The sequence below is a fragment of the Macaca mulatta genome, chromosome 15, assembly GCF_049350105.2.
Source record: "Macaca mulatta isolate MMU2019108-1 chromosome 15, T2T-MMU8v2.0, whole genome shotgun sequence".
NCBI classification, from domain to species: domain Eukaryota; kingdom Metazoa; phylum Chordata; class Mammalia; order Primates; family Cercopithecidae; genus Macaca; species Macaca mulatta.
Window position 1 is genome coordinate 93,065,176 of NC_133420.1, and position 144,179 is coordinate 93,209,354.

At 38.8% G+C, this 144,179-nt stretch overlaps 1 protein-coding gene across 6 annotated transcripts; it reads right to left on the reverse strand.

The window, feature by feature from the left end:
• Positions 1-9,669: 9,669 nt before the first annotated feature.
• Positions 9,670-92,444, reverse strand: IL33 (interleukin 33). Of its 6 annotated transcripts, none has more exons than XM_077966114.1 (8): positions 92,305-92,444; positions 26,448-26,549; positions 17,006-17,131; positions 16,344-16,469; positions 14,665-14,790; positions 14,051-14,101; positions 13,104-13,195; positions 9,670-11,673 (listed from the first exon to the last, which is right to left on the reverse strand). In XM_077966114.1, the coding sequence occupies exons 2-8, from the start codon at positions 26,536-26,538 to the stop codon at positions 11,473-11,475; spliced, it is 813 nt and encodes a 270-aa protein (XP_077822240.1). In that variant the 5' UTR covers positions 26,539-26,549; positions 92,305-92,444; the 3' UTR covers positions 9,670-11,472. The 6 variants fall into 6 exon arrangements, with proteins under 6 accessions (XP_077822240.1, XP_014973196.2, XP_014973195.2 ...); XM_015117710.3 differs by lacking the exon at positions 92,305-92,444 and adding an exon at positions 57,412-57,455 and having other exon boundaries at positions 14,665-14,772; XM_015117709.3 differs by lacking the exon at positions 92,305-92,444 and adding an exon at positions 57,412-57,455.
• Positions 92,445-144,179: the final 51,735 nt, after the last annotated feature.

Genomic DNA, 144,179 nt, shown 5'->3' on the forward strand with positions numbered 1-144,179 from the left:
ATTTGTTGATATGATGAATTTGACTGTGATTGATTTTCAAATGTGGAACCAACCCTGCATACTGGAATAAATCACATTTAATGATGTATTATGTTTTATATATTACTGGTTTCAATTTATCAATATTTTGTTAAATATTTTTGAGTTGATATTCAGGAAGGGTATTGGTTGTTCTGTTTTAGTTTCTTGAAACATATTTGGTTTTGCTATTGGGGATAATGCTGTCATCATAAAATGAGTTGGTATTTCCCTCCTTTCTATTTTTCTGGAAAAGTTTGTGTAAAATTGGTATAATTTCTTCCTTAATTGTTGGCTAGAATTCACCTGTGAACTCATTTAGGCCTGGAGTTCACTTTGTGTCAAAGTTTTAACTATGATTTCAATTTCTTTAATAAACATGGCTATTCAAGTTATCTATTTCTTCTTCAGTGAGTGTTAGTAATGATTCCAAGGAATTTGTCCATTTCATCTAAGCTTTCAAATACATTAACAAAAATATTTTAAAAGTATTCTATTATTATCCGATGGGATTGATGGTGATGCCTCTTCTTTCATTCCTGATATTGATAATTTACATCTTTTTGTTGCTGTTGGTCAGTCTAGTGGCAGGTTTGTCAGTTTTTCTGAGCTATCCAAAGAACCAGGGTTTATTTATTTGTTTTTTTGCTTGTTTGTTTTCTATTTCACTGATTTCTCCCATTTATTATATCTTTTCTTCTTGCTTTGGGTTTAATTTGCTTTTCTTTTGCTAGTTTTTAAGGTGGAGGTTTATAGCATTGACTTGAGACTTTGCTAAAATAAGCATTTAATATTGTAAATTTCCCTTTAAGCATTACTGTAGCTGTGCCCCACTCATTTTGACATATTATATTTATTTTCATTTAAATAAAATATTTTCTAATTTTCATTAGAAAATTAGTTATGGAAAAGTATTGTTTGATTTCCAAATACTTGTGGATTTTCCAAATATCTTTCTCTTATTGACTTCTAATTTAATTCCAATGTGGTCAGATAATTTTTTTTTGGACAGAAACTTACTCTGTTGCCCAGGCTGGAGTGCAGTGGCATGATGTTGGCTTGCTGCAACCCCTGCCTCCCAGGATCAAGAGATTCTTGTGCCTCAGCCTCCCGAGTAGCTATGACTACAGTCATGGGGACCACCATGCCCAGCTATTTTTTCTGTATTTTAGTAGAGTTGGAGTTTAGCCATGTTGGCCAGGTTGGTCTTGAACTCCTGGCCTCAAGCCATCTACCCACTTCAGCCTCCCAAAGTGCTGGGATTACAGGTGTGAGCCACCGCCCCTGGCCTGAGAATATACTTAATATGATTTTAGTTGTTTTGTGTTTCTTGGTGAATGTTCTAGGTGCCTTGAAAATAATGGATATTGTTAGGTAGAATGTTCTGTAAATGTCCTACTAGGTCAATTTAGTTGATAGTGTTGTCAGTCTTCTCTATCCTTAATGGTTTTTTTTTAGTATAATTATTCTGTCAAATACTGAAAGAACAGTCTTATAAAGTTTCTCAAACTGTTATTGTGACCATTCCATATTCTTTCCTAAACATGCCTTCCCTGGCTCAGTAGTACTTGGGCAGGGCCTGTAGTAGAGCGGGCACCAGCCAAGTAATCAAGTATTAGTGTCCTTTGGCTGGCTCCCCAAATTTAGCCATATTTTACGATTTTATGGGAAATGTTCACTTTTGGTTTCCAAGAAATAAAGGGAAGGGAAATTTTTTTCTCTTTGCAAACTTGGTGTTCCTCAAAAAGATGACTTTTTGGCCAGGTGCAGTGGCTTACATCTGTAATCCCAGGAATTTGGGAGGGCAAGGGGGTGGGTCACTTGAGGCCAGAAGTTCAAGACTAGCCTGGGCAACATAGTGAGACCTCATTTCTACAAAAAATAAGAAAAAAATTAATCAGGCATGGTGGCACATACCTGTAGTGACAGCAACTCAGGAGGTTGAGGCAGGAGGATCATTTAATAAGGTGGGAGGTTGAGGCAGCAGTGAGCCATGATTGCCTCTCTGCACTCCAGCCTAGGCAACAGAGCGAGACCCTGCTTCAAAAAAAAAAAAAAAAAAAAAAGTAACATGACTTTTCTATCACCTCCTAGTGCTCTTTTATACGGAAGGGGAAGGATGTGTCATAGGAGAGATTGCTGCCCCAAATAGCTGAATTTCAAATATTGGATACTTTATTGTTTTAGTTTCCAGCAATGGGGTCTTGGTGATAGTTCCAGGGAAAAATAGGAAAAGTTCTATTAAATAAGTTATAGTTGCCTGAAACTGAATTACTAAATCAGTTTATCTTGTTCTCCTTAAAATGCTTTACCGTAATTACTTAAGATTTCTCACTGAGTAGACACTGTTTAGGCCAAACTGGCAGTGTCCCAGCTAAGGCTCATTCCAAAATTCCAAACTGTTTGTTTAATGTCATAGAATAAAATAATTCTTTTCACAGAAGCAAAGGCCAGTATTGTACAATATCATATTATCAACACCAACAAATAGAAACATACTTAGCTCTCTTGGCTGTGTTTAACTTAAAAAATACTGTTTGAGGACTCATACAGCTGCAACGTTCTGACCTAAGGGAACATCTGGCCAGTTCCTCTAAGCCTAAGCAACAGGAAACCTAACCAGTTTTGTTTGTTTTCCTTGAGTGTGACTCTTTGATAAGTAGGCCTCTTTTGAGGGGAAAGAAAAAGGCTGGTGGGTTTTAAATTATAAATGAATGTGGAGGAGGAGAAATAGGATTAACATTGGTTGACCTAATATACGCTAGGCTTTGTGATAAGTGCTTACGGCCATGTCCTTATCCCGTCTTCTCAAGATCTCTGTTTAAGTGAAATATTAGCCCCATTTTATAGGCAAAGAGACTGAGGTTCAGAGTGGAATGAAGTCCCATAGCTGGAAGAAGTTGAAATTAGAACCAGGATCTCTCTAGTGCCAAAGTTCATGCTCTTTGTTGTCCGTCATGCTTCTACTAATATGGAGGCCCAGCACAAAAGTAACCCACAATCCATGGCTGATTTATTGATTAGGTCTGTGGTTTCTGGAATGGTCCTGCTCAAATGTGATTGGCAGTTGAGTCCATAAAAATGCCACATTTCTCTTTAGGTTCAGTGTGTTAGGGAAGCTTTGATCATGTCATGTACTTTAAGCAGAACCTGAGTATTTTTGTCTTAGATAAATTTGACGTTGTACAATACTGACATCTCTTTGGACTCCAGCCTTTGCAAATATTAGGCTCAATGTCAGGATTGAACAGTGAGCAGCAGCTTAGGGCTTCAGCCTAGGCAAGAAGGGAGGACTAGGAAAGTCCAAAGATTGACAAAGAGAAAGCTTACAGGCAGACAGGCAACTCCAGGTGTCAGAATTCAGGATAAAACAAATCCTTTTGGGTCTCAGATATTATAGACCCAAAAGGTCTTGCTATGAGAGAGAAGATCATGCAAAGAAGTAACCTAAAGTCCAGGTGATCAGTGACCATGCATCATATCTAAATGGTGCTGTCCCATAGGCAATTGGAAGCACAGTTGACTTGCAACTCAGGAAAGATATCTGGTCTGGAGAGTTATCAGTCAATAAAGGGGCAGCTAAAACTCTGGGAACTGATGATCTTGGGCAGGGGAGTGTGGAAGGCAATGTGGAGTGAGGAATGAAGAGGGTCGGGGTCTAAGAGTCTTTGATGTCTGTTAACTACTCCTTCCTCAACCGGCAGCAGGCTTCCAGCTGTTCTGAACACTTCTATCCACTCTCTTAGTTAAGGGAAAGGAGGACCTTGAGATGGCTGAACACACAACAGCCAACACCGGTCAGATGAGATTGGCAGTGGTTTATTAGTCACAGGTACACACAGGGTGGGGAAAGAGCACCCCCACATGCCATCAGGGGCCACATAGAGCAAAGTGAACCAGCAGAGGCTTTGGGAGGCTAAATTGAGTTCAGAGGTTTGTCTATTCATGGAACTGGACATTCTAATTATTGAATTGAGGCTATATTTGCAACTTAATATGACAGCAGGACTGTCTACTACTTAAGAATGAATGGAGGAGTTGAATAAAGGGATGGTGGAAGATAACTAATGTTCTGATTACCAACTGTGCTTCAAGATTTTCGAATGTACCAATTATATTTCCAACTGTATTTCCATTTAATAATCCCATTGTCAGTTCACCCTCAACCTGTCCCAACAAACTCATTATCTTCCTTCGTACTTATTTGTTTCCCACCTCCTCATTTCTGTTTCTGACAGTGTCATTTTCTCAAGCAATACTCCTGCCTCAGCCTCCCGAAGTTCTGGGATAATAGGTGTGAGCCACCATGCCTGGCTGCTAAAAATTTTTATGGAATTCTGTAGAATTCTTGTGTCTATGTTGATGAAAAACATTGGTCTGTAGTTTTCTTGTATTGTTTGTTTTTGATGTCAGTGTATTTTGCCTCATAGAAAAATTCAATAAAACTTCCTCCTTTTCAGTTTTCCTGAAAGAATTTGTGTAGATTTCATATTATTTCTTCCTTAAATGTTTGGAAGAATTCACTAATGAAGGGTGAAGTTTTCTTATGAGACTTTGAGCTTTACATTTAATTTCCTTAATAGATAGAGGGCTATTAATGTTTCCTGTTTCTTCTTGAGTGAATCTTGGTAGTCTGTGCCTCTCAAGGAATTTGTGTGTTTTCATTAGGGGTGTCAAATTTATTGATGTAGTGATGCCTATAATATTTCCATCTTATTCTTTTTAAAATCTTTAGAATCTCTACTCATGTCAACTCTGTTATTATTGATAATGGTAATTTGTGTCCTCTTTCTTTTTTTTTTCCCTGATCAGTCTGGACAAAGGTTTACCAATTTTATTGATTTTTCTTCAATATACAGCTTTTGATTTCTCTATTTTTTTCTGACCTATTTAATATTAATAAATTATTATATAAATTTTTAGTTATCCAATTCCTGTATCTTGGAACATCTGCACTTTTGTCCAATGATCTTTTGAAGGAATATCAGTCTTTCATTTTTACTATTAAATTTTCTTATATTTATAATGTAATATTCGATGCCTATTGTTATGGTCTGAATGGTTGTGTCCCCCCATGTGCTGAAATCCTAACCCACGAGGTGATGGTATTGGGAGGCGAGATCTTTGGGAAGTTATTAGGTCATGAAGGTGGAGCCCTCATGAGTAGGATTTGTGCCTTATAAAGGAGACCCCAGAGAGTTAGGTGGCCTCACTCTGGCCATGTGAGGTTATAACCAAAAGATGCTGTCTAGGGAAAAGGCCCTCATGAGACAATGAATCTGCCAGTGCCTTGATCTTGGATTTCCCAGCCTCCAGAACTGTGAGAAATAAGTTACTGTTGTTTTTAAGCTACTCAGTTAATTTTGTTATCGTGGCCTGAATGAACTAAGACATATATGACAGAATTTATGTAACCTATTTGTAGGGTGAGAAGTATAAATAAATACCTATTTGTTTCATAGATTTGTTTTGTAGATTAATACCTGGCAGATTTCATCTTCTAATTTCTGCCTCCTACTTTACCTCTCAGAAAATAAATTCTCTTAAAGTTGTGGAGTCATTTGATTGTCTTTCTGTGTTCTAGTTTTACCTAAGAAAAGTCATTATCCTTATCAGTCAGGTTGGTTTGTTTTTCTAAGCTAACTTTCACTGAGTGCTTGCTATGTTCCAGGAAATTCTTATCAGTGGCCTAAGGAGCAGGTGTTAACATCATGTCTTCTATGGGTAAATTTTGCTTTAAGGCATATTCAGCAGAAAACTCAACACTAGCTTAAGCAGACATGGGTTTATTTTTCTCTCTCAACATAAAGTTTGCAGTTAGTACTAGAAGATTGATATGGCAGCTCTCCAATGTCACCTGTGACCTGGTATCATACATTAGGTTCCCCAGGAACAGATCCTGAGTTAAGGATTATGATAATGTAACTTACTAAGGAAGTATTCCCGAGAAATACTGATAAGGCAGTCAGGGCAGGACAGAGCAAGACAGGGCAGGAACGAACAGGAATCTAAGAATGTGATCTCATGCTAAAGTGTAGCACAGGGCAGATTCAGCATGAGCCCCATAGGAGAATTTTTGAGTGAAATTTAAGACAGAGGTATTCCACCCAAGAACTGGGGAGTTGGGCTTTCAAAAGCCTTGTGAGGCTGGTGGGAGTAATGCACACTCATAGACATTTTCATCTCTCCGTGCAGGGGGCAAAGCAGCATCACTACAACAAAGGCAATCCTTGTAAGAGCTGCAAGTGCTGGATATTGAAAGAACATGGAAGATGGTGGTGGTATGGGTGTGTGGCACATATGGTAATGGTATCAAATAATCCAATATAAAGAAATTCAAGGGAATTTGGGCAGAGTACCAGTATCATCCACTACACCAGGATTCCTTTATCTTTCCCTCCTGCCTTTTTTTTTTTTTCCTAATTTTTTTGAGATATACTCTTGCTTTGTCACCCAGGCTAGAGTGCAGTGGCATGATCTCAGCTCACTGCAGCCTCTGCCTCCCAGGTTGAATCGATTCTCCTGCCTCAGCCTCCCGAGTAGCCAGGATTACAGGAGTGCACCACCACACCCAGCTAAGTTTTGTATTTTTAGTGGAGATGGAGTTTCTCCATGTTGGCCAGGCTGATCTCGAACTCCTGACCTCAAGTGATCTGCCTGCCTTGGCCTCCCAAAGTGCTGGGATTATAGGCGTGAGCCTGGTCCAGCTCCTCCTGCCACTTCTTCTAATGTGGAGGCCTTTGTCGCCATGCTCTTCACCTTGTGGTCAGAAGTTGGCTGCTCTGCATTCAGCATCCTATCTATGGCTCAGGCAGGAAGAGAAGAAGGGGTAAAAGACTGAAAAAGGGCTTGCCAGTCAAATATGTCTTTTTAAAAGAAGTTTTTCTTAAACCATTATCCTGCTTATATTTTATTATCCAGAACTATGCCAAATGGTTACCCTATCTAGCTGCATTGGAATCTGGGAAAGAGTGTATTTTTAGTTATGTGCACTATTATCTGATAAAAAAAAATGAGGGTCTATTGGTAAAGCAGTAAGGGTGGTGGTTGTGGATATTAGGTAGACAATTACAATATTTGGTGCTCCCTATTTACAGAGGAGAAATAGATATCGAGAGAGGTTACTTACCTTGCCAAAGTTGCACAGCCTATAAGCAGCAAACCAACCCTGTTCTTAATCCACTGGACACTGATTCACGTAATCTCTTTGTGGGAGCATCCTCTGTGCTAGGGACTGTAATTAAGCTTGGATGAGTGTTTCATCTTTGTATTAGTCAGGGTTCTCCAAAGGGACAGAACCAGTAGGATATATATATGTATGTATGTGTGTGTGTGTGTGTGTGTGTATCTATATATGTGTGGATATATATATATACACATACACACAATGTATATATACACACCCTATCTATCTATCTATCTATCTATCTATCTATCTATCTATCTGAGTTTATTAAGGATAATTGGCTCACACAATTACAAGGTGAAGTCCCAAAATAGGCCCTCTACAAGTTGGGGAAAAAAGAGTAGCTGGTAGAGTGGTTTAGTCCAAGACCGAAAGTCTCAAATCCAGGGAGGCTGAAAGTGTGGCCCTCAGTCTGAGGCCAAAGGCCCAAGAGCCCCTGGGAGGCCACTAGTGCAAATCTGAGTCCAAAAACTGAAGAATCTAGAGTCTGATGTCCAAGGATAGGAGGAGAGGAAGCAAGTACCTGGCAAGGGAAGAGAGTATGAGAAGACTAAGTAAGCAAGTTTATCACCCTTCTTCCACCTGCTGTGTTCTAGTTGTGCTGGTGACTGATTGAATGGTGCCTACCGACATTGAGGGTGGTTCTTCCTTTTTCAGTCCACTGACTCAAAACTCAATCTTGGCAGGATACGGTGGCTTAGCCTGTAATTCCAGCATTTTGGAAGACTGAGGCAGGTGAATTGCTTGAGCCCAGGAGTTTGAGACCAGCCTGGACAACATAGTGAAACCCTGGCTCTACAAAAAAATACAAATATTAGGTGGATGTGGTGGCACATACCTGTAGTCCCAGCTACCTAGGAGGCTGAGGTGGGAGGATCGCTTGAGCCTGGGAGGCTGAGGTTGCAGTGAGCTGAGATTGCTCTACTGTACTCCAGCCTAGGTGACAGAATGAGACTCTGTCTCAAAAATAAACAAACAAAAATGTCAGTCTCCTTTGGCAACACCTTCACAGACACACCCGGAAACAATACTTTACCAGCCATGTAGGCATCCCTCAATCCAGTCAAGTTGACACCTAATATTAACCATCACAGTCATCTTGGCACTTCAGCAGGAAATAATTAATCGATTCTCTCTCTACCAACTTGCATTCACTTTCATCTCTTGATTTATTTCCTCAGATTCCTAAGTCCCTATACCAAATCCTGACCACTAAAGGGGTTAAAACAACTGAATTTACCCCTTTTACCTAAGACCTGCATGAGGAACCTGCTTAACAAGACCTTGAGAATGGATATAAGAATAGATCAGGGTAGGTTTTAGGGTATGGGGATAGACAATTCAGTTATATTTCTTTCCCTGATGACAAACCCACACTGATCTTTCTCACCTTTGCACAACTGTACTGCAGAATTGGAGTTATAATACATATGGTACATGTTTTAGGGGGCCGGGCACGGTGGCTCACGCCTGTAATCCCAGCACTTTGGGAGGCCAAGGCAAGCGGATCCCAAGATCAGGAGTTCAAGACCAGCCTGGCCAATATGGTGAAACCCTGTCTCTACTTAAAAAATACAAAAATTAGCTGGGCATGGTGGTGGGCACCTGTAGTCCCAGCTACTCGGGAGGCTGAGGCAGGAGAATCGCTTGAACCCAGGAGGCGGAGGTTGCGGTGAGCTGAGATCATGCCACTGTACTCCAGCCTGGGCGACAGAGTGAGACTCTGTTTAAAAAGAATAATAATAATACATATTTCATATGTTTTAATTTCCATGTGAACAAGGAGCATGGCTTAGGTTTCTTTTGTGCTGTCATGGTGCCTAGCAAAGTCCAGTACATATGGCACCTATTTGATGTATAACTGCTAGAAGATGAGATTTCAGGGCTGTATAGGCTTATACTTGAAGGGAGAAGGAGTTTTGGGACAAGCCTACTGCTCCAACTCCCACTGGAGTACCACATCTGAAGATTTCTTTTTTTTTAAATTACTTAATTTTAAAAAAATTTTTGTTATAGGTTTGAGGGTACTTGTGAAGATTTGTTACATAGGTAAACTCATGTCATGGGAGTTTGTTGTGCAGATTATTTCATCACCCAGGAATTAAGCCCAGTACCCAATAGTTATTTTTTCTGTTCATGTCCCTCCTCCCACCCTCCTCCTTATCTACATAAGGAGTCAGAATAATAAGATCAAGGTTCTGGTGCAGGTACCTGTTGGCTGTTTGATCCTGAGTAAAAGTCACTGAACACCTTTGTGTCACCCACCAGTATGGGCACTGACAGTACACAGGTGAAAAAGACGCAATCTCTTCTCTTGAAAATGTTACTTAGTTTTGAATCACCAAAATTATCAGGTAATGACCTACTCCGGATACCAACATTGGTAGGTTGGAATATGCTTGCTTTCACTTAAGAATTTCAGAATATTGAGTCATCGTATGATAAAATCATTATAGTCTCACATACTTTTGGAAAATATATTTTATTCAATAATATAAACAATGTAGTAGATATATTTGGTTATTTAATAATCATTTTAAGTTTATCGTACAGATGCACACATCAATAATTAGTGTTTTTCAGAAGGGATGATACACATTCTGCTTTTATTTTTATCTCCTTGGTAACAATTATTGACAAAACAATGAAACAAAGATATATTGTTTTACAATTGTAATACCCTGGTATAGTAATTCTCAGCCTCTTTTATCTTATATTCTACCAGCACTTACATCTAATAGGTTTCAATATAGTAGAAATTTAAAAGTACATACTTTCAGAAAAGGTCATATTTCATATTCTGTTACTATGTTAGTCATTTATCATAAGTATTAAGTCTAAGAAAAATTGCAAAAGAAATTGCTAAGACTTTAAAAACTATTCCTTTAGTAGTTAAAAAAATGTTATATATTTGAGTATAAATGTTATTGCCCTAGTGACAGTAAAAAACAAAGATGTTTAGCAAAAAATATTGCCATTAATAGGTTTATCTAAAATTCTACAATAGAAAAAGCAGAATAAATGTGTTGGCATCCAGAGGTCAGGTGATACAGAAATGAAATTCAGGGGGTGCAAAAGGTATATCAAGGACATGGTAGTTAAAAGAAATGAAAAGAGACAGATGTCAAATGAATATTCCACAGTAAGCAGGGTTATCAGGAAGCTGGACAACAAAAAGACTTGAGCACATGGGAAGCAAGGATTAAAAGCAACTTCACCCAGTGTGACTGCGAGTATATCAAAAGACATAGGTCTGTGGAAGCCAGGGTCAGAAGGGATGGTAGGCCATGAACATGAGGGACAGTCAGTTACTGAAATGTTAATGTTAATTCGGTGTCTCATCTAGGCTGTAGTAGGTTAGAGGATTTCTGGCCTTACCATGGATTGTAATTATGTGGTACCTGGATGCTCTAAAACATGTTGTGGCTTAGTACTTTAAAAAAAAAAAAAGTTTTAGCATGTTACATATTCCCAATAAATGAAATTTTATGTCTGAACTAAAATTCACTTCCTAATGTAAGAATGCCTTGCTTAAAGTAAATTCAATATATAAAAATCAGAATTTTAAAAATTAAACAATTAGAAATGAAGTTATTCACTTTATAAATACTGAATTTATTTGTCTTAATTTTTCAATTATGTTTACTTTTTCACACATTTACGTTACCTGGCTTGCCATGTGGGCCTTTGAAGTTCCGTATCCCCTGACAGTAAGGGACAGCTGCTCTGAGTGTTGCCTAAGACATCTACAAACAAAGCTGGTGTTTTATTCCAGTTGAAAAAATGATAACTCTGTGAAGCATCTGGTCTTGTTTTTACTAGCAGCTCTAGTGTTTGAGCCTATTGTTTGGAACGGGGGAAAATTATTTCTCTAAGTAGCTCTTTAAAATGGATCCCTGTCTACAGAGAGACAAGCTATGGCTCTGTCTCTCCTCAGTGGCCTTAGCTCTAAATGTGAAGTTCTTTCTGGACTGAAACTAGAGAAAAGTGAAAGTCAGATTGTATCTCTTTAGAATGTTGACAGTTTCTTTACCAATACCCTATTTAATATACTGATACTTGCATTGAATATGCAGTTATACAGAGGGAAAGAAAAAAAGAACTGAAGCATTAGAAAAAATATTTTTATGTATAATAAGGAAAACATTCCACAGCATGCTAAGCACTCTTCGTTTCCCTTAGATGTCACTGTCTCTTTCTTTATCTTTCATTCCTTCTCCAGTGGTAGCATTTGGGTACTCAACCCAAGACCCACAAGTTTCCATCAACTAAATTTCAGAGAGCTTAAACAAGATATTCTCACTACCCAAATTCTCAGAATAGTCTACTTTAATCAGAGCAAGATGATTATCCTTTACACCTATAAACACTCCAGGATCAGTCTTGCATTCAAATGAAACACAGTTGAAGGGCCTATTATGAAGGACAAAGAAGGCCTGGTCTGGCAGTGGTTTTTCACACTTATGGAGCTGAAGAAACAAGAGAGAAAGCAATCCATATGTGAATGGGAAGTTCAGAGTCAACGTTACCTGCCTGTATTGGAAACTAAAGGGGAATACTTATGTATGACTTGATATTTCTAGCAAGCTTGCTTAGTGAGTAGCGGAGGGAAGATGGGGAGAAGTGAGTACAGGGCCAGAGGGGTGGGGGGTGGATTTGATTTGATTCACTGATAGTCAATATAGTTAGAGAGGCAGTATGGATTGGGGTGATTGGATCTGGATGCAGCAGTTCTGGATTTGTGCCCTTCTTTTGACATGTACTATCTCTGAGACCTTGGGCATGTTGCTTTATCTCTCAAGCCTCATTTTTTTAGCCTAACTAGTTTTCTAGATCAGTCAATCCTCAAAATACCTACAGACATATGAATAAATATAAATGATTATTATTTTGGGTCACTGAGTTTTGGGATGGTTTGTTGCATAGCAACAGTTGACCAATACAACAACTCCATTGTAGAGTTACCGTATTAAATAAAATAATATTTGTAAAACATTTAGCACAGTGCTTGCTATATAATAGAGCTCAGTCTAAGTAGCTCTATTATTGAGTAGTTATACATGCCAAACACTAGATTATATATGTTTAGGAATGTTTTGATTAGGAAGATGCTGGTTACTATCCACTGTTTATGTTAATAAGGCCTTACATGGCTGTGTTAGTTAGGTTTATAATTTTGTGTATTTATATAATTTATCTTCTATATTATGCTCTTCTGTTTTCTTCCATGCCTCTACCTTTGACTTGTTTGTCAAAATAGTTATAATTACACATCATGACCAATATAATAATGCCATTTACTAACTAAAGAAGAATATGCAATGAATCCTATGTTCAGAATGTAGATGTTAGATTATTTATAAATCTTGGCACATGGAAACACTTATGACCCTCCCTTAAGCAGGCTCAGAATGGAAAATTATTTTTTGATATTTGTTTAAGAAAATGATATTATACAAAGAAATGTTTCCTAGAGGAACATAGTAGTTCCTAAAGCCAAATAGCAAGGATTTGAGATCATTCTATATAACAGTGCTTCTCAAACTTTAAGGCACATATGAATTTCCTGGAGATTTGTTAAAATATGCTGATTCCGATTTATTTCTGGGAGGCTTAGAATCTTGCATTTCTAACAAGCTCTCAGGTGATGCTGTGCTGCTGGCAGAGAGCAGACTTTAAGTAGCAAAGCCATACATGCCACTTTCCTGCCTTCCTTACTCTAGAAGAAAGTCATTTGTAGTAAGTGATTGTGCTTTATATACAATAGCACAAAAAAATCCTTCTGCAAAATACCCCAACACCCAAATCTACACAAGTTGGTGGAGTCATTCATGACAGTTCTGTAATCATTTATATATGTATAATTTTTTTCTTTTTTTCCTTTCTTTCTTTTTTTTACCTCCACAGAGTGCTCCTTGTTGTTGGCTTGCAACCAGAAGTCTTTTGTAGGACTCAGGGTTACCATTAACATCTTACCATCAACACCATCACCTTACAATTAAGAAAGTATAAATGATAAAGTTAAGAACTGTAACTCATCTTTATTTAAATGAATTCAGCACCCAGGAAAAGACTCTAAGACATTACATTAAAATAATTACTTCATTCACTAACAGGTAACTTAGAAGTATTTGTACCCAAATTCAAGAGGCACTGATAAGCAGAGGGTGCTTATAAACCGGAGAGAAATTAGTTTTTTTATATGCTTTTTAACTGGAGAGTTGTGACCCTAATGGGTACTTCTTTGGGCATCAGCTTTCCTGTCTGCATGTAAAGCCACTCATAGTGTCCCCCAATATTCATTCCTCTTTTGGGATGGTAATACGACATTCCCCAGCTTGCCTTCTTATGGCTAAGTGTAGTAATACAACCAAGTTTTGACCAATGTGAGATGAGAGGAAGTGTTAGATGCAACTTCTAGGTTGTACCCTTAAAGGGAAATAGAATGCATGCATTTGTTTTTCTCTGTCCTGTTGACCGGACATTATCATGCTCCCAAGTACTCTTGAACCATGTAGATGTTGGCAGAACCACAAGACAGAAGGAGATGGGTTCCTTGGACAACTTGTTGAGCCATTCCAGCCGTGGCTAAGACAGAAAGTTTTATCTAGCATAAGCCACTCTTGTTTTGGATCTCTATTAAGTGTAGCCAAAACTTTATCCTAACGATTAAGCTGTAAAATGGATGAGAATGCATCCTCTGAGAATCTAAGGTTTTACCATGAGCTTGGGTTGGAGATAACCTTCTGAGACTATCTTTTTTCCTATGGGGTGAAAAGGATTTTATTTATCTTTACCCCATACTTAAGAATTCAAGCATTATAGCTACCCAGCCCTCCAAATTACCTGATTCATTTGAGGGGTGTTGAGACTCATAGTAACTCAGTAACACCTTATCTGAAAGAGAATACAGAAAATCCCTCTGGTGAGACACAATTTTCTTAAGTTTTCAGTTCCAACACATATATAACATCAGAAAATATCCTCCCATTTTATTATATATCAATAAAAGCAAAACTTTTGTGGTTTTGAGAAAGGTCTCAAAAATGCATGAATATGCTCTGATGAATTCTCCAATATAGTTGTTATTAAAATATTTAAAATATTTTTCATAGCATTGACAAAGAAGTTGTACTTTGGTGATACTAATAAGGCTAGAAAGATCTATTGGATAATTTAGAGATAGCAAATACCTGTGGTCCCTCTTTCCATCTTTCACAATAAATACTACATTTCAATGTCAGCATTCTTTGATGAACCTGACAAAACTTCTGAATCCATCTTGACATACAAGTGGATTCAGGCATCCACTGTCAATGCATTAGAGTTAGCATACAGCATGACTTGTTTGCCATGTCAAAGTTAATCCATTGTTTAAAGTTTGGTAGATTTAGTTTTATTAAAACATTTTACTTTTATTAGTCATTATTACATCGTTATAGAAAAAGAAAATAATCTACCTTTCTTTTTATCTTTTTTCAAGTCTTCAACATATATCTCATAACTTTCATCCTCCAAAGCAAAAGTAATGGATTGATCATTGTATGTGCTTAGAGAAGCAAGAGATTCTGTAATAGGTGAAATTCCTGTTGTTAAGAATTCAAAAACTTGTCAGGTACAATTCTTTTGGCAACCTTTTTAAAAAATGCTCTCTCAAAAAACATTTTTGCAATTTGAGTTGCATTTTGTTTGTCACTGTTGGCTAGATGAAAGCCTTTGGCACAAGTTTTACATAGCTCAAAGGCTGAGATGTGACCCTTGAATGGGATTAAAGGTGCTAGTGTCGTGCACAAAGGCCCTGGGAGGCCATGTGAGTGTGCTTATGGGAGTGTTTGGTGGGGAAAAAGAAAATGGAAACCAACAGACATTGCTTGAAGAAACCTTCACTTCATGACACCACGTGGTCTGGGGATTGTGGTAAAGAAGGAACTGTATTTTGATAGATATGGATAAATAAATGTTCATCTATAAAGTATGGAGTTACCCAGAAGTTTCTGACAGTCCTGGAGAATGTGGGTATGAACCCTGTTCTCTCCTCTGGCTAAATAACAGGGACACTTAGTGCAGTGCTCCTAACTTTTAAAAAGTGTCAAAATACACATAGAAAATGATAATATTTTTATAGCCTGCTGAGGTAAACTGGAGCAGATTTAGGGACTACCTATATGGGGCCTGGAAAAAAATAGTATACAAAATATTAAGGAGAATGTTACATACTGAATTTGTACATGAACTTCTAAAGTAAATGATTTAGAAATACTGAATGAGAAACTTCAGTGTTGCTTCTGGGAATTTAGGACATTTATAGCAGGAATAATGCTTGAAATGGCAACTGCAATTCCAGGAAAAGTTTTTTTTTTTTTTTCCTGAGACAGCTGCTCTTGTTGCCCAGGCGAGAGTGCCCTGGCATGATCTCGGCTCACTGCAACCTCTGTCAGGGTTCAAGCGATTCTTGTGCCTCAGCCTCACAAGTAGCTGGGATTATGGGTGCACATCACCATAACTGACTAATTTTTCTAGTTTTAGTAGAGACAGGGTTTCGCCATGTTGGCCAGGCTGGTGTTGAACTCCTAACCTCAGGTGATCTGTCAACCTCAGCTTCCCAAAGTGCTGGGATTACAGGTATAAGCCACCACGCCTGGTCAAGTTTTTTTTTTTTTAATGATGATCTCTTCACTTCCTGATAGTCATCATCAACTTGGAACCTTGTACAAGGATGTGATAAAATTTAAAACCATTGTAACTACTACTTAAAGTGTATAAAGTGTTAGAATTACATTTAAAAATACAATAGCTTTTTTCTTTAATGGTCAAAATGTTGAAATTTGGGGGGGAAATGTGTTTTTTTCCCAAAAGATAACATATTTTCACCAAAACTAATGACCATGGGATTCCAATCCATAGCAAGTATTTCAAAATAATGGTGGTGTGCTAACTAGAGAATGCCTGTGCATTATTAGAACAGCTCCCTTGTGCCACTTTGCATACTATTAGGTGGGTACATCAGCTGCGAATGGGCAGAAGTTTCTGGTACACATTAAAGACACAGACTTGGGACTGCTACCTGGAGTAGCACTTTCCAGGGTCCTGTGTCACACCTCCCTCCTCACTCCCACGTCACTCCTGTAACCAGTCATACCTGTGATACTTGAATCATGAAGTGCTCTAGTATATTTCGGGACCCCTGATATACCAAAGGCAAAGCACTCCACAGTAGACTGCTGTTGACAGGCAGCGAGTACCAGATGTCCTTTGTGGTTTCCACCTGCAGACCAGATGGGATTAGGGATGGACCATCAATCCCCACTCTGCACAAACACCCCTTTGAGAATTCCCAGTTAAGGTTGCTTGCTGAGAGTAGTGCTTGACTCCAGGGCTTTGGCCACTCCATGGACCAAAGGGACTGATACCTCCTGGCACACTTATACCCCAGTAGAAGCACATTCATTAGAGATCAGGAGGAAGAAAACTAGTCACCCACAATCTCAACACCCAAAAGGTAAGCACTATTAACACTTAAGCCTACTTCCTTTAAATTAAAAAAATTCACTTAAAAATATTGTAAACATATTTATACATAGTTGTGTATCTTTTGTTTTCACTTAACATTATAACATAATCATTTCTCTCATGCAAATTCTTTGTATGCCCTTTTTAAAATAGCTAAAAACCAGTTCGTCATCCTTAATATTTTCTAAAAGGAACCTTGGAGTGAGGAAAAATAATTGCATATTTAGATGTGGTAAGCAAAGGCAAATAGATACCTACCACTATTGCCAGAGAATGTACGGTTCCCCTTACCTGTTTTCAGTGAAGGCCTTTTGGTGGTTTCTCTCCTAAAGTAACAGGCCTCCTTTTTTATCATAAGGCCAGAGCGGAGCTTCATAAAGTACATGTGGCAAACTTCTTTGGCCTTCTGTTGGGATTCTAAACAATTGAAAAACTTGTGAGACTGTTACATTCCATTCATCTTTATCCTTTTACAAATCCTGAGTGTAGCAGACCCAGAAAGCAAGTACTGATTCACAGTATCTTATCAGAAACCCTTAGGTCAGCTGTGTTTCAAAATTCAGAATTTTTTAGGTTTTAGGGTTGTAATATAGAGCATATACTATATATATGTAGCACCCCAGAAGAGAGGGGGGCAGCACCCCATAATCAAAATTAGTTAATTTTATGTTGAAACATAGGAAAATTTACACAAAGTGAAATAAAGACCTCATGTTAGTTCACATCAGGAGTTAACTAAGAAATGAGTTTAGGTCATATTTTGCTGTCAAATAAGTTCTGAAAAACTTTAGGTCTTTAGAAAAAAATTTTGGTTTTCAGAATTCCATATGAGGGAGTGCGAACCTGTATCCAACATATATCAACCTTTGCCTAATTGAGGGGGATCTTTTACTCATATGAAATGTGCAATCTTTTCTCCTTATCTAGAATACACCTTTAATAATTTTGGGGGGATTGCTGAAGTCTACGAAGGTTATTGATATTAAAATAACTACTGTTTACTAAGTGTCTACAGTGAGCCAAACACCGTGCTAATGATTTTACATATGTCTCCATTTAATTCCTCATAATAATCTTGCAACATAGGCATTATTGTCCCCATTTTACAGATGATAATCTGAGGCTCTCAGGAGTCAGTCATGACACTTGCCCAAGATTACAGGGCTGGCGAGAAGTTGTGATTGAAGTGTGTCTAAAATCAAACCTATTCTTTCCATTACCATCCACTTACCGCCATCTAAGAAAATGCTACACTACAATTTGAGGGACTAACAAAATGCAAATTCAAATTAAATCAGTTGAAGTAAAAAAGTTAATTGATTATTCAGTAATTATTTCATTTTGCTAAAGAAAAATCTAAGTCTCAAAAGGAAAATTAAATTTGCTACTTGGAAAATCATAAAAAATCTTTCAGAATCAGGTAGAAAAGAAAATTATAACACATGAGTCATAGGACCTCAATTTTTAACATTATGTAGTAAATGAATTATCAAGCAATTTATACAGTAAAGTCAAATTTCAATTAGTCACAGTAATTCAGAAAATAAAATAATTATTTGTGACTTTGGGATTCATTTTATGAATTAAAAAAATTCTCCAGAGGATTTGCCTTCCTAAAATAATGCTTTTCAAAGATAAGTGGAAAAGCTTTTATTAGCTATTATTTTGAATTAATCCACATCTTGCCTCCAATTCAGATGAGTAGGTACCTTTAACTATCTTCAACTGATTTAACAAGGGCAGACCACTTAATTATATTCACACCCACTCTGGAACTCTTTACCATTGATTCTCAATTCAGAAATATCAACTGTGGTATCTTGTATTTATATTTTAGTGCTTTTACACTTACAAAGATAATTTATAAAGAAAACTAGTGCTAGAGCCAGCATTGTACTTATTCTCCTAGCAAGTAATTTAATGCAGTACTTTACTGACCCTTGTATTAATTCGTTTTCTGCTACTATCACAGAATACCATAGACTTGATAATTTATAAAGCAAAAAAATTTGTTGGCCAGGTGCTGTGACTCAGACCTGTAATCCTAGCACTTTGGGAGGCTGAGGCGAGAAAATCGCTTGAGGCTAGGCATTCAAGACCAGCCTGGGCAACACAGTAAGACCCTGTCTCTACAAAAAATTAAAAAAAAAAAAAAAAAGCTGGGCATGGTGGCCTGCTTCTGTAGTCTCAGCAACTTGGGAGGCTGAGACCAAAGGATTGCTTGAGCCTGGGAGTTTGAGGCTGTAGTGAGCTATAATCATGCCATGGCACTCCAGCCTGGGTGACAGAGTGCGACCCTGTCTCTAAAAACAGAAAAAACAGAGAGAAAATTATTTATTACACTTCTGGAGGCAGGCAAATCCAAGAATATTGTGCAGGCATCTGGTGAGGATCATCTGATGGTGGAAGGCAGCAGTGAGTACATGAGTCAGAGAGGAAATCCGGCGAACTCACTTTTATAATAAACCCAGTCTCTTGATAACCAAACCACTCCCATGATAACAGCAGTAATCTGTTCATGATAGTGGAGTTCTCATGACCTAATTACATCTTAAAGATCCGACCTCTCCAGAGGTTGCAGTGAGCCGAGATAGTACCACTGCACTCCAGCCTGGCGACAGAGTGAGACTCTGTCAAAAAAAAAAAAAAAAAAAAAAAAAGAAAAGAAAAAAAAGATCTGACCTCTCAACACTGTTACAATGGTGATTAAATTTTAACATGAATTTTGGTGGAAACATGCAAACCATAGCAACTATACCACATTGTCTTTTCAAAGCTAAAAGGCATAATATGATAACTGAAAGAATGCTCACTCCTTATATTCTTTATATTTTAGTCAGCATCACATGGGAACATGATAGGCATGCCTAATACTGAGTGTGGACTCTGGGGGAACAGGATATCAGTCTGGGTAGTTAAAAGTGAGGGTCACAATACTGAGGAAGTACTGAAGATGTAGAAGACTTTTGGAGATAAGAAGAGAGTTAAAGATACAGGTGTGAGGGCTAGCATCTAGTAGGACAAGCACTGGTTATAGTTCAAGGATGGGGGTTACTACATTTGAAGTATTGAAAACACTTTGCGTCAGGAGAATTTTGAAGAACATATACTTTGGTGTTTTGGGAAGCTGAAAGTGTGAGTGTTGTGTTCTGGAGAGGAAAGTGTAAAGCTGGCATGGACATGTGGACTTTGCAGGAGAGAGCATTCCACTGGGGTCAAAGAGCCAGCTCAAATGTATATAAAGGCTGTTACCACTTTCTATGTTCCTATCCTGCCTGCTCCCTGAGGGCAATAGCTTAGTATGAATTTTAAGAAAATTCCCATAGCTAATTTCATCATAACAGGAGCATAAATCCCTCAGGGATTTCTGGTGAGTAAATAGGAAGGACCCTGGAAATCTTTCTATAATTCTGCCATTCAGAGAACAAGACTATGGCTGATAGAAACCACAGAGGTGAAGTACTCCATCTTTCATTTCTTCCCCAAGCACGGATTTTACCAAGGTGTCTTCTTACTGCTTACTACCCTTTACCTGTCTGTGGCAATGGACTCTCAGGACTACTTCTTTCTTTGAACCCCTCTTTCCTTATGCCATGTCACCAGTTTCCCTAGGTTCTTCTGGTTTCTCTCTGACTAGTGCACCTTGTCTCTTTGTTAGTTATCCCTCTTCTGTCTGCTCATAAATGTTGGTGTTCCTCAGGGTTTCGACTTTTTCTTCTTCTCTCACTCTAAACTTTCTTCCTGGGCAATCATACTTGCTTCAATGATTTCAATCACCTTTTTAGACGCTGATGACTCCCCAGACTGTAACTCTATCTTTGGCCTTTTTCCTGAGCTTTCTATCGGTTGTTCTTTCTCCACAAGTCATTTTGACCCAGCTACTTCAAAGCATCACTGTCTCTTTCTGTGTATATCTTGTGAATTCTGGATATCTCTACCTGGATGACCTATAGCTACCTTAAACTAAGATTCACTGGTCTTAGTCTCTTTTCTGCTGCCATAACAGAATACCATGGACTAGGTAATTTATAAAGAAAAGAGTTTTATTTGGTGTCTGGTTCTGGAGGTTGGGAAGTCCAAGATTGAGGGGCTGTAGCTGATGAGGTCCTTCTTGCTGTGTCGTCACATGGAGGAAGGCATCACATGGTGAGAGTGCACATGAGGCAAAGAAAGGATGGGGACTGAACTTCATCATTTTTATCAGAAACCCAATCCTGCAGTAACTAACTCACTCCCACGACAATGGCATTAATCCATTAATGAAGGCAGAGCCCTTATAATCTAATCACCTCTTAAAGGTCCCACCTCTCTTCTTCTTTTTTCTTTTTTTTTTTTTTTGAGATGGAGCCTTGCTCTGTTGACAGACTGGAGTACAGTGGTGCAATCTTGGCTCACTGCAACCTCTGCCTCCTGGGTTCCAGCGATTCTCCTGCCTCAGCCTCCCGAGTAGCTGGGACTACAGGGGTGTGCCACCATGCCCAGCTAATTTTTATATTTTTAGTGGAGACGGGGTTTCACGATGTTGGCAAGGATGGTCTCACTCTCTTGACCTTGTGATCCACCCGCTTTGGCCTCCCAAAGTGCTGGGATTACAGGCATAAGCCACTGCACCCGGCCGGTTCCACCTCTTAATACTATCACAATGATAATTAAATTTCTACATGAGTTTTGGAGGGGACATTCAAACCATAGCAGTACTTACAATAAAAAATTTCTTTTTCTTTTTCTACCCCCAATATATTTCTCCTGAATTGCCTATCTTGAGAAATAGTAGAACTATCTATCATTATCCACCCATTTCTTTCTTTCTTTCTTTTTTTTTTTTTGTAGATGGAGTCTCGCTCTGTCGCCCAGGCTGGAGTGCAGTGGCACGATCTCGGCTCACTGCAAGCTCCTGCCTCCCGAGTAGCTGGGACTACAGGCACCTGCCACCCTGCCTGGCTAATTTTTTGTATTTTTAGTAGAGATGGGGTTTCACTGTGTTAGCCAGGATGGTCTTGATCTCCTGACCTTGTGATCCGCCTGCCTCGGCCTCTTAAAGTGCTGGGATTACAGGCGTGAGCCACCACGCCTGGCCTCTACCCTATTCTTTAATAAAAAAGCTGAGAATCATTTATTTTTCCTTCTTTCCATTCTTACAATTCATTCAATCTGTCATTAAGTCTTTTTGATTTCACCTTCTGAATATATCTAAAATCTAGTCTGTCCTCTCTATTCTGTTGTCTTAGGTCACGCCTTGATCATTAGTCCCTTAGATTAATGCAGTAGACCTCTAACCAGTTTCTGTTTCTACTCTTGCCTCCTCACTTTATCATCACACTACTATCATCACACTTCACCAATGTGATATCTGTAAAGTAAAAATATTTTATCATTCCTCAGTTCAACATTTTCAATGATTCCCTACTGTCTACAGGATAAAGTCAAATCTCCTTTACTATAACAGAAGATCTTCTATGGATAGACTCAAACTAAAGGGGTTGATCTCTACTCAGATCTAGCTAACTATTGCCATGCAACATATGGACCCAGTGTTTCTAGATCTTTGGATTTTTTAGAGAAACTATACACATTTAGATTTTCATTTAAAATGTCCTATTTTTAAAAAATTGACTCAATTAGAAAATATCAATAACACTGTTCAGTCCTTATAAAATACTCCTGCTGGATGGATCTATCCCAAGGCTCCCATATTGTGACCTCTGGCTAGATCCATGAATGAAGACGGCTGGATTTTTAGGGAAGAGAAAGTGTTGACAGATGTGGGGGGGAGAAAGTGGAAGAAGAGAAAAGCCTGACCCTGGGAAGTAGCTTCCTGTAAACTGGGAAGGGAAGGGTTGTGAGAGAGGCTTTCCTCCAGGCCATGAAGTCCTGTACCCTGTTGACATTAGAGGCAAAATGCCCTGGGGGTGATCACAATGTGGGACTGACTGTGGGGACACCTGCAGTGGTTGGCTACTAAGTTTTGTGGCATTGTGAACTGTGACTTGTGTCAGATCCTGGTAGCTAAAGAGAAGAGAAGGCATTAAATGTGCTTTCTTGCCTTGTTTCTTGGGATCTTAGAGAAGAAGCTTATTTAGAAAAACAAGATATGACACATCTTTTGCATTTTGAGTTGAGAATCAGTTTACACCTGTCACATACCCCAGAGATATCGGTCAGATTTTTCACCTGGATTGTTTAAATAATCACAGTTTTAGTGCAGTAGCTCTATCCCACTCGCCCCCATCTGTGAGTTTACTTTCCATGATTTCAGTTGCCCACAGTGAAATACAGTAAGATACTTTGAGAGAGAGAGAGAGAGAGAGAGAGAGAGAGAGAGAGAGAGAGAGAGAGCAGACATTCACATTGTTTTCATTATGGTATGTTGTTCTAATTGCTCTACTTTTTTATTAGTTATTGTTAATTTCTTATTGTGCCTAACTTATAAATTAAACATTATCATGGGTATGTATCTGTAGGAAAAAACATAGTATATGTAGGGTTAGGTACTATCCATTGTTTAGGTATCTGTTGGGTGTCTTGGTACATATTCCCTGCAATCCAAAATTGGTTGGTAGAAGTACCTACTGTCAGTACCATCAGTAGATTTACTTATCACATGATAAGTGGAATGTCACTCATGGCACAGGTAAATTATTTATAGGACTTTTCTTAACAAAGATCATTAAAATTTAGGCCTAAATAAAAGCCTTGCCCCAAAGACATTCCAAAAAGATCAAAAGGCACAGAAGTTTTAGTTTGAGAAGAATGTGTGGCCAATAGTGTGGTGATATTATAAAACAATGAATTCGGAACTATTATAGATTGGGCACCTTGAGGTCAATCCCACCACAATTGCACGGACAAACTCAATTGTGTCCCAGTGCACAAGTGAGTCCAGCTATTGATAGTGACTTAACAGAAAGTTTAGATGAACATAAGCACAAAAAATTACAGTCTTTCTACCCTTGGGAATGGGGAGAAAAAGGAATCTCTACTCCAAGACCAAAAATAATAAGTCCTGTTTCTGGCCCTGAACATCCAGAATTATGGAGGCATACTGTGGCCTCATACTGCATTAGAATTTGGTCTGGAAATCAAGCTATAGAAACAAGAGATCAAGAGATCGTAAGCCATTTTATACTATCGACCTAAATTCCAGTCTAACAGTTCATTTGCAAAGTTGTATAAAGCCCTCTTATATTCTAGTTCTAGGAAATATAGTTATTAAACCAGACTTCCAAACTACAACCTGTGAAAATTGCAGATTGTTTACTTGCATTGATTCGACTTTCAATTAGCAACACTGTATTCTGCTAATGAGAGCAAGAGAAGGCGTGTGGATCCCTGTGTCCATGGACCAACCGTGGGAGGCCTTGCCATCCATCCATATTTTACTGAAGTATTAAAAGCCATTTTAAATAGATCCAAAAGATTCATTTTTACTTTAATTTCAATGATTATGGGATTAATTGCAGCCACAGCTACGGCCGCTGTGGCAGGAGTTGCATTGCACTCTTCTGTTCAGGCAGTAAACTTTGTTAATGACTGGCAAAAGAATTCTACAAGATTGTGGAATTCACAATCTGGTATTGATCGAAAATTGGCAAATCAAATTAATGATCTTAGATAAACTGTCATTTGGATGGGAGATAGGCTCATGATCTTAGAACATCATTTCCAGTTACAGTGTGACTGGAATATGTCAGATTTTTGTATTACACCCCGAGTTTATAATGAGTCTGAGCATTACTGGGACATGGTTAGATGCCGTCTACAGAGAAGAGAACAAATTTTTGAAGCATCAAAAGCCATTTAAATTTGGTACCAGGAACTGAGACAATCGCGGGAGTTGCTGACGGCCTCGCAAATCTTAACCCTGTCACTTGGGTTAAGACCATTGAAAGTACTACTATTATAAATTTCATATTAATCCTTGTGTGCCTGTTCTGTCTGTTGTTAGTCTGCAGGTGTACTTAGCAGCTCCGAAGAGACAGCGACCATCAAGAATGGGCCATGATGACGATGGCGGTTTTGTCGAAAAGCAAAGGGGGAAATGTGGGGAAAAGAAAGAGATATCAGACTGTTACTGTGTCTATGTAGAAAGAAGTAGACATAAAAGACTCCATTTTGTTCTGTACTAAGAGAAATTCTTCTGCCTTGAGATGCTGTTAATCTGTAACCCTAGCCCCAACCCTGTGCTTGCAGAGACATGTGCTGTGTTGACTCAAGGTTAAATGGATTTAGGGCTGTGCAGGATGTGCTTTGTTAAAAAAGGGCTTGAAGGCAGTATGCTTGGCAAAAGTCATCACAGTTCTCTAAATACACTGCTGAAGGCTGCAGGGACCTCCGCCTAGGAAAGCCAGGTATTGTCCAAGGTTTCTCCCCATGTGATAGCCTGAGTTATGGCCTCATGGGAAGGGAAAGGCCTGACCGTCCCCCAGCCCAACAGCCGTAAAGGGTCTCTGCTGAGGAAGATTAGTGAAAGAGGAAAGCCACTTTGCAGTTGAGATAAGAGGAAAGCATCTGTCTCCTGCTTGTCCCTGGGAATGGAACATCTTGGTGTAAAACGTGATCGTACATTTTATTTATTGCAATAAGAGAAAACCGCCTTATGGCTAGAGGTAAGACATGCTGGCGGCAATACTGCTCTTTAATACACCGAGATGTTTGTGTAAAGTCAAACATAAATCTGGCCTACCTGCACATCAAGGCATAGCACCTATCCTTAAACTTATTTATGACAGAGAGATCTTTGCTCACATGTTTTCCTGCTGACCCTCTCCCCACCATTACCCTATAGTCCTGCCACATTCCCCTCTGCGAGATGGTAGAGATAGTGATCAATAAATACTGAGGGAACTCAGAGACCAGTGCCGGCACGGGTCCTCTGTATGCTGAGCGCCGGTCCCCTGGGCCCACTGTTCTTTCTCCATACTTTGTCTCCGTGTCTTATTTCTTTTTTTAGTCTCTTGTCCCACCTGACAAAAAATACCCACAGGTGTGGAGGGGCTGGCCCCCTTCATGTTTCATTTGGTGAATCTCATTTTTTCTGAAATAGACAATGCTGATGGTAGTTCTGTTTAGAAATAACTCCAAGAACAGTTTTTATATTCTGTTTTTGCATTGAAAATCAGATTTGCTTCTGCTTCAAAGAGATGTTTATGTAAAATTAAATAAGGACTGGCAGCAAGCTGCACTTTTTTTTTCTAAATGGGAAAAGGGTTAAATTACCCAGCTTCAGGTATATTTTTATGGCAACACAAATTGACTGAGATGATTATTCAAATATCTTCATCTATTCTCTTCTTCATCAGTAGTTGCAAGTTAAGACCACATGCCTGATATCACCAAAGGTCTTAATGAATATTTGTTGAATAAAAGTGGACCTGCTTAAAATTTTGCTAGTTTATCAGGGAAAAGGTTTTGGGGGTTTGGCGGCAGGACATGTGTGGAGCAAGAAATGGTTGATATAAAAGGCTATAACTAAGTGTATCACTGTTCACAGGTTCAGATTATCTCAGCTATTCCTGCCCGGTGATGTATCAAATATGCCAAAGTTGGCTATATATGGTCTGTTCAAAACCAGTCTGCTGTATTATATCCTTATGTGCCATCCCTTTTTATTTCAGTTCTTCTATTCTTAGTAGATTTTGATAAGAGAGCATGTATAAACATTGGAGTAGTAAACATTTGATAACAGATAAAAATGTGTGTAAAACATTCAGAGATAAGTAACTTAAGTCCTTACTTCCCAGCTTGAAACACAAGGCTTTGCTTGCTGTGTTCTTCCGCTTTGCTGTGGAAATTTTGTTGGTTGAATACTTCATTTTAGGCTTCATTTTTCAGGCTTCTATTGGATTAAAATATAATATTAGTTCATTTGTCTCAACTTAAAAACAAACAGGAACAACTGTGGCTAGCTTACTACCAAATTGGTAACATAAACATATAGAGGAAATAATTATTTCAGTAAAGTTTAAACATAGTATTCTAACTATGTATTCATGCTAGGATATGGTACTCTGCACTGCATAATGAGGCTTTGGTCAATGGACTGCATATACAATGGTGGTCTCACAAGATTATAGTGGAGCTGATAAATTCTTATCACCTAGTGGTGTTGTAGTCATTTTAACATCCTAGAACAATTCATTACTTGCGTGTTTGTGGTGATGGTGGTGTAAACAAACCCACTGCACTGCCAGTTGTATAAAAGTGTAGCACATACAATCATGTGTAGTATATAATACTTGATAACAAATGACTATGTTACTGGTTTATGTATTTGCTATACTATACTTTTTATCATTATTGTAGATTGTGTTCCTTCTATTTATAAAAAAATAAGTTAATTGTAAAGCAGCCTCCTGCAGGTCTGTCAAAAAGGTATTCCAGAAGAAGACATTGTTATAGGAAATGACAGCTCCATGCATGTTATTGCCCCTGAAGAACTTCCAGTAGGACAAGATATGGAAGCGAAAGACAGTGGTATTAATAATCCTGACCCTGTGTAGGCCTAGACTAGGGTGTGTATATTTGTGTCTTAGATTTTAAGGAAAAAGCATAAAAAGTAAAAAATTAAAATTAAAAATTTCAAAAATGGAAAAAAGCTTATAGAAGAAGGGTATAAAGGAAGACATTTTTGTACAGCTGTACGATGTTTGTGTTTTAAGCTAAGTGTTATTATAAGAGTCAAAACGTTAAAAAACTTAAAAGTTTATAAAGTAAAAAAGTTATAGTAAGCAAGGTTAATTTATTATGGAAAAAAGGAAACAATTTCAAATGAATTTAGCTTAACCTAAGTGTACAGTGGTCATAAAGTCGATAGTCATGCTCAGTAATGACCTAGGCCTTCACATTGACTTACTACTTACTCATTGACTCACCTAGACTAATTTTCCATCCCGCAAGCTCCATTCATGGTTAAGTGCCCAATACAAGTGTACCATTTTTTAATCTTCATACCATATTTTTACTTTACTTTTTCTGTGTTTAGGTATGTTTAGATACACAAATACTGCTGTGTTAGAATTGACATTTTATAATCTATTCTCTCTGAAGCCTGCAACCTGAAGGCGTTCTCTGCAAATAAAAACTTTGGTTTCCACAATCCTTTATTTTAACCCAGACATTCCTTTTTATTGATCTCAGTTGACTGTAGCCTTTTATCCCTTACCCATCTCCCAGCTGAACCCCTCCATCCCCTGCTTCAAGTCATCCCACCCTTTCTGGACAAAATGAATGTATTTCTTAAATGTATTTGATTGAAGTCTCATCTCTCCCTAAAATGCATAAAACCAAGCTGCACAGCGACCACTTTGAGTACCTGTTCTCAGGATCTCCTGAGGGCTTTGTCACAGGCCATGGTCATTCATATTTGGCTCAGAATAAATCTCTTCAACTATTTTACAAAGTTTCACTCTTTTTGTAGACAGTGGAAATATTGGTACTGCAATTCTGAGACTGTTTTCTTATACTTTAGTATAGAGGAAATAAGTAGATATATTATGTTACATGGTTTTGACTGTAGGGGAAAGGAGATACAAACATAAAAGAAGTCATGAGAAAAACCTATGGAATGTTAAATTTGAGTCAGCAATGTCAGTGTGCCCACATCTTAGTTTCTTAATACTTTCTGCCCTGAAAGGAACAGCGGCTCCAGATCTGGAGCTGTAAAATAGTGGTGAACATGGAACATCCTGCTACAAAGCAGAGTCACTAAAAAACTAGTGAGATTGTGTCAGAAGCATATACACAAGCCACCAGGAAAAATCTCCTGCTGGCCAAACTTGATACAATTTAAGGATCAAAAAGAATAATGGTGATAATTGACCATAAAGCATTTAAAGAAACCCACAAGTTCATAGCATTTCTCAGGAATTGAATGAATAGGGAGGGGTCTAGTCATTACAGAAGGAATGATAGCATTGAAACTGGCCTCATTGGGGTGCCACCTGGAGTTCTTGGTCTAATGACTGAGGAAATCAAGGAAGGTGGACACACCAAGGGTGAGGTTAGAGCAGAAGTTTAATAAACGAAAGAAGGAGAGAAAGCTCTCTGCTGCAGAGAGGGGTCCTGAGTAAGGGTTGCTGTTCTATAGTGGAATATAAGGGTTTTTATAAATGAACTAGTGGGGAAGGGGTGCTTTATTTACATAAGATGTGAAAAACTGGTTAGGACTAGGCGTGTCATTTTCAGAAGGCATGAATTCCTGACAACACCACCCACCCTGTCCTTCCAGTGTGTATGTGGGCTCATAGCCTAAGTTACTTCATGTTGTTTGACTTCCCTTACTGCACATGTGTTGGGAGTAGAATCCTCCATTGTGGACATGCCTAGCTCAGTGTAACTCCTCTTCTCTGTGTAGCTATAGGCATGTTCCAAGCATGTCCTCCTGAGCAAGCTTCCTTTTTTGAATATATCCAAAGAAGGAAAGGAATGTGTTCACTGAGGCCAACTGAATGTATATGAAATTTGCTGATTACACAGAAGGCACTCTTTTGTACCGGGGCTTGCTTCGTTATCTATGTTTGTGGCTTGATCTATTTGCCTAGCTGGTTTCTTCTTTCTTTCTGTCTCAGAATCAGACAAAACACCATCTTGCAACCCCCAATTTAATATTTGATTCAAGCAAGGGACATCAATTGATATGAAACCTTGATGGTCAAGCTGGGTCACTGTATCATACTGAAAAAATATGGAGTTCTGTATCATAAATTGAAGAAAACTCCATATTCTCTTAGTATGGTTCTACAGTCTGGCTTCAGCATTAGGGTATGACACTGTGCTGTGGTTTGTGGAGGGAGCAGGACTTCTTCTCCAGTCTTAAACTCTCTGACATTGCCTGCAATTCTATCAATAATTATTGCTTCTTCTTTTTAAGTATTGGCCTCTTGTTTTGCTACACTACAAACCAAACAAACAAACCAAATTATGCCAGCAGTGGTTACAATGTAAATCCCTTACGAACTTCATATGAACAATCTCTTCTAGCAGTTAAAAGAAGAGCATTGAGTTCTTGGGTTAGAGGACTCATTAGAAGGTAAACTTTATGCACCCTTATTTTGTTCCTGGACAAACTTGTGGAGGCTGAAACTCCAAATGATCTTGTCTAGGTAGAACTGCTATAACCTTATGTGCATGCTACCTATTTACATCCAGTCCCATGGGCAAAATCCTCGATGGTCAGCCAGTTAAAGACTACCTATTCTGCCCCTCAATCTTCTGCCATGGGAGTCAATGTTGTGCTCACACAGCTTGAAGACTTCACATCAACCCTTATTTTCTTCCTCTGATTCTCCCACCTTTGTTGGTCAAGAGTGCTTAGAAACAGAGGATCTTACATATCATTTTACTGAGCCCCTAACTTACAGATGAGTAGACTGAAACTCTAAAGATTAAGTGCCTTGCCCAGGATTATGAAACAGAACCAGGAACAGAATCTAGCCTCCTGACTTCCATCTTGATGCCAGTACTTCCCCATCCTGTCTGCCTCTGTTCTTTCTCCCTTTCCTGCTCAAAATAGGAAGAAAATAATCAGAACTGGGAATTTAACTCCAAACACTCAGCCTTTCTTATACACAAAGCAGTTGTACAACTTCTTTGAAATAATAAGTTTCTGAATATGGTTGTTAATTTGTAATCACACATTTGGAATAAAAAGATAGGGAATCCAATTGTAGTTACATTTTAAGTTGTACATAAAATAATTTAAATAGTAACCTACACAGAGTAGATAATGAAGTAACACTTTACTAACATAAAAACTGCATTGCCTTGATGTTGTTTGTTTTCTCTTCTACCCAAGGATACTTACATCCTAGAAAAAACAATTCCTGGTCATTAAAAAAAGTTACTTTTTCTTTTGTTATAATCTTAGAATATTTTAATAAAAAGAAGTTACATTCAAATAAATATGGGAAACGTTCCAATCTACATTCTATCTCTAGGAGAGTCAGACTCGTTAGCATAGAAAAGGTGTTGATAGTCCTTTATTGAAGAATCATGGGTACCTTTGTTTAACTATTGTTTTCAGTAGTTATTTGATCTCATAACCTTTTTCTCCCCTCTAATCACCCTCATGGACTAGTTTGAGAGAATGCACTTGGAAGAACTTTGCCATAAACCAGTATTGGCTTGCATAATTGAGCAAGATAGAGAAGCTGAAAATACCACATTTACAATGGAGTCATTGACACAGAGAAAGTCAACACCCTTTATAGAACCGCATGATGAGTCAAAAGCATAGTATTTTCAAATTCTATTCTGAAAAAGTATTTTCTTCAAATAACCTGCAAATTCTTTGCCTTGATCACTGTTTTCACCATTTTTTTCCAGACTAAAATTTACTCATTATTCTCCTATTTTTATGTCAGAAATATTTCAGAACATATGGCAATGGAAACATCACTGGTTCTTTTTTGCTGCTATTCCCAGTGATATACAGCAAATATCCCTGCACACTGGTTATGATACTCACCTAAGTTATAAAGTGCTGGTCTCAGATGATGTGGTTTCCTGTAGTCAGCATTTGTAGTATTTAAGGCAGTTACATCTCAGTACTACTTATATAGACACACACATGGATTAAGCAACATTGGATGACAGCATTTGATGTATGAGGCAATGCAGATGGAGCTACTTAAATGCATTAGAACATGTGGGAGCTTATCTTTTTCCTACCATCAGATCCTAAACAGAGATTATTTTAGCTGCAGCACTTTCATTTTATTTTATTTTATTTTTGAGACAGAGTCTCGTTCTGCTGCCCAGGCTGGAAATGTGTAAATGAGAGGAAAGTGTATGTGTGGTAGACCCTGACATTCTTTTTTCTATGTAAAAAATTAGGAGGACAGTTCCAAGATGGCCAAATAGGAACAGCTCCAGGCCACAGCTCCCAGCATGAGCAACGCAGAAGATGAGTGATTTCTGCATTTCCAACTGAGTTACCAGGTTCATCTCACTGGGGTGTGTCGGACAGTGGGTGCCAGACAGTGGGTGCAGCCCACCAAGCAAGAGCCAAAGCAGGGCAAGGCATCGCCTCACCCGGGAAGCGCAAGCGGTAAGGGAATTCCCTTTCCTAGTCAAGGAAAACCATAACACACAGCACCTGGAAAATCGGGTCACTCACACCCTAATACTGTGCTTTTCCTAGGGTTTTAGCAAACGGTGCACCAGGAGATTATATCCCGCACCTGGCTCAGAGGTCCCACGCCCACGGGGCCTCCCTCATTGCTAGCACAGCAGTTTGAGATCTAACTGCAAGGCTGCAGTGAGGCTGGGGGAGGGGTGCCTGCCATTGCTAAGGCTTGAGTAGGTAATCAAAGCCACCAGGAAGCTCCAACTGTGTGGAGCCCACCACAGCTCAAGGAGGCCTGCCTGCCTCTGTAGACTCCACCTCTGGGGTCAGGGCATAGCCAAACAAAAGGCAGCAGAAACCTCTGCAGATTTAAATGTCCCTGTCTGACAGCTTTGAAGAGAGTAGTGGTTCTCCCACCACAGAGTTTGAGATCTGAGAATGGACAGACTGTCTCCTCAAGTGGGTCCCTGACCCCAAGTAGCCTAACAGGGAGGCACCCACCAGTAGGGGCAGGCTGACACCTGACACGGCCAGGTACACCTCTGAGACAAAGCTTCCAGAGGAACCATCAGGCCACAACAATTGCTGTTCAGCAATATTCACTCACCTGCAACCTCCACTGCAACCTACCCAGGCAAATAGGGTCTGAGTGGACCTCCAGCAAACTCCAAGAGACCTGCAGCTGAGGGTCCTGACTGTTAGAAGGAAAACTAACAAACAGAAAGGACATCCACACCAAAACCCGATCTGTACATCACCATCATCAAAGACCAAAGGTAGATAAAACCACAAAGATGGGGAAGAAACAGAGCAGAAAAGCTGAAAATTCTAAAATTCAGAGTGCCTCTCCCCCTCCAAAGGAATGCAGCTCCTTGCCAGCAGTGGAACAAAGCTGGACAGAGAATGACTTTGACGAGAAAAGAAGGCTTCAGACGATCAAACTTCTCCAAGCTAAAGGAGGAAGTTCAAACCCATCGCAAAGAAGCTAAAAACCTTGAAAAGAGATTAGATGATGGCTGACTAGAATAACCAATGTAAAGAAGTCCTTAAATGACCTGACAGAGCTGAAAACCATGGCATGAGAACTACATGACAAATGCACAAGCTTCAGTAACTGATTCGATCAACTGGAAGAAAGGATATCAGTGATTGGAGATCAAATGAATGAAATGAAGCAGAAGAGAAGTTTTGAGAAAAAAGAGTAAAAAGAAACGAACAAAGCCTTCAAGAAACATGGCACTATGTGAAAAGATCAAATCTGCATCTGATCGGTGTACCTGAAAGTGACAAGGAGAATGGAACCAAGTTGGAAAACACTCCGCAGGATATTATCCAGGAGAACTTCTGCAACCTAGCAAGGCAGACCAACATTCAACTTCAGGAAATACAGAGAACGCCACAAAGATACTCCTTGAGAAGAACAACTCCAAGACACATAATTGTCAGATTCACCAAAGTTGAAATAAAGGAAAAAATGTTAAGGGTAGCCAGAGAGAAAGATCGGGTTACCCACAAAGGGAAGCACATCAGATTAACAGTGGATCTCTTGGCAGAAACTCTCCAAGCCAGAAGAGAGTGGGGGCCAATATTCAACATTCTTAAAGAAAAGAATTTTCAACCCACAATTTCATATCCAGCCAAACTAAGCTTGATAAGTGAAGGAGAAATAAAATCCTTTACAGACAAGCAAATGCTGAGAGAATTTGTCACTACCAGGCCTGTCCTACAAGAACTCCTGAAGGAAGCACTAAACATGGAAAGGAACAACCGGTACCACCCACTGCAAAAACATGCCAAAATGTAAAGACCATCAATGCTAGGAAGAAACTGCATCAACTAACGAGCAAAATAACCAGCTAACATCATAACGACAGGCTCAAATTCACACATAAAAATATTAACCTTAAATGTAAATGGGCTAAATGCTCCAATTAAAAGACACAGACTGGCAAACGGAATAAAGAGTCAAGACCCATCAGTGTGCTGTATTCAGGAGACCGATGAGAACAAAGATGAAACATACCAGAATCTCTGGGACACATTTAAAGCAGTGTGTAGAGGGAAATTTATAGCACTAAATGCCCACAAGAGAAAGCAGGAAAGATCTAAAATTGACACCCTAACATCATAATTAAAAGAACTAGAGAAGCAAGAACAAACACATTCAAAAGCTAGCAGAAAGCAAGAAATAACTAAGATCAGAGCAGAACTGAAGGAGATAGAGGCACAAAAAACCCTCCAAAAAATCAGTGAATCCAGGAGCTGGTTTTTTGAAGAGATCAACAAAATTGATAGACCGCTAGCAAAACTAATAAAGAAGAAAAGACTGAAGAATCAAATAGACACAATAAAAAGTGATAAAGGGGATATCACCACCGACCCCACAGAAATACAAACTACCATCAGAGAATACTATAAACACCTCTACACAAATAAACTAGAAAACCTAGAAGAAATGGATAAATTCCTAGACACATACACCCTCCCAAGACTAAACCATGAAAAATTTGAATCCCAGAATAGACCGATAACAGGCTCTGAAATTGAAGGAACAATTAATATCCTACCAACCAAAAAAAGTCCAGGACCAGATAGATTCACAGCCGAATTCTACCAGAGGTGCAAGGAGGAGCTGGTACCATTCCTTCTGAAGTTATTCCAATCAATAGAAAAAGAGGGAATCCTCCCTAACTCATTTTATGAGGCCAGCATCATCCTGATACCTGATCCTGGCAGAGACACAACAAAAAAAGAGGATTTTAGACCAATATCCCTGACGAACATTGATACAAAAATCCTCAATAAAATATTGGCAAACCAAATCCAGCAGCACATCAAAAAGCTTATCCACCATGATCAAGTTAGCTATATCCCTGGGATGCAAGGCTGGTTCAACATACACAAATCAATAAATGTCATCCAGCATATAAACAGAACCAAAGACAAAAACCACGTGATTATCTCAATAGATGCCGAAAAGGCCTTTGACAAAATTCAACAGCTCTTCATGCTAAACACTCTCAATAAATTCGATATTGATGGAACGTATCTCAAAATAATAAGAGCTATTTATGACAAACCCACAACCAATATCATACCAAACTGGCAAAAACTGGAAGCATTCCCTTTGAAAACTGGCACAAGACAGGGATGCCCTCTCTCACCACTCCTATTCAACATAGCGTTGGAAGTTCTGGCCAGGGCAATCAGGCAAGAGAAAGAAATAAAGGGTATTCAATTAGGAAAAGAGGAAGTCGAATTGTCCCTGTTTGCAGATGACATGATTGTATATTTAGAAAACCCCATTGTCTCAGCCCAAAATCTCCTTAAGCTGATAAACAACTTCAGCAAAGTCTCAGGATACAAAATCAATGTGCAAAAATTGCAAGCATTCTTACACACCAATAACAGACAAATAGCCAAATCATGACTGAACTCCCATTCACAATTGCTTCAAAGAGAATAAAACACCTAGGAATCCAACTTACAAGGGATGTGAAGGACCTCTTCAAGAACTACAAACCACTGCTCAACAAAATAAAAGAGGACACAAACAAATGGAAGAACATTCCTTGCTCATGGGTAGGAAGAATCAATATTGTGAAAATGGCCATACTGCCCAAGGTAATTTATAGATTCAATGCCATCCCCATCAAGCTACCAATGACTTTCTTCACAGAATTGGAAAAAACTACTTTAAAGTTCATATAGAACCAAAAAAGAGCCCACATTGCCAAGACAATCCTAAGCCAAAAGAACAAAGCTGGAGGCATCATGCTACCTGACTTCAAACTCTACTACAAGGCTACAGTAACCAAAACAGCATGGTACTGGTACCAAAACGTAGATATAGACCAATGAAACAGAACAGAGCCCTCAGAAACAATACCACACATCTACAACCATCTGATCTTTGACAAACCTGTCAAAAACAAGAAATGGGGAAAGGATTCCTTATTTAATAAATGGTGCTGGGAAAACTGGCTACTCATATGTAGAAAGCTTAAACTGGATCCTTTCCTTACACCTTATAGAAAAATTAATTCAAGATGGATTAAAGACTTAAATGTTAGACCTAAAACCACAAAAACCCTAGAAGAAAACCTAGGCAATACCATTCAGGACATAGGCATGGGCAAGGACTTCATGTCTAAAACACCAAAAGCAATGGCAACAAAAGCCAAAATTGACAAATGGGATCTAATTAAACTAAAGAGCTTCTGCACAGCAAAAGAAACTACCTTCAGAGTGAACAGGTAACCTACAGAATGGGAGAAAATTTTTGCCATCTACTCATCTGACAGAGGGCTAATATCCAGAACCTACAGAGAACTGAACCAAATTTACAAGAAAAAGCAACCCAGTAAAAAAGTGGGTGAAGGATATAAACAGACACTTCTCAAAAGAAGACATTTATGCAGCCAATAGACACATGAAAAAATGCTCATCATCACTCGCCATCAGAAAAATGCAAATCAAAACCACAATGAAATACCATCTCACACCAGTTAGAATGGCCATCATTAAAAAGTCAGGAAACAACAGGTGCTGGAGAGGAGGTGGAGAAATGGGAACACTTTTACACTGTTAGTGGGACTGTAAACTAGTTCAACCATTGTGGAAAACAGTGTGGCGATTCCTCAAGGATCTAGAACTAGAAATACCATTTGACTCAGCCATACCATTACTTGGTGTTTACCCAAAAGATTATAAATCATGCTGCTATACAGACACATGCACACGTATGTTTATTGTAGCACTATTCACAATAGCAAAGACTTGGAACCAACCCAAATGTTCATCAGTGACAGACTGGATTAAGAAAATGTGGCACATATACACCATGGAATACTATGCAGCCATAAAAAAGGATGAGTTCATGTCCTTTGTAGGGACGTGGATGCAGCTGGAAACCATCATTCTGAGCAAACTATCGCAAGACCAGAAAACCAAGCACCGCATGTTCTCACTCATAGGTGGGAATTGAACAATGAGAACACTTGGACACAGGAAGGGGAACATCACACACTGGGGCCTGTCGTCAGGTGGAGGGAAGGGGAAGGGATAGCATTAGGAGATATACCTAATGTAAATGACAAGTTAATGGGTGCAGCCCACCAGCGTGGCACATGTATACATATGTAGCAAACCTACAGGTTGTACACATGTACCCTAGAACTTGAAGTATAATTTAAAAAAAATAAAATGATAGGAGAAAAAAATTATACACATCTCTTTTGTTTAAAAAATAGAATCATACTGCAAATATATTATAAGCTGTTTTTTCCATTTTCCAATTAACACTATATCATAAATATTTCCACATATTAGAAACATTCTTTTACAAGTAACATTATACGTAGTATTCAATCATAGAAATAGATCTTAACCAGTCTTTTATTGATTAATACTGGCTTTCCAGATTTTGTTTTTGTTTTCTAATATTGCCAGTGTTGCAACTGAGAGTTGTGTGTGTGTGTGTGTGTGTGTGTGTGTGTGTGTATGAGTTTATGGGTGTGGGTGGGTAGGTGTTGTGATTCTTTGAAAATATTTATAAGTTCGTTGGTAGCATAAACTCCTAGTAGTGGAATTGCTGGATCAGAGAGTACATGTATCTTATAGCTTGACAGATACTAATGAGTTGACTTCCAAAAGCTTATATTTACAGTTTTGTCAGCAATCCCGGGGAGTGCTCTTTTCTCCATCCTTCTAGAAACAATGAGTGTCGTTACCTTTGAAATGTTTGACTTTCTAAATAATGTAAAATATCTTATAGTTTTGAATTTTACTCCTTTATTTCGTAAGATTATCTTTAATAAAAGTGTATTGTCAATTTCTATAAATTATTGATTTTTAAGGACTCTATCTAAACTAAGAAATTAGACCCTTGTCTGTGATATGTTACAACTTTTTCCCCTGTGTCATTTATGTTTAGATTTTGCTAGTGGCATTTTTTGGTCATACATAAGTTTTCAAATATTATGTGGTGAAATATAATCAGTATTTTCTTTGAGAACTTCTGGTTTTGTGTTCTGTTTCAAAATACCTTTACTCTTCCAAGATTATAAATAAATTTACTTATGATATTATCTAAAACTTTATTGTTTAATACTTTACACATAAATCTTTGATTGACTCACTATTACTTTTGGTATAAAGAATAAGTTAGGGCTGGGTGTGTGTCTCATGCCTGTAATCTCAGTGCATTGGGAGGCCTAGGCAGGAGGACCACTTGAGACCAGGAGTTCAAGACCAGCCTAGGCAACATAAAGAGACCCTGTCTCTACAGAAAAAAAAAATTTAAAAAATTAGCTGGGCTTGGTGGTGTGCATGTGCAGTCTTAGCTACTTGGGAGACTGAGGTGGGAGGATTACCTGAGCCCAGGAGTTTAAAGTTGTAGTGAGCTCTGATAGCACTATACTCCAGTCTGGACCACAGAGTGAGACTCTTATCTCCAAAAATGAAAAAAATAAAGATAATGAAAAAAGAATACGTTTGGGATTTTTTTTTCTTCCAAATACATACCCCAACTACATTTGAAATTCAATTCAGACGAAGTGAAGTTTCACATGTTATTTTGGGACCAGTATGCAGAGTGCTATGAATGCTACAATAAGGAGTTTGAATTTTATCCTATGAGCAACATGAATCTTTTGAAAGTCTCTAAAGCAAGTGAGAAACATCATCTAGAGAGTGTTTTATGAATATAATTTTATGTCTGTGTGAAGCACCATCTGAAGGAAGGAAAGAAGGGAGAGGGAGGCGAAATGAATGAATAATTAGGAGGCCAATTAAAATATCCTGGGCAAAAAGCAATGAGGACCTAGTGAGGGCAATGTTAATGGGACTAACGAGGAGGGGATGGAATGATGAGTGCTACATGTACTTCTTAGAGTCCTTGCAGGTTGGTGTGAGTAAGAGCCCCAGAGATTCCTGTTCTAGTTCCACTAAGTCATGCAGTTACTGGGTGGCTGAGTCAGGATTAAAACCCAAGTCTCACTCCCATTTTAGGGGCATATGTGCCACAATACCTCTTCAGCTCTTTCTGGATGTGGGTGTACCTGCTCTGGACTGGGGAAGAGGGGAAACAGGGTGGTGAAGGGAAGTGAACATAATTCTAGTGGTTAATAATGGGAAACTCAGGTGGGGAGTTCAGTGACAGGGACAGGGAATGAGTTTGATGTGGGGCTGATGGAGTTTGAGATACTTGAGGAACAGTTATATGGACATTTCAGCAGGGAGTTGGAACTAGGTGGCCAGAGGCCAAAATTAGCCTTGTGGATTTGCTCTTCATTTGTGAAGGCATGATAGTTGATTGTGTGGGAGTGAATGAGATTGTCTTGGCTGAGTGTGGAGCAGGAAGAGAAAGCTCTGAGAAGATAAAACTCTGGGATATCTAACATGTAAGGGGAAAGAGGAGAAACGAAGTTAGTAAGAACACCAGGCAGAGAAGCAGAAAAAAGAAGAGTTCATGTTATGAAGACTAGGAGAGAACACTGTCTCAAAAAGCAGGAACAGTTGGTAATGAGTACTTTAGAGACTTGGTTGGAGATTAAGAGACATTGGAGGAGTCATTTAAGTATGGTGGGACTCTCAAAACAACTGCACTGGACTGCACAGTGGAGAAGGAGGAAGTACGACATTTCCAAGAAGTATAATATAGTAATGAAAGGGAACAAGGAAAGAAAGAATGGTATCTTTACATAGTGGTGTGGAGAAGGGAAGATGCTACTTACTAGCTAGGTGACCTTGGGCAAGTTACTTGATGTCTCTGAAGCCTCAGTTTCTTAATAATAATGATAATTTTCATCATAATAACTGTTATATTACCCATAATAATTTCATAATAATTTTAACTTATTAGGTTGTTGTGAGAATTAAATGAGAAGATATATTTTCAGCACTTAGCACAATAGCTGGTGCACAGTAGAAACTCAATACGTTTATTATTATTGTCATTAATATTGAGGTTTATATTGGGATGTGATAGACTCTTGAGTATGCTTCAATGCAGAAAGAAAGTAGCCAATGAAAAGAGGAAAACTTATATAATATTTCCAGAGGAGACAGAGAAGAGAGGGGGAAAGAACACGAGTGGAAGGATCAGCTTGGAAAGGAAGAGGCACACTTCTTCCTGCAGGAGAGGAGGAACTAGTGAAAGAATGAGAGAATATGTGAGGTTTTAAGGTCTAGGGATGTGAACTTAAGGGTCTTATAAAATGGCTTCAATCTTTGTAATGTAGGTTCTGAAAGAGTTACAGAGATTAACAGAAATAAGCATTGGTTTGAAGTTTTAAGGATAAGTGGGAAAAATCTGAAACAGATCCTTAGAGAATATAAAATAGAATTAACTTTGGAACGTGGTATTATTGTTCAGTGAGCATAGAAAATTTCAGTTTTGGAAGATAAAAAAATGTTCTGGAGATGGAGGGTGGTGATGGTTGTACAACAGTGTGAATGCCGCTGAACTGTACACTTAAAAAATGGTCAAAATGGTAAATTGTATATTATGTATGTTTTACCACAATTTAAAAAAATGGTTCAAAAAAGAGTTTTTTAAATGGGAGTGTAAGAAGTAGAAAGATGGGAGTTTGTTCATAAATGGAAGAATTCCAGTGTTCCTTGTCTTAGAGAGAAAGATGTTCTGATGATGATGGTGGTCAGAATGAGATTTTTTGGGTGAATGCTGAGGAATGTTAAAGAGTCAAAGCAATGACCGAGAGTGACAACAGCAATGAAGTTGCCAAGGGTGACAACAGCAGAGGCAACAGCGAACAGAAAAGGAGGTCAGGGTCCCTAGTGACCGCAAAGGAAAGACATTAGTATAAATAGTTGGGCCCTGGGTTGGGGATGGGGTTAGAAAGGCCTTCTCTACTAGCCCTGGGAAATGTGCACACAAGAAAATGGAGTGGGTTTTCAGAATATGGCATCACCAGGGGAAAGTCACATTTTAGATAATCAGGAAATAGTGCTTTTGAAGGAAAAGGAGGGAGAGAGTAAGGTGTATGCATGTGGGTGGATAGGGAACATCCCAGAGGAAATGACATACATTTAAATTAGGGAAACAACATGAAAGATTTTAACCTGTCAAGAAATGATAATTAAATAAAATAATTTAAATAGAAATTTATTAGTTGGTCATTCACCTCTGAACAACAACAACAATGAGAAATATAAGAGATACTGTCTTTTTCAAAGTTGCAAATTCGCATAGTTGTCTTTTTGGCTGAAGAAATCTTCCAGAAACTTACATTCAAGAAATATTGAGCACCCTTTACATGCCAGGGACTATGTATTCCACCAGCATTAACTCATGAGGTGCTGCATGAATATTTTCATTGCACATTGTCATATTATCTACATCTGATCAGCTGGAAAATCATTTATTGAATCACTAACCTTTTATATGCCGGACAATGCTCTTTGATTAGCAATTTTCCACTTTTAAATGCTAATACATTTAAGAATGTTAAGTTGGCTATTGGCTTTTCTTCTTTTATTCTGAATTTTACTTTCAGAATAAATTCATTTAATCAGATTGATTTGCTGTGATGAGTCTTGTTACAATGCAGAGTTTATGAGAAATTCTTACTAAAAATACATACTCATTATGGAAAATTTAGATAATACAGAAAAGAGAAAGTTTGACCTTTGATGTCCTAGGGAGTAGTTAAATTATCTGAAAAGAGACACAACTGGGAATCATTGTAAGGAAATCCTAACCTTCCCGAGATCCTGAGGGCACAAATGATGCTGGATTTGCCTCTGTTTGTACTATAGCATGGAGTGCTGCCTAAAAACATTAATAAATAAAATACTACTTCTAGCACTGGGCTAGGTGCTGGGGATACAGTACTGAACAAAGCAAACTGTCTTGTTCTCCTGGAGTTTACTTTCTATTGGGGAGAAAGAAGTTGCTCACATAGTAGTACAAATACGTTATTAATGAACAGTGATAGATAAGAATTGGACTGGTAAAGAAGATAAAGTAGAATGGTACTAAGGTAATGTAGTCAGAGAAGGTGACATTTAAACTGCACCCTAAAGGGTATGAGGAACATATGAAAGGGAAGAGACACAGGGAAGAGAAAACCTCAGGGGCAAAGGCCTTGAGATGGACAGAAGCCGCAGTGCTCAGTGAACAGAGAGTGCTAGTGTGGCTGGAGCAGAGTGGGCAATGGGGAGAGTATAATGTGAAGGGGTTGCAGACAGAAAGGGACAGAAGCTCGGTTGGGCTGGGCCCTGGAGGCCAGAGGAAGAAGCTTGGATTTTATCCAGAGTGTGTTGAGAAGCCATAGATGAGTTTTGAGTAATATGGGATGTGATTTGATTTTTATTTTTAAATTAGTGCTGTGACTATCATGTGAGAAACAGACGGAGGGCAATAAGAGGGAAGGGATGAGACCAGCCAGGAGTCTGCATTAATTCAGATGCTTAATAATGGTGGTTGTGGTGATGATGATAATGATGTAGTACTAGCTGCAGTGTTTGGTGTCTTCTGTAAGACTGATGCTCTACATATATTATCTCTAATGTCACTGTGATTCTGGAGTTTGGGTATGATTGTCTCCCTTTTAGAAGTGAAGAAATAGTGGCTCTTGCAAAAGGTCACATAGGTAAGAGGTAGCAAAGCCAGAATCTGATATTAGGGCTATCTGGCTCTTTCTCTTAGTTCATGGAGAACATTGGTAGAATGGGGCATAATTGAATCCCAGGACCTTATATTTCATTCACCTCTTTGTCAAGCTTGCTTTTCCTTGAATGGGAATAGGATCTATGGGGATATACTGGGATGAATGAACATATTGCTGGGTACTGGAAGCAATACCAGTGGAACCAGTGGAAGAAGACTGGTCCTGGCTGATAGGGAGAGGAAATGGGGATTATGACTAAGTTTGCCAACACAATATGACTTCATTCTGGGAGATTTTGCAAAGGGGCAGAAGTGGAGAAGAAGCAGGGGGTGGCAGCACAGAGGAGGGTGTCACACCAATCCTCTCCTCCCTTGGGTGTAGCAGTTTCACTTCTTTCTTAAGGGAGATTAGAATACGTGATATGGAAGAAGGGAAGATTGAAGTTTGGGGAACAATGAGACAGCACCCTCCTCACCCAAACTGGATCACTTCCAGTCCCCTATCCACTACCCTGAAAGTTTCTGTCTGCCACTTTCCTGGACCCTGGGGAGAAACTTCTCCTAGAGAAAGGAAATACTCTATAAAGATATCTAGTTGATCAATCTATGAGTCAAGCCAAACTCCTTGTGAGAAGAGGGAGGAATGGTGTGAGATTTTAGGGAAACTTTCTTTTATGTCTTTAAGGTAAACAGTACTTATCATTTGTAAAGCACGTCTATGCTTTGCCTTGGTTTTCCTGGATGCGGTCTTATCTAGTCATTTTTATACATTGGCACTACCTGCCCCATCAACCTTTCCAACCTTACTTACCCCTTCCTCCATACTCTCTACATTTAGACCGATTAGACTGTTTACTGTTCCTCAATTCACCATGCACTTACACCTCCATGGCTTTGCTCAAACTATTCCTCTTGCTAGTGCTACCTCTTCCCTTTGTCTGGGAAACTTCTGTTTAACCACTGGAACCCAATTCAAATGTTTTGATCTCCCTGACAACCCACAATCAAGCTGACTTTATTGTTTCCTCTCTCCCTTCCTTATATATTATATACATAATATATCCAACTCTGTTTGTTTTCCTGCCTCCTCCACTGCTAGGTCCTTGGGAACAAGGGTTGTGCTTTAGTCATCTTTATTTCCCCAGAAATTATCCACAGCAGGTACTCAGTAAATGTTCTGTAATTTGGATCAGTCCTTACAGAAACGCTATAAACTAAGTAAGGCAGGCATCATCCACTAGGCAGATGTAGGGATCCTACCCAAATCCCAAAGATCTGCAGAGAAATGGAGCTAGACCCCCTGGTTGAGCTGTTATGAGGTTGGCACTACTTCACCATTTTTGACCTACAGAAATGACAGTCTTATATGCCTCAGTCTACTAGGACTCACATCTTCTTGTTCTTGGGTCAGTGCTCTTTGTAAAGCATTTTTAAAATCTGACTTTCCAGCTGGCCTGTGGCTCTGCAGTTTTAGTGTGACTGAACATTTCAAATTATTCAGTTCAAGTTGTTTTATTCCCCTCCTGGGCCCCCGCCCATGCCTCACATACTTTGGGAGCCCCAGTGGATCAAGTCTGTAGTACTCTTTAAGAAGCAAAGGTAGATTGGCGTCCCCTTCCCAAGCTTAGACCCAGGATTTTCTCCCTTCCCTCAAGTCCCTGCAGCTCTCCAGGTCTCAGTTTCCTTGTCTTCAAAACAAGGAGGGTATGCTAAAGCTAGCATTTTCCTCCCTGTTTCCTGTGTTCCTGTACAGGTTCCTCATTTAGCCCATTTCTTTCCTTCTCCCAGGGCCCCTTCTATCCTGGCAGCTGCACTAACACAAAGGGTGCCATCCTCAGAAAATATACAAATTCTGCCTCAGTCCTGTGATCTCCTCTTCTCCTTTCTACTAACCTTACAGCAGGACAAAATTACAGTGAAAAGAAAAGTCCACAGAGTCTGCAGCATTTTTTTTGTTTGTTTTTTTGTTTTTATTTGTTTTTTTCTTTAGTACCCAAATATCTGAAAGCTGATTTTTTTTTTTTGAGTCAGTGTTTTGCTGTGTCACCTAGGCTGGAGGGCAGTGGCATGATCATAGCCTCACTGAACTCCTAGGTTCAAGGGATCTTCCTGCCTCAGTCTTCCAAGTAGCTAGGAATACAGGCATATGCTACCACGCCCAGTTAATTTTTCATTTTTGTGGAGACAGGGTCTCGCTTTGTTGCCCAGGTTGGTCTCAAGCTCCTGGCCTCAAGTGATACTTGCATCTTGGCTTCCCAGAGCACTGGGATTACAGGTGTGAGCCACCATGCCTGGCTGTTGTTTAATGGATTCAGAAAGCCCTCAGTGCTGGAAGAAAGCAATGTATGGAAAAAAAAAATCCAACATGGTGCATAGAGACCTTTGGTTTTAGTTTAACTCTAAAGTTGAGATCATTTTTTTCTTTTACTTTTTAAATGCATTTTACATAAAATTGGACAAGTAATGTAAAAATTCAAAGGAGTATGAAATATTTAGCAAGAGTATGTAGAGTTAAATAAAATTTCTCCTTTTTTTGTTGTTTTTGTTTTTTATTTTAGAGACAGAGTCTTGGTCTGTAATCCAGACTGAAGTGCATAGCTGATTGCAACCTTGAACTCCTGGCCTCAAGTGATCCTCCTGCCTTGGTCACCCAAAGTGCTAGGATTAGAGGCATGAGCCACCATGCCTAGCTCTCCTGTATTTTTTATAATTAGCCCTTATATAGTGTTTACTATGTGCCAAGAACTGTACTAACTGCTTCACATATTTAAGTTATTCAATTATTACTGCAATCTTGTTAGGGTACCATTATTATTATCCCTTTTTTATATATGAGGAAACTGAGGTACAGAGGAATCAAGTAAATACCCAAGGCCTCATAGCTGAAACCCCAAGCAAACATTTTCAGAGTTCATGAGGTGCTTCAGGAAACGGTTGGAGGAATCCAAATCCGTTGCATTCCAGATCTTCCTCCCTAGCCGCTGCATCCAGAGCAGAAAACGCCTACCTAGAAAGTTTTCTAGATAGAAGAGGTTTTACTGGTAAGAAAACAAAATTAAAACTTTGAAAATATGTCATTAGGCTACCTTAATTATTTGACCCTATAAGGAGGATGATAGAGTGAGACCCAGCTCATATACCATCAGTGGTAGTCAAGCTAGAGAAGATTTAGTAGCATCATAAGGAGAAAGCATTACACTTAATGATTGGAAGAAGTTTTCAAAACTTTGTAAAGAGTAAAATCCTTTTCTGAAAAAAAAATATTGCATAGGAAGCCTAATAGATAAGACAAAATCATTAATTTATTAATATAAATATGCTTCATAAGTTTTACATTTATATTTACTCATTATAAAGTTATTTAATGAAATATACTGTTTCCACCATAATAATGGATTAATTGCCATGAACAGCCCTCCTGATAAAACAACTAAAATGCTGCAAGAAGTATTTTAAAATATATTTTCAAACAACACTGAGGGGGCATGAATGGGAGGCTAGCAACCTTGGCTTTTTCTAAAGTTGTCTACTATATCCTAGAGACAAAGAGGAAGAATTATGTAAAGAACCAGGACCAGGAGATAAAGCTCAGGATATGTCTAAGATGGGGAGTCTAACAGGAAACTGCTGCATAAACCTGGACTCTCAAAGGACCACATTCACAATAGAAGGGTGATCAAGATAAATAAACTCCACAGAAGGGAATAGCCAGAAACCTTGTCTGTCTTAACTCCAGCCCTTGCTGGAAGGAAACACATATCTCTAAGAATTTATCTTCTCAGGACAAGTTAGCCCCTACATGGGTTTGTAGTCTGAAATCATACTAGTTGTGTGCTTCTGAAAGCCTGAAATAGAGAATTAAGTATAACATAGTTTTAGGTTGGCAGTGCCCCAAGGCAAATACAAATCTTATCTTGAAGAACTCAGCTGCTACGCAAACCACCAAGCATTCCCACAGAAAAGCCTTCAGGACAAATGAGTAGTCTGCAGTCAAAATTTGCAAAGCAAACAAGAATACTAGACACCATGGTGAGAACCCACAAAACGAACAGGTAGCAGAAACCAGGCACAAAGCCTTTGTGTATTAGAACAAGCAGAAATAACATATAAAATAACTGATTTTAATATTGTTAGATATATTTCTAAAAGATTGAAAATACAAACAATAAACATGTATATTTGTAAAAGATCCAAATAGAATATCTAGACATAAAAGATGTATTATTGACATTAAAACTCAATGGTTCAATTAAACAGAAGATTAAACACAAATAAAAAGAGTCAGTGACCTAGAGAACATGTCTGAAGTATTCCACAGAATACAATCCAGAGATACTTGGAGGTGGAAAATATGAAAAGAGGGCAAAAGACTTGGAAGAAAAATGAGACAGTTTTATGTCTATTTGGAATGGTAGAAGGAGGTGCTAGGACAGAGATGGAACAATATTTGAAGAAATAATGGCTGACAACATTTCAGAATCGTTGAAAGATCCTAATCCTCAGATCTAAGAATTTCAATGAATCCCAAGCAGATAGAGAGAAAGAAAGGACTGGGGGTGGTGGCTCAAGCCTTGTAGTCCCAGCACTTTTGGAAGCTGAGGTGGGATGATCTCTTGAGGCCAGGAGTCTTAAGACCAGCCTGGGCAACATAGCAAGACCCCATCTCTACAAAAAAATAATAATTAAAAAAATTAGCCAGGTGTGGTGGCGGACACCTGTAGTTCCAGCTGGTAGGGAGGCTGAGGTGGGAGGATTGCTTAAGCCCAGGAGTTTGAGGCTGCAGTAAGTTAGGATTATGTCACTACACTGCAGCCTGGATTACAGAGCAAGACCTTGTCTCTAAAAAGAGAGAGAGAGAAAAGAAAAATCCACATCTTGATATATTAGTTATGCAATTGCAGATTATTAAAGAAAAAAAGACCAGCCAGAGCACCATAATGAGCCCTCATCTCTACAAAACATAAAAGAGAAAAATTAGCTGTGCATAGTGATATGTGCCTGTGGTCCCAGTTACTCAGATGATTGAGGTAGGAGGGTCGCTTGAGCTAGACAAGTCCAGGCTCTAGTTAGCTGTGATCACATCACTGCACTCTAGCCCCTGGGTGACAGAGTGAGACCTTGTTTCAAAAGAAAAAAGAAAAGAGAAGATTGTAAAGTCAGTTATTGAGGACAATAAAACTATTTGGAGGAGGAAAAAAATCACCCATCCATATGGATGGAAGTTTACAGTCTTAGAGAGTAGCCCTAGAACTTGTAAAATAAACATTTGATATTTGCAGAACCAAGGTGCACCTTGTAGTCAACTGAGCATTATTAAAAACTGCAGAGGTGGCTTAAAACTCCTTATTTTACAGATGAGGAAAGTGCCACTCAGAGCAGGCAAAGGGCCTTCCCCAAGGTCACACAGCTAGTGAATGGGTATGTGGTGGAGCCAGGACCAGAACTCAGGTCTCTTAACTCACAGAGCAATAGTTGTGACTGCTCTTCCCTCTATCCTGCTGCCATTTCTTTATTCAGCAACAAAGAAAAAATGTGAAGAAAAGTAGAGTTTCAGTTTACATTGGAACTTTTTGGTGATTCCTTATGTTTCATGTATAGAATTTAATAACTGAATACATTCTTACACAGTGCAATATCCCATCGCCAGGAACCAATGAAACTGCTCACATTTTTGGATGGGGGTAAGGGGATGCAGTCTTGATTTGTTTCCTTATAGCTTATAACATAGTATGAGGGGAGTGTAAGAAAGTTTTAGAAAATGTGATTAAATCTGAGTCATGGAAATCAGTTATGGCACAGCATTCTGTAGAAGGTGGTAAGGGTAACAAGAGGTAGGTGCAAATCTCAGCACATACAAAGACTGCTGAGAAATACATAGGGGAAAGACAGGTGCCAAGCCACAGCATGTATTATATATACCTGAGTCAGTAGGTCAAATAAATTCACAAAACTGTAAAATAAAAGAATCTATTCTGCCTGAGTTCACTGCTTTGGATCTGGCTTGGTTTGCTTTCTGAAAAGTTCGTACCTTAGATCCACAAAGGAAAACAATTTGCAAGGGTAGGTAATGCCTATGTATCAAAATGTATCACCCTGTTTATTCATGAAAAGATACTATTGCATGTATGTGCATGCATGCATGAAAAATTATTTCTATACATAATTCATCACAAATACATGCCAAAAAGTAAGAGAGCATTTGTAATTGGCAACAGTACAATCAAACAAATTGCTTAACCAAGGATGAGAACTTGCCTATTAAGTCACTTTTGATTCTGGGAATAGTACCCAGATTCTAAAGCCTAAAGTGGTTTGCATGACTTAATTACAAAAGCTAACAACAATAGTTCTTTGGGCAGTACTCTAAATCCTATCAGCTGATTTGCTGTTTGTTTTGAAAGAGAAGCATGAGATTTTCAGATGGCAAAGCTTTGGATTTTGATACCCATCTTCGAAACAGAATACAATATATATTTTTAAATTAGTTTCTTTGTAGGAAAGCAGGCTAATTTGGGTATGGCACATTTTTCAAACACATAAAACATTAATAAGAGATTTATTCCAGATTTTACCGTTATATAGTTAGAGCCAGTGAAAGTGTGCCTAAGTTCTATTCCCACTACGTAGAGATGCCACTAGATGCCTCTGGAATTGATTCTGGGAGACTTCATCTGAAGGCAGCTTTAGGAAATAACAAGGAATAACAAGAGGAGTTTCTGAAAAGATGAATTAGATGCTTATAGAAATAGGGAAAGAAGGGCCGGGCGCGGTGGCTCAAGCCTGTAATCCCAGCACTTTGGGAGGCCGAGACGGGCGGATCACGAGGTCAGGAGATGGAGACCATCCTGGCTAACACGGTGAAACCCCGTCTCTACTAAAAAAAATACAAAAATTAGCCGGGCGCGATGGCGGGCGCCTGTAGTCCCAGCTACTCAGGAGGCTGAGGCAGGAGAATGGCGTGAACCCGGGAGGCGGAGCTTGCAGTGAGCTGAGATCCGGCCACTGCGCTCCAGCCTGGGGGACAGAGCGAGACTCCGTCTAAAAAAAAAACAAAAAAAAACCCAACTTAGGACCAAGAGAAGGGGTTGGCCTGGGACTTCTGGGAACATTTTTCTGCTTGAAATAAGGGGCATGTGAGGAGTAAGTGCTTCTTGGCCTCTACTCCTTCGGCTTCTCTGAGTATCTGATGCTCAGAGCTGGGCCAACCATCTTTTACCATGAAGAGAGATTGTAGATGCTCTGAGGATGGTAGAGTAGAAGGGTGGGAAGACCCTGAGTCCTTGATGATATCCTTGATTTTTGACACCAATTCTGAGACTGCCCGACTAAACTTCTGATTAAGTGAGCAAAAAGTGCCCTTATGTTTTTAGCCTCGTTCAGTTTTGTGTTCCCCAGTTGCAGCTAAAAGTATATCAAGTGATATAAATTCTCTTTATTTTTTGTGTAAGTGTAATCTGCGTTGGCTTTTTCTAAATCCTAAAAAGAAATGGCAAATAACTAATGTATTCTGGACATTGCTTTAATAATGTCTTTATTATAGTTGAATTGTTTAAACATTTTAATGTTTAAATAATGTTATGTTTTAAAGAAAATTTTAGTATAACATGGATATGTAAATTCCTGTGCTAAAAATCAAGAAAATAATATTAAATATGATAGAAAAGCATGATATATCAAAAAATAGAAAAAATAAACTGAAAATCTGTTGTATCAGAACAAGATTTTAAAAACTTATAAGTAACTCTTTGAGGTACTCTTTAAAAAAAAAAAACAAGTGCAGATTACCAGTAATAGTACTGTTATTACTATTTTATTTTTGCAAAACAGTAAAACATCAGTTATGTTTGTTTACAAAACATTTAGTGTATTTAAATTTGTCTACAAAATGATTATGAATATCATATACATGTAAGTCATGCCTTAAGTCATCGTGGGACAAATAGTGACAAAATGAAATGACTTGCCAAGACTTTGAAAATCAAACTTCATAAAATCCTAAAGCAAAGGAAGGAATAATAAACATAAATTCTTGGTTGTTACGTCTGGGGGAAACCAAAGGAGATGCAATTAGGTAGTGACACAGAGGAGCCTTCAAAGGTATAAGAAATATTCTATTTTTTAAACTGCATGATAAATACACAGGTATTTGTTTTCTTATTTTTCTCCAGAACTTACACTTACATATACATTCCATATATTAGTTTATGTGTATGATATATTTCTTAATTAAAAAGCTTGAAAGAAAGAAAATCAATCTTCAGTTAACATTCTACTCATAAAGTCAACTGTTAAGCAGACTTCCCTATCCTCCAGGAACAAATGTAGCTACCAAGTAAAAAAAAAAAAAAAAAAATCAGTTAATACAACATCAACACTTTCAAAATAAAAAAGAAATTGCTGCCTGACAGCAGGAATGCATTATTTAAAATTCTGTGGTTATATTTTAAAAGAACAAGTGGGCTAGTATAAAGGGGATTCTATGTGCTAAATGGTGACAATTTGACTAAAACAAAAAAATATGTGAAAGTTTTTCCTTGTGCCAAGACTAAAGTTACAGATAGCATAACTTTTGCAGGCTTTTCTTCTTGTGTTTGAGATATGCTTATTGAATAGTGACAGAAATAACTGATATTATAGCACAGGTTATTAAAAGTTTTGTAAAGCATGTAATATATTCCACAACACTTTCACTGCCACACCATCCAACTTATCTGGCATAGTCAAAAGCCAAAATGAGAGTCCCTCCCAATGCTGGTATTTAGCTGGTATGCTGCAAGGCTGGTTCCTTTCTTATTTGTCTTTGCTAATGCCATGCCAGCTATTAAATATTTTGAATATCACCTGAGTAGAAAGCATGAGATTTTCTTGTACAACCAAATGGCTGCCTGCTAACACACAACATTATTAGATGAAATTAAATGTGATTATTACAAGCCATTTAAAACTTAAGAGTATAGAGGCCTTCTTCTCATAGATATGAAACTTTCTGGCCATTTATCTGAATAAAATAAGCCACAATCTACACCCTGGATATTTCATTTCCATAAAGTTTTAACAGAACTGCCTTGTGCGGTGATCTGAAAATGCAGCTCAAATGTCTGGAAGCTTGAGCACCATAGTATGACAAGCTTTTCACTTTGCCTCCTTCATGGGCTGCTCCAGCTATTCCCCAAATTGCTGACTTCATTATTTCTCTGTGGAATTCTTAGTTGGCTCAGCCTTACTTACCTGGTAGCTGGGCTTAGTGGGAAATCTACTAAAGTGAAAAGACTCTGTTAAACCCCAAAGATAAGACTAAATTATTTTCCCACTGTGGACAGATGACTTCTTCTTGAGTGTACCCACTGATGTACAGAGAAATAAATATAACTGGTAGCCTTTCCTTTGCCAAGAGGCTTTTCATAAAATAGGTACAGTGAACTGGCATTCTAGAGGTTACTAGTTGCTGCATGGTTCCACCTAGACAGTAGGGAGAACCAATGGGTCTAAACCCAGATGCCCTTTTACCAGCTTTTGCCATAAATACCTAGAAAAAAAATTGAATGCTGACAAAATAATAGACTTCTAAGTTTTATGCTTTTATGAATTGAGAAATATAAAGACTTAAAAATTTTTTTTCTGTCACATCACAGTGCAAATGACTTTAAATGCTTCTAAATGTTGAATCTGCTTTCATGGGCCTTATAGCACTGAGCAGAAATTCTTCCACTTGACATAATGAAAAGTAATAATAATTGGACAGCCAGATGTAAGCATTACCTGTCACATCCTAGGCATGGTATCCTCCAAACATTTTTTGTAAAACAGCTTATACTCCTTTGATTTAATAGCATCTAATTTATTATATTAAATGACCACTACATACTGACAATTATGATTAAGGTTCCACACACCATATGGCTCTTGAATAAGTCAGTGAAGAAAAAATAATGCCACCATACATTCAGGTAGTATGGACCTTTTTTCTTATGGGGGAAAAAACAGGAAGCTGGAGATAGTCATTAAATTACATAAGAATGAATATTGGCACTTATTTCTGTGCCTGAAACTTGTTCAAAAGTTTAGGATGAAATATTACTAAAGGAAACTTTAAAATTATGGATCAGGCACAGTGGCTCACACCAGTAATCCCAGCACTTGGAGAGGCTGAGGCAGGAAGGTCACTTAAGCCCAGGAGTTTGAGATCATCCTGGGCAACATAGTGAGACCTCATTTCTACAAAACGTAAAAAAACTAGCCAGGTGAGGCAGCACAGGCCTATGGTCTCAGCTACTTAGGAGGCTGAGGTGGGAGGATAGCCTGAGCCCAGGATGTGAAGGCTGCAGTGAGTTGTGATTGAGCTACTGCTCTCCAGCTAGGGTGACAGACTCTGTCTCAAAAATAAATAATAATAATTATTATTATTTACCAATATGAAGTAGTTATGCTGACTACTGATCAAGTATTGTTAAACAGGATTGTTAAAGAACGTGGACAAATAATATATATGTATAAGAGATAATGGAAAAATAAAATTTAGGGGGGAAAATCTTTGAAACTAGTAAATTCAGATTTGAAGAAGTTCATGTTTGGGTCTAATAATTCTCCAAAGAAAAGAACAAGTGAAGAAAAGCATATAGTCCTCTAAAAAGAAATTATAAACAACTTAAATAGCATTTCTTAAACAATTGCCATTAATAAGTCAGCAGGCTAAGAAGTTAGAGTGGCTGAGATTTGAGCACAGCAGACACACAAAACTATGAAGTTCTGTGAAACTTTTTAAGGAACTATTGAATATTTGCTAGGAACTACGTGGGAAATAGTGAGCAAAACATTCTTACCATTGCAAAAGGTCTCAGATGCACTAATATGGCTAGGGAAAATTATGACAATCGTTTAATTTATGGAGTGTTCAAAGTGGAGGGGAATTAGATGTAAACTGGGTGCTGATTAAAAGTAAAGCACTCAGCCAAGTTTGTAAGTGAACTTCTTCTTTGTTCTGAAAATAGCAATGGGAATGGCCAAAAAAAAAAAAAAAAAAAAAAAGTTACAGAAGAGAACGATGGCTGGCAGAAACTCTTTCCCTCACACAACAGTGAATGTAGCCCTGAAGGAAATAGATAGAAGATTTTAATGTCACCTCATTAATATTTTCATATTTGAAAATGATGGAAACTTTGAGTAAAAAAATAGCTTCACGAAGAGGATTAGAGATGCACTAAATTAAGTAGTTTGGAATTGTTCTTTAGTTCTTTTTTCTTAATGGGACCTGACCCTGGACTTTAATCTCTGGTCTGAAATTTACTGACTTTATGATTTTGGGTTAGTACTACAATCTTTTCAAATCCCACTGTCTCAATTTCATAAATGGAGATAATATTTACCTCACAGAGGTGCTGTGAGGGATAATGTGGAAGATAAAAGTCTCACTTTTAGTAAATGGTCAGGGATTACTAAACTACCTTTGATGACTGCTTCTAACTTGTTTTACCCACCACAACACCTGTCTTGAGTGGGATTTTGTTGCTTGTTTGTTTCAGATTTTACACAGGAGAAAAAAATTCAGGCTCAGGAAAGTTAAGTAAGATCCAAAATTACACAGCTGATGAATGATGGATGATGGACTGGAGGCCTGACTGCCTCTAAAAATTTGTGTTTTTACTATTATGCTATATTGCACTCTTCACTTAAAAACATACGAAACAAAAATAAATACCTTCATAGGTATAATGTAATCTACCAATAATAACATGAGCAGCATGTGCCAGGAGTCCGCTATAGGCAGGAAGCACCCCCAATTCCTCACTCCCCCTTACCACTCCCTGCATACTGAACTTTGCCTGAACTTTTTGAGGCCCACTAAGGTTGTGTCCCCTTAAAAGTTACTTTTGCTTGCAGATGTCAGCACCAGAGAACCTACAGGAAACCGAAGAGATTAGAGGTTCTACCATGATTTCCTGAAGTTCTTGAACCCAACCCAATCATTTTGTTGTTGATAGAATTAAGGTCCATTTCTTTCTGCTGTTCCAGGAGTTCATATTTGGTCTTAATGTTTCTAAATGTTCCTGCTACAAACTGAGATGCAAAGAAGGTGAATTCCAATAATCCTCTTGATTTCCACCATGTTTGCCAAAATTTCAACTTGAATGAAAGATACATTGATTTTGGCACAGTCTGACTCACATCTCCAGAAAAACCCTTATGGTATCAGATTTACTGACATATGTATTTTCTGATGTAGACATATATATACACACACATATATATGGAGAATATCTATATGGATATCTATCTATCTATCTATCTATCTATCTATCTATCTATCTATCTATCTATCTATCTATCTATCTATCTTTCTCCCAATGCTGACCCCTCTTCAGTATTTCTTTGTAATGATTTAATTCCCTGATGGAGCTTAACTTTTCACAATTGAATTTCATGCCTATTTCCCCGAAGTTAATTGTAAGCTTTATTTCCTTAATCCCTGGGAAACCCTGGCCTAGAGTGACATTTCCTGTTTCTCAGTCTCTTCCCTTATTTTCAGTTCTGGCTATTTCAACCCCTAAGTGAAAGTTTGCCTCAGGATTCTTTTCTCTCTATAAATGGGAAAGGGAAAGAGGTACTTTCTGGCTGTAGATACTGTAAGCTAGACAGTGGTGGGAAAGAGATAAATATCTAGGTTGCTTAGGAAATCAATTATGAAGTAACCAAAGATTGGTAGAAGGTCCAGGATCCTTTCAGAGAAGAATGGAGAAAATGTGAAATTTGAGCTGAGGGAAGTGTGATGCTTGTGCTAGAAGTTCTTAACTGTTTAAGACACTACCGAGCTGTGTGATTCAGTTCAAGCACCCTAAACTTTGGGAAATAGAGGATTCTGAAGTTTTCTGAACTCAGAGCGGTACATTTTCTGGGTGGAAATCAAAAGAGGAGCATTAAGTATTCAAAAAACAAACTTGAGAAGCAATAAGTAAGAATGTTGGAAACAGTATAGGACCTCAGTGTGGCACAGAAGGATGCTTCAGGTGGGAGAAGCACAGTGCAGAAGAGGAAGTACGGGTCTTTGCCCTAGACGCTTCACTCTCAAGTCTCGGACTTGTATGCAGCCACAGGACATACTTTTGGATTTGTGCTATTTTCTTAATTAAAATAGTATGGAGGCATATATTCATGTGTGGAAAGAAAAGGCAGAGAAAATTGTGAGGAGGCAGAGAGCAAGGAATAAAGAAAAGAAAACAATCTTCAAAAGAAAGTCTGTAAATGAAGAATAGTAGCAAAACTGATGAGCTTTTGAGTTTCTCCATTTAGGGTATCAATTCCTTATTTTTCCACAAAAGTTTATTTTTGAGGGGATGGTACCTCTCAGTTCTTGTATTTGAAACTGAAAGTGAGAAGTAACAGTGAGAAAATTATGACAGTGAAAGAGATCAGACATAACCAACCCCCATCATGCTTTTAACCTCCAAATTGCTTGGTCATTCCTGGGCTTGGGCCAAGCTAACTTTGGGAGAAATTTAGTGTATGGTTTAAATGATAATAACCCTTCCCCAAAAGTAACCATCATGGTAAAACTAATGAAAGACCACCAAGTTAGGAGTTAGAGAGGGGCCTGAATTCTGCCAAGATGTAGGCATAGAAAAATGATTACCAACCATTATTCTGGAGGTCACAAGATTTGCAACTTCCCCAGTGACTACTGTAAATAACATCACTATTGCATAAGCCAAGATTGACCTTTAGAGATGTCTGTTCAGGTTTTTGCATTTCTGATGACCAGTGACTCCTCTGTGGCCCCCACACAGAAATAGACTCAGCGCACACACGAGGACTATTTTTCACTTGTCTATGATTTTATTCCCAACCAATCAGCAGCACCTATTCCCCTAAGCCCTTTGCCTGTCGAACTAACCTTGAAAAACCCTAGCCTCCAAATTTTTGGGGAGATTTGAGTAATAACTTTAAATCCTCTGTGGCATGGCTGGCGTTGGGTCAATTAAACTCTTCACTGCCATGCCATGGTTTCAGTGAATTGGTTTTGTCTGTGCAGTGGGCAGGAAGAGCCCATTGGGCAATTACATGTTTGTTCCACTTTTACTTTTTTTTTTTTTTTTTTGAGACCAGATTTAGCTCTTGTTACCCAGGCTGGAGTGCAATGGCATGATCTTGGCTCACTGCAACCTCCACCTCCTGGGTTCAAGCAATTCTCCAGCCTCAGCCTCCCGAGTAGCTGGGATTACAGGCACCCGCCACCACACCCAGCTAATTTGTGTGTGTGTGTGTGTGTTTTTTTTTTTTTAGTAGAGATAGGGTTTCACCCTGTTGGCCAGGCTGGTCATGAACTCCTGACCCCGGCGATCCACTGCCTCGGCCTCCCAAAGTGTTGGGATTACAGGCTTGAGCCACCACGCTTGGCGATGTCCCCCCTTTACTGAAAACCACTTGTAAACAATTGCAAGCATGTTTGTCTTAAGTAAGCATTAGGAGTTTGAAGTAGAATTATCAACTTGCTTTATAAAGTTTCCAGCCTGGCAACAAAGCAAAGACCCTATCTCTACATAAAATAAAAAAATTACCCAGGCACAGTGGTGTGTGCCTATAGTTCCAGCTACTTGGGAAGCTGAGACAGAATGATTGCTTGAGCCCAGGAGTTGGAGGCTGTAGTGAGCTAGGGTTACACCACTGTGCTCCAGCCTGCGCTATAGAGCAAGATCCCTTCTCTTAAAAAACATAAAATAAAGTAAAATAAAATAAAGTTTCATGGAGGGGGCAGAATTTACTATAAAAACCATTATAATCTCTTTTAGCAATTTATTAATTTTAGAAATCACCCAAAGGAAAGCAAATGGAATTATGTTAGTAACAGCTATTTTCATCGACTTTTATTGCTATTAGCAATAATAACAAACTGGCCTTATCATTTATTTTTCAGGAAAAAAAACAAAAACAAAAACACAGTTCTCCATGGTTCCCAAGGTTTTACTTTGCAAAATCTGACTAAAAATCTCCCGGAATATTCAGTCTTACCTTGTGGTCTTGTTTTGATTTCTTCCCTGAAGAGCTGCAGCTCTGTGTTCAGAGGAGTCTAGATTCTTTTTATTAACAAAAGTTTGGCAGAGAACCAAATTGCCTTAGAAGGGAGATCTGGGCGGGTGAGATTTTAGCAGGCTTGAAATCTCATGTAAAGAGCCAACAGAGTTGCAATTCTGTCAACTTCTAAGGCTCATTACTTTCTGCATCCTCCCTCCATCTTAATATTTTAAAGCAGCAATTATGATTCTTCTGCCCCTAAACTTTATGTTTTGGCTCTCTTTGGAGTTAAACTAAACTTTAACTTCAGCACTGTTCATTTTGAAATTCTTTTGCCATTTATATTTTCACTTTTGGCCATTGGCTTCTTAATTTACAACCTTCATTAAGAGATCAGTTTATTCCAAATTCCTTTATAATAGAAATTTGCGACCCTCTTTGGCATATCAGTAATAAGCAGCTCATCTGCAAATAAAAGCTGTCAGATACTCTGTATTCCAACATACCTGATGTGTCTTCCTGCTCCCCACTGTTCATCTTTTCTTCCTATTCATCTCAAAAATCTCACAGAAGATAATACTTTATTACAAAAGCAAATCCTGTACTGTAGATCCCATGAGAAATTGTTCTTACCTCATGAGAAATTTTGCTCCTACTCACCCTCTCTCCATTTCGTTTGGCATCTGTAGCAGAAATAAAGGGGTGAGGTAATGCTCTTTTAAGACTTGGACTGATTCTACATCCTAAGATCACTCATTGGAAGGAAGACTGCTGCTGTACTTAGAAGGATATTGTGATGGACTGTTACCCTAGCAAGCCCCTACAGCCATTCAGTCTACAATATTAGAAGGGTGAGCTTGAAACAAAGGGACAGCAGAAAAAAGTTTACTGTAAAATGAATTAGGAATTTTTTAGTTTTTCTCATGGCATTTTGAGGGATAGAATGTTAGGGTTCTGAAATCCAGGGGAAAGAGAAAATGAGACAGCAATAGATGGCTGACCAGGCTTGGACAAATGTGACTGTGATGGAGTCCCCTTTGGGAAAAACAACTAAGGAACTCTGTTATCTTGTTTAAAGTTGTTTCATTTTCTGTGCAGTAATCCCCTTTAATCATCCCCAAACCTGAGCAATCATCTGCTACAAGCGATAGTGTTGTGTTTGTGAGAAGTGAAGAAAGATGGCTGTGTCCGCCCTTTGGATAAAGCAGTGAAGCAAGCAGACAGGATGCCAACATGACAAAAGTTAATCAGGAATTGAACTGTGTGCAATAAATAGGAGGGAGGGGTGACAAGTAACAGCCCAGGGAATATTAGCATACTCTACTCTGGGAATTCTTGCAAATACTGAGGAAATTACAAAGGATGAATAATGTATCTTTATGATATGTATTGAACCCTCCTTCATTGTTTCAAAAATTTCTCTTTTTATCTCTAGTTATGCTTCATGCCTTAAAGTCTGCTTTGTCCATTTGTCTGCTTTCTCCATTAGCAGAGTTCTGCAAACATTCTTTTGGTTAGTTTTCACATAGTGTTTCTCTTTTCATGTTTTTTTTTTCAAACTTTCTGTGTCCTTATATTTAAGATATGTCACATATATGAGGTATACAGTTTTTTGTTTGTTTGTTTGTTCACCAGTTTGACAATCATTTGTCTTTGAACTGGAACATCTGTTGTAATTATTGACAAATTTTAATTTGTTTCTACTATCTTGCTTTCTTCCCCCCTATTTTGTCCCCCTGTCTTATGCTCTTTTTTTGATGAAACGATTTTTTTTTTTTTTGAGACAGAGTCACGTTCTGTCACCTAGGCTGGAGTGCAGTGGTGCGATCTCAGTTCCCTGCAAGTTCTGCCTCCTGGGTTTATATCATTCTCCTGCCTCAGCATCCCGAGTAGCTGGGACTACAGACACCCGCCACCATGGCCGGCTAATTTTTTGTATGTTTTAGTAGAGACGGGGTTTCACTGTGTTAGCCAGGATGGTCTTGATCCCCTGACCTCGTGATCCACCCGCCTTGCCCTCCCAAAGTGCTGGGATTACAGGCGTGAGCCACCGTGTCCGGCCTGGACGAAATAATTTTTTAAAAATTATTCAATTTTCTCCCAGCAGTCATGACCTATAACTCTAGTCTCTTTATGAAACAAGAACAAAAGCAAAAAGCCTGCCAAAACCACAGCTCTGCTTTTAAGAGGCTTTCTGATTTTTTTTTTTTTTTTTTTTTTTTTTGCCTTTACCCCCATGCAGCTGCATAATTCGGCTGGTGTTTTGAAGAGGAAACTCGTTATATGTAGGTTGAGTTCTCCAGCCCTCTCTTCTTGATGGGGGCTTGGCCCTTCTAATTTCCAATTTTGTCTCTTCATTCCCACAGCACCAATCAACAGTGATTTCTCTATCTCCTGGCAGTGACCTCCTACCTTGGTAAAATACAGATTCCCTGCCTTGGCAAATGCTCTTGTAACTGTTATGAAAAGTAGCCATAACTGTTAGCTAATCTCTCCATGGAATCTTAGCCCCTCATCCTTAGTGCTTCAGCAGCTCTCTCTCCTTATCTGCCTTTCTGGTTATTCTCAATGGTAACATTGGACTGCCACAAGTTACTCCATGCTACTCAAGTAGCTAGTTGAATGAAGATGGAAGCATGGCTCTAGAAGGCAGGATGACTATGGGTTAGATCGTACAGACTTTATTCTAGTAACCATATAACTTGTTATCTGAATCATAAGTGTTTGAGAATGAAAAGAATGTTGTTAATCATTTGACCAGAATACTAGGAGAACACTGAGATATGGTCACCCCAGGTTTTATGACTTTTATAGTTCCTCATCCCCAACCCCATTACTTCCCAAATCCCAAATCTGCCTTACTAACTTTCTCCTTTCAGGGTAGATGCAAGCTATATGGGTGACTGTCTAAAATTTTGCTGACCCATAGACATATACTTGATTTGGTGGCACTATTTTATTACCAAAGAAAAAAAGTTCAAATTGATGTTTTGTGCCAATAGACCTTAAAAAATGAAAATTTAAAGGATATACTTCACATGGAGGAAGGTGAACCTAAATAGGGTCTGAGATATAAGCAGAATTGAAGAATAAAAACTATGATAAATATTGAGGTAATGCTAACCAATATTAATGGTAAATACTGATGATAATATCTTGTAAGTTTAAGAAAAACAAACTAGAACTAAATACATTACAAAAAATAGCCTATACGTCTGGAGGGATGATGATAGGAATGAGAGTTCCCAAGTATATTGTATTGCTCAGGAAGAGGGTAAAAATATTGCTGAGTTTTGGGCTCTGTATTCATTTTTAAATCTAGAAAAAAATTCAGAATAATAGAAATTGGACATATAACTAACTTCCAAATGATTAGAGGAGAAAAATAGAACGAGAAGAAAACAGCAGTCTATCCAGCAGAAATCAAGAAAGAAGAGACAACAAAGCATAGGAAAGGTAATACCAAGAGAAAAAACAAAACATGATAGATTTAACACAAATATATCAGTAATCTCATTACATGGACTAAAGGCACCAGTCGAAGAAACTAATATACTTAGACTTAAAAGAAAAGATCCATGTAGTGCTGTTTTAAAGAGACATATACTAAAGATACAAAGAAGTTACTGGCCAGGTGTGATGGTTAATACTGAGTGTCAACTTGATTGGATTGAAGGATACAAAGTATTAATCCTGGGTGTGTCTGGGTGTTACCAAAAGAGATGAACATTTGAGCCACTGTACTGGCGAAGGCAGATCCACCCTTAATTATGGTGGGCACAATCTAATCAGCTTCCAGCAAATATAAAGCTGGCAGAAAAATGAAAAAAGAGAGACTAGCCTAACCTCTCAGCCTACATCTTTCTCCTGTCCTGGATGCTTCCTGCCCTCGAATATCAGACTCCAAGTTCTTCAGTTTTGAGACTCAGACTGGCTCTCCTGCTCCTCAAGCTTGCAGACAGCCTATTGTAGGACCTTGTGATTGTGTAAGTTAATACCTAATAAACTCCTTTATATATCTATTCTATTAGTTCTGTCTCTCTAGAGAACCCTGACTAATATACCGGGCATGGTGGTTCCTTCCTGTAATCCCAGTGTTTTGGTAGACTGGGGTGGGCAGATTGCTTGAGCCCAGGAGTTTGAGACCAGCCTGGGCAATATAGTAAGTCTTTGTCTCTACAAAAGAAAATTTTAAATTAGCTAGGCATGGAGGCACATGCCTGTAGTCCCAGCTACTTGGGAGGCTGAGGCAGTAGGAGTGCTTGAGACCAGGAGTTTTTTGGGGTTTTTTTTTGTTTTTTTTTTTTTTGAGACGGAGTCTCACTCAGTCGCCCAGGCTGGAGTGCAGTGGCGCAGAGTGCAGAGATACTTCTCGGAGTATCAGAGATACTTCTCGAGGAGTATCTTTGAGTTGTTCTCTGTATTTCCTGAATTTGAATGTTGGCCTGTCTTGCTAGGTTGGGGAAGTTTCCTGGATAATATCCTGAAGAGTGTTTTCCAGCTTGGTTCCATTCTCCGCATCACTTTCAGGTACACCAATCAAACATAGGTTTGGTCTTTTCACACAGTCTCATATTTCTTAGAGGATTTGTTCGTTCCTTTTCATTCTTTTTTCTCTGTTCTTGTCTTCACGCTTTACTTCATTAAGTTGATCTTCAATCTCTAATATCCTTTCCTCTGCTTGGTTGATTCGGCTATTGATACTTGTGTATGCTTCACCAAGTTCTCGTGGTGTGTTTTTCAGCTCCGTCAGGTCATTTATGGTCTTCTCTAAACCAGTTATTCTAATTAGCAATTCATCTAACTTTTTTTCAACGTTCTTAACTCCCTTGCATTGGATTTGAACATGTTCCTTTAGCTCAGAGGAGCTTGTTATTACACAGTTTCTGAAGCCTACTTCTGACAATTCATCAAACTCATTCTCTGTCCAGTTTTGTTCCCTTGCTGGTGAGGAATTATGATCCTTTGGAGGAGAAGAGACATTCTTGTTTTCGGAATTTGCATCCTTTTTGCACTGGTTTCTCCCCATCTTTGTGGATTTATCTACCTTTGGTCTTTGATGTTGGTGACCTTCAGATGGGGTCTCTAAGTGGATGTGCTCTTCCTTTCTGTTAGTTTTCCTTCTAACAGGCCCCTCTGCTGCAGATCTGCTGGAGTTTGCTTTAGGTCCACTTCAGACCCTGTTTGCCTGGTTATCACCAGCGGAGGCTGCAGAACAGCAAAGATTGCTGCCTGTTCTTTCCTTTGGAAGCTTCATCCCAGAGGGGCACCTGCCAGATGCCATCCAGAGCTCTCCTATATGAGGTGTCTGCTGAAGAATGCCCATTTTCAAACTTTTGTTCAACATCATGCCAGAAATTTTAGCCAGAACAATTAGGCAAAAAAAAAAAAAAAAAAAAAAAAAAAGAAAGAAAGAAAGAAATAAAAGGCAGGCAAATTGGAAGAGAAAGAAATAAAATTATCTTTATTGCAGATGACATCATTCTATATATAGAAAATCCCAAAGAACCCACAAAAAACTGTTAGAGATAATAAATGAATTTAGCAAAGCTGCAGATACAGGAGCAGCACTTAAGAATCAATTGTACTTTTATACAATATAAATGTCTCAAAACAGAAAATTAAGAAATCAATTTTATTTACAATTGTGTCAAAAATGAAATACTTAGGAATAAATTTAACTAAGGAGGTGAGAGAATTGAATACTGAAAACTACAAAATGTTGTTGAAATAAATTTAAAAAGATTTAAATGAATGGAAAGACATCCTATGTTTATCACTAAGAAAGCTTAATATTATTAAATAGTAACATGCTTCACATTGATCTAAATATTCTACACATTCTCTAGGCCGAATTTCAGCTGGATTATTTGTAGAAATTGAGAAGCTGATTCTAAAATTGATACAGAATTTTAGACCCAGAAAAGCCAAAACAATCTTGAAAAAGAATAAAGTTGGAGTACTCACATTTTCCAATTTCAAACCTTACCATAAAGTAACAGTAATAAAGTATGATACTGACAGAGGATGTGCATATAAATAAGTGAAATAAACTTGAGAGTCTAGAAATAAACCTTCACATCTATGATCAACTGGTTCTTGACAAGGGAGTAAAAATCAATGAGGAAAGGAATTGTCTTGAGCAATAGTCTTTTTGACAGATAGTGTTGGGACAGCTGAATATCAACATTCAAAAGAGTGAAGTTGGACCTCTGTTTCACACCATATACAAAATACACCAAAATGGATTAAAAATCTAAATGTAAGAGTTAAAGCTATAGAACTCTTAGAAGAAAATATAGGAGTAAATCTTCATGACTTTAGATTTGGTAATAGATTTTTTTAGATATGACAACAAAAGCAGAAGTAAAAACAAAATAGGTAAATTGAATTTCATTACAATTATTTATTTATTTATTTATTTGAGACAGAGTCTTGCTCTGTTGCGTAGGCTGGAGTGCATGGCTTACTGCAGCCTTGACCTCCTGGGCCCAAGCAATCCTCCCACCTCAGCCTCCCAAGTAGCTGGGATGACAGGTGCATGCCACTACACACAGCTAATTTTTGTATTTTTTTATAGAGACAGGGTTTTGCAATGTTTCCTAAGCTAATTGTCTCAAGTGATCCTCCTGCCTTGTCCTCCTACAGTGTTGGGATTACAAGCATGAGCCACCACATCTAGGCTTCAATACAATTAAAATATTTGTGGTTCAATGACACTATCAAGATAGTGAAAATACAACCTACAGGATAGAAGGAAATATTTGCAAATCATATATCTAATTAGGATCTAATATGCAGAATATATAAAGAGCTCTTATAACTCAAAACCAAAAAGGTAACCCAATTTTAAAATAGGCAAAAGTTTTCAATGGGTATTTCTCCAAAGAAGATATACAAATGGCTAACAAGCACATGAAAACATGTTCAGTTTCATCAGTCATTGGAGAAATGCCAATCAAAACCACAGTGAAATACTACTTTTCACCCACTAGGATGCGTGTACTTTTTTTTTTTTTTTAAAAAAAAAGGAAAAATAACTATTGTTGAGTATGTGAAGAATATGCAACCCTCATATATTCTGGTGGGAATGTAAAATGGTGCAGCCACTACATAAAACAGTTTGGTGGTTCCTTAAAAAGTTACATATGAGATTACCATATGGCCCAGCAATTCCATCCCAAAGTGTATACTCGAAGAATTGAAATCAGGTATTTGAATGAAAACTTGTACCTAAATGTTTACAGTAATGCCATTCACAATAGCCAAATGGTGGAATCAATTAAAATGTTCACCAACTGACGAATAAATAAACAAAATGTGGTATATCCACATAATAGAATATTGTTCAGACATAAAAAGAAATAAGGTAGTTATACTTGCTACAACATGAATAAAAACATTATGCTAAGTGAAAGAAGCCAGACACAAAATATCACATAATGTATGATTCCATTTATATGAAATATCCAGAAAGGACAATCTACAGAAATAGAAAGCAAATTGATGGTTGCCAGGGGCTAGAGGTAAGGGAAAATGGCGAATGGATGCTTTATGCATACAAGATTTCCTTCTGGAGTGATGAAACTGTTTGGAACTAGACACAGGTAATGTTTACACAATATTGTGAATGTACTAAATGCTACTGAATTGTACATTTTAAATTGGTTAATTTTATATCATGTGAATTTTACCTCAGTTTTAAAAAACTACTTTTAAGTGGACATTTTTTAAAAAGCTGTTTCAAACAAACCATGTTCTCTGGTCACAAGGCAATTAAGCTAGTCCTTACAATAAAAAGATTATGATAAAACACCATTAATTTGAAAAATCCAGGTCGGGAAAGAAGTCAAGTATTTTAGGATCATTAGACCAAGGCGATTATTTCACAAGAAGTCGGGTCACAATCGAGATGATAAAGATCTATGTTCCTCACATAGACCAGAACAGCTAGTAGGAAGAAGAGAGACATTCTTTCATTAATAAGTTGTGTTTGCCTTCTTGTGAAGAAACTTTAGTGGAAAGAGACTGAGCTGAAATTGAAGCACCACCATTTCCTTTCTGTCCCTTTCAAAGGTACCAGAGCTTCCTCGTGGAGGACACTGAGCAGAAGCCAAAGTAGATCCCCTAGTGACAGGCATATGAAGTCTCAGGTGACAGGTTGCAAGATTCTGGACGACTTAGGACTGGAATCTACATTGTATTGTGGAGAGGTAAGGATGGTATGTCTTGAGGAAGGGAACAGGGATGCCAGGAAGTGACACATAGTGAGAGTTCTGTGAGGGGGAGATGATTGGATTGAGAAGAAGAGGGATGGGGAGAGGAGCTGAGAGATAGAGGGAAGATATTCTAGAATGCCTACCATCCCCACATGGTATGAAGAGTGAGTTACATGCTCCGTAGCCAATTCTGAAAAATTTTACTTCACACTTTTTTTTAGCACATGTATTTAACCCTTTTTAAAAATAATCAGTGAATCCTCCATTAGAAGTTTGCTCATTAGCATCCAGTATATAAAAATGAAAATCTCTGGAAAATGTAGTCTGCCTGTGCTCCTCATGCCCCTTATTCAGTGATCATTGGACAGATACCAACCTGCTGTATTGTGGATTTATGTGTGAAGAGAAGTGCTGGGCAGCAGACAACTGCCCTTCCTGGGAGATCATCAAGCCAATGTTTGATTTTACTCTCAACCTCTTTTCATTCTTTATTTGAAAAGAGATGCAGCTAGAAAGGAAAATGCTGCCTGTTAAATGAATGGTGCCAGGATTTAGAACAGTCTAGTCTGCTATACACCAATAAGCCTGGTTTTTGTTTGTTTTGTGGAAATCACAGAGGTAAAGTTCCCTCTCTGTTTCCATCCCTGGTGCCTAGAAAAGTAATCCATAAGCTGCACCAATTGAGAAAAAGCAGGTACAGTACTCCCTGCTTATTTGCAGTTTCACTTTCTGCATTTAACAGTGGTCTGAAAATATTACAGTATTTTGAGAATGAGAAAGAGACCACATTCACATAGATTTTATTACAGTATTTTGTTATAACTGTTCTATTTTATTAATTAATCTCTTACTGTGCCAATTTATAAACTAAACTTTATCAAAAGTATGTATATATGGGGGAAAACGATATAATATAGAGGGTTTGGTACTATCCATGGCTTCAGGCATCCACTGGGCGTCTTGGAATGTATCCCCCATGGATAAGGGGGACTACTATACTTGGCATCAAATGCCCAGTCTTTTCTACAGTGAGCTCTCAGGCAAGTCTGGGACAGAAAATATTCTCTCCATGTACTACTAAACTTGGTTTAGCTCAATAGTTTTCAGATTTTTCTTAAAAGAACAAACTTTCATCAAATAAAATCTTAACACAGAATTCATACATGTCAACATATAGATGCAGAGCTCCTACAGTGGAAGGAGAAGTAGAGGGAAGATCACTATTGCTTAAACTATCCCAGTTGTGGGAGGCCTCGAGATTCTAGGATTCTGCAGGAGAGATTTGAGAACCACCAATCTATAGGCATGTCCAGAATTGGTTCATATCTGAGAAAATTCTAAGGGAAACAGCATATTCTAAGAGAAACAGCCTTCAGTCTTCAACTCCCAGGAATTTATGACAGGTGCATATTACAAGCCAGGAGAGAAGATACGTGGGAGCTACACCAAAGATGTGTTCTTCCTTGGAGTATTGCTGGACTGAGCATGGTGAGAAATGAGGAGGGAGATGATACAGTCGAGGATTTGTAGTCTGACTTTGGGTACACCTTCTGCACCAGCCTATGGTCCTTTTCTTCCAGACCATCTATTGTTAGGGTAGTTACTTTGGGCAACTTCATCCCCACCATGGAACCCACCCTACTCCTTTCCACTAGTGTTGTTTTCCCATGCCACTCCCCTATGCAGAGGCATTTCCCACTTGGGCTGCCCCAACTCACATTATTTTTCCTTTTACACAAGGCCTTATTGTTTGACTGATTGAGCAATGAGTTTTACCCACTGTAGGGGATATTTTATAGAGTCTGCAAATTTCCTTATTTCTAAGGTAAATGCCTTGAGCAATGTTTACAATCTCAGGAAGAGTGGTTTACAACTCAGGAAGAGCTAAGCGGATGATGCTAAGCTACTTGGCATACTCAGTGTTTGCATTCTTTTCATCATCCCAGGAGTGTGCCCCTCAAGGCTCAAGATTTCATCTACTTCCTGAAAACAGAAGAGAGAGAGTTTATTACTTTTCTATTGCTTCCGTAATAAATAGCCACAAACCTAGTGGCTCAAACCAATACAAACGTATAATCTTACAGGTCAGAGAAGTCAGGCTCACCAGACAAGGATCACAGTACTGGCAGGGCTGCATTTCTTTCAAGGATGGTGCTACTTTCTGTAGCCAAGAGTCAAGGACGAGCAGAGACTGGGCCTAGAGAACACAGCTCTAGGAAGGGATTGTTAGGCAGCAGCTAAGGATTCAGTACAGGGAATCTGCCAACCACAAAATCCTGGTAAGGAGGAAGCTCAGGAAAGGAAAGCTCTAACCTCAGTGTATGCCCCAGGAGTGATTGATCCTTTACCAGGGGTCCCTGGATGAGAAGACAGACGTATGGAACAGACCTGCGGTGTCACCACACTGCAGCTGAGCCATAGAGCCACAGATGTACCACCTACCCCAAGCCCTTATGTAACATGAAACAGGAAGAGATATTAATTGTAATAATTTGAGGTTGTTGGCCGTGAAGCATCGCTTGGTGAAAGCTCACTAAATCCTACCACCTTGACTGACAGCAAGTTTGCCCAGTGGAGCAGCCTAGAAAGTCAGCCTCTCTGGTCATAAAGCAGGGTTGTGGGAGGTGGAGAGTGGGCCCAGACGGGTGCACAGAGGCATCCAGCCCAAGGGCCAGGGGTTTCCTTTTTTAGGCTACTGCCGTCAGCAGTCATGTCTCTCTGAAGGCCAGGAATCTAGACTGAATTGAAGATGGTGACATGATCCCTGGGTCACTGGTGTCTTCCTAAAGTGACACTGCCTTCTGGAGGAAATTCCTGATGGTGCCTCATTTTTGTTTCTATTTTTTTGCATCCTCTGTGCCCAGTACCTGCTCATAGGAGACATAGTAAAGATGTAGGTGTTAACCAAGTGCACATGGAAAACACATTGTTGTTCTGCATCGGTGATTTTAATTTAAAAATATGCTTCTGAAAGAAAGAAAGTTCACTGGTTTGTAGTCCTTTAAACAAAGTAATGTGATATTTAGTTGAGGGTAAGTTATTGCACCATGTCTCTAGTACAGTTCACTGTCTTTCCATTTTTAGACAAAGGTAAACCTTGTTTTTGTTTCCTTTTAGAAGGGGTATATCCACTGAGACCAGAGGCCAAACTCTGTTTTTACTTTTATTTTTATTTTTTGAGATGGAGTCTCGCTTCATCACCCAGGCTGGAGTGCAGTGGCATGACTGGAATCAGTGCAACCTCTGCCTCCCGGATTCAAGCAATTCTCCTGCCTCAGCCTCCCGAGTAGCTGGGATTACAGGCACACGCCACCACGCCCAGCTAATTTTTGTATTTTTAGTAGAGACGGGGCTTTGCCGTGTTGGTCAGGCTGGTCTCAAACTCCTAACCTCAAGTGATCCACCTGCCTCGGCCTCCCAAAGTGGCATGAGCCACTACACCCCACCAAACTCCGTTTTTCATGAGTTGGTTTTACTTTTGAGTTTAATTCTCTTCTTGTTGCAATGGTATGTCTATGTGAGACTTTCATTGCAGACCTTTTGCCACAGCCAGGATGGTCACACAAAAATAGGGGCCTTTCCTCATGAAAAGAGAAGATATGGCTCTGTAGATCAAATACAGTCATGTGGGTTCTACCACAGCCTTCTCTTGGACATTGGCAAATATTTCTCTCTGGAGCAAGAGTTTTCATATATTGCTTAAGATAATCTTTGTGTTTAAAAGTTTTCTGCCATATTCCCATGTTATTTCCTCTGTATGGGTTTTTTGCCTCACATATTTTGGAAGTTCAATCCATGTTTTTGCCACAAAGGAACATCTGTTTTGACATCTAGCCCTCCTGGACCTCCCTGTGTTGTTTTAGCCTGCTGGGTCAGGCAGTATTTCCCACATCCTTTCTGGGTTCGTTGGTATGCTGGCACTGATGGATTTTCAGCTACTGATCCTTAAAGATCTTTTTACAGCCTTCAAAATTGCATGCATGTTGTTTGCTGAATCTCATCTTTATGTTCAAAATATTTCTTCAAGTTTGATTTTGTGTTGAATTTTCTATCACAGCCACTAGTGCATAAACAGCTTTTCTCCTATATGAATCAGGATGTTGTGACTCAGGCGGTACACCCTGAGGAAAGTCTTGCCACACCCTTCATAGTCACAAATGAATGGTCTCTTCCTCGTGTGCTTGCATAGGTGCTCTTCAAGCATCTGGACCTTATTGTAATTGGTGCTACATGCAGTCCTGGAAGGAGCAGATGAACTTCTTAGAGAGTGCAGGGGAGGGAGGGTACAAGGGCATGGGACTGGTCTCTAGCAGGCCACGAGAAATGCCTAGGCAATGGTCAGGGATGACAATGCCTCAGGCTCCCTAGCCTTAGCACCCACCCAGATCAGGTATGCAGCCACATGGGTGCACCAGCATATGGACCCAACACACAAAGCCAGCCACTTCCAAGAGCTCATTCTGTTGCCGCCAGGCCCTGACCTGTAAACACTTATTTCTGACCCACTTGTTTCACAGAACCATCATATATCATTTTCCTATTGCTTTTCCACCCCATACAAGACCTTCTGGGGTTATCTCTTTAAAAAATTAATTTGAAAAGGCCCTTTTTCCCATTTTCAAAATATTTGTTGATCTAACTCTGGTATTGAAACTGCCTTTGCAAAAATTGTAACAGTGAGAAAATTATGATGTGAAAGAGATCTGACCTAACTGACTCCATCTGATTTCCAACCTCCAAACTGCCCTTGTTCATTCCTGGGCAAAGGCCAGACTAACTTTTGGGAGGACTTCAGTTTGTGGTTTAACTTTGAAACAAAGATTATAACAGCCTTTTCCGGAAATGAATGTCCTTCTTGCCAGGGGACCAGATTGCCTTTGTTAGTCTAACAAATTGGCAACAAGATTAGAAATTATGGTTTAGGAGTCATGCAGCCAGGGGCCACATGATTCCAAACCTCCCCAATTGCTCCTAGGAATAACACCACTATTGTAAAACCTAAGATTGGTGCTGGAAATATTTTTCAGACCTTAAAATTCTGATGCACCAGCTAGCACCATCCAGGCCAGTAATCTGGCTAAATGAGTTCTGCAATCCTGTCCAGAAACCGAAGACAGCAAGAAGAACCCACTTTGACCCCCTATGATTTCATCTCCAACCCAACTAATCAGCACTCCTCATTCTCTGGCCCCCTGCCTGCCAAATTGCCCTTAAAAAACTCCAATCTCTGAATTTTCTGTCTCCTGTTTAGCTGGCTGTGCATGAATTAAACTATTTGTCTATTACAATTCCTCTGTCTTAATACATTGAGTTTATCTGGGCAGCAGGCAAAATGAACCCATTGGGCAGTTACAGTGTGACTTCAACAATGTACCTACTGTAAATAGGTACATTTGAGTCTCTAGTTCTTGGTTTATTTTCCACTAATTCCACAGAAGATGGGATTGTTGAAAGACCTATCTTCATTTAGTGAAAAACAATAGAAACCAAATACCCTGGGTCGAGTCAGGATAGAAAAATCTAAAGCTTAGCCCTCATATCCTGTCTCATGTATCTATTAATTCTCTCCTCCTCCAATTTTCTCTTAGCTTACAGCTATTGTTAGGTAATCTGACTCTATGTAAGCACTCAAAGATGAAGTTGTGTAAGTGGCAAAATGCAGAGACTTGTATGTGTGCCCTCTTGAAAGACATTTTAGTAGATACATGTGTGGTTTCTGGCTCCTATTATTATTGAGGCCAGGCATTCCTGCTCCCATTGGTACTGCCATGAAGTACAATGTTTGGTTTCCATTTCATCTATAAGCTATCAACTCCCTAGTGAACCTCATTATACTCAAACTTGTATTTCTGTGCCTAAGGTAGGCCCTGGCACATAGGAAGGTTTATTTCCTTTTAGACTAGAAGAATTTACTTCAGTTTTGTTGTTTGTTTGTTTTGTTTCACCACAGATGCGGTGGTTATAAATTCTCTTATTTTTCTTTCTCTGAAACTCTTATTTCACCTTCAATAATGAAAGATATTTTTGCGGAATACAGAATTCCAAGTGGACAAGCTTTTCTCTTGTACTTTAAAGATACTGTTTCACTGTCTTCTGACTCCCCTTCTATTGCTTCTTATGAGAAAGCAGCCATCATTTTAATTGTTTCCCTGTATTCAATGTGTCCTTTTTCTTTGCCTTCAAATATTTTTCTTCCATAGCTTGATTATGATGTAAGTAGGAGTGTTTTTTCTACTTATTCTTTCTAAGCTTCATAAATTTGTAACTCTATGTTTTATGCCACATTTAGGGAATTTGGGCCATATTTTTTCCTCTCAGTTCTCTCTCTCTTCTTCTTTCAGGTCTTCAATTTTGAATTGTCTCACAGATCCATAGGATTTTTTAATTAAAATTTATTTCTCTGCAGTTTTCAAATCAGATAATTTCTATTGACTTTTAAGTCCATTGTTTCTTTCCTGCATCATTCCATTTTGTTCTTAAGCTTACCCAGTTAATTTTATATTTCAGCTGTTTTTTTTTTTAGTTCTAGGATTTCTATTTGGGCTTTAAAAAATAATCTCTTTTCTTCTGCTGAAATTTCCCACCTTTTATTAGCTGTGAGCATATTTTCCCTTTTACCACTGAGCATCATTTTAATATACACTTTAAAATAATTGTTGGCCAACATCTGGGTCATCCTAGCTTGTTTTCTGTTAATCTTTCTCTTATGAATTGGTCATGTTTTCCTGCTTCTTTGAATGTTGTATAATTTTTTTTTTTTTTTTTAAGATGGAGTCTTGCTGTGTCACCCAGGCTAAAGTGCAATGGTGCGATCTCAGCTCACTGCAACCTCCACCTCCCGGGTTCAAACGATTCTCCCGCCTCAGCCTCCTGAGTAGCTGGGATTACAGGAACCCACCATCATGCCCAGCTAATTTTTGTATTTTTGTAGAGATGGGGTTTCACTATGTTAGGCAGGTTGGTCTTGAAGTCCTGGCCTCAGGTGATCTGCCTGCCTCAGCCTTCTAAAGTGCTGGGATTACAGGCGTGAGACACTGCGCCTGGCCTGAATGTTGTATAATTTTGGATTGCATCCTCAATATTGTAAATAATGTGTTGTAGAAGTTCCAGAATCTGAATGTTCCTCTGAATACTACTGATTTTAAGCATATATTTAACTTTATAGAATCAAACTGTAGCACTGTATCTCCACTGTGATGAGTGTAGCTGAAATTTTACTTCAATTCTTTTAACTTTAACTAATTTGCTTTGAGTCTTTCCCCAATAGTCATGTTTAAGGATCACGCAGAGATTTGGGAAAATTTTGTACCTAGAGTATGAGACCCATTCTTTGGCTCTATCCTTTCTGGGAGTTCCTTCTTCACTTTGCAATGGATCTAGTTCTCCAAACACAAATCCTTTTCTCTGATTCTTAAGCCAGTAAAACTAGGATTTTCTATCAGAGTGTTAGTTACCCCACGTGGTGAAAACCCACACACACAAAATGGGAGCTGATGTTTGTTCTTTTCTGCACAGCATTGACTTCCCTCAGTATTTATCTGTTTTTTTTCTCTATTTGGTACCTTCAAGTATTGGTTTTGGTGGAAGAAAAAAATCTGTAAACTTGAAGAGAGACTGAGAGAGATTATACTATCTCAAGAACAGAGAGAAAAATAACGGGAAAAAAGTGTCAGAGCCTCAGGGAAATGTGGGACACCACTAACAGTGCAGACATAAGTGTAATTAGTGTACTATAAGGAGAGGAGACAGAAAATAGAGCAGAAAGTATTCAAAGAATTCATGGTCGAAGAGTCCCCAAATTTCATACAAATTATTACTCTACATATCTAAGAAACTCAATGAATTCTAAGTGAGATAGATGCAAAGAAATCCACACACAGCACATTACTGTAAAAATGTTCAAAGCCAAAGCCAAAGCAAAAATATTGAAAGCGTAAGAGAAAAAGGACTGATCATGTATAGTGAAATGCCAATGATACTTATAGCTGAATTCTCATCAGAAGTAATGGATGCCAGAAGGTAGGAAGGTAACATTTTGAAGGTACTGAAAGACAAAAAGTTGTTAATCAAATAATTTATGTCCAGCAAAACTATCTTTCAATAAAAGGCAATTTCTCAAAGAAAATATGCAAATAGCCAATAATACATGAAAAGAGTCAATATCATTATCTATCAGGAAATGCAAATCAAAACCACAGTGAGATATCACTTCATACATGATAGGATGGTTAAAATATAAAAGAGACATAATAACAAGTATTGAAAAAGATGTGGAGAGTTGCAACCTTCAGATCTTGCTGGTAGGGATGTGAAATGGTGCAGCCACTTTGGAAAATAATCTGGAAGTTCCTCAAAAGATTAAACGTAGAGTTCTGTATGACCCAGTTATTCACTCCTCAGTATACACTCTATACAATGGAATATTATTTGACAGTATAAAGAAATGAAGTACTGGTACATACTGCAACATGAAGGAGCCTGTAATACATTATGTTAAGTGAAAGAAGCAAGATACAAAAGACTGCATATCAGTGATTTTTTTGTGTGAGTCTATTTATATGCAGGGTCCACAATAGGCAAATCCAAAGAGACAGAAAGTAGATTAGTGGTTGCCAGGGTCTGGGGTGGGATGAAGGGAGAGAAAGGGAGGAACTGCTAATGGGTATGGGGTTTAATCTGAGGTCATGAAAATATTCCAATATTCTGGTGGAAGTTACACAACTCTGTGAATATAGTAAACACCATTGATCTGTTCACTTTTAAGTGAGTGAATTGTGTGTCTGTGAATTATTAGTGTATTTCAAATAAAGCTGTTTTTTTTTAACTAGTCGTTAAAAGCAACCACAACAGCCACCCACACACCTGATTTCTTTTTTTTTTTTTTTTTTTTTTTGAGACGGAGTCTCGCTCTGTCACCCAGGCTGGAGTGCAGTGGCCGGATCTCAGCTCACTGCAAGCTCCGTCTCCCGAGTTCACGCCATTCTCCTGCCTCAGCCTCCCAAGTAGCTGGGACTGCAGGCGCCCGCCACCTCGCCCGGCTAGTTTTTTTGTATTTTTTAGTAGAGACGGGGTTTCACCGTGTTAACCAGGATGGTCTCGATCTCCTGACCTCGTGATCCGCCCGCCTCGGCCTCCCAAAGTGCTGGGATTACAGGCTTGAGCCACCGCGCCCGGCCTCACACACCTGATTTCTTAAGTTAAATGCTGGTGCGATGTCTCCTCTTCACTCTCCTTGGCCTAGCCTAGGTCTTGTGAGAATGACCTCTCTGTATCACTTGTCATCACATTCAGTGGCAACAGCAGGAGCTAAATTTATTTTTTGGTTATCTTTTCATCCCTCAAATTGTCACATCTATTTTTCAAGCTCTCCAAAAATGGTAATTCTATGATAATCCTTAGTAACCATTAGCATAAAATTAAAACATTTACCTTAGGTTCTTCTACTGTGCCTGCTAGAAATTTGGACTACTTATTACTGCTCCCTTTTCAAGCAAGAACAAAATCTGCCTTTTGGACCCATGTAAGGCACTATATTTTAATACCTTTGAATACTACTATTGTTTTGGGGAAACTGGAAAGACATCGGACTAGATATCAAGAGACCTGCTTTCTAGGCCAATCTTTGTCCCTTGCTAGGACAGAGAAGAGCCATCATTCTTCATTTTATGTATATTTTTCAAAAGTAGGGAATTTTTGATAATTTGTGGTTATGACAGTTGTTAATATTATGATGAAATATGTTGAAGGAGATATGTAAAATCAAGTGTCCATTTACTCAATACTAGATTGTAACATCAGTGGCTGCACTCAAAGGGTGGCATATTTTTATGTGGGAGCTCTCCACCAGCCAATGGCACAGACCCACCACTGACCTGGCTCCATCGTCCAGTCCCACTCTTAGAGGAGAAAGCCTCTGGCCAAGACTGTTCCAGAAGGATAACACCTTTTTTGGGTCTCTTTCCCGGATATAAGAAACCTAGTGACATTTCTGCCTCCAAATTTTTGTGTAATTTAAGAACAGTTTCCTCCTCTGAGCTTATGTTTTCTCATCTAAAATATGTGTGGGAGGTGAGAGTCTTTAAAGCATCATCCAGTACTATATCTTATAATTCTATTTCAGCATAGGCATCTTTAATTCCTAATCTTTTCTCATGAAGACACCGTCATGACCTCTTATCTTATTTATATCTTTTGGACTCCAAATACTTCATTTTAGAGATGTAGTGCTCTGAAGGGTGAAAGGGGCACCTTGTGAAAAGCTGTATTTGTCTCTTTACATTCACCATGACTTATACTAAATTATAGTAAGTGTGAAATATCTCCACAGACAGATACAAAATGATTTTGTATCTTCTGGCCAGGGTGCGGTGGCTCAATGCCTGTAATCCCAGCACTATGAGAGGGCAAGACAGGCAGATTGCTTGAGCTCAGGAGTTCAAGACAAGCCTGGGCAACATGGTGAAAAGCTGTCTCTACAAAAAAACAAAAAACAAAAAATTAGCTGGTGTGGTGGCATGCCTGTAGTCCCAGCTACTTGGAAGGCTGAGATGGGAGGATCACTTGAGTCTGGGAGGGTGGAGGTTACAGTGAGCCTAGATTGTGCCACTGCATTCCAGCCTGGGTGAGTAAGACCTTGTCTTACTTGAGACAGAGTAAGACCCTGTCTCAAATAATAATAATAATAATAACAATAACAACAACAACAATAATCTGTTCCATCTTCCAAGTGAATTACAAAGGTATCCACAATAAGACCAGCGGCCAGGGTTTCTTTCTTCCAAAGAATGTCTAATTCCCATGCTTATGTAGGAACATAATTTTTCTGAGTATAGACCTATGTTTGTGATTTGAACTAGGTTGTCACTAAGTGAGGGTTTAAAAATTTTTTTCCATCATATTTCTCTTCTGAGAAGTGTCCTTTCTGGAAATCCCATTTAACACTCCCTGTCAGCAACTACTTAATTTTTCCTCCATATCTGACTTCTTCATGTGATCCATTTCTATTGTACCCTAGTTCCTGATAGAAGCTTGATGGAGATAAACATCTCTGGAATGTGCCTGTGTTCATGCACCCAAGCCATAACCAAGCAAGTGCTGGGTGAAAGAGATGTAGGAAACCAAAATTTATTGAATGCCTTTGTGCCAGGTACTTTTTACATACATTATATCATTATATATAAAACATTATGTCATAATTTAAGTAACATTCCTATGAGGGATTCTATCATCCCTATTTTACAGATAAGGAAAACTGAGGCTTGGTTGAGTTATTTGCCTAAGATGACACTGCTAATAGGTGGGGGAGCCTGGTTCAAACACAAGTCTGTTCAATTGGACTGCATTTACTGATTGTACTCATGTGTTAACATTCCCACCAAAAGTTTACTAGTAAATCACTCTCAGTTATTAACTGGTGTTCAATTAGAAAGGCAGAATTTCTCTAGGCATTCAAACAGAAAATAAAATCCAAGGAGGGGCAAAAAGAGCCAGTGATGGTACCCAGAATTCAAAAGAGCTGTGTTGCTAAGGTTGCCAGCATCCTTTTGTGAATGCTGCTGCTGTTGCTATTGAAACCACTGCTGCTGTTACCTTTCAAGAGGCTGAGAATTTGTACATTTACAGAAGCTGCAAGAACTTGGGAGCCCATAGTCCGCTTGATGTTACTGGACTCACTGCCAAGACTTCTGTATCCCATGGCTGCCTGTGGCTACTGCCGGATCCAGAAACAGAAAATGGGGGAAAAAAATAGCTTCTCTCTTCCTTTTGCCTGCTGGTCTTTCTCCAAGACCTGCCTTTGGGAAAATCTAACTGGAAACCACCTAGTTAGGAAACTTGGGAATCTAGTTTGTAAATTGTTAGCACCTTACAATATAGAGAATATTGAAGGGCAGGAATTAAGCTAAAAGTCAGCTTTCCCAGGAGTTGTTATGTGTTTTGTTATTTAGTTATTTGTTTTGTTATGTTTTGTGACAAAGTCTCACTCTGTCACCCAGGCTGGAGTGCAGTGGTGCAATCATGGCTCACTGCAGCCCCGATATCCTGGCCTCAAGTGATCCTGTGGCTTCAGCCTCCCGAGTAGCTGGGACTACAGGTGTGTGCTACCAAGCCTGACTAATTTTTAGAATTCTTTTTTTTTTGTAGAGACAGAGTCCCACTGTTTCTCAGCCTGGTCTTGAACTTCAGGGGATGGTGAGCATCCCCTCTTTTCATATAAACTGTGTTGTGAGTCAGTGTCCCAGGGATGAGTCTCCGTCTTTTACTTACTTAAGCAGAAAATGGATTTGTTGGAAGGATATTGAGCAATTCACAGAACTACAAGAAACCTGGAGAATCTAGCATAGGAAACAACAGGATCTGGTAATAAGGATGGAATAGGGGCTTGGCAAAGCACTCCTGCTCAGAGGAATTCATACTGACCATTTTTCATTTTTAAATATCTCCTGAAGATTCAACATTCAAAGGAAGAAAATGAATCAGTCTGTCTTGGGAAGGCCTGCACCTTCACTAGGAGAGGTAATTTTGGCAAAGTAAAATACGGATCTGTCACCCAAATATATAGAAATTGTTCCTGGGAAGCAAACACACACACAAAACCAGCTACCCCTGCAGTCCCTGTTGCCAGGTACTGTTCTCTAGATTCCTCCCTCCACCCTATAGAGTATAGCCTGTTCTATATTCCTCTGGGATAATGGCTTCCATTCTTCCTTCCTGGGAATTGCAGCCTAACTCTTGTCCCTAGTCTGGTGGTCTGGAGCTTGGTGACCCACCCTGGACAGTCCTTCTGAGTCTCAGACCTGTTATCTATATACTTATTGAATTATCTAGTTACTTTAACTTGCAACTTTTGAGAGTAATCATTAAGAGGAGGTTTTGCTCAAATGTAAACAGAAGTTTTAATGAACTTTGAACTCTCTTCTTCAATCAGATGAATATTTCTTGGCATCCTCTGCACCCTGGACAGCTCCCCAAGTGACCTTCTGTTACTCACAATCTCTTCTAATTTCCACGAAAAGTGAATTAAAGCCATGACATTGTCTTCCCACTTGGTCTATATCTTTCTTTCCCTTCTTTCTTCCTCCCAAAGTCTGACCCGCTTCATAATAAATATCATTGTGACTACCACTTATTGACCACTTACTATGTTGAGCACCTACTATGTGCCTGGGGCTTTATACAAAATGTTTTGTTTAATCCAGACCAGAACCCCAAAGAAGTTTTCATTACAAAGATAGAAGAATTAAGGCTCACATATCTAGTTAGTGATGAAGTTCATATTTGAGCCCAAGTCAGCCTGATTCCAAGTCCTGCATTCTTTTCATAGAAGTATGATATCTGTAATACATCCAATATGGGTACAGGAGATGCAAGAGAGGTCAGAGTCTACTTGGCCTTCTTTCCAGGTCTTTGTTTCAAAAGAACACTTTAGACAAAACAGGATGTAAAAATATAAACAGAATGAGAAAAGCAGGAAATCCCCATCTTTATGATTGCTTTTTCAGCCTTTCAGGATAAACTTACTGATATGATATGGCTGTGTCTCCACCCAAATTTCATCTTGAGTTGTAGTTCCCATAATCCCCACATGTCATGAGAGGGACCCGATGGGAGGTAATTGAATCATGAGGGCAGGTTTTTCCCATGCTGTTTTTATGATAGTGAATAAGTCTCACAAGATCTGATGGTTTTATAAAGGGCAGTTCCCCTGCACATGCTCTCTTACCTGCTGCCATGCAAGATATGCCTTTGCTCCTCCTTTGCCTTCCACCATGGTTGTGAGGCCACCCCAGCCATGTGGAACTGTGAGTCCATTAAACCTCTTTTTCTCCTTCCTTCCTTCCTTCCTTTTCTTCTTCTTCTTCTTCTTTTTTTTTTTTTTTTTTTTGTGACAGAATCTCACCCTGCCACCCAGGCTAGAGTACAGTGGCACGATCTCGGCTCACTGCAACCTCCACCTCCCAGGTTCAAGCCATTCTCCTGCCTCAGCCTCCTGAGTAGCTAGGATTAAACTTCTTTTTCTTTATAAATCACCCAGTTTCTAAACCTCTTTTTCTTTATAAATCACCCAGTCTTGGGCAGTATGAAAATGGAATAATACACTTACATATAGCAATTCCCATATTTCTGGAGACTGTGGAATGTAGCCTCTGCTTTGTTTTACCTTACTAATAGAAAATTAAAATTTTAAAGTTTCAAAAAAATTATTCTACAACTTTACTCAGAGGCATGATTTCGTTTGGTTTGGTTTGAAGGTGGTATCCTTTGCTGTTTAGGATAAATAATATGTGAACCAAAAGAATCCTTTACAGTAAATATGTAAAACTCATTATTTAAAGAAATATGGCATCTGCAAGTATGATAGCAGCTGCTTTCATTTAGACATAGCTTTGTCTTTAGCCAGGAACCTTAATTAACTCAGGATTCTTAACACAATCCTGAGAAATATACAAAGTTAGAAAGGAAGGTTGTACACATTTATTGAGTATCTATAATGTTCCAAGCTCTGTCATTTATCTACATTTTATCTACAAGCTCTTTAATTTATCTTCATTTTCTCATTTAATACAGTAATGTTATCAAGGTAAGTGCTACTACTATTCCTGTTTTCAGATAAAATAAAGTTCAATGTTATCAAGGTAAGTGCTACTACTATTCCTGTTTTCAGATAAAATAAAACTCAAAGAGTTGAAATCAGTGCATCTGGACTCTAAGTTTTGGATCTCCATTGTAACCTTCTGTCTCTATTTTATTCAGTAAGTTTAAGAAAGGTTTTGAGAGGGTCATAGAAAAACATATCATTAGGGAATTATCTAGAGAACCAAAAGAGGACACGTTTAAAAAGAGACCATGGTAAGCCTCAGTTTCAGGCCATCTTTTCTTCTCATTCTATGTATTCTCCCAGCTCCATTTTATTCATGCCAATATCTATACTTTCCGTTTATTAATGAATGATTCTCAAATCTACATAACAATTCAGACATCTCCGCTAAATTCCTTTTTACATATCTAGCTGTTTTCTGAATATCTGCCTTGGATGACCCACAGGCTTCTCTGAAGTATCATGCCCCAGATGAAAGTATTTTCCTGCCACTCAACTCCTGTTCCTTGTTTCATGGTCCAGTGAATGGTACCATCCACTCTATTGCCCAAATCATTTATGCAGTTTCCTTGGCTTTTTATTTTCCCTCACTGTTCTCTATCCTAGCCCATCCCCCAATCTAATCAATGGCCAAATTCTGTCAACTCTGTCGTCCAAATATCTCTGGAATCTACATGCTTCTTTCCATCAGCCACTCAGCTGAGCTTTCAGGTGTTAGAGTAGCTGATTAAAAATGAGCCAAAATGAAAGTAACAGTCAAACCTTGATCCCCCTTTGTTTCATTTCCCCCAATGGAACAGTGTGTTGGTAGAGTCAACTCACTGTTTAGGGATCTCCAACCAAAAGGCACCTGCAGTTTTATGAACGCTGAAGCCAGAAGTGAGGAAGAATGGGAAGACTAGAGGTAGAAAATACCGAGTATTGATTCGGAGTGGGTAAAGTGTCTTCAAGGTTCCCTGAAAAGAAGATTTCCAAATGGAGATGCCTAGGCCATGAATGCAGATGTGTATAAGAGCACAACTGACCAGGGGGCCTGAATCTTTGGCTGCAACTCTCTTTAGACACTGCAATGCATTGGGTCTGTACTAAGTCTGGTGTGGGGATGGCAGCTTTTCCTATGAGGCCTTCCAGGCAAAGCCTTTGTAATTGCCTGTGACTGGGCCTGAAATATCACACATGTGATTTTGGCCAGGAGTTAGACTCCTCACTCCTGAACCCCGGTTCTGCTACCTGAGCCCAGGCCACCATCCTCTCTTACCTCCAGAATTACAGCAGCCTCCTTACTGGTCTCCTTGGAGCCAGTCTTTGCCATCCTCCAATCTGTTTTCCATAAAGCAGCAAGAGGGATTGTTATAAAACACAAATCTGACCTAGTCATGCCTGTATCAGTCAGGGTCCCAAAAGGAAATAGACTTTAATTCAAATGGTTCAAATGAAAAGCTTTGATGAAAGGGCTGCTTACAGAGGTGTGGGCAGAATTAAAGAGACTAGAAACAGAGGAAGCCATATTTATCTGTAGCCTGAAGAGACAAGAAATAGTTACTCAGTGAAAGCTGGAGCCACAAAGGGGCTGCCTGGCAGGACCTATGTTCAAGGAGGGATGCATTTACTATCAGGGGTATAGCACTGAAGCAAGGAGACCCAGGGAAAAGGCACCACATTGACTGAACCCATCTGGAATCCAGTAGGCAAGGGAGAGTGGGTGACAGACCCTATGGGGATCTGATTTCCAGGGCGGAGAATGGATCTGGAGGTATGGGAAACAAAAGAACTAGTGCAACTCTTCTACTTAACACTCAGCCATGTCTTCACACTGCATGTAGTGTAAAGTCCAAGCTGCTAGATTTGGCTTCCAAAGCCTTCCTGATCTGGGCTGAGCCTTTCTCAGCAGTTTGTATCACATACTTCATCCTGAGCTCTTGCTCTGTACTTCCGCCATACTTGACTTACTTTGGTTCTTTCCTATCCAGGCCTTTTCTAAGGGTTATTCTGTATCCCAGAAATATTTTCTCCAACCAACCTCCCTTTAATCTGTATACATGTTTCTCACTTTTCAGATCTCAATTTAATTGTCACTGTCTGCAGGAATTCTATTGTCACATGGCCCTGACTGAGCTTACTGTTTTCTCATGGGTTTCCATATCCTTCTTCCATGTCAAAGCCTCCAATAAATTTCCAGTTACTCCCACTGTACTGTAAGCTTTGCAGAGCACAGACTGTATCTATCATGTTCACCTTTGTATCACCAGTGTGTGCCCAGTACTAGGAACTACTTAAATATATTTTAAATTAATGAGAACTTACTATATCTCATGTATTTGCCATTCATTGTTTTTTCATTGATTTCCTTCTATTTCTATGTTGAGATTTTATTAGGTGAGATGGATGAATTTTATCAATACCTTTTCAGTAAGAATTGATATGATTATGTAGTTTACCTTTCATAATCTGCTGTTATAATGAGTGATAAGTGATTGATTTTAGATCATACTGTGTCTGGAATTGGTGGGTTCTTGGTCTCGCTGACTTCAAGAATGAAGTAGTGGACCCTCGTGGTGAGTGTTACAGTTCTCAAAGATGGTGTGTCTGGAGTTTGTTCCTTCAGATGTTCAGATGTGTCTGGAGCTTCCTCCTTCTGGTGGGTTCGTGGTCTCGCTGATAGGAGTGAAGCTGCAGACCTTCGTGGTGAGTGTTACAGCTCATAAAGGCAGCGTGGACCCAAAGAGTGAGCAGCAGCAAGATTTATTGCAAAGAGCGAAAGAACAAAGCTTCCACCAGTGTGGAAGGGGACCCAAGCGGGTTGCCTCTGGCTGGCTCGGGCAGCCTGCTTTTATTCCCTTATCTGACCCCACCCACATCCTGCTGATTGGTCCATTTTACAGAGAGCTGATTGGTCCATATTACTGAGAGCGGATTGCTCCATTTTGACAGAGTGCTGATTGCTGCATTTACAATCCCTGAGCTAGACACAGAGTGCTGACTGGTGCATTTACAATCCTCTAGCTAGACATAAAAGTTCTCCAAGTCCCCACTAGGTCAGCTAGATACAGAGTACTGATTGGTGTATTTACAAACCCTGAGCTAGACACAGAGTGCTAATTGGTGTATTTACAAACCCTGAGCTAGACACAGAGTGCTAATTGGTGTATTTACAAACCCTGAGCTAGACACAGAGTGCTGATTGGTGCATTTACGATCCCTTAGCTAGACATAAAAGTTCTCCAAGTCCCCACTAGACTCAGGAGCCCAGCTGGCTTCACCTAGTGGATCCCGCCCTGGGGCCGTGGACAGAGCTGCCTGCCAGTGCACCCGTACTCCTCAGCCCTTGGGCAGTTGATGGGACTGAGTGCCGTGGAGCAGGGGGTGGCACTCGTTGGGGAGGCTCGGGCTCCGCAAGAGCCCATTGCAGGCGGGGATGGGTGTTCAGGCATAGCAGGCCGCAGGTCCCGAGCCCTGCCCCGCAGGGAGGCAGATAAGGCCCGGCAAGAACTCAAGCACAGCGCGCTAGTGGGCTGGCACTGCTGGGGTCCCAGCACACCCACCACAGCTGCTGGCCTGGGTGCTAAGCCCCTCACTGCCCTGGACTGGCAGTGCCTGCTGGCTGCTCTGATTGCGGGGCCTGCCGAGCCCGCACCTGCCAGAACTCGCGCTGGACCGTGAGCGCCGCCCCCAGCCCCTGCTCCTGCCCTCACCTCTCTCTCCACACCTCTGGGCAAGCAGAGGGAGCCAGCTCTGGCTTCGTGCAGCCCAGAGAGGGGCTCCCACAGTGCAGTGGTGGATTGAAGGGCTCCTCAAGCGCTGCCAGAGTGGATGCTGAGGCCGAGGAGGTGCTGAGAGTGAGGGCTGCTAGCACATTGTCACCTCTCAATACATTCGCATTCCTAAAATATACACAACTTAGTAATATTCATTTTATTAGAGGCTAGATTTTGTTTACTAATAATTTATTTGCATTTTTATATCCACATTGGTTTGTAAGAGTTTTACATTTTTATACTCTCCATCTGGCTTTGGTATTAGGATTATGCTAACTTCATAAAATAAATGAAGGAGTTTAAATAGGATTAGAACTATCTGTTATTTAAGAGTTAGAGAGAGCACTTTTATGAAGCATCTGGTCCTGGCACCTTGTTTTAATGGTAGATCAATATTCACCTGTGTTAGTTTCCTATTTCTACTGTAACAAATTACCACAAATTTAGGGGCTTAAGACAACACAAATTTATTCTCTTGTAGTTATAGAAGTCATAAGTACAAAATCCGCTTCACTGGGCTAAAGTCAAGGTGTCAGCAGGAATGCACTCCCTCTGAAAGCTCTAGAGGAGAATCTGTTTCCTTGCCTTTTCCAGCTTTTAGGGGCCATTTGCATTACTTGGCTCATGGCACCTTCCTCCATTTTCAATGGTAGCAGTATAGCATCATCAAATCTCTCTGCTTCCATGATGACATCACCCTCTACTGTGGTCAAATCTCCCTCTTTCTCCTTCTTACAAGCACACTTGTGATTATATTTAGGGCCCACACAGCTAATACAGGATAATCTCTTCATCTAAAAAAATTCCTAATAGAATCACACCTGCAAAATCCCTTTGCCATATAAGGTAATATTCATAGGATCCAAGGATCAAGACTTGGATATATTTGGGAGCCATTATTCAGCGTACCACACTCCCTCTTGTAAAGACCTTTGCGATTACATCACTGGGGCCACCTGGATAATGCAAGGCACTTTTCCTATGTCTAGATCCTTAGTCACAACTGTGAAGTTCCTTTTGCCATATAAAATAACATACTTTATTCCATACTCAGGGATTAGAACACAGACATCTTTGGAGAGCTATGGTTTATCACCTTTCAAATCTATTCTATGGAAATTGGCCCTTTAATGTTTTCTATTTCCTAGGTCAATTTTAGACATTTGTATTTTGCTAGGAAATCAGCAGTTTCCTCCTAGTTTTCAAATTTGTTTCTATAGATTTGCATATAATATTCATATATATATATATATATATATATATATATATATATATATTTTCCTTTTTGATACAGAGTCTCATTCTACTACCCGGGCTAGGGTACACTGGTGCAATCGTAGCTCACTGCATCCTCAACCTCCTGGGCTCAAGCAATCATCTTGCCTCAGGCTCCTGAGTAGCTAGGTCTACAGGTATGAGCCACCATGCCTGGCTAATTTTTTAGGGTTTTTTTGTGGGAGGCAGGGTGTCACCATGGTGCACAGGCTGTTTGAATTCGTGGCCCCAAGCCATCCTCCTGCCTTGGCCTCCCAAAGTGCTGGGATTACAGGCATGAGCCATCATACCTGGCTCTTAAACAATTTGTTAAAAATCTTTATTTCTTTGATAGTTATCATTTTGCATACCTAATCATGTATATTTTTTCTTGTGGGCATATTTTATTTTTGCCATAATCAGGCTCTGAAGCTTGTTGTTTTTATTGGTTTTCTCAAAGGAATAGCTTTTCAGTTGATGCATTCTTCTTGCATGTAAAAAAATTTCTATTTCATCAATTTTAGCTTTTATTTTCTTAGTTTGGGTTTTTGATTGCTTTTTCTGATTTTTAAGATCATATTTATATTATGTATTTCTTTTATCCAAATAGAAATTTATTGTCCTTTCATGAGTGTTATGGTTACTCCACAGTCATTAGCACTTACAGGTTTCTTTTTGAAAAGTATTTTTTGATTTTTAAGTTTTAAAAAAATTGATATATAAAATTGTATATGAGATATTTTGATACCTACATATAATGTGTAATGAGCAAATCAGCGTAATTAGGATAGCCATCACTTCAAACATTTATGTTTTCTTTCTGTTGGGAGCTTTATAAATCTTCTCTTCCAGCTACCTTGAAATGCACAATAAGTTATAATAAGTTAACTTTCCCTACTATACATCAAATACTAGAACCTATTCCTTCTATGTTTTTGTATCCTTTAACCAACTTCTCTTCATCCCTACCTCTCTCCCCTTTCCTTTACATCCTCTGGTAAGCACCATTTTAACCTCTACCTCCATGAGATCCACTTTCTTAGCTTCCACATATGAATGAGAACATGCAATATTTGTCTTTCTGTGCCTGGCTTACCAATGACCTCCAGTTCCATCCTTTCTCACAGTCTTCCTTTGTGGTTAAGTGATTTTCTAGCATGTTTTAATTCATTGCTTTTTATTTTCAGTATATCTATTATAAGTTTTTGTTTGGTGGTTAGCATGAAGATTACAAAAAATTCTATAGTTATAACAAGTTACTTAAAACTGATTCTAACTTAGTTTTGATCACAAAAAAACAAAAAGAAACAAACAAAATAAAACCTTATACATATTAATTCCCCTCTCCTCACACATTTTGAATTTTTGATACCACAATTTACATTTTTATATTGCTAATCTCTTAATAAATTGTTGTCATTATTATTTTTAGTAGTTTTATCTTTTAGTCTTCTTAGTAAAGATTTAATTGATTTATACACCACAATTACAATATTAGTATAACAATCACATTGGTATCCTTTTGACCTAAATAGAACTCTCATTAGCATTTCTTATGGAACAGGTCTGGTAGCAACAAATTCCCTCAGCTTTTGTTTGTCTAGGAAAGGCTTTATCTTTCCTTCATTTTTGAAGGATAGCTTTACTGGAAACAGTATTCTTGCTTTGCAGTTTACTTCTTTCAGCACTCTGAAAATATCATCTCACCTCTCCTGGCCTGTACTGTTTCTACTGAGAAGTCTGCTGCCAGGCATTTCAGATCTACCTTATCTGTTATTTGCTTCTTTTTTCTCATTGCTTTCATAATCGTTTCTTTGTCTTTCACCTTTGACAGTTTGATTATAATACATAAGTGTATTCTTATATGGATTGAAAGTGATTGGTGACCCTTGACCTTCCTGTACCTAGATATTTATATCTTTCTCCAGGTTTGGAAGGTTTATGTTACTATTTCTTTGAATAAACTTTCTACCTTCTTGTCTTTCTCATTTCCCTCTTTAACTAAATAACATGAATGATTGCTCTTTTGATGTTGTCTTGTCATTTCTGTAAGCTTTCTTTATACTTTTCATTCTTTTTTCTCCTCTGACTGTATATTTTCAAATATTCTGTCTTCAAGCTCACTGATTCTTCAGCTTGATCAGTTCTGCTGTTGATAATATCTGTTGCATTTTTCCTTTCATTCATTGTATTTTTCAGCTCCAGGATTTCTGGTTGATTTTTTTAAAAAATTATTTTAATCTCTGTTAAATTTCTCTGATAAGTTTCTGAATTGATTCTGTGTATTTTGTGGAAGTCAATCAAGCTTCTTAAAACAGCTATTTTGTATTATTTGTCTAAGAAAGTGCGTATCTTTATCACTTTAGGGTCAGCCTCTGGCACCTTAATTTTTCCATATGATGAGTCATATTTCCTTGAATGTTTTTGATGCTATGAACATGAAATGATGTCTGTGTATTGATAGATTAGGTATTTATTTAATATTTTAGTCTTTGTAGTCCAGCTTTGTTTATGTCTATCCTTGTAGGGATTCTATACAGTCTGACTATTGTGTTCCCTGGGCTTCTGACCTCTGTAGCTGTCTCAGCACTAGAAGATGCTCTAAGTACAGGCTTGCTGCAAGTCTTGTGAGGGCTATGAGATTGGCACAGCTTTCCAGCCCAGATGGATCGGGGAAGACCCAAGAAGGGTACTTGGGCTGTGTGGGAATGCTGGCCAGGGACCTGAATCCAGAAGACTGTCCTGGTGGCCAAGATGGATGGCTATCCCCACTTGGGGACCCATCTCACCTGTGCATGACTCTCAGCAGGTTTCTGCACATGTGGGATGGGTCCCCAACTGCAGCAAGGGAGGCTGGAGTTGAAACTGGGCCCTCTCAGTGTAGCAGAATGAGCCGCAGACAAAACTCCTCAGACACCGAGTTAAAGAAGGAAGTGGTTTATTTGGCCAGGAGCATCGGGCAAGACTCCTGTCTCAAGAGCCGAGCTCCCCAGGTGAGCAATTCCTGTCCCTTTTAAGGGCTCACAACTCTAAGGGGGTCCACATGAGAGGGTCATAATCGATTGAGCAAGCAAGGGGTACATGACGGGCTGCATGTGCCGGTGGTCAGAGTGAAACAGAACAGACTGGGAAGTTTCACAATGTCTTTTCTATACAATATCTGGAATCTATAGATAACATAACTAGTTAGGTCAGGGGTCGATCTTTAACCACCAGGCTTAGGTCAGGCAGGCCCAGGCCTGGTTTCAGGTCTGGTTCCTTGGTTTCAGATCTGGTTCTTAGGACCGGGCTACCTGTCTTTTGTTTTGCTTTTCTTTTCTTTTCTGAGTATAAAACAATATGAGAGGGTCTGTCTCTCTTCTCTCATTTCCCCGCTTTGAGACTCTCACATTTTATTAGTGGGAGTTCTCACTCTTATTTTTGCTACTTATGTCTTCCTGTGCAATAGATTGATAATGATTCATATAGTACACTTGTGCTGATACATAACATGAAGTGACATTGAGAGACTGGGCTATATGCTCGGCTAATTGCAAAAACAAATTTCTTGTTTTTCCTGGAATTTCTGGTACTGGCACATTCAGTTCATCATAGAAAGTTTGAAATACTGGCTCAGGAGAGCGTTTATAAACTTTTTCTCAAACCATGATATTTACTTGAAGATCCAGTCTAGCTCTATCAATTTTTAGGGTTATACATTCTCTCTGGTTGATGAAATGCCAGGGTGAAAGGGATAGCCAAGTGGACTAATGCACAAGTGCCACTCTAGTTACTGGGCAGAGTGCCCAGTAAAGGTCCACCACAATACCACCACACATTCGCTCAGGGATGAACAAGGGCTGACTGATTGATAAGCTCTTGAAAATTCTTAAGCTCATTGCATCCCTTCAGGTCTCCAAGGAATGCTAAGTTTCCTTCCTGTTGTGAGAGACATGAAGTGAACTTAGTATTGGGAGACAGAAGCTGGATGGCCCTCGAGGGACTGACCCGCAGGGTGCCAGACTTTGTGATATAGCAAAGAGAGCTTGGCATGACTTATTACTCCAGGCTGTAGAATTCTGGAAAAGAGCTACCATGCAGCCTATGCCTGGTCGACTGGAGGACCACCTTAGTGGAAGGGGGACAATTTGGGCCTCTGGCCTGCCATGTGCACAAGCATAACAATTGCTTTTGTTTAACGTGCAGATGGAATATTTGATCCATTTTAACCAGGCATTTGCATCTTGGTATCCTGTCTTAATTTCTAAAGTTGGTTTTAAGTCTTTAACTTCTATGATCTTCTAGTAAAATGAATGTATGATTTTAGGAAATTACAAAAACTGGTTGGGGCAGTCCATCCTTGCTCTTTAGAGGTCCACAGAATGTTGGACCAACTACAGCATAAAAGCTCTATATTGGGGGCAAGACTGTTGGTTGGCACTGGGGTCTTTATCAAAATCTCCCCAGATTAAATGGTCCTAGTTTACTAATGCCTAGTCTGAGGAGCGTCAGGAGGGACAGAATTACTTTTCTGAAGTAGAAAGCTGTCTTTGACTAGGCAAGTCTCCACAGGGTATAACAAGGCAAGCATTAAATGCAATAGTTTGAGGTGAAATTGACTTGATATGTTAATAACTAGATGGTTAGCAATAGAACAAGGAAAGAAGATAGAGTAATAGAATAGATGAAAAGAGTTACATTTTTCTTAGCTTTAGTTTGGTAGGGTTTTCCCCTAGGACTATGGCCCACAACTCTGTAGGGGATGGCGCTTTCTTGACTCGGATGTGATGAGTCCCTCCTTTTTTGCTGTACGAGCAGCAGTCTTGGTGGTTAGCAGCACAAGGTAGGGTCCTTACCAGGCTGGCTCGAGTTTTTCTTCTTTCCACCCTTTGATGAGAGCATGATCTTCAGGCTGGTGCTAGTTTACTGGAAATTCTAGGGGTGGTACATGTGCTAAAAGACTTTTAGTTTTTGAGGGAAAGGAAAGTGGAAGATAAACCAAGTATATAATTTTTAAGAAATGGACCTTTTGTTTTAAATGTGGGAATCTTCGCAGTGGACTTTATAGTCCTTAGTGCCTTTTTACTGAGTAATTTCTTTTAGCACCTATTTTAATTAGTTTTTAAACCAAAGAAAACCAAGTACCATTTTATATTTAAGCAATGCTTTTTGTATGATTTTATACCGGATAAGCTAAATTTTACCTTTATATTAGTGTGTTTTAATGTTAAACTTAATTTTAATAAAATCTTGTAGACGTATTTATCCAATTTTTAATGTTTGACCATAAGGTAAGATTTTATAGACTCTTTTTAACCTTTTATAATTTTTGCTAAAGAGCAGGTTGGTGCTTTAAGAAAAGCCTACTTTGCTTTTATTTTAATGTCCAGTTTACAGAAAAACTGGATGATACCTGTTTAACTTTAGCCAACGTTTACACACAGAAACACAGAATTTTCTTTCCAATTAACATTTTAAAACTTGATTAAACCTTTAAAATAATATACACATATTTTTAACCTTTTAATGTAGGTAAAAATTTATATTCTATGCCTCCTTATAATTCTTTTACCAAAGGTATATTTTACTTTCCTTATATACCTTACACATAAACTATTGTTTTTTTGTTTGTTTGGTTTTTTTTTAGTTTTATATTAAGGAGGCCTAGTTACTTTTAAATTATAGAACATTTCTTGCATAAAGTTTTTTTATAACATTTTTCTCTTTCACGACTTTTGCAGACAATTCTTTGACATACTTTAACTTTCTAACTTATTACAAATAATTTTTTCTTTAAACAACCAGTTAATTTATTTCAGGACAAGAATTTACCATATAATACTCTTTTTACATAAATTCTGCCCCTGCCCCGCCTTTTTTTCCTTTTTTTTGAAGATGATAACCATTCTTTTCTAAAGCGAACTTCTTTTATGTCTGTGGGCTAGACTGTCTAAGGCCACAAGAATAGAAGTTAGTATAATACATGTTACACTGTTAACTTTTAGCAAACTTTACTTTTGTTGAAAACCTTGTAAGTTTGGGATTTTAATTATCCTTTGCTATTAATAAGACCTTATTTTGTCTAAGTTAATTTGGAATTGGTACAGATGGCTTTTAAAGGAATAGGGTACACTGTTTTTTTTCTTAACTACTTGTATATATCTCTTTCTCTTTCTCTCTTTGACGTTGTCTGTCTCTCTTTGACTTTGTCCCTCTCTCTTTGACTTTCCTTTTACCTCTGTCTCTTTCCCTCTCTCTTCTCGCTTATGCTGCAGTTCTCTCAGCTACTGTGGAGAGATCTAAAACCAGCTGTAACCAAGCGTCTATGTATGGAAACTGGTCTGGGTGCCCTGGCTTTACAGGTTACCTTGTGCCATACCTTTGAAACAAGGGACCTGTCCAGGCTTCCTTCTGATGGCCAACCTACCTCTAATGCTGGCCAGTCTACTTTACACAAAGTTTTAAGTTTTCCTGGTGTCACAGTACTCCATAGTCTCCCTTAAATCCTTTCTTGAAATTTTTCAACATAGTTCCTAGTAGGGTGGGCTTATTTGTGCCTGACCCATGCTTTTTCAAGACAAAACACCATGCTCATGCTAACACCACACACACATCACAAAACAAAGAATAGGTTAAAAGGACACACACACACTTTTGCAGTTTACACCAAACCAAAATCAAAACCAAAATCAGAGTATTCAGAAATCCAAGCCAGGTCAAAACCAAAACCAAAGTATCAAGCAATCCAAGTCAAGTCAAAAACAAAAACCATAGTGCCAGTACAGGCACACTGTGGGTGATCAGGCCACGCTTCCACTCAAATGGAGTAGGCAAGTTCCCAAGACAAGTCTTCTGTCAAGCAATTCAAACCAAGTCAAAACCAAAGTGCTGATAAAGGCATGCCCTGGGTGATCAGGCCACGCTTCCACTCAAATGGAGTGGGCAAGTTCCCAAGACCGGTCCTGCCAAGCAATTCAAACCAAGTCAAAACCAAAACCAAACCAAAGTGCCGATAAAGGCACGCCATGGGTGATCAGGCCACGCTTCCACTCAAACGGAGTAGGCAAGTTCCAAAGACTAGTCTTACCAAGTTTCAGATGTCCAGACTTCAAGTACCAGTTCCTTCCCAGTGTTCAGCCACTGTGTTGATCCTCCATGGGGGCCTGCCACACACTGCTCTGTCGAGGCGTCCCACAGCAGCAAATGCCTACCCAGGCGCGCTCTCAGGATCCGCGTCGCTCAGACTGGTCGGTCCCCACAGGGATGTTCCACAGGACAGAAAGCCACCTAAGGAGCTGCCTCAACCATCCGCCAATCACCTTGCTTCCCAGTCAGGGAACAAAGAAATGTAGCAGGAAGGACTGCAGACAAAACTCCTCAGACACCAAGTTAAAGAAGGAAGTGGTTTATTCGGCCAGGAGCATCGGGCAAGACTCCTGTCTCAAGAGCTGAGTTCCCCAAGTGGGCAATTCCTGTCCCTTTTAAGGACTCACAACTCTAAGGGGGTCTGCTTGAGAGGGTCGTGATTGACTGAGCAAGCAAGGGGTATGTGACAGGCGCTGTATGCACTGGTAATTCAGAGTGAAACAGAACAGACCAGGAAGTTTCACAATGTCTTTTCTATACAATATCTGAAATCTATAGATAACATAACCGGTTAGGTCAGGGGTTGATCTTTAACTACCAGGCTTAGGTCAGGCAGGCCCAGACCTGGTTTCGGGTCTGGTTTCTTGGTTTTGGGTCTGGTTCCTAGGTGCCGGGCTACCTGCCTTTTGTTTTGCTTTTCTTTTCTTTTCTGAGTATAAAACAATATAAAACAATGTGAGAGGGTCTATCTCTCTTCTCTCATCAGGATCTGTTATGGGAAGGAAGCTGATGGGCCTATCTTGTTGGCTCAGACATGTATGTATCACCCAGCAGTAGTTCTTTGCAGCAGTAAAAGCCAAAGCTGAGGCTGGACCTCCAAGGGACCTGCTGTGAGACAGATACTGGCATGCCTATCCCAATGGTTTATATGGGTATGCATCTTATAGTAGGTCTCTGGATAGATGGGATAGTTCTATGCAGCAGGAGGAGTCAGAGCGGTTACTGGGGCCCATCAGGATCTGCTGTGGGACAGAAGCTGAAGAGCCCTTCTCATTGGTTCAAACAGGTATACATCTCCAAGCAGGTCTCAGCATAGATGTAATAGTTCCCCAACTGCAGCAGGATGGACTGGAGCTGAGATGGGGCCCCCTTGACATCTGCTGTGGGGCAGAAGCTGGAGAGCCCTGTCTCATTGGCTCAAAGAGGCACATTCTCCTTGCAAGTTTCTGTACAGATGGAATAGTTCCTTGGTTGCAGTATGAGATGCCAGAGCTGAGACTGGGCCTCCTTGGTATCTGTTGTGGAACAGAGGTTTATGAGCTCTAGCCTGTCTGAGAGGCTCAGACTACTGAGCGACAAGTTATGGACAAGTCTCCCTCTGGGTCCTTGTGTGAGCAGCTCTGAGCTGGTACCTCACCTGAGGGGGCTGGAGCAGAACCAGACAGCAATGTTCAGATTGACTGCCAACACGACTGTCAGTGGGTAGATGAGCCTTTCTACTAGTGTGCACAATTTGTTCTTGACTCCTTGGCAGATGGCTTTGGTTGCAGGATCAAGGCCAAGTAGGGATGAAACCAAACCCCTTGGGAGACTGGGTCATTTTCTGGCTTGAACCCAGGAACAAGCTTGGTGGATCAGCCACCTATGTGTAGGTCTTCCCTCTGCAAGTGATCCTCTGACGTCTTGGACTTCACTAGGGTTTCGCAAACTCTTACCTCAATCCTGAGGCTCCTGCAGAGTGACTTTTTACCATAGATGGATGCAGAATTCTTGTAGGGAGATGTGAGTGGTTTACCTTCTATTCTGCCATCTTGGTCACTTCATTTTTATATGATATATTTCCGATTTTATTGGATTAGGATCAGAGTTTGTGGTTTTAAAAATCTTTACTGTTTTATATTTTAATGTTTTCTGCAGCAAATATAATTTTTGTACAAATCATGGTCATATAAAATATATATTGTTAATTCTAAGGATATATGCATTTATTATATCAAGTTTTATTTGTGTTATTGTAAAAATAAGTAATTCAAAATCAAAGCTGTTGGAACTCTAAATTATTGTGAGCCTTCAAAAAAATGTGAATTACGAGGCTTGAGTCACATCATAGGCTGCTGTAATGCAGGCAGTTAGAACCGTTTTTCCTCGTTATGGGTGAAAGCTTTTCCCTTACCTGCATTGTTTTGTAAAATGTTGTAAATGGTTGAAGGATGCTGGGGATTTCCTCTACACTATCAACTTTCATTATAAATTAACCTACCTCTTTCCTTTCTCACGCAAAGACTTCATGGTTATCACATTGCCTTAACATGGAATGTTAAATACACTCTTTTAAATTTGAAAGGAAATGAAAGCCAGCTGTAAAGAAAAGAAAACAAGCCACAGAAAAGAAAAGAAACTGTAACTAATTAATTTGTTGTTGGAATGCTTTTATTTCCCATAATCTGTTTTCCACCCACTACTATCAAATCCTGGAGTTTTTTAAAATTGTATTTTAAGATCCAAGTATTGAAATATTTATTACTCTAAGACCCAAAGGTTTTTATATTTTTTCTTGCAGTATGTAGTTTTTGTTTCAAAAATCCTTATTTATAATTAAAATTATAATTTCTTGGTCACTCTGCCACTATTCGCTTATATTTTTCTACATATAGAGACAGATGTATGCTTACTACTTCTCCTCTCCCCATTTTGAAGTCTCTGTTCTAACATTTGTAGTTTAGCAGTGTTTTTCTCACATGAAGTATGTGATTAATGTTTTCTGAATTCCTGAGTTTCTGCAAATATATATATTTTTCTCCTGACTGGGCTAGAGAGTGAATTTTTGGGTTTCAGCTCATTTTTGGAGGTAGCTTATAGAAATAACCTAATTAGTTTTTAGATTTTAGCATATATTTGGGAAGTTTGAGGCCAATCTGATTCTTTTTCTTTTATAAGTGTGGCAGACACTCTTGGTTACCCACTCAACATCTACTGGCTTCCTAACATCAGCACTGATTTTCTCAGGTATTATCCCATTCTCCATGGTATTTATCCCATTTCCTGTTCTGGAATTGTGGATTTTGATTTGTTTAAGTCAATCATGGAAAGGTCATTTACTTCTAATTAGCTTAGAAGTGAGCATGTGACTGTGCTCTAGTCAATGATACATCAAGGAAAGTCTATTAAGAAATATTTTTTAGAAAAGTTTTGTAGCATTTGAGATCACTACTCTATCAATTAGGAAAGTTTTCAAATCAAAATAACATAAAACAAAAATGACCTTTAAAAATTGGGGAATAGTTTTCTCATATAGCAAAAAAGCCCAGAGGCAGGCAGTTGCTGATGTTGCATTTCTGATACCAGGGTATATATATCTGCAGTTTCTTTGACCTTTCCCTCATAGTTGCAAGACGGCTGCTGCAGTTCTAGCTCCAGTCATCACTTCAAAGCAAGAAGGAAAAATAGGTAGGATAATGTCTATACCACATGCTACTGTCCTTTCATATCAAGAAGGCTTATGGTTTCCCAGAAACCATTTAGCAAAATATATTAGATTGGTCAGGGTTCTTCAGAGAAACAGAATATATATATGGAATATTATACATATATGTATTTACATATATATGTGTGTATGTGTGTGTACATATATATGATGAATAAATATAAATAAGGAATGGTTCACAGTATTATGAAAGCTGGCAAGTCCAATCTGCAGGGTGGGTTGCAGACTGGAGACTCAAGGATAGCTGATGTCCCCTTTTAAAGGTCATCAGTCAGAAGAGCTGATATTTCTGATGAAGTCCAAAGGCTGTCTGGCGGAAAATTCTCTCTTACTCAGGGAAGAGTCAGACTTTTTGTTCTATTTAGGCCTGATAGAATAAGGCCCAACTACATTATGGAAAGCAATCTGCTTTACAGATTAAAATGTTAATCTCATCCATAAACACCCTTGAAGATATACTCGGAATAATGTTTAAACAAGCATCTGAGGACCCCATGGTCCAGTCAAGTTGACACATAAAATTAACCATCACACAAACTTCTGCTTACATTTTATAGTCCAAAATTATATCACATGGTCACCCTTGACCAAAAGGAAGTCTTAGAAAGTGTGTTTAGCTGGGCACAAAATCAAGGTTCTTTTAGTGAAGAAGAGGATGGTGGATCTTGGATATGTAATCAACAACTACTGCCACTAAGACAGGAGGAGAGACAATTCATTTGCTGCTTTTGGAAATTGTGATGCTATAACTTTTGCCATGAAAGAAGGTAGTGTGAGGATAAAGGCAGATTTATTAGTTTGGAAAAAACCTGATCTTTCTTTTTTTTTTTTTTTTTTTTTGATAAAATCTAATTTTTTATTTTGTAATTCATTTACTTATTTATGCTTTTCAAATATCAGATTTTTTTTTTAAATTTATTTATTATTATTATACTTTAAGTTGTAGGGTACATGTGCATAACGTGCAGGTTTGTTACATATGTATACTTGTGCCATGTTGCTGTGCTGCACCCATCAACTCGTCATTTACATCAGGTATAACTCCCAATGCAATCCCTCCCCCCTCCCCCCTCCCCATGATAGGCCCCGGTGTGTGATGTTCCCCTTCCTGAGTCCGAGTGATCTCATTGTTCAGTTCCCACCTATGAGTGAGAACATGCGGTGTTTGGTTTTCTGTTCTTGTGATAGTTTGCTAAGAATGATGGATTCCAGCTGCATCCAAGTCCCTACAAAGGACTCAAACTCATCCTTTTTTATGGCTGCATAGTATTCCATGGTGTATATGTGCCACATTTTCTTAATCCAATCTGTCACTGATGGACATTTGGGTTGATTCCAAGTCTTTGCTATTGTGAATAGTGCTGCAATAAACATACGTGTGCATGTGTCTTTATAGCAGCATAATTTATAATCCTTTGGGTATATACCCAGTAATGGGATGGCTGGGTCATATGGTACATCTAGTTCTAGATCCTTGAGGAATCGCCATACTGTTTTCCATAATGGTTGAACTAGTTTACAATCCCACCAACAGTGTAAAAGTGTTCCTATTTCTCCACATCCTCTCCAGCACCTGTTGTTTCCTGACTTTTTAATGATCGCCATTCTAACTGGTGTGAGATGGTATCTCATTGTGGTTTTGATTTGCATTTCTCTGATGGCCAGTGATGATGAGCATTTTTTCATGTGTCTGTTGGCTGTATGAATGTCTTCTTTTGAGAAATGTCTGTTCATATCCTTTGCCCACTTTTTGATGGGGTTGTTTGTTTTTTTCTTGTAAATTTGTTTGAGTTCTTTGTAGGTTCTGGATATTAGCCCTTTGTCAGATGAGTAGATTGCAAAAATTTTCTCCCATTCTGTAGGTTGCCTGTTCACTCTGATGGTAGTTTCTTTTGCTGTGCAGAAGCTCTTTAATTTAATGAGATCCCATTTGTCAATTTTGGCTTTTGCTGCCGTTGCTTTTGGTGTTTTAGACATGAAGTCTTTGCCCATGCCTATGTCCTGAATGGTACTACCTAGGTTTTCCTCTAGGATTTTTATGGTATTAGGTCTAACATTTAAGTCTCTAATCCATCTTGAATTAATTTTCGTATAAGGAGTAAGGAAAGGATCCAGTTTCAGCTTTCTACTTATGGCTAGCCAATTTTCCCAGCACCATTTATTAAATAGGGAATCCTTTCCCCATTTCTTGTTTCTCTCAGGTTTGTCAAAGATCAAATGGCTGTAGATGTGTGGTATTATTTCTGAGGACTCTGTTCTGTTCCATTGGTCTATATCTCTGTTTTGGTACCAATACCATGCTGTTTTGGTTACTGTAGCCTTGTAGTATAGTTTGAAGTCAGGTAGTGTGATGCCTCCAGCTTTGTTCTTTTGACTTAGGATTGTTTTGGAGATGCGGGCTCTTTTTTGGTTCCATATGAACTTTAAAGCAGTTTTTTCCAATTCTGTGAAGAAACTCATTGGTAGCTTGATGGGGATGGCATTGAATCTATAAATTACCTTGGGCAGTATGGCCATTTTCACAATATTGATTCTTCCTATCCATGAGCATGGTATGTTCTTCCATTTGAAAAACCTGATCTTTCTTTACTAATGCAGTTAGGCCACTGAATTAACTAACTCTGATCTTTCTTTACTAATGCAGTTAGGCCACTGAATTAACTAACTCTAGAGTGGTTTTACCCTGGGCTTTGTGTGTATATGAGATATGTGTGCACGTGTGTGTACATGAGATATGCATATATACAGTTTCCTTATTTTTAAAGTCACTTTGATGTTTCTGATACTTGCCACCACAAAGCATCTTTATTAATATAATAGCGTAGATTCTTTCTGTCTGGAAGTTTTAAAATTTATCCTAAAGGTTTAGAAATTTTATCAGGCTTTTTTTTTTTCAGCATTCCTATACATACTTGAATACTTCAAACTGCAGATTTAAATTTTTCTTAATTTCAGGAAAATTGTCTTCTAATAGTTTAGTATTATTACCTTGTCTCTATCTGTTTTTATTTCTCATTCTAGAACTTCAGTTATCCGTGGGTTAGGTTTATCTAGCCTGTAGTCTAGTTCCCATCCCTGGGTATTTTTTACTGTGTGTATTATGTCTCCCACTTGATCTTGCAAATACTGCCTTTTATGACACCCCAAATATCACAGTTCAGCCTCTCTACCAAGCTGAATTATCCAATAATTGCTTTATGTCAAGAAACAATGAGAGGTAAGACCTACTAGTGATATATGATACAGGGTTTCAGTTTTCAACTTTTTTGCCTCCTAGTTATCCACAGACGTTACAAATTTGAATACTTTTCTTTAAAGATAGATTGAACTTTTAGCAATTTTTGTTTCTGTGGGGTTAGAGGAGAATAAGAATTCTAAGAATCCAGTAACATTAAGACTGTGACTTTGCGATAGATGTTTTAGTGAGCTAATGTGATTCAAGTGGCCTTACAATCTGTTCAACAAATATTTTGGTATTACAAAAAGAACCTTTTCAAGTTTATTTTTTAGTTTTCTTGGCAAAGTGGTTAACCAAAAGGATCTTCTGTGGGTGGACAAGGATTGAGAAAACTAAGTAATCAGATCTTTTGAACCTATTGTGGCAGAAATGCAGTGGTTCTATATGGATCTAAACAACTGCAATGTGCACTGTGCTGCTTAAAGCAGAGAGGACACAAATAAACATGATGCACAGTCCCTGAGTTCATACAATCAGAAGGAATGTGGAGTCTCATGCACTTGACTAAGGAAAGGAAGAGCGTTGAGCTCTGACATGTTCCCTCCTGATGCATCTTTAAAGGAGGTATCCCTAGGTCCCAGAGAATGCAAATTTGAGGAGGTATATCTGGGAATTGGGTATAATCATTTTTTGTGTCCTAGTATCATGTCAAAATGCCACTTGAAGTATTTTCTTTTCTTGATAATGGATTCTTCTCATAACCCCTCTGACAGGAAGATTAGACTTTGAGGCTGAGGTTTATTGCCCTAGAAAAGGAAAGGCAGATACTGTCTAGGCAGAAAGGAGTTGCTTAGCTCTGAGTTTAAAACCAGGCTTTTGAAAGTCCATGGTGAGAAAAGGGTTAGTCTTTACTGAAATCCCAAAGCTAGGGTTATACCTGTTTAAAACAGAACCTGGAAGGTTGAACATAGATTAAATCTTAGACTGGGGACATCCTACCACACATAAAGGAGGTGACTTGGGTGGGAAGGGAGGTTTACAAATAATGGCTTGTTAGCCCCCCAATATATTTTGATTTTGCTATATTTATATGTCTTTAATTGCCCTTGTTATTAGGTCAAATTGTTGTCTATTTCTTCTAGCAGCTCTGGTCAGTTTTCGCCTATGGCTCATCTCTACCCTCTGAGTCCAGCAGCTTCTAGGCTCTGAACAGTTCTATAGTATGGATTGCAGTTGGGGCACTGGAACACAAGGATGTTCACAAGGATGTTCAGCAAGTTTTTTTTTTCTTTCAGCCACTTTTATTTCCTTTTAGAGATAGGATCCAGCTATCTTGCCCAGGGTAGTCTCCACCTTCTGGGCCCAAGTAGTCTTCCCATCTCAGCTCTCCAAGTAGCTAGTAATACAGGTGTGTGCCGCTGCACCTGTCTCAGGCACTTTTAAACAATTACGTTCTCACTTGATACGTAATTTTTGCTACAGTAGACGCTTAGTTTTTATGAATTTAACTTTTTCAATGATAACTCTTCTGCAAGTGATCACACCTTCCCATCATGTGTGTTTGAGATCACACCTTCCCATCACGTGTGTTTGAGTATTTTATATTTATTGTTTCACTTATTTACATATATTTTCTTTAGTTTTTTGGAGTCAGGCTCTCAGTCTGTTGCCTAGGCTGGAGTGCAGTGGTGCAATCATGGCTCACTGCAGGCTCAACTGCCTGGGTTTGAAGCAGCAGTCCTCCTGCCTCAGCCTCCCAAATAGCTAAGACCACAGAAACATGTCATGATGCCTGGCTCATTTTTCAATTTTTCTTTTTCTTTTTCTTTTTTTTTTTTTTTTTTGAGATGGAGTCTCGCTCTGTCTCCCAGGCTGGAGTGCAGTGGCATGATCTCGGCTCACCGCAAGTTCCACCTCCTGGGTTCACGCCATTCTCCTGCCTCAGCCTCCCGAGTAGCTGGGACTACAGGCACCCGCCACCACGCCCAGCTAATTTTTTGTATTTTTTAGTAGAGACGGGGTTTCACCATGTTAGCCAGGATGGTCTCTATCTCCTGACCTCGTGATCCACTTGCCTTGGCCTCCCAGAGTGCTGGGATTACAGTCGTGAGCCACTGCACCCAGCCTCAATTTTTATTTTGCAGAGACGAGGTCTTGCTATGTTGCCCAAGACCTATTTAGGTCCATGCGAAACCACTGCATTTCTGTCACAATAGGTTCAATGGATCAAATTACTTAGTTTTCTCAATCCTTTTCCACCTACAGAAAATCCTTTTGGTTAACCCCTTTGCCAAGGAAACTAAAAAATAAATTTGAAAAGGTTCTTTTTGTAATGCCAAAATATTTGTTGAACAGATTGTAAGGCTGCTTGAATCATATTAGCTCATTCCTGGCCTCAAGTGATCCTGAATCACAGGTATTTTAAAACTGGAGTTATTTTGACAAAGAGCATGCCTAGCTGACCACTCAGCTGTGTCTCATCTTGCCTTTGCTGAATTCCACTCATTGTAGCATACTACATTTGTGAAAGATGGAAACGAGTTTTCACATGTGAAAAATAGCTATCAGAGGACAGGAAAACTTTAGTAGAAGTTGAAAGGGAGTTAACACCTGTGGCTTGAGAATATGCACAGAAAACAGGAGACTCTCAGTGGGATCTATGATTTGAGAGAAGGTCAGGCATCTGCCTAAACATTTCTGTGTTCACAAATATGCACATTCGTGACCGTCTTGGAACATGTTCATGTTGTGTGTTGAAGTTCTATTGTTTTGAACCATGATTTCTTAACAGTTAATTACCCTCAAACTCAGAACAAAACTGATTAAGTTGCTCATTAACAGCATGTGATCACTTTCCAAATGTGCCTTTCTCACTTAGTTTACAAAAAAGAATGTGTTAAAATTCTGCCTTCCAAGTCAGTTTTGATCTGGTAACTCACATTCTTTTTTTTTTTTTTTTTCTTTTTTGAGACGGAGTCTCGTTCTATTGCCCAGGCTGGAGTGCAGTGGCGCGATCTCCACTCACTGCAAGCTCCGCCTCCTGGGTTCACGCCATTCTTCTGCCTCAGCCTCCCGAGTAGCTGGAACTACAGTTGCCCGCCACCATGCCCGGCTAATTTTTTTTTTTTTTTTTGTATTTTTAGTAGAGAGATGGTTTCACCGAGCTAGCCAGGATGGTCTCGATCTCCTGACCTCATGATCCGCCCGCCTCGGCCTCCCAAAGTGTCGGGATAACAGGCGTGAGTCACTGCACCCAGCCTGGTAACTCACATTCTTGTTCTTCACAAAGGAAAATACCTTCCTGTGCATGTGATTTATTGCCTCACTGAAGCCTACCCCAGCAATAATTGAAATAATATTCTTTTCATGTCACTCCAAGACTAATAGAGAAAGGTCCAAGTGGCAGGATACTTACAGATATCAATTTCAGTCAAGTTCTTAACCAATATAAGAAGGTCACACAACAATGAAAAATACCTTTTACTTTCTGCATCTCCTTATAGGTAGAATACACCAGCTTTAGCAGTCTGAGTTTGGAGCTGTTTTGTTTTAAATGAGGGCACATGGTTAATTTTCTGTGTGTTTCAGGGCAGAAATTGTCATATGATAGGATGACGGATTTCATCTATGTTTTTATAAGGGTAATCTCAACCGAATGAGAGTACAGAGGATTGGGATGGAAGCTTATACTGTGAGTTGATAAAGGGAAAACAAACCTTATCAGGGAGTGGAAGAGTTAGCTTCGCCAACACTGAATCAAGGTTTTCATGAATGATAAAAATCATCCCCCAGTTGCTCATAGCACCCTCAGCGTGGGGTGGCTAGGAGACACCTGAAGAAGCAACCACTAATTATTCTGATCTTGAGAAAGGCAGTGAAAGCCTCCATGGCCATGCCTGTGGTCAGTGGAAAGGGCCACAATGGGGCTTTCTCTGAGCCCACCCAGAGCAGGAGATGATAGGTAGTGCAGGACCAGGCCTGAGAGCAGAGACATTTAGCAAGAGAAGCAAAAGGAGCAATAATAGCCAATATAGACAAAGAGCTGGACCCTCTTTATTGCCTGGTTAAATAACTTGCCCATGTTCTCACAGTTAATAAGCATAGAAAGAGCCTTGAATAATAGGTTGAGCCAAACAGCATTTCCAGTCAACACACTGAAGCTATACAAATGGCAATTTAATATGGCTCAACCTAACAATTCTGAACAGTATTTCAAAGCTTGTGCTGTTACAAAGAAGTTGGAAGAGTTTAGTATTTTCAAACTTTAGTAACTTAAGAATCTATTTTATGACTTTTGCTATTTCTATGTACTGCTTTTACTATTATTATTTTCAAGATTGACTCTTAAGAAATTAGTCTCATCGTAATGATCTAGGTCATCGTAGCAAACACTTACACAACACTTATGATATACCAACACTTTACACATTAATACATGTGACTGAAATCACAGTTTTGATATGTTAGCTATATTTTCTACTATACGTTAATATAAAAACATACATATTACTTTTAAAATGTTTATTTCTACACCCCTTAAAGTCACCTCTTATACCAGAAAGGGATATATATTGCGTTTGAGAAATTTTGGATTAGGGAACTCCTAAGGCTCCTTCCATCTTTAACATTTCTAACTGGTTGACCATTACCACACAGAGAAGCTGTGCCATGTAAAACTGTACCATTAAGTGTGTGGGCTTCCTGGATTCACTCTGGCTCTGTCATTTGTTACCTTAGTAAACTTGGGCATGTCATTTCAAACCTTTTGTTGCTGGGTGTAGTGGCATGCAGCTGTAGTCCTAGCTACTTGGGAGGCTAAGGTAGGAGGAGTGCCAGCATGGTCAACATAGAGAGACTTGTCTCTAAAAACAAAACAAAACAAAAAAATTGCACACACAAAAACCTCTGGCATACATTGGCTCCTTCCACCTCACTGGGTTGCTGTGAGTTAAAGAGATAATAAATGTTAAGTGTAGGTGCTAGCCCATTGCATGCACTTGAAAACTCTTCCTTATTATTGAATCACAGCTAAGGCAGGGTAATTAAGGCCGTGCTCTAGGGAAGTGAGACTTTAAGGATGCCAAAAATTAACAAATTTAAAAGCTAGTGGGGAAAAAGAGTTAATGCTTACTTTTCCACATGCTTTTCTGTCTTGGGAAAGCTGCCTTGTCATTTCCACTCCACCATTGTCTAGATTTCTCTGGACCCTGAGCCAGCCCTCTTGACATCAGGAGGAAATGGACAATGTCAAAGACTCAACTTTAAGGATAGTGACTTCAGTTCAGATACCTTTTTGTATATTATGGAACCATTTCCTCCCCACTATATGTAATATAGCACCACTGATTTGCAGATATGTTTCTTTCTGTTTGTCAGTATTACTAGTTAGGGCTAGTTCTCTTATCTCCTAAGACTGGATTTGGAAGGCCAAGTAAGTTTTAAAAAGGCAGGGTTTTTTTTTTTTGTTTGTTTTGTTTTGTTTTGCTTTTTTGTGGGAGTCATTCTACAATTCAGGAAAATTGCCCCATGGTGAATCAAGGTGTTTTAATAAAAGTTATCATTTATTTGAAGGCTTAAGTATTTAATAATTGGCCCTAATAGCATTATCTAAAGTAGGCACTGTTATTAACCCTGTTTCACAGATAAGAAAAGTGAGATATAGAAGTAAATCAAATAACCCAAAGCTACAGGGTTGATAAGTAGCAAAGGTGGGATTTGAAGCCAGACAACCTGACTTAGAACATGTACTCTTAGCCATATTTAACACAAGGTCTCAGCAAAATGTAACCTTCCTACTTATCCTTGCTCACAAATCAATTTAATCCCAGTTTCAGAGAAATCATATTGCATAATCATCAAAAGCAGACTCTGGAGCCTACCTCTACCACGTATAAAGTATCTGACCTTGGGCAAGTTGCTTAAGTTCTCTGTGCCTTAATTTCCCTATATACAAAATGTGGGTAATAATAGTACCTACTTCATAGGATTGTGAACAATAAACTGGTTTGTATATATAAGATGTCTAGAACTCATAGTAAGCACTATTCTCTATTAATAGAGAATTGGATAAATGAATTATGTTACATCCATAATGTGGAATATAAGGGAGTCATAAAAACTTGATTAACGTAGAAACATGTTGAGTGAAGAATGCAGCTTACACAATTGAATAAAATATTGAGGTGGAGCAAGATGGCCGAATAGGAACACCTCCAGGCTCCAGCTCCCAGCGCGAGCGACACAGAAGATGGGTGATTTCTGCATTTTCAACTGAGGTACTGGGTTCATCTCACTAGGGAGTGCCGGACAATCGGTGCTGGTCAGCTGCTGCAGCTTGACCAGCCAGAGCTGAAGCAGGGCGAGGCATCGCTTCACCTGGGAAGCGCAAGGGGGAAGGGAATCCCTTTTCCTAGCCAGGGGAACTGAGACACACAACAACTGGAAAATCGGGTAACTCCCACCCCAATACTGTGCTTTACCAAGAGTCTTAGCAAACGGGCACGCCAGGAGATTATATCTCATACCTGGCCGGGAGGGTCCCACGCCCACAGAGCCTCCCTCATTGCTAGCACAGCAGTCTGCGAGCTAACGGAAAAGCAGCAGCGAGGCTGGGGGAGGGGCGCCCGCCATTGCTGAGGCTTAAGTAGGTAAACAAAGCCACTGGGAAGCTCGAACTGGGTGGAGCTCACAGCAGCTCAAGGAGGTTTGCCTGTCTCTGTAGACTCCACCTCTGGGGACAGGGCACAGCTAAACAACAGCAACAACAACAAAACAGCAGAAACCTCTGCAGACACAAACAACTCTGTCTGACAGCTTTGAAGAGAGCAGTGGATCTCCCAACACGGAGGTTGAGATCTGAGAACAGACTGCCTGCCTGCTCAAGTGGGTCCCTGACCCCTGAGTAGCCTAACTGGGAGACATCCCCCACTAGGGGCAGACTGACACCCCACACCTCACACGGTGGAGTACACCCCTGAGAGCAAGCTTCCAAAGCAAGAATCAGACAGGTATACTCGCTGTTCAGCAATATTCTATCTTCTGCAGCCTCTGCTGCTGATACCCAGGCAAACAGAGTCTGGAGTGGACCTCAAGCAATCTCCAACAGACCTACAGCTGAGGGTCCTGACTGTTAGAAGGAAAACTAACAAACAGGAGGACACCCACACCAAAACCCCATCAGTATGTCACCATCACCAAAGACCAGAGGCAGATAAAACCACAAAGATGGGGAAAAAGCAGGGCAGAAAAGCTGGAAATTCAAAAAATAAGAGCACATCTCCCCCTGCAAAGGAACACAGCTCATCGCCAGCAACGGATCAAAGCTGGACGGAGAGTGAGTTTGACGAGAAAAGAGAAGGCTTCAGTCCATCAAACTTCTCAGAGCTAAAGGAGGAATTACGTACCCAGCGCAAAGAAACTAAAAATCTTGAAAAAAGAGTGGAAGAATTGATAACTAGAATAATTAATGCAGAGAAGGCCATAAACAAACTGACAGAGATGAAAACCATGACACGAGAAATACGTGACAAATGCATAAGCTTCAGTAACCGACTCTATCAACTGGAAGAAAGAGTATCAGCGATTGAGGATCAAATGAATGAAATGAAGCGAGAAGAGAAATCTAAAGAAAAAAGAAGAAAAAGAAATGAACAAAGCCTGCAAGAAGTATGGGATTATGTAAAAAGACCAAATCTACGTCTGGTTGGGGTGCCTGAAAGTGAGGGGGAAAATGGAACCAAGTTGGAAAACACTCTTTAGGATATCATCCAGGAGAACTTCCCCAATCCAGTAGGGCAGGCCAACTTTCAAATTCAAGAAATACAGAGAATGCCACAAAGATACTCCTCGAGAAGAGCAACTCCAAGACACATAATTGCCAGATTCACCAAAGTTGAAACAAAGGAAAAAATCTTAAGGGCAGCCAGAGATAAAGGTCGGGTTACCCACAAAGGGAAGCCCATCGGACTAACAGCAGATCTCTCGGCAGAAACTCTCCAAGCCAGAAGAGAGTGGGGGCCAATATTCAACATTCTTAAAGAAAAGAATTTTAAACCCAGAATTTCATATCCAGCCAAACTAAGTTTCATAAGTGAAGGAGAAATAAAATCCTTTACAGATAAGCAAATGCTTAGAGATTTTGTCACCACCAGGCCTGCCTTACAAGAGACCCTGAAGGAAGCACTAAACATGGAAAGGAACAACCAGTACCAGTCATTGCAAAAACATGCCAAAATGTAAAGACCATCGAGGCTAGGAAGAAACTGCATCAACTAACGAGCAAAATAACCAGTTAATACCATAATGCAGGATCAAGTTCACACATAACAATATTAACCTTAAATGTAAATGGACTAAATGCTCCAATTAAAAGACACAGACTGGCAAACTGGATAAAGAGTCAAGACTCATCAGTCTGCTGTATTCAGGAGACCCATCTCACATGCCGAGACATACATAGGCTCAAAATAAAGGGATGGAGGAAGATCTACCAAGCAAATGGAGAACAAAAGAAAGCAGGGGTTGCAATACTAGTCTCTGATAAAACAGACTTTAAACCATCAAAGATCAAAAGAGACAAAGAAGGCCATTACATAATGGTAAAGGGATCAATTCAACAGGAAGAGCTAACTATCCTAAATATATATGCACCCAATACAGGAGCACCCAGATTCATAAAGCAAGTCTTTAGAGACTTACAAAGAGACTTAGACTCCCATACAATAATAATGGGAGACTTCAACACCCCACTGTCAACATTAGACAGATCAACAAGACAGAAAGTTAGCAAGGATATCCAGGAATTGAACTCATCTCTGCAGCAAGCAGACCTAATAGACATCTACAGAACTCTCCACCCCAAATCAACAGAATATACATTCTTCTCAGCACCACATTGTACTTATTCCAAAATTGACCACACAGTTGGAAGTAAAGCACTCCTTAGCAAATGTACAAGAACAGAAATTATAACAAACTGTCTCTCAGACCACAGTGCAATCAAACTAGAACTCAGGACCAAGCAACTCAATCAAAACCACTCAACTACATGGAAACTGAATAACTTGCTCCTGAATGACTACTGGGTACAGAACAAAATGAAGGCAGAAACAAAGATGTTCTTTGAAACCAATGAGAACAAAGATACAACATACCAGAATCTCTGGGACACATTTAAAGCAGTGTGTAGAGGGAAATTTATAGCACTAAAAGCCCACAAGAGAAAGCAGGAAAGATCTAAAATTGACACTCTAACATCGCAATTAAAAGAACTAGAGAAGCAAGAGCAAACACATTCAAAAGCTAGCAGAAGGCAAGAAATAACTAAGATCAGAGCAGAACTGAAGGAGATAGAGACACAAAAAACCCTCCAAAAAATCAATGAACCCAGGAGTTGGTTTTTTGAAAAGATCAACAAAATTGATAGACCACTAGCAAGACTAATAAAGAAGAAAAGAGAGAAGAATCAAATAGATGCAATAAAAAATGATAAAGGGGATATCACCACCGACCCCACAGAAATACAAACTACCATCAGAGAATACTATAAACACCTCTACACAAATAAACTAGAAAATCTAGAAGAAATGGATAATTTCCTGGACACTTACACTCTCCCAAGACTAAACCAGGAAGAAGCTGAATCCCTGAATAGACCAATAGCAGGCTCTGAAATTGAGGCAATAATTAATAGCCTACCAACCAAAAAAAGTCCAGGACCAGATGGATTCACAGCTGAATTCTACCAGAGGTACAAGGAGGAGCTGGTACCATTCCTTCTGAAACTATTCCAATCAATAGAAAAAGAGGGAATCCTCCCTAACTCATTTTATGAGGCCAGCATCATCCTGATACCAAAGCCTGGCAGAGACACAACAAAAAAAGAGAATTTTAGACCAATATCCCTGATGAACATCGATGCAAAAGTCCTCAACAAAATACTGGCAAACCGGATCCAGCAGCACATCAAAAAGCTTATCCACCATGATCAAGTGGGCTTCATCCCTGGGATGCAAGGCTGGTTCAACATACGCAAATCAATAAACGTAATCCAGCATATAAACAGAACCAAAGACAAAAACCACATGATTATCTCAATAGATGCAGAAAAGGCCTTTGACAAAATTCAACAGCCCTTCATGCTAAAAACGCTCAATAAATTCGGTATTGATGTAACATATCTCAAAATAATAAGAGCTATTTATGACAAACCCACAGCCAATATCATACAGAATGGGCAAAAACTGGAAAAATTCCATTTGAAACCTGGCACAAGACAGGGATGCCCTCTCTCACCACTCCTATTCAACATAGTGTTGGAAGTTCTGACTAGGGCAATCAGGCAAGAGAAAGAAATAAAGGGTATTCAGTTAGGAAAAGAGGAAGTCAAATTGTCCCTGTTTGTAGATGACATGATTGTATATTTAGAAAACCCAATTGTCTCAGTCCAAAATCTTCTTAAGCTGATAAGAAACAGACAAACAGAGAGCCAAATCATGAATGAACTTCCATTCACAATTGCTTCAAAGAGAATAAAATACCTAGGAATCCAACTTACAAGGGATGTCAAGGACCTCTTCAAGGAGAACTACAAACCACTGCTCAGTGAAATAAAAGAGGACACAAACAAATGGAAGAACATACCATGCTCATGATGAGGAAGAATCAGTATCGTGAAAATGGCCATACAGCCCAAGGTAATTTACAGATTCAATGCCATCCCCATCAAGCTACCAGTGAGTTTCTTCACAGAATTGGAAAAAACTGCTTTAAAGTTCATATGGAACCAAAAAAGAGCCCGCATTGCCAAGACAATCCTAAGTCAAAAGAACAAAGCTGGAGGCATCACGCTACCTGACTTCAAACTATACTACAAGGCTACAGTAACCAAAACAGCATGGTACTGGTACCAAAACAGAGATCTAGACCAATGGAACAGAACAGAGTCCTCAGAAATAATACCACACATCTACAGCCATCTGATTTGACAAACCTGAGAAAAGCAAGAAATGGGGAAAGGATTCCCTATTTAATAAATGGTGCTGGTGCTGGGAAAATTGGCTAGCCATAAGTAGAAAGCTGAAACTGGATCCTTTCCTTACTCCTTATACGAAAATTAATTCAAGATGGATTAGAGACTTAAATGTTAGACCTAATACCATAAAAACCCTAGAAGAAAACCTAGGTAATACCATTCAGGACACAGGCATGGGCAAGGACTTCATGTCTAAAACACCAAAAGCAACGGCAACAAAAGCCAAAATTGACATATGAGATCTAATTAAACTAAAGAGCTTCTGCATAGCAAAAGAAACTACCATCAGAGTGAACAGGCAACCTACAGAATGGGAAAACATTTTTGCAATCTACTCATCAGATAAAGGGCTAATATCCAGAACCTACAGAGAACTCAAACAAATTTACAAAAACAAACAAACAACCCCATCAAAAAGTGGGCAAAGGATATGAACAGATATTTCTCAAAAGAAGACATTCATATAGCCAACAGACACATGAAAAAATGCTCATCATCACTGGCCATCAGAGTTTGATTTTGTGGCCAAAATCAAAACCACAATGAGATACCATCTCACACCAGTTAGAATGGCAATCATTAAAAAGTCAGGAAACAACAGGTGCTGGAGAGGATGTGGAGAAATAGGAACACTTTTACACTGTTGGTGGGATTGTAAACTAGTTCAACCATTATGGAAAACAGTATGGCCATTCCTCAAGGATCTAGAACTAGAAGTACCATATGACCCAGTCATCCCATTACTGGGTATATACCCAAAGGATTATAAGTCATGCTGCTGTAAAGACACATGCACACGTATGTTTATTGCAGCACTATTCACAATAGCAAAGACTTGGAATCAACCCAAATGTCCATCAGTGACAGACTGGATTAAGAAAATGTGGCTCATATACACCATGGAATACTATGCAGCCATAAAAAAGGATGAGTTTGTGTCCTTTGTAGGGACATGGATGCAGCTGGAAACCATCATTCTCAGCAAACTATCGCAAGAACAGAAAAACCAAACACCGCATGTTCTCACTCATAGGTGGGAACTGAACAATGAGATCACTTGGACTCGGGAAGGGGAACATCACACACCGGGACCTATCACGGGGAGGGGGGAGTGGGGAGGGATTGCACTGGGAGTTATACCTGATGTAAATGACGAGTTGATGGGTGCTGACGAGTTAATGGGTGCAGCACACCAATATGGCACAAGTATACATATGTAACAAACCTGCACGTTATGCACATGTACCCTAGAACTTAAAGTATAATTAAAAAAAAACAAAAAAACAAAAAATAATAAAATAAAATAAAATTTAAAAATTAAAAAAAAAGTGCAGTAAAAAAAAAGATATTGAATAAAGCTGTTTTGTGTATGTGTATGCTGAGTGCGCATAAAGTTAACTTTTTTGTTTTATTAAAAATTACTTCTGTATTTTGAAAAAATTACAGTCAGTAATTTTCACTTAAAAGATCTTATTAGGAAATGTGGAGATTACACACACACACACATGTGCACACACACACACACACACAGTTGAGGCCCTCAAATGTGTGCTGAGCCCTGAACTGGGGCCCTTCCTGGAATTTGATTATTCAAATGCCATTTTACCTAGTGGGCTGGAATTTAAGCTCTCCTCACTTAGCTTTAGTTCAGTGACACCTGTGTTGAAGGTTTTAAATTATTTTAGATTGCAAATGCCACTGGTTCTCTATTTGGCTTGGGGTCTTTCATTGAGAGCTTTAGAAAACCTAATCTCTAGTCCACTCACAGGTATCTTCCATGGTCAGAGGGAATTAACAATGGCAATTTGAAAAAGATACAATACCTATATTTCTAGAAAAAATTTAGAGGTGGCATTCTATGTTAGCTCTTTCTTTAAGAATGTGAGTCCAATGGCTACGAGATCCTTTGATTTGTGACATCCACAGAAGCACAGGAAGAAGGAATGATTCATCTATTCAACAAGCATTTCTTCGAACACTGTATGTACCAGGTTCTGTGTTAGGAAATGGAAATATGAAGATAATAAGACACAGTTCCTACCTTTAAAATGCTAATAGTTCAATGACGATTGGAGCAGGCAGGCAAACAAATCACTGGGTTAGAGTGTGAAAGGTACTGTATGGTTTATAAGAATGGGGATGAGGCTGGGTGCAGTGGCTCATGTCTGTAATCCCAGCACTTTGGGAGGCTGAGGCAGGTGGATCACCTGAGGTCAGGAGTTTGAGACCAGCCTGGCCAACATGGTAAAACCCTGTCTCTACTGGAAATACAAAAAATTAGCTGGGCATGGTGGCAGGCACCTGTAATCTCAGCTGTTTGGGAGGCTGAGGCAGGAGAATTGCTTGAACGCGGGAGGTAGAGGTTGCAATGAGCCAAGATCATGCTGTTGCACTCCAGCCTGGGTGACAGAGTGAGACTCTGTCTAAGAAAAAAAGAATAGGGATGACACAAAAAATGTGGTCAATTCCCAATAGATAAGTGGATTTAGAAAAAAAGCCTCCCAGAAGAAGCAAGTTGGTTCTTTATAGATGGATAGATATTTGGCAAGCTGGCAAGGGGAAGAAGGGCCTTGTAGGTAGATGGAGCAGCATGAGTGAAAGCAGAGAGGAATGAGAGACTCAGGAAATTTTGGGAAGCAAAATATAGTTTGGAACGTCTGGAATTAGGGTGGATGGATTATGGTAAAGAAAAAGATTAGGAGTTAGGACTCAAATTAGTAAATTACTTCTATCCAACCTAAGAAGTCTGGAATTTGTCATAGAGGTTATGGAGAATTCTTGAAGGGTTTTCATTAGGAAAGTAACATGGTGCAATTTTCAGTGTACAAAGATCACTCTGGTAGGGAGTGGATTGAGAAGAAAAAGCTAGAAGCAAGACAATTTGTGAGGAAATATTTGCAGCCATTCATTGTGAAATGATGAATGAAGGCAGAAACAACAGCAGGGATTGAGAGTACAGGGTGTTTGGAAGACATATAGAAGCTCAATTATTCCTGCCTGAGAATTACTCCTCTCTTCCTCAGGGCTGGAAAGTCCACAGCCATCTTTGTGCCATGTGTTCTTGACCCTGTAGTTGCAGCTGATTGGATCAGGGGGTATATTTGCCTGAGCTGGACCAATCAGGTACTCTCTATTTCTCAATCAGTTAGTCCCCATATGTGACTGAAACTGAGGATTATATAAACTGTGAGACAGCCATCTTCTATAAAATGTAAAAAGAAGTAGAGAACTGCATGACCTCAGGAAAAGGAAAGAGAATGTAAATGACAGAGAGAGAGAAACAGAGATGGGAGAACCTGTAGACTGAGAAGAGGTGGGGGAGAGAGAAAAAGACAGGGAGACAGAGAGACAGATACATATACAGAAACAAAGACAGAGATAGAATGGGAGCACTCCTCTAATTTCCAAATATTCTCCCAGGGCTTTGTTTCTTCTCATAAGTTAATGGAGAAGAGATGGTCAAGATAATCAAAGGTCACTAGGCATGCATGGAGGTAAGCCACCATGAGGAAGAGTCAGCAGCAACAACAAATGATAGATTTAGAGCTTTAAGAACTACAGATATGGGCATTTTCAAATACATAATGTAAGAAAGCTATCTGTAAATGTTTAAAGAAATAAAGTATAATTCACAAAAGATGAGTATGTAAATAGACTATAATAAATGACTTTTTAATACAAACAATGGAAACTTCTAGAAATGAAAGTATAATTGTAGAAATTTCTTTAATGGACAAGTTAACAGTGGTTTAGGTGATTAGATAATTGATTAACTAGAAGCAGAACAAGATAAAATGCCTAGAATTCAGGAAAGGGTAGGTGGAGGAAAAGACAGGAGAAGAGAAGAGATAAAAACATGAAAAAGAAGTTTATAATTTAGAAGACAGTATGAGAAGATCTAATATATGTCTAATTGGAGTCCTAGAAGAAAAGACTAGAGAAAATGAAGGAGGGCCAAATTTGATGAGATAATGGCTGAGAACTTTTAGAATTGATGAAATACATGAGTCCACATGGTGAGGAAGCATATTGTATACCACTTAGGGTTTTTTTCAAAAAGCAAGTCATGATTAGACACATCAGAATAAAGCAATTCATGACTAGACACTGGTATTATGATACCAAAGATAAAAATATATTTAAAGCATTGTTAAGGAAAAGGAAGATTACATAGAAATAAATGAAATAAGGCAGATTATACATTTTTTCCAGTTTTTTATGATGATAAAATATACATAACATAAAATTTATCATCTTACCTTTTTTTTTTTTTTTTCTTGAGACAGAGTCTTGTTCTTTTATCCAGGCTGGGAGTGCAGTGGTGTGATCTTGGCTCACTGTAACCTCTGCCTTCCAGGTTCAAGTAATTCTTCTGCCTCAGCCTCCCAAGTAGCTGGGACTACAGGTGGGTGCCACCATGCCTGGCTAATTTTTTTGTATTTTTAGTAGAGATGGGGTTTCCCCATGTTGGCCAGGCTGGTCTGGAACTCCTGACCTCAGGTGGTTCACCTGCCTAAGCCTTCCAAAGTGCTGGGATTACAGGCATGAGCCACTGCATGGTAAGCCTCATCTTACCATTTTTAAGTATGCAGTTCAGTGGTATTAAATACATTCATAATTTTGTACACTCATCACCACCATCCATCTCCATAACTCTTTTCATCTTGTAAAATAAGAACTATACCCATTAAACAAACAATAACTCCCTATTTCTCCTACTCCCAGCTCCTGGAAACCACTATTCTACTTTATTTCTATGATTTTGACTGCTCTTAAGTACCTCATATAAGTGCAATCATTCAGTGTTTGTCTTTTTCGTGACTGACTTGTTTCACTTAGCATAATGTCCTTAAAGTTCATCCATGTTGTTGCATACTGCAGAATTTCCTTCCTTTTTAAGGCTGAACAGAATGAGTAATATTCTGTTGTAAGGATATACCACATTTTACTTATCCAGTCATTCATTGATGGACATTGGATTGCTTCCGTCTTTTAGCTATTGTAAATAATGCTTCTGTGAACACAAGTGTACAAACAAATCTTCGAGATCCGACTTTCAATTCATTTGGGTGTATACCCAAAAGTGAAATTGATGGTTCATATGGTAATTCTATTTTTTATTCTATTTTTAACTTTGAAAAACTGCTATGCTGTTTTCCAGTGGTTGTATAATTTTACATTTCCACCAACAGTACACAGATGTTCCAATTTCTGCACATCTTTGCCAACCTTTACTTTTGTTTAGTTTTGTTTTGGATAGTAACCATCCTAATGAGTGTAAAGTAGTATTTCATTGGAGTTTTGATGTGCATTGTTCTAATAATCAGTAATGTTTAGCACCTTTTCATTTATATTTCTTTTGGGAAAATGTCTATTGAACTCCTTTGCCCATTTTTGAATTGTGTTTTTTGTTCATTTGTTTGTTTTTGAGTTTTAGGAGTTTGCCATATATTCTGGATATTAATCTCTTATCAGATATATAATTTGCAGATTATTTTCTCTCATTCTGTTGCCTTTTTTTTTTTACTCCCTGTTTACCTTGTTTCTATATAACCTGTTAAAAGGTGTGATGGCAAAAAAATATTCCAGCCACAGTAGCAATTAAAAAACACACCAAATACCCCTAAAAAAAAAAAGTATGAGATGTATACAAAATATAAAAGAAGATTTGAGTAAATATATAAAAATATGTATTCTTGAATGGAAAGCTCATTTGAAAAACTTCAATTCCTCTCCGAGTAATTGAGTAATTCATAGTTTACCACACTTCCAGTTGAAATTCTAGAAGAACTTAACACAATCAGAATTTAGAAATGGACAAAATTTTCCTGGTTATATTTCACCTGGGAAATTAACAAGTGAGATTACTATAAAATATTTGGCAAAAAATAATTAAGATAAAAACAGATACTTTCTCAGCTGGGTATAAATGGATTATAACCTAAGGAAGTAAAAAGGCTATATGAACAAGAATTAATGAACAAATTAATGAGAGGAAAAAAAAAAAAGGCCAAACACAGTGGCTCATGCCTGTAATCTCAGCACTTTGGGAGGCCAAGGTGGGAGGATTGCTTAAGGCCAGGAGTTTGAGACCAATCTGGGCAACAGAGCAAGAAACTGTCTCTAGAAAAAAAATTAAAAAATAAAAAAAAAGGAAGGAAGGGAAGGAAGGAAGGAAGGAAGGAAGCTGTGCATGGAAGTATGAGCCTGTCATCTTAGCTACTCAGGAGGCTGAGGCAGGAGGATCACTTGAGCCCAAGAGTTTTAGGCTGTAGCAAGTCATGATTGTACCACTGCACTCCAACCTGAGGGACAGAGTTTCCTGTCTCTAAGGAAAGGGTGGGGGTCAGGGGGTGGGATGCGTGCTGAATAAATGACTCTGAAACCATTTCAAATAATACAAGAATTTCATGTATAAGAAAGGAAACTCACAAACCAATTACAGGTGGATTATGCAGCAGATGGTGATAGTAGTTTTTCATGCACAAATTTTTATGAAGACCAATCTATTTTGTTGTTGTTGTTGCCTGTGTTTTTGTTGTTATAGCCAAGAAATCATTGCCAAGTCCAATGTTGTGAAATTTTCCCCTATGTTTTCTTCTGAGGGTTTTATTAAGTCTTACATTTAGGTCTTTAATCCATTTTGAGTTAATTTTTGTATATAATTAGGTAAGGTTTCAGCTTGATTCTTTGATATGTGGATATCTAGTTTTTCCACCACCATTTGTTGAAAAAGCTATTCTTTTCCCCATTGAATGGTCTTAGCTTCCTTGTCAAAAATTATTTGACCGTACATGTGAGGGTTTATTTTTGGGCTCCCAATCCTATTTATTTGATCTGTATGTCTGACTTTATGCCTTTATGGCACTGCCTTTATGCCAGTACCATACTGTTTCAATGACTGTCGCTTTGTAGTAAATTTTGAAATTAGGAAGTGTGAGTCTTCTAGCTTTCTTCTTTCTTGAGATTGTTTTGGCTATTCAGAATTCCTCAGAAATTCCATATGAATTTTTGAATGGGTTTTTCTGCAAAAAAAAAAAAAAAAATCACTGGGATTTTGCTGGGGTTGCACTGAATCTGTAGATCTCTTTCTGTAGTATTGACAGTTTAACAATATTGTCTTCTAATGCACAAACATGAAATTTGTTTCAATTTCTTTGTGTCTTAATTTCTTTCAGCAATGTTTTGTAGTTTTTATTGTTCAAGTCTTTTACTTCCTTAGTTAATTCCTAAGTATTTTATTCGTTTTGGTGCTATTATAAACAGAATTTTAATAATTCCTTTTTCATATTGTTCATTTTTAGTGTATAGAACTAAAACTAATTTTTGTGTGTTGATTTTGTATCCTGCTACTTTGCTGAATTTATTTATTAGTTCCAACAGTTTTTTGTAGAATCTTTAGGGTTTTCTACATATAAAATTATATCATCTACAAACAGAGATAATTTTACTTCTTTCTTTCCAATTTGGATACCTTTTACTTCTTCCACTTTCATTATTTCTCTGGCTAGAACTTCTAGGACTATGTTGAATAGAAGCAGAAAAAGCAGACATCTTTCCTTGTTCCTGATCTCTGAAGAAAAGCTTTCAGTCTTTCACCATTGAGTGGAATGCTGCCATGAAAATTTTATAAATGCCCTTTATCATGTTGAGGAACTTCCCTTCTATTCCTAGTTTGTTGAGTGTTTTTATCATAAAAGGGTATAGAATTTTGTCATATGTTTTTTCTGTATGAATTGAGATGATCATGTGGTTGTTTCTATTCACTGTGTTAATGTGGTATATTCTGTTAATCAATTTTCATATGTTGAATCATCCTTGCATTACAGGAATAAATACCACTTGGTAATGGTATATATGGTGTGTAGTCCTGTTAATATGCTGCTCAATCAATTTTGTTAATATTTTGTCAAGGATTTTTACATCAATAATCATAAAATATATTCTTTTAAAAGATTAAAAGGGTTTTTGTAAATCCTGGACAAAATATTAGCAAAATGAATTTTATGACATAATGTTCTTTTCTTGTAGTGTCTTTGTCTGGCTTTGGTATCAGAGTAATGCTGGCCTTATAGAATGAGTTAGGAAGGGTTCCCTCTACAATTTTGGGGGGATAGTTTGAGAAGGATTGGTATTCTTCTCTAAATGTTTGGTGGAATTCATCAGCGAAGTCATCAGGTTCAGGGCTTTTCCTTGTAAGAAGATTTTTCATTACTCATTAGATATTTTTACTAGTTATAAGTCTATTCAGATTATTTATTTCTCCTTGATTTAGTCTTGGTAGGCTTTCTGTTTCAAGGAATTTGTCCATTTCATCTAGGTTATCTAATCTGTCTATACACAATTGTTCATAGTACTCTCATAATCTTTTCTATTTCTGTAGAATAAGCAGTAATGTCCACACTTTTATTTCTGATTTTAGTAATTTGAATGTTCTCTTTTTTTTTCTTAATATACCTAACTAAACATTTGTCAATTTTCTTAATTTTGTCAAAGAACTTACTCTTGGTTTTATTGATTTTCTCTTGATTTCTATTCTTTATTTTCTTACCTCTACTCTAATATTTATTATTTCCTTCTTTCTGCTACCTTTGAGTTTAGTTTGTTCTTCTTTTTCTTTTCTTTTCTTTTTTTCTTTCTTTCTTTCTTTTTTTTTTTTTTTTTTGCAACAGGATCTCACTCTGTCACCCAGGCTGGTGTGCAGTGGTGCAATCATAGCTCACTGCAGCCTTGACCTCCCAGGTTCAAGCAATTCCCTCACCTCAGCCCCCTGTACTGAGACCACAGGCATGTGCCACCATGCCTGGATAATATTTGTATTTTTTGTAAAGATTGAATTTCACTATGTTGCTCAGGCTGGTCTTGAACTCCTGGGCTCAAGTGATCTGCTTGCCTTGGCCTCCCAAAATGCTGGGACTACAGGCATGAGCCACTACACCCAACCTGTTCTTCTTATTCTTAACTTGTAAAGTTAGGATGTTGATTTGACATTTTTCTTGTTTTTTAATGTAAATATATATAGCTATAAATTTGCACCCACAGACTGCTTTTGCTTTGTCCCATAAGATTTAGTATGTTGTGTTTTCATTTTTATTTGTCTCTAAGTATTTTCTAATTTCCCGTGATTTTTCTTTTGACCTATTGGTTGTTTAAGAGTTTGTTGTTTAATTTCCCCAAATTTATGCATTTTCTGTTTCACTTCTGTTATTCATTTCTAACTTTATGTCATTGGTCAGAGAAGATACTTTGTATGATATCCGTCTTTTAATATCTATTGAGACTTAATTTGTGGCCTAACATTTGATGCATCCTGCAAAATGTCCCATGTGCACCTGAGAAAAGTTTGTATACTATAGTTGTTGGATAGAGGATTCTGAATATACCTGTTAGTCTGGTTGGTTTATCGCATTGTTTAAGTCTTCTGTTTCCTTGCTTATTTTTTGTCTGGTTGTTCTAACCGTTATTGAGAGTTGGGTATTGAAGTCTCCAACTATTGTTATAGAACTATCTCTTTTTCCCTTACATTCTGTAAGCTTTTGCTTTATATGTTTTGATGGTCTGTCCTTAGGTGGGTAAATGTTTATAATTGAATATCTTCTTGCTATATTGGGTCTTTTATTAATGTATAATGTCCTTCTTTGTCCACTGTAGCCTTGTAAGTTTATTTTGGCTGGGAGCAGTGGCTCATGCCTGTGCTCCTAGCATTTTGGGAGGCTGAGGCAGGTGGGACACTTGAGCCCAGGAGTTCTAGACTAGCCTGGACAACATGGTGAAACGCCATCTTTACAAAAAATACAATAGTTAGCAGGGCGTGGTGGTGTTTACCTGTAGTCCCAGCTACTTGGGAGACTGAGGTAGGAAGATTGCTTGAGCTGGGAGGTCAAGGCTATAGTGAGCCAAGATTGTGCCACTGCACTCCAACCTGGGTGACAGGGTGAGACCCTGTTAAAAAAAAATAAGTCTATTTTGTCTGATATTGTTATAGCCACTCCTGCTGTGTTTTGGTTACTATTTGCATGGAATATTTTTTCCATGCTTCCACTTTTAATCTGTTTATATCTTTGGATCAAAAGTGAGTCTTTTGTAAACAGTAAATAGTCGGACCATGTATTTATCCATTCTGCTAATCCCTGTGTTTTGATGGTAGGGTTTAATCCATTTGCATACAAAGTATATACTGATAAGGAGAAACTTAATTTTTTTCATTTTGCTATTTGTTTTTTATGCCTTATAGCTTATTTGCCTCTCATTTCCTGCATTTATTGAGTGTCTTCTTTTATGTTTAGTTGATTTTTTGTAGTGAAATTTTAAAATTTCTTTCCATTTCCTTTTGTGTACATTCTTTAGCTATTTCCTTTATGGTTACCATGGGGATTATACTTAACATCCTAAAGTTATAACACTCTAATTTGAATTTATACCAGCTTAAGTTCAATAACATACAAAACTCGGCTTCTTTACAATCCTGCCCCCACCTCTTTCAATTGTTAGTGTCATAAAATTACATCTTTTTATATTTCATGCCCCAAAACCTAAAGTAATAATTTATTTACATACATTAGTCTCTTAAATTATGTAGAAGATTGGCCAGACATGGTGGTTTATGCCTGTAATCCCAGCACTTTGGGAGCTCAAGGTGGGTGGATCACCTGAGGTCGTGAGTTTGAGACCAGCCTGGCCAACATGGTGAAACCCCGTCTCTACTAAAAATACAAAAATTAGCCAGGCATGATGACGGGCACCTGTAATCCCAACTACTGGGGAGGCTGAGGCATGAGAATCTCTTGAACCCAGGAGACAGAGGTTGCAATGAGCCGATATTGTACCACTGCACTCCAGCCTGAGCAACAGCGCAAGACTCTGTCTCAAAAAAAAAATGTAGAAAATAAAATGTGGGGTGATAACCTACAAGTCACATTTGGCAGTTTACTTTAAAAGTAAACAGAACTTCTTAAATCAATCCACCTTGGGGCCGTCTTGTGATTCATGGCAACATCCTGTTCCTGAGTAAAAATCTTATCTGAGTTTCTCAAATTATTGACGTATAATGATTAATTTATAACCTACTGACATCAGAAAGGCTGCTGATTTGTTTCTGAATCATAAGGTTTTGGTGATTTGTTTCTGAATCATGAAGTTTCACTGATTGTCTTGTGCATAGACATTTTAGCCTGTATGTTGCCCTGTATGTTGTACTTTGCAGCCAATCTTTGTATTGTACCTGCCAATGAAAAAGGACAACTTCACTATGAGGAATCCCTCTCCCTTCTCCTAAACTTACTTATAAAAGCCTTCCAACTTGTAACAGATTCTGGAACATTCCCAACTTTCTGATGTGTCTTCTCAGGTTGATCCTCACATTTGGGTTCCAGTAAACCTTTATCAAATTATTTCTGCCTCAACAGCCTTAATTTCAGTCGATAGGAGTTACAAGCCAAAGTTACAGTAATACTAGCTTTTAGACTAATAGTTTTTAATGTATGAATCTCAAACGATGCAAAAAACAAAAAATAGAGTTACAAACCATTGTTACAATAATACTAGCTTCTATAAGTGTCCATGTATTTACCTTCACTGAGATTTTTATTTCTTCATACAGCTTTGGGTTACTGTCTAGTGTTCTTACATTTCACCTTGCAAGATGTAAGCATTTCTTGCAGGGCAGGTTTAGTAGTGAACTCACTCAGCTTTTGTTTATCTGGGAATATTTTAATTGCTTCCTCACTTTTAAAGGAGAGTTTTGCAAGATAAAAGATTCTTGATTTACAGGTTTTTGGTTTTTTTTTTTTCTCTTTTAACCCTTTGAATTTATTAGCCCACTGGCTTCTGTTTTCCAAAGTTTCTGATGAGAATTCTAATGATATTCTAATTGAGGATCTCTTGTAAGTGAAAAATCGCTCTTCTCTTGCCACTTTCAAGATTCTATTTTTGTCTTTGGTTTTCAAAAGTTTGATTATAATGTGTTTTTGGGTGAATCTCTTTAATTCTTATTTGGAGTTTGTTGAGTTCTTGTATGTTTATGTTCAAGTCTGTCATCATGAAAATAAACTAATCAACATAAGCATTAAAGTAAAAGCATTCATCCATGGAATCACCTGACATCATCTTGTACTACCGCCTCTCAGAGTTTGTCGGTTCCTTAAGGGTTTTATCTGATTGAAATAATTTTCTGATGTGTGAATCCCTCAGACTGAGAACCTTGGCAAATGGCTGCCAGCTTTCTCCACGTAAGAGGAGGAGAGGGAGAGAAGAGATTTGATTCAGGTAAGGGACACATACTTGCTCTCTGAGAAGGCTTTTTTATTTTGAAGAGCTCTTTCTATAAGTTCTTCTTGACACTCCCTTAGCCAAACACCAACTCAGACTATCTCAGTCCCAATTCCAAACTCTGGGAGACAATCAGCTGGCCTGGGTTTGGTCAACCATGGCTCCAGGAGCAAGGTCATAGTTTGGTTGCTGGGGAAAAGGTGGGCCTCTGAGGCCCTCTGTGGAAGGTTCCTGGATAAGTCATTGGTTGGTACACTGGGCAGACCATTCAAAAGTTATACCCTTTAATTACTATTCCCTTCATTCCTGCAAATATACCCATGTGTTCTCTCAGCTCATAGTCTTAGTTCATTGTATAATATGGTTGCAAATCCTCCCATCACCTTGAGGGTTAATTTTGGGGCACACTCAGGTTTGGCAAAGAATTCTTTATCGAAATACTTTAGGTGTGGTTCCATAGCTCCAGGGCAATAGAAAAGTCACTGCATTTTCTATAGGGGCAATAAATGTTGCGGGGAGTGGTTAACTCCAGATCGTTAATGCCATATTTCTCTGGTGGTTCATTGTTATATCCACTAAAGTGCAAGATTTGTTATTGCTGCCTACTAGACAATTTTCCATTCTTCATTCTAGCAGTTTTAGACCAATAGACTAGTACGGACCCAAGACAATGCTCTCACTGGGCTAGAAGAAAAATGAGAAAAATGAGGACGATGCAAGATACATGTGTGAGTGTAATGTGGCCAACTATTCCTTTTTGGTCAATACTGATATTTATTATGATATTATTCCATTCCTACTTGATTGTTAAAAGAGATGTTTGCAACCCTATGTCAGTCCTCCAAACCCAACTACAGTAACAACAAACTATAGTTCTGTGAAATCCAGAAATATGGCAACAAAAATTAATCTATAATTAACAAAATTATATCTCAGTTATTTAAGGGGCCATTAGCAATTTGTGTTTACCATATTAATGAGAACATTTGACTGGGTTTGGTGACTTATGCCTGTGATCCCAGCACCTTGGGAGGTGGAGGTGGGCAGATCACTTGAGCCCAGGAGTTCAAGACCAGCCTGGGCAATACAGCAAAACCCTGCCTCTGCAAAAAAACCTAAAAATTACCCCGGCATGGTGGTGCATGCCCGTCATCCCAGATACTCTGGAGTCTGAGGTAGGAGGATCACCTGAGCCCAAGGACGTCAACGCTGCAGTGAGCCAGGATTGTGCCATTGCACTACAGCATGGGAGACAGAGCAAGACCCCGTCACACTTGCGCGCTCGCGCATCCACCCCCCCACCCACACACACACACACACACACACACACACACAAAGAGGACCTTCATGATGTTCAGGGAGAATGCCAATAGGCCTCAAGATTTCTTCCTTTTTTAGTAGCAGAGAGTATATACTGTAGCTAAGGATAAGAGTCCTTCAGGATAAGGAGGGCTCTGCCCTTGAAAGAGCTGTAAGAAAAGGAAGATCAAAGCAATTAATCCTTGGGCCTCTTCAAAGCAGCAAGTTTCTCAGACAAAAAAAAAAAAAAATCTAGTTTTCATCCCTGACCCCCAAGTACTCTGGTTCTCTGCCTCATTACCCCAGATTTCCTGTAATTTAACCAGGACTCTCTGATTAAGCAATTACCAGTTCCACATCTTTCATAGCATCTGCATCTGACACCATTAGCCAGGCCCTATTGACTATTCTTTACCACATCCTGCCTCACCAGCTTCTCCTCCCCACTAGAAATCCCAGTTCCCTCTGTGAGCCAGTCTTAACATCTGCAATCTCTGATTGCCGCACTCTCGTCTACCTACCTTGTCTTAGATTTGAATGTCTTGACACTCCTGATCTATTTATTCTTTAATTCTTATACTGAATATTTTCTCTGGACCAGGCATTTTTCTGGGTTCTGAGGACACAGATGAATGGTCTTGGTCCTTGAAGAGTGGCTGGTATACTGGGGAAAGAGAAACAATAGTAGATGATTTTAACAATCATATTCAAACTAGGGTCTGGGATTCTAGTGCCCACATTGGTATTTCTGCTGAAACCAAGCAATACTACTTTATTTGTCTCAGACCAAAGAGAAAAGAATGGAAGTGAATTGATATGGTCCCAAGGCTTTAAGGAAAGGCTGACAATGTTTTGCAATATTTGAAATGGGTAAGCTGAGTCTTTGCTCCCCGCTTACAGCACAAAAGTAGTTCCTAGGTTCCTATACCCCTGCCCTAAGGTGGAGTGTTCTTATCTCTCAAGTCCGTCTTTTAAGGGATTTGTGCCAGAGTACTGATGTAGGTGAGCTTTAAAAACAGATACAGTCCCCAAACCAGAAAACTTTTAAGAAACTGAGAGTACACAGTTGGAGCACTTATCTCTTGCCACAGTAGTGCTGTGTAACAAACCATTCCCAAACTCAGTGGCTCAAAACAACCACTTATTTCAAGTCTGTGGATTCTGCTGATCTTGTCAGTGGTTCTGTCATAGCTGGTACTCACCTGTTAGTGGTTGACTGGCCTTTGGTTGATGAAGACAGCCTCGGCTGGGAAGAATGGCTTTGCTCCATGTGTCCTGTGGTGCAGGCGGAGGAGCAAGGGAGAGTAGACTGGTCAAGGGCTTTGAGACCTTTGGCTTAGGGCAAGAGCATAGACACTTCTGCCGCTTAGACAAGTCATAGCCATGCCCTGATTCAAGAAATAGGGAAATAGACTTCACTTTCTGATGAGAGAGGTGCAAAGTCTTATCACAAAGGGCATGAGTATAAGAAAGTAGAATAGAGAGGCCATTTTGTAATCAATCCACCAAACTAGACTCCCAGCTTTTTGAAAAACAGCGCCCTTTTCCTACGTCAATGCTGTGACAGAGAAAGAATGACTAAAGCCACACTAACATCAGTGATGAGATGGTAGTCCCAGATACTAAAAAGTGTACATCCAGTGACTCCAGGGAAGAGAACAAAGTATTGTTGACGATTGGTTAAGTACACTTATGAAATATCTTTAGGGACACCCTGAAAAAACTAGCAGTACTCAGAAACACAATAAACGTGGTAGTCAATCCATTCACTTTAACCAGAGGCCACTCTGGCAGAATGTTTTACCTAGCTTCTTTTTTCTTTTTGATATTTCCCTCTGTCTTCTTCCCTAACCTCCTACCATTCCCTTTCCTTTTACACAAATACTTTAAGGAGACTATTTCTTGCTTTGCCTTCTAACAAAGTCTGAAAACAAAACAAATTGTTTAAAGAAAGCAGCAAAATTAATAGAGAGAAGGCTTTCCCCTTAGAGACTAGAATAGGATTCCCCAGGGAAGGTCAGAGAAAAACAAAAGGAGGTAGGTGAGAGTTGAAAGGCAAGTGGTCCTGTGCCTAATTTCTGGGCAGCGTGCCTGGCCAGCAAACAGAGCATACCCAAAATAGGGGGCCAGAGATAGAAGCAGCAGAAAGATTCTTGAGACCTCAAGTATGTCAGGGAAACAGCAGTGATTGCTGACCTCTTGACGGGAGTCTCACAGACAAGCCTGAGGGATAGTATTATGGACTTGTTAAACATGCAGACTCTGGATCCAGACTCCAAGGGTTCCTGTACTAGCTCTACCATTCACCAGCCTGTGTGACCTTGTACAAATCAGGCAACTTATGTGTCATTTGACTTCATTTGTTAAGAGGGTGCCACTTTGAATGGTTGCTGTTTAAATTAAATTAATTAATGTATGCAAAGTGTTTAGTTAATTCCTGGCACACGGTAAGCACCATGAAAAGATAATCTGTCATTATTATTATATTATCTCAGCACCAATGTTTTTAGTCCAGTAGCCAGTTCGGCCTCTGGATGATTCCAGAGCTATCAGGGAGGCAGAGACAGATCCTAATGTACCCACTGCATTCTCCAGGTCTTTGCACTTTATAAGCCTCAGGGATTTAGATACAGCCCTGGAAAAAGGAGAGGAGAATCCAGATTTGCTGAAATCTTGTTTCTGCCACTCTGATGAAATAAAATCTTCAGATAAGAATGAGGTTGGATAAGATAAAAATAAAACATTTTATTTCTTACATACCCACCTTTATGTATTGGGATGGCTCTTATTTTGAGGTATGTTCTTTCAAAACCTAGTTTATTGAGAGTTTTTAGTATGAATGGATGCTGAATTTTATTGAAAGCCTTTTCTGCATCAATTGAGATAATCATGGAGGTTTTTGTCTTTAGTTCTGTTTATGTGATGAATCACATTTATTGATTTAGATATGTTGAACCAACATTATGTCCCTGGGATAAAGCCTACTTGATTATGGTGGATAAGCTTTTTGATGTGCTGCTAGATTCAGTGTGTTAGTATTTTGTTGAGAGTTTTTGCATAGATCTTCATAAAGGATATTGGCCTGAAGTTTTTTGTGTTGTATCTCTGCTAGATTTTGGTATCAGGATGATGCTGACCTAATACAATGAGTTAGGGAGGAGCCCCCCTCCACCTCAAATTTTGAATAGTTTCATTAGGAAGGGTACAAATTCTTTTTTGTACATCTGGTAGAATTCAGCTGTGAACCTTTCTGGTCCTGGTCCTGGGCTTTTTGTTTTGTTTTGGTTAGTAGGCTATTTATTACTTCCTCAATTTCAGAACTCTTTATTGGTTTGTTCATGGATTCAATTTCTTCCTGGTTCAGTGTTGGGAGGGTGTATGTGTCCAGGAATTTATCCATTTCTTCTAGATTTTCTAGTTTATGTGCATAGATGTAGTAATAATATTCTCTAATGGCTGTTTGTATTTCTGTGGGGTCAGTGGTATACCCCCCTTGTTGTTTCTGATTGTGTTTATTTGAATCTTCTCTCTTTTCTTCTTTTTTTTTTTTTTTTTTTTTTTTTTTTTTTTTTTTTTGAGACGGAGTCTCGCTCTGTCACCTAGGCTGGAGTGCAGTGGCTGGATCTCGGCTCACTGCAAGCTCCACCTCCTGGGTTCACGCCATTCTCCTGCCTCAGCCTCCCGAGTAACTGGGACTACAGGCGCCCACCACCTCGCCCGGCTAGTTTTTTTTGTATTTTTTAGTAGAGACGGGGTTTCACCGTGTTAGCCAGGATGGTCTCGATCTCCTGACCTCGTGATCCGCCCGTCTCGGCCTCCCAAAGTGCTGGGATTACAGGCTTGAGCCACCGCGCCCGGCCCTCTCTTTTCTTCTTTACTAGTCTAGCTAGTGGTCTATCTATTCTATTAATTTTTTTCAAAAAACCAGCTTCTGGACTTGTTGATCTTTTGAATGGTTTTTTGTGTCTCTAGCTCCCTCAGTTCAGCTCTGATTTGGGTTATTTCTTGTCTTCTGCTAGCATTGTGATTTGTTTGCTCTTGGTTTTCTAGTTCTTTTAGTTGTGATGTTAGGTTGTTAACTTGAGATTTTTCTAATTGTAGTAAATGTGTTAAATACACATAACATGAAGATAACTATTATAGTCTTTTTAAGCTTACAGCTTGGTGATATTAAGTATATTCACATTGTTGTGCAACCACCACCTCTATCTGGCCCCAAAAGGAAACTTCATACTCATTAAACAGTTATTTTTCATTCCCCTATCCCCTGACAACAACCAATCTGCCTTCTGTCTCTATGGATTTTACCTATTCTGGATATTTCATATAAATTGAATCATACAACATGTGACCCTTTGTATCTGGTTTCTTTCATTTACTATGATGTTTTCACAGTTCAGCCATGTTGTAACAAGTATTACTACTTCATTTCTTTACATGACCAAATAATATTTATAGTTACGTGTATATCACAATTTGTTTATCCTTTCATCCTTTGATGAACATTTGGGTTGCTTTTACCTTTTGGCTACTGTGAATAGTGCTGCTTTGAACAGGTATGTGCATTTATTTGTTTAAGTACATTTATTTAGGAATAGAATAATAGAATTGCTAGAGAGTGTGGTAATTCTGTTTAAGTTTTTGAGGCACTGCCAGACCATTTTTGTTTGTTTTGTTTGTTTGTTTGTTTGTTTCGATGGAGTCTCCCTCTGTCACCCAGGCTGGAGTGCAGTGGCGCGATCTCTGCTCACTGCCACCTCCGCCTCCCAGGTTCAAGTGATTCTCCTGCCTCAGCCTCCCGAGTAGCTGAGATTTCAGGCACGTGCCACCATGCCCAGCTAATTTTTGTAGTTTTAGTAGAGGTGGGGTTTTGCCACGTTGGCCAGGCTGATCTCAAACTCCTGATTACAGGTGTGAGCCACTGCACCCAGACTGCCAAACCATTTTCACAGCAGGAATAGGTTTTGATGGAATCCAAAGCCATATCATATTGTCCTTCTTAACATTTTATGAGTCCAGGCACCTTCTGTACCAATTTCCCTCTAGCCCAACAGTTCCCAGAATTCCTCCATTCTCCTCTGGGCCCCAGAGCCTGAGCTACAGCTCATGGCTCTTATTTCCCAGCAGGCAGCTGGGACTTCCCTTTGCTTTCTAGAAGAACCCTTGGAACATGATGCCTCTCTCCACCCTGCTCTCCTGGAACTGATTCTTGACTCTGCTCCCTAGATATCACTGCAAACCTAAATCTGCCAAGATTGTCTTCAGACTTAGCTTAGTTTTAGAAGTGTTTTATTGTTAAAAATAACACATATGCAGAAAAAGGCATAAAACAATTGTGCCACTTAATGAATCATTAGAGGGCAAGCATTCTTTTAACCAGCACCCATGAAAGGAGATAGAACCTCACCAGCCATCCCAGAAGTTCTCTATGAGGCCTCTTCCAAATACAGCCCCCTGCATCTCACTAAGAGTAATCATGGTCCTAACCTTTTGGGGAATTGCTTCCCTATTTTTATTTATAGCTTTATCACCCAAATGCGCATCTCTGTCCTCTATACTTTCTACACATCAGTAGTTGGATCTAAAAGATAATCAGAATGAAGGTTGTTTTTTTAGAATGAAGAGTGCTTCAAAGATGACGTTGGGCTGTTCACCAAGAGGCACATACTGTCTGGTTTGCATTGTCAGCAGCCCTGGAGCTCAGTGTTTATATCCTTAATTCATTAGATATTGCAAAATGTTATTCCAATTCTATCATTTCTTCTTTATTTACTTTATTTACTTTTTTGCAAATTATATCAAAAAGACGTCTCCTCATCTGGTATTTAGCTATCCAATAGTACAGTTTGTATTGTAAAGTCAGGATAAATGTTTGAGCCTTGCACTTTACTTACTACTACTTTTCAAAATAAATAGTTGGTTCCTTAGCATCTTCCACAGGTGAACAATTAGGGTTTTTTTTTTTTTTTTCCCATCATTATGTTTGGTCTTAGCCAAAAGACCAAGAAGTGATTGGCATCATTATGAACTCAAAGTTATAAACATATTTAATATGTTTCAATCTACAACAATTATTACCATTATTGATGCTCAGTTTGTCAGTTTTAGTTTTGACCTATTGACCAACTGAAGCTAGCGTAGTTACTGGGTTATATTGTAGGATTCACTTAACTAAGTCTGATGCAAGAAGCTTTTAAACCAGATTTTGTGCTTTAAGAATCTGCTGACAAAGCACAGGCTCCTAGCTTGGGAAAAGCATCCTGGACCGTTGAAGCTCTTTCTAAGGTGGGAATAGCTAGGGAGGGGTGATTCCCTGATCCAATAAGTCTCACCAGTGCCAGCTCTGCCTCCCTGCAGCCTGTGTGGTGTATTAGCTGAGCAGCACCTGCAACCCAATCCAGAAATGAAAGCAAGATCACGTGAGCGGTAATGTGTGGTTCTTGTGTCTTGGGAGGCCTTTTCCTCTCTGCTTTTCCAACCTGCCACAGACCCTTGTATCCTCAAAGGAGATGTCTCAGCTTACCAAACCCCCTTCTCCTGATTAAAGGAAAAATAAGGAGAGAAATCTTTTGATTCATAAAGATGGAAACCAAAGCGAGGTCTCCCTGAGACACTGAACTGTGACACAGCTGTTCAAAATAAGGTATCTGGTAGTTAAAAATATAAGGTGAAGTTTTATGTACTAACTTAGAAATACAGGTATGCCAAAAATCTTAGTGAACTTTTAAGATTTATCTCAGAGTTACAAATGCTAAAAACTTAAAAGTTTACTTGTATTTCTTTTATACTTAGCTTTGTAAACTTTGAATATGTGACTTTTAAATTTTTTGTTTCAATAGTGGTTGCTAATTTCAACCAGAGGGACTGAAACAGGAAATTAAAATTAATTTTTTTAATGTGCAAAACTAAGTTGGCATGAAGTTAAAATGATCAAATTTTCAAATGATGGTTTGGAGGATTATCTCTGGGGCATAAGATTATGAGGACATTATTACTTGCCTGGACTTTTAAAATATTTTAAAAATCAGCATATTTTATTTATGATAAAGATAGATTTATATTTATAAAAAGAATAAAAGGAGAAATAATCAAATTTTGGATATAAAATGGTGGATTATATGTAATTTACATACTTAAAAGTGTCTGAGTATTTGAAATTTCCAGTAGGAATAATAAATTGTCTTAATATTTTGAATCAAGAGTGCTATGTGCTATTGGATGTGATTAGAAGTCAAGGGAGGGATATTATAAAACCAGAGAAAGTACAGTAATCACAGCCTTTAGGAGTTTACAACCTAATTAAAAAAATAATATAGTGGAAAAGCCATGAGTTTTAGAAACACGGGGGCTGAGGTTTAAATCACTGTTTACCCTCTTACTAGGTTTTTGACCTTAGGCAAGTCTGTCTTTTAAGTCTTTGTTTTCTCAACTGTATAATAGAGATTATATCTTCTTTATAGAACTATTAGAATTAAGTAAAACAATACAAATAAAGCTTCAAGCATAGTGCCTAATAAATTCTCAAAGCTTTCATATATCTGAGGATGTTTATTTCATCTTTTAAAAAAACTTTTATAGAACATGAAATCTATCATCATTAAATGCATTTACAGTGTTGTGCAATTATCATCACTACCCATTTCCAGAACTTTCAATCATCACAAAGAACTTTTTCATTATCCCATTAAATAATAACTCCCCATTTTCCCCTTCTTCCAGCCCCTCTTAACCTCTGTTATACCTTCTGTCTCTACAAATTTAACTATTCTAGGAACCTCATTGATATGGTTTGGAGATTTGTCCCACCAAAATCTCATATTGAAATGTGATACCCAATGTTGGAGATGGGATCTGGTGCGAGGTGTTTGGGTCATGGGGGTAGCAGATCTTTCATGAATGACTTGATGCCCTCCTCATGGTAATGAGTGAGTTCTTGTTCTATTTGTTCACATGAGAGATGGTTGTTTAAAGAGCCTGGCACCTCCTCCCATGCTCTCTTGCTCCCTCTGTTGCTGTCTGATGCACTGGTTCCCCCTTCACCTTCTGCCATGATTGTAAGCTGTCTGAGGCCCTCACTAGAAGCTGAGCAGATGCCAGTGCCATGCTTCCTGTACAGCTTGCAGAACAGTGAGCCAACCAAACCTCTTTTCTTTATAAATTACCCAGTCTCAGATATTCTTTTATAGAAATGCAAATGGACCAATACACTCATATAAGTGGAATCATAAAATATTTGTCCCTTTGTATTTGGCTTATTTCACTTAGCATAATGTTTTCAAGTTTCATTCATCTTATAGTATACATCCAGAAAGTCATTCCTATTTAAGGCTGAATGACATTCCATTGTATATCTACACCATATTTTGTTTATCCATTCATCTGTTGATGAACATTTGGGTTTTTTCTATCTTTTGGCTATTGTGAATAATGTGCTATTAACGTGGATGTGAAAGTATCTGAGTCCCTACCTTCAATGTTTCAGATGTATATCTAGAAGTAAAATTGCTGGATCATGTGGTATTTCTATGCTGAACTTTTTTTTTTTTTTTTTTTTTTTTTTGAGACCGGGTCTTGCTCTGGCACCAGGCTGGAGTGCAGTGGCACAATTTCAGTTAACTGCAACCTCTGCCTCCTGGGTTTAAGTGATTCCCCTGCCTCAGCCTCCTGACTAGCTGGGACTACAGGCACGCTCCACCACGCCTGGCTAATCTTTTTGTATTTTAGTAGAGATGGGGTTTCACCATGTTGGCCAGGATGGTCTCAAACTCCTGACCTTGTGATCCGCCTGCGTTGGCCTCCCAAAGTGTTGTGATTACAGGCATGAGCCACTGCGCCCAGCCTCTATGTTGAACTTTTTGAGGAACTGACATTGCTGTTTTCCACAGGGACTGCACCACTTTACATTTCCACTAGCAATATACCAGGATTCCCATTTCTCCACATCCTTGCCAACACTTGATTTTTCATTTTTCTGGTAACAGCCATCCTAACCAGTATGAAGTGGTTTGGCTTTGCATACCCCTAATGAGTAGTGATGTTGAGCATCTTTCCATATGCTCATTGGCCATTTGTGTATTTTCTTTGGAGAAATGTTTATTCAAGTAATTGCCCATTTTTGAATTCAGTTGTTTGTTCTGTTGTTCAGTTATTAAGACTTATTTTTATATTTTGGGCATTAATCTCTTAGATATGATTTGGAAATACTTCATTTTCTTTGGGTTGTCTTTTCACTCTGTTGCTGGTAACCTTTGACACATTCCATGAATGAATGAATGAATGAATGAATGAATGACAACAAGATAGAGCCCAGATAGAAACGCAGATCTGACTAACAAAGTCAGTACTCTCAAACACTAGCATCTGCTGCCCTAGAGCATGTAGCATGGTGTGTTTAGACCACCTGTCACCATGAACTGTTTCCTGTTCCATCCACCATCCTAGTGATCTTCTACTAGTCACAGCATTCTAGGGCTTTCCACCACATGTGGTGTGGAAGAGTTATAGATATGAGGACATATGATCCCCTCAAGGTCTTCTTGAACCAGAATCCTCAGGTCAGTTTAGATTGGAGATGCCTCTCCTGCTTATCCCAGCTGACTGTACACACGTTATAATTTGCTATGTGTGCTATTCAGTGAAGTTTGGCAAGCACTGCTTTAAGCAATCAGGCAATTTAGCGTCTCTGGTTTCTTACTGTTAGGTAACCCAAGAAGGGTAAACAAAAGGGGCGTTAAAAACAAAAAAAGATGTTTTTAAAGTCTTAGAGAGATCGATATTTTTAGGCATTAAATGGATTGAATATTTAGTTACATCCATAACAGCAACAACAAAAAAGGATCCCGTGCCATTAACACAAGGACCATGTGTAGGTTAAAACAATAACATTTCCTGTAAATCTAAAACTTTAAAGTATTTTAAAAAGCAACAACCACAATTACAACAACAGCTAATAAGGAGCATTAAGTTTTTGGCCTCACCAGTACTACAGCTAAATTTGTTAGCTGATGAACATATGTTAAAGTTGACAAAGAGAAAAATTGTAAATGTTCATTAACATAATATACTAATAAGAATCCAGAAAGTTAAGCCCTTAAAATCCATATCTATAGCATTCTTCTTCAGCTATTTTTTGACAAAGAATCTTGGGCCTTAGGAGGTACATTCCAGGTATGCTTCTAATAGAAGGAAATCATGAATTGCTCCAGGTAGCTTAGCACTTACTAAATCACAAGTTCCCAAATAAATGATTCTCCTATACATGGTAAGCTGTCCTAAACCTGACCAATATTTATCCAGTTCTTAGAAATAAGAAAACTCATAGACTTTCTGTAAAGCATGACATATGCTGGGGTTGGACTCATTGGTAAATCAGTGACACAATAAATCCTCATGTACAGGGAAAAATGAAAGTGATTGCGAGTGGGGGCAGCCTGAATGGAAAATGCCTTTGCATATCAAGGTAGGATGGGCAAACTACCATAGTGGGCAAGAGTAGGGCGGGTCTCACAGTGAGGATGAAGTTGCCCAAGGCTGGCTCCACAATAGCAGACCTGGAGGAAAAACATGACCATAGACTGGCGCAGAAGCTGTGCCCAAAGCCAGACTACAGACCCTTGACTGTATCTTCTCCTGCCTCATTTCTCATCATGCTCAGTCCAGCCACACTCCAAGGAGGAGCCCTTCTTTGGTATAGCCCCACATCTATCATCCCTCCTGGCTGGTCTTAGAACATGCACTTTCTCGGACATGAACCAGCACACAGATGTGTGGTTTTCACATTCTCTTCTGCAGAACCCTTGAGCACTGAGGCAAAGGCACAGGCCTGGAGAGGGCTGAGCAGTGCCCATCAAAGTGGCTCAACTGTCATATGTTCATATATAGATATTTTATGTATGATTTTATTTTGAGAACAGGTTTCTACCCATGAGAAAAGTTTGAATGACATTGAGCTAAATTAAGCCTGTCAGATGCATGGAGAGTATTATTTCTTGCTGCAGAGAGTAACCTGAGCTGTCAGATGTAATTATGGAAGAGATGGGACATCTGGCTCCAAGTTCCTGCTGCTCCTGAATTAGTAACTGAGGTAGTTACCAGCAGGAGCTGAAGTTGAAAGGATACAAGGTGTAGCCAGGAGGTGGGGAGAGTCAGCGCCTCGAGGTGAAGTGGGACAAGAGAGGTCATGGCCAGCCTACCAGCCACATGAGCCAGTCTTATTTAGTCCATTTTCTACCCACCCACTCTCACCACCCCTCCGGATCATTTGAAGCAAATCCCAGACATTATTTCAAACGATCTGTCAATAATTTATTATGTTTCCATAAAAGATAAGGACTCTCTTTTTTAAAATAGAAAAATTCCATTATCACACCTTAAAAATTACACTGATTCTTTATTTTAATTAAAAAAAAAAATTTTTAGAGATAGGGTCTTGCCCTGTCACCCAGGCTGGAGTGTGGTGGTGTGATTATAGCTCAACGTCAAATCCTGGGCTCAAGCGATCCTCCCACCTCATCCTCCAGAGTGTCTGGGACTACAGGCACATGCCACCATGCCTGGCTAATTGTTTTAATTTTTGTAGAGACAGAGTCTTGTTATGTTGCCCAGACTGGTCTCAAACTCCAGGGCTTAAGCTATCCTCCTGCCTTGGCTTTGTGCAAGGTGTTGAGATTACAAGCATGAGCCACTTTGCCTGGCCTCATTAATTCTTTAATGTTAAAAAATTTCCTATCAGAGTTCAGATTTTCTTGTCTCTCTCACATATTTTTTAACCTTCTATTTGTTTACATCAGGATCCAAACAAAAGCCTCTTCTGCATTTGGTTATGTCTTTAAAGTCTTTCGTTCTCTAAAGATTGACCTTCCTCGCCTTTTCTGTTTGTTATTTATTTGTTAAAGAAACCAGATCAGAATATTTTTTAAATATTATGATTTTAAACATGGCAAAAAAGCAGTTCTGCCAATTTGAATAATTGTCTTTGGCCAGAACAAAAAAAAAAAAAAAAAAGAAAGAAAGTTGCTGGTGATTGTGAACATAGTGTGAAAACCAGACTAGTTCTATTAAACTCTTCCTATGTGCCAGATGCAAACAATCCACAGTAAACTGGTCAGAATTGTTTTAATTGAGGCTTAATCTAAATGGAAGAGTCTAGTACTAAAGAGTCTAGAACTACAGCTTTCCATTTTCTACACACAGAAAAGCCTTTATTTATTCATCCACTTATTCACTAATTCCTTTGACCCTTTGACAATATGTGGTCATGGAGTAGATTGTCTGTTTACAGAAGTGTTCCTCTATAAAGTAAGTACAAAATACTTGGTCAGAACCATCAAGACCTTTTTTTTTTTCCATCGTAATGGATTTGAGGAGCTGAGGAAGCTGACAATGTCACACAGACATCCAGGCATGAGATTTGGCTGATGGGGTAGATAGTGGGCCCTGCGCTATATCAGGGAACCAGGAGGAAGAGCTGAACTCAAGCAGAGTTGGAGAAGGGCTACATTGGCTTCAGAAAATAACGACAGTCACCAGCTCTGCTCCTGCCAGTGCTACTGAATCCAACGACTGCCCTAAGGGCCACGGTGCTCCTTTCCCAGTGGAGAGAGCTTGCTCCCTGCAGATGAGCCATCTCTTCCACCAATCCTCAGGAAGAATGACCTGTACATGATGTAACCATTAAGCAGCTATCTGGTTAACCCAAGTTTGTGGCTGCTCCTAGGGAGGAGTCAACAGGAAGTTCTTTGGGAAGTGGATGACAGAAGAGGAGTGATCTTGTGAGCGCTCTCCTCTAATTCAGTGCCAGGAGCCGAGGAGGATCTCAAATCTCTCACTTCTAACATCTGCAAGAGGTCCTGGCCAGGACCTTCTGTCCTACTACCTCCAGGCTCTAAACTTAGCCTTAGTCTTCCTTTATTTGATGGAGTTTTAAAAACAGTGTCTGGGGCCCTGCTCATGCCCAAAGTCTCCTTCATTTCTTCCCCCAGGTAGACTCAGCATGCTCCTTACCCAAATTATGCTTCAGAAAAATTTGAAACCACCATATCACACAATAGTTGGAGAATTTGTAAGTAAAATATTATGTAAAATATAGAATAATCTGTTGTGAAACTTTAAAAGTCATTCTGTAGTATATGGGATAAATTAATTGGGTTAAATGGAACAAGAACAACACAAAAATGAATGTAAGCTGTGTTATAGTTATAACAAAAAGGTGTATGTAGAAAAGCAGAAAGGGAGCATATTCTCTTTGGCTCATGCTCTCTTGCCCTCTTGCTTGCATGCTCTAATGAAGCCAGCTGGCATGCTTGGGAGAAATTCTATGGGAAGGTCCGCATGGAAATAAACTTTTAAAATTATAGTAAATTTGTAACATAGAATTTATCTGATTCCAGTGTTTGCAGGCACAAACTTATAAGAAACTTAGAAACAGCAAATATATCTTTTCTAGCTGGTATATAAAAGAAACTAGATGGGCAGGGGTTCCCCACATTTTTCTACAAAAATATAGAAGAGAATGTATTATCGAGGCATTTAAGGCGATTAATTATAAAAGTTTTCTGGAAATCAAAGAAAAAAATGAACAGGGAAATAGCAACAATTTTTCTAGCAGTATGAGGATTATAGATGAATTTTTTTCTTTAAAAATTTGCTTTTATGCCATCATAATTTTAAAATAGAAACAAAATAAAATCTAGTGTGTTGGATTAAAAAGGAATAAACATATTCCTTAAATAATACTTGAGGTAGTTGAAGAAAATGATAATATAAATAGCAGAAAATTAAAAAGTCATTTCTAAAGGTGAGAATGGTTAACTACAAGTAATTGGATGGATGATTTTCAATTGATTTTTATAATTTCTTTTACTTTTTAGTTTTGTCAGTTTAGTTTATTAGTTATCTGATATTATAAATAACCCTTGTGGAATGTTTTACTCATTTGGCAAAGCAGGAATGTGTATATAATAGTGTTAAACCCATCAATCAAACTGTAAGGATCTGTTTCAAAAACTGCCCTCCAAAATAATCTAATCTGCCGCATAGAGCTTTCTTTAGCAACTGTAATTCCAAATAATTTTTATTTGGAATTTTATTTGGAATAAATATAAGTAATATATTTATTAATATATGCCTTGGAAAACCACAGGAAGTAGCAGATAGATGCCTTCTCATGACCTTTCTGAGCAGAACTGGTGGAACTGCGATCTGATTGGGATTTTTCTCTGTGGGGTCAGATCAGTTATGTTGGGCCCAGACTGGAAATTCAGCAATACAGCCCACAGAGAAAGGCTGGGAGGACTCAGAGTTGACATGGATGATTCAAGCACAGGGTGTAGAAATTTATAAAAAACAGAGAGTACAAAATTCCTGGGCACGACAGGAACATCTTGTAAAGCTTTGTCTAGAAGATGAATGCAAAAAAGAAATAGTTCCAAACCAGATACAAAAAGGCACACATTGTATTATTTGACTTATTAAAAAATGTCTAGAAGAGGGAAATTGGGACCAACAGAAAGTATGTTAGTGGTTACCAGTGTCTGAGGGGAGGTGAGAATGGGGAATGACTGCTCATAAGTATAGGTTTCTTTTGAGATGATGAAAATTTTCAGGAATTAGACAGTGGTGATGGATGCAAAACTCTGTGAACACTAAAAACCACTGAATTGTACTCTTTAAAAGGTTAATTTTATGCTATATTAATTATACCCTAATACAACTGTTACTAAAAACAAGAGAGGGAAAATGGTTATTCTGATACTAAGTTTGGATAATAAATCCCTTTTAAATTGAGGCGGCATCCAAAAAGGGCTCTCTTGGTTTTAAAATTTTAGGCATGCTGCTGTCTTCCCAATGTCCAATACCTTTTCCCCACCATGTCACAGTTAATTGATAATCTGTGACTTCTTTTTTTTTCTTTTTCTTTTTTTTTTTTTTTTTTTTGAGACGAACTCTCTCTGTCACCCAGCCTGGAGTGTAGTGGCAAGATCTCGGCTTATTGCAAGCTCTGTCCCCCGGGTTCAAGCAATTTTCCTGCCTTAGCCTCCCTAATAGTTAGGGTTACAGGCATGTGCCACCACACCCACCTAATTTTTGTATTTTTAGTAGAGACAGGGTTTCACCATGTTAGCCAGGCTGGTCTCGGACTCCTGACCTCAAGTGATCTGCCTGCCTTGGCCTCCCAAAGTGCTGGGATTACAGGCGTGAGCCACCATGCCCCACCAGTCTGTGACTTCTAAGCTAATTTGCACCTTCCTGTAGAGAACCAGCTTGTCTCAATTAGGTGGACACAGATTTCTATTTCTCTGTAGCTGAAATAATGAGATACAAAAAGCTAGTTCAAATGTAAAGAATAATGTCTGACATAAAAATATGATTATAACTAATACCATATATCCATTTAAATATTCATTAACTCTAGAAAAATGTGTCAACTTATTTAGATTTTATGCATGAGGAAGTGAAGTTTCTATAATTCTTTGGAGTTTTAGGTTCTTGTGGAATTACCATTTCTTTGTTTTTTTAAGAGGAAGGTTGGCCCTCCCTGAGGATACATTTTTGGGTACATTTCTGTCTTCTCAAGATCAGGCAGGTTCTTCTGGACACTAGATTAATTATCTGATTTTCATCTTATTTCACAGTGGACCAATGACAGTTATATTTTCTTATCTCTTGGAAAGTTTTTAAATCCATCTTCCTCTAGTGTTTCAGGGGAATGGTAACTACATTGTCTGAAAGCAAGTGGTTATTTCTTATGAGGTAATAGTTTGGTGTGGTTTTTTTGTTTTGTTTTGTTTTGTTTTGTTTTTGTTTTTTTTCCCCCAAGTCCACTGTTTGGGTAAACTCAGCCATCTTTAATAGTCCTAACTCATGTTCCCAGTGCAGTCTCACAGTGATTGACTTGTAATAGTGGTTCCCAAACTCTTCCTCTATTTCAAAGATAGCCTATATGTCCAGTCTCACAGAAGCCTTGGTAGGTAGAAAAATTGATGGAGGATCCTATAGGTGACATTTTCCTGATCCTTGCATTTGTGACTGCCTTCTTTACCCCTATGAAGTCTTACACATGAAAGTATATTTAAATGGAGCAATGAGAGAGGTTTTATATAGATATAAAAAACACTAATTCTGAAGACTTCAAATGAAGAGATCTTGAAATGTAAATTTCTTAGCTGAATGAAAAAATAATAATAAACAGAAAATTACACAGAAGTATTCACAATGTTAACAGACCCCTGAAAATGGCCAGAGCTCTAGAAATAGAAAAGGTATAGTGACAAGAAGCCCAGAAGGATTTGGAACAGAATTCTAGCTTCCTGCTAATCTAGCTCTAAGGCATTGAGCAAGTTACGTAACCCCTCTGTGCCTCAGTTTCCTTTACTGTGATTTGAGTATAATACTAGCTATCTTCCAAGATTAGACTAATATCTGGCATATAATAGGACTCGACAAATTGCAGGTGGTAGCGGGGGCAGTCATTTTTTTCTGTTTTGGAGCTAAGAGTAATAATATTGACAAACATTTTTGTATATAGTGTTAAATAATCCCATGTTTTAGGGAGCACAACAACCGGATGACTAGCTTGGACACTACCATGGAAGATTCTGTAATGAGAAAGTCTTCAAAAGGTTTTTAACATTTTTCCAAAATTCCATAATAGAAGGAAAAGCTTTTTAAAGAGATAGCACATTATACTTATCTCTAACCAGGCACTCATTGGTCTTTTGTCATTTTATTTACAAAATAGAACAAAACAATTGAAAAACTTCAATCCCCACCTATAAGAACTACAGGTGCCTCACGCCTGTAATCCCAGCACTTTGTAAGGGCAAGGCAGGTGGATCACGAGGTCAGGAGTTCAAAACCAGCCTGACCAATATGATGAAACCCTGTCTGTACTAAAAATACAAAAATTAGCCGGGCATGGCAGTGCGCACCTGTAGTCCCAGCTACTTGGGAGCCTGAGGCAGAAGAATTGCTTGAACCCAGGAGGTGGAGGTTGCAGTGAGCTGAGATTACGCCACTGCCCTCCAGCCTGGGTGACAGAGCGAGACTCCGTCTCAAAAAAAAAAAAAAGAACTAAAAATAATTGTTTATTTAGCAGTAATACCACCTTCCTCTACTTCAAGGACAGCCTAATAAGCTCTCCTTTGTCAGGAGAAACTATTTAACCTAAGCATAATCTCCTGGTGTATTATGACAGTCTAACTGACCTGGAGGAAGGGAATTACCCAATTCCAGCTCACACTAGTCATTCTGTTCTACCTAAGGGGTGGAAAATTGGGAAGCACATATGATATTCAGTCCACAGGCACGAGACCTAGTCATGGGACTACAGAACACACCTTCCACAAACACACTTTGCCAACACATTAATGAAGGCCTGTTTACAACAGTTCCTTTACCCAGTACAACATGTCCAGCTATCAAAAAAAAAAAAAAAAAAAAAAAAAATTACAAGACACACTAAAAAGCAAAAAACACAGTCTGAAGAGAAAGAGTAAGCATCAGAACTAGAGCCAGGTATGGCAGTGCCACAGTCTATTCCTGCTGCTATAACAAAATACCTTAGGCTGGCTAATTTATAATATACAGAAACTTATTTCTCACAGTTCTATAGGCTGGGAAGTCCAAGATTAAGATGCTAGCAGGTTCAAGCTCTGGTGAGAGCCTGGTCTCTGCTTCCAAGATGGTTCCTTATTGCTGCACCCTCACATGGCAGAAGATGGAATGATAGACAGGATGAATGCTGTGTGAAGCATCTTTTTTAAAGACCTAATCCCATTCACAAGAGAGGAGCCGTTATGATCTAATCCCCTCCTAAAGGCCCCACATCTTTATACTATTACATTGGAGGTTATTTTTTAAGATGAAGTTTGGGGGAACACAGACATTGAAACCGTAGCAGCCAGGGATATTGGGATTATCAGATCCAGAATTTAAAACAACTATGATTAATATGCTAATGAATCCAAAGGATAAAGTAGGTAGCATTCAAGAACAGATGGGTAGGTGAGTGACATGACCAAAATGGTGGAGTAGAATCAATCTGGCTTCATTCTTCCCTGCAGAAAACCACAAATAATTGATTTGGTGCCAAGATTGTCACCAGAAATATTCTAGAACTCCAAACTGAGGGGATGATGACCCCTGGGGGCTCAGAGGAATGAGGAACTTTGATCAGACAATAAGAAATGGAATCCATGACTGCCCTATCCCAAGCTGCCAAGCATCATGAGGAAAAGTCCCCCCAGACTCATGGTTTCCACTAGAAAAAGTAAGATCAAAGTGGATAGTCAGCCTCCCCATCATCTTGGGCTTCTTTACAGGAAAGCCATTCCTGCCTCAACTTACAGGAAACATCATGAGTGATTGTAAGGAGAGAAACCCCTGAGGGCAGCTAGAGACAGACAGTGAAGATGGGACTAACAATCCCAGCACATGAAACACAGGAGCAGCTCTCCAACTTAGACAAAGGAGATGCCAAATTAGAGATGAAGTTCAGCAGTACTGTGCTGTAGGAGGTGCACTTCACAGGTCCTCTGGGCACAAATCCCTAGCCAGCCTTCTAACACAGCTGAAGTATTCTTTTTGGGACTCCCCTCATCCAGGAAAGGCAGCACTTTGAGCACTTCTAAGAACTGTGGCAAATCTGGGCTTAGAGTACCATCTAGTTTTGATAAGGTGGCAGTGATTTAGGGCTAAAGGAACTCAATAGGCAAACTTCTCAGAACCTCTAAGCAGGTATCCTCAAGAAAGGCCAAACCAAGCCAGATAGCAGAGACTGGAATAAATAATTAATCCTTCAGTACAAAAACAGACGTATGTCAAGTCAAAAACAGAAAAAGAAATGACAATGAAGGTCACCATATAATGATAAAGAGGTCAATTCAGCAAGGGGATATAACAATTGTAAACATATGCACCTAACACCAAAACATCCAAATATATAAAGTAAATATTAATCTAAAGAGAGATAAACTGCAATACAATAGTAGTAGGGGACTTCAACATCCTCTTTCAGTAATTAACCCATCATCCAGACAGAGAGAAAATCAACAAAGAAACATTGGAGTTAAACTACACTCCAGACCACATTGTCCTGACATTTACAGAATATATCATTCAGCTGCTGCAGAATACACATTCTTTTCATCAGCACATGGAACATTCTTCAGTATAGATCATATCTTAGGCCACTATGTAAGGATCAGCAATATCAAAATAGTCAAAATCATATCAAATATATCTTCTGACCACAATGGAATAAAGCTAAAAATCAGTTAGAAGAGAAACTTTGGAAACAGCACAAATACATGAAAATTAAATAACATGCTCCTCAAAAATTAAATATCATGTTCTTCATTGACCTGTTGATCAATGAGAAATTAAGAAAAAAGTTGGAAAATGTCTTCAGACAAATGAAAATGGAAACACAAAATATCAAAATCTATGGGATACAGCAAAAGCAGTATTAAGAGGGAAGTTTTTAGCAATGCACACCTACATTTAAAAAAAAAGACCAGATAAAAACCTAACAAAATACATAAAGGAGCTAAGAAAGCCAGAGCAAACCAAACTCAAAATAAGTGGGAAAAAAAAAAGAAATAATGATTAGAGCAGATATAAATGAAAATGAGACTAAAAAAGCAGTTAAGAATCAACAGAATGAAAGTTTGCTTTTTTTTTTTTTCTTTTTGAGATGGAGTCTCGCTCTGTCACCAGGCTGGAGTGCAGTGTCACGATCTCCACTCACTGAAACCTCTGCCTTCCGGTTTCAAGTGATTCTCCTGCCTCAGCCTCTGAGTAGCTGGGACTACAGGCACATGCCACCATGTCCAGCTAATTTTTATATTTTTAGTAGAGCAGGGTTTCACTATATTGGCCAGGTTGGTTTTCATCTCTGGACCTTGTCATCTGCCTGCCTTGGCCTCCCAAACTGCTGGGATTACAGGCATGAGCCACTGTGACCAGCCAAAAGTCTGGTTTTTTAAAAAAGATAATATCAATCTAGCTGGAATAAGAAAAAATAAATAAATAAAATAAAAATAAAAAAAAAGAGAAGACCCAAATACATAAAATCAGGTATGAAAAGGGAGGCATTACAACTGATACTACATAAATACAAAGGATAATTAGAGACTATTAGGAAGAACCACATCCTAACAAATTGAAAAACCTAGAAGAAATGGATAGATTTCTGGAAACATGACCTACCAAGATTGAACCATGAAGAAATAGAAAACATGAACAGACCAATAATGAGTAATGAGATCGAAGCAGTAGTAAAGAGTCTGCCATCAAATAGAAGCCTGGAACCCAGTGGCTTCACTGCTGAATTTTACCAAACATTTAAAGAAAAACTAATACAGACCCAATTTGAATGATTCCAAAAATTAGCAGAGGAAGGAATACCACTAAACTCATTCTACAAGGCCAGTATTTCCCTGATACCAAAACCAGACAAGGACACAACAACAAAAAAATGGTAACTACAAGCTAGTGTCTCTGGTGAACATAGATCTAAAAATACTCAAGAAAATACCAGCAAACTGAATTCAACAACACATTAAAAACATCATTCACCATTATTCATCCCAGTATGCAAGGATGGTTCAATATATA

What these genes read in the sequence shown, in the direction of transcription:
- IL33 (XM_077966114.1), bottom strand. Translation starts at nt 26,538, where the DNA reads ATGAAGCCTAAAATGAAGTATTCAACCAACAAAATTTCCACAGCAAAG. An exon ending in CTTGTGTTTCAAGCTGGGAA is followed by an intron (nt 17,132 to 26,447) that starts GTAAGGACTTAA and finishes TCAATTGTTTAG; the next exon opens with AATCCCAACAGAAGGCCAAA. An exon ending in GAAAAAAGATAAAAAGAAAG is followed by an intron (nt 14,102 to 14,664) that starts GTAGATTATTTT and finishes ATTCTCTTTCAG; the next exon opens with ATAAGGTGTTACTGAGTTAC.